Source organism: Perognathus longimembris, chromosome 17 (genome assembly GCF_023159225.1).
Source record: "Perognathus longimembris pacificus isolate PPM17 chromosome 17, ASM2315922v1, whole genome shotgun sequence".
NCBI lineage: Eukaryota > Metazoa > Chordata > Mammalia > Rodentia > Heteromyidae > Perognathus > Perognathus longimembris.
This window is the reverse complement of record NC_063177.1, coordinates 55,278,141-55,410,275: the sequence shown is the minus strand read 5'-3', so window position 1 is coordinate 55,410,275 and position 132,135 is coordinate 55,278,141. Positions and strand designations below refer to the sequence as shown.

Below are 132,135 nucleotides of genomic sequence, written 5' to 3'. Positions count from 1 at the left end.
AATGACCTGCTGGACGGGGGGTCGGCGGGGGGGCGGGAGGGGGGCTCTGGCGAGGTGGCTCTGCGTCCTGGGCCCGCCCCGCGTGGGGGCCAGTGGGGGGGGTGGGAGGGAGGGGGGGCTCTGGCGAGGTGGCTCTGCGTCCTGGGCCCGCCCCGCGTGGGGGCCGGTGGGGGGGTGGGAGGGGGGTGGGAGGGGGGGCTCTGTTGAGGTGGCTCTGCGTCCTGGGCCCGCCCCGCGTGGGGGTCGGCGGGGGGGTGGGAGGGAGGGGGGCTCTGGCGAGGTGGCTCTGCGTCCTGGGCCCGCCCCGCGTGGGGGCCGCCACGCCCTGGCGTGGCCTCCGTGGGCCCCCGCGCTCAGCGCAGCCCCCCCGGCTCATGGTGGGTTCTTTTCCCTCTGGATGGAAATGGAAGCTGTGGACGGTGCAGGCCGGGGGCCTGGCGCTGACCCCCCGGCTCCCCGACATTCTTAGTCAGCAGGGCCTGGTGCGGGGCGGGCTGGCCGGGCTGAGGGCCGGGGCGCGGGGGGGGGGGGGTGGGCGTCATGAGAGAGGGGCGGGCGGCTCCTCCCCGCTGCGTCCTTCCTGCCCCGCGGCCCCGGCTCCCCGCTGGGTGAAGCCTGAAGGCGGCACACCCCAGACTCCCGGGGGCGGCCTGCGGGTTGCCCCGCCAGGACTCACCCCACGCGGCAGCGCCCTTGCCCTGCCCGGTCTATGCCCAGCCCCCGTCCCCGTCCCCAGGGCCCAGCCCCCCCCCGTGTCCCCCGTCCCCGTCCCCAGGGCCAGCCCCCCCCCGTGTCCCCCGTCCCCGTCCCCAGGGCCCAGCCCCCCCCCCGTGTCCCCCGTCCCCGTCCCAGGGCCCAGCCCCCCCCGTGTCCCCCGTCCCCGTCCCCAGGGCCCAGCCCCCCCCCCGTGTCCTCCGTCCCCGTCCCCAGGGCCCAGCCCCCCCCCGTGTCCCCCGTCCCCGTCCCCGGGGCCCCGTCCCCGTCCTCAGCCCGCAGCCCCAGGCTCTGCAGGCCGGGGGGGGGGGTCACACCCCACTGAGTGATGGCAGCCATGCACCTGCTGCCCGTGTGTGTGCACGCGTGTGCGTGCGCGCGCTCAGCTCCGTCCAGCAGGGCCGGGCCCCCCGGGCGCTGCTCCAGCCTCTGGCCAGGCCGGCTTCTTCGTTGCGGAGATGCCGCTCCATCCACGGGAAGGGGGGGCCCTCTGTCCCCCGTCACCGCGAGCCGCCCCTCCCCCGCCGTCCTGAGGAGCACCCCGCACGGCTCGGCGCGGGCCGAGGGGCCCTGCAACCCCCACCGCTCCCGGGGTGCGGGGCCCGGAGTGTCTTCCTGACCTCCGCCAGTGGGCCGGCGTGCGGGGGTCGCGGGGACCCCGGCTCTGAGCTCACAGCCCCCGCGTGCCGCTCGGGGGACGGCGGGGCGCGGGGCGCGGGTGAAGGGCGGACGCGGAGCGCCCCGCGGCCCCGGGGGGGGGGGCAGAGGGCCTGGCTGCCCGCAGCCTGCGCCGGCCCCGCGCCTGCCCCCCCCCCCCCCGCGCCCCTGCGTCCTGCGTTCCGGGAGGCGAGGAAGGCAGCGGAGGGGCCTCGTCTGAGCCCCAGGGGGCTGGGGGGGTGCACACGCGTGTGTGTGAGCCCTGTGTCAGAGGCCTGCACGTGAGGGTTTGCACACTCCCGTGTGTGTGAGAGCTGGGATTCAGGACAGGGGGTGCTTGTGTGATGGCTGCGGGGTGGCCACGCGCACGTGTGCGCAGGAGTGAGTGTGAGCCTGTGAGTGTGTGAGCCTGTGTGAGTGTGTGTGCCTGTGTGTGAGTGTGTAAGCCTGTGTGCGAGTGTGTGAGCCTGTGTGTGTGAGCCTGTGTGTGAGTGTGTAAGCCTGTGTGTGTGAGCCTGAGTGTGAGTGTGTGAGCCTGTGTGTGAGTGTGTGAGCCTGTGTGTGTGAGCCTGAGTGTGAGTGTGTGAGCCTGTGTGTGAGTGTGTGAGCCTGTGTGCGAGTGTGTGAGCCTGTGTGTGAGTGTGTAAGCCTGTGTGCGAGTGTGTGAGCCTGTGTGAGTGTGTAAGCCTGTGTGCGAGTGTGTGAGCCTGTGTGAGTGTGTGAGCCCGTGTGTGAGTGTGTAAGCCTGTGTGCGAGTGTGTAAGCCCGTGTGTGAGTGTGTGAGCCTGTGTGCGAGTGTGTGAGCCTGGCTCCTCACCCCCCTCCCGTTCTCCCGCCCCCCTACTTGCTCCCCTACTTCCCGGGCTTCTCGCTGCTGCTGCGCCCCAGCCCCTCCTCCTGTCATGGCTTCCCCAGCGCCCCGGCTTGCAACAGTTCCTTCCTGTGCCCCACGCATTGCACCACCGTGGGGGGAGGGGCGAGTGCCCGGCCCGGCCCGGCCCGCGCCCACCCTCCGCACGCCGTGGGGGGGGACGCCGTGGTCCAGCCCACCCTGTGCCCACCCTCCGCACGCTGTGGGGGGGACGCCGTGGTCCAGCCCGCCCCGTGCCCACCCTCCGCACGCTGTGGGGGGGACGCCGTGGTCCAGCCCGCCCCGTGCCCACTCTCCACATGCCGTGGGGGGGACGCCGTGGTCCAGCCCGCCCCGTGCCCACTCTCCACATGCCGTGGGGGGGGACGCCGTGGTCCAGCCCGCCCCGTGCCCACCCTCCGCGGGCCGTGGGGGGGACGCCGTGGTCCAGCCCGCCCTGTGCCCACCCTCCGCGGGCCGTGGGGGGGACGCCGTGGTCCAGCCCACCCTGTGCCCACCCTCCGCGGGCCGTGGGGGGGACGCCGTGGTCCAGCCCGCCCCGTGCCCACCCTCCGCACGCTGTGGGGGGGACGCCGTGGTCCAGCCCGCCCCGTGCCCACCCTCCGCGGGCCGTGGGGGGGACGCCGTGGTCCAGCCCGCCCCGTGCCCACCCTCCGCACGCTGGGGGGGGGACGCCGTGGTCCAGCCCGCCCCGTGCCCACCCTCCGCACGCTGTGGGGGGGCACTGTAGCCCAGCCCGGCCTGTGCCCACCCCCTGTGCCGCGTGGGGGGGGACGCCGTGGTCCAGCCCACCCTGTGCCCACCCTCCGCGGGCCGTGGGGGGGACGCCGTGGTCCAGCCCGCCCCGTGCCCACCCTCCGCGGGCCGTGGGGGGGACGCCGTGGTCCAGCCCGCCCCGTGCCCACCCTCCGCGGGCCGTGGGGGGGACGCCGTGGTCCAGCCCACCCTGTGCCCACCCTCCGCGGGCCGTGGGGGGGACGCCGTGGTCCAGCCCGCCCCGTGCCCACCCTCCGCACGCTGTGGGGGGACGCCGTGGTCCAGCCCGCCCCGTGCCCACCCTCCGCGGGCCGTGGGGGGGGACGCCGTGGTCCAGCCCGCCCCGTGCCCACCCTCCGCACGCTGGGGGGGGGACGCCGTGGTCCAGCCCGCCCCGTGCCCACCCTCCGCACGCTGTGGGGGGGCACTGTAGCCCAGCCCGGCCTGTGCCCACCCCCTGTGCCGCGTGGGGGGGGACGCCGTGGTCCAGCCCACCCTGTGCCCACCCTCCGCGGGCCGTGGGGGGGACGCCGTGGTCCAGCCCGCCCCGTGCCCACCCTCCGCGGGCCGTGGGGGGGACGCCGTGGTCCAGCCCGCCCCGTGCCCACCCTCCGCGGGCCGTGGGGGGGACGCCGTGGTCCAGCCCGCCCCGTGCCCACCCTCCGCGGGCCGTGGGGGGGACGCCGTGGTCCAGCCCACCCTGTGCCCACCCTCCGCGGGCCGTGGGGGGGACGCCGTGGTCCAGCCCGGCCCGTGCCCACCCCCTGTGCTGCGTGGCGCGGACGCTGTGGCCCAGCTCTCAGTGTCCACAGGACCCACGGGGCCTGGCACAGATGCTGGTGAGGGGGTCGGGCAGAAGGGACCCTGGAACCCCCACTTAGGACCCCCTCCCGGAGCACAGGGACAGCCAGAGCCCACTGTGCCAAGCCCTGCCCTGCCTGCTTCTAGAACATTCCCATCACCCCAGATGGAACCTCCTCCCCAGCTCCAGTGACTGCCTGGGCTTCACGTCTGTGAATCTGCCCGGTCACCGCCAGACAGACCCCACACTGGCCCGGGGTCCCCCCACCCCCGTTTCCATTTGGGGAGAGCCGGCCGCCCTCCCGGCCGGTGGTTCCCCGTGGGTGGGGCTCTGCCGTCCGCTCCGCCCTCGGTAGCACTGGCCCCGTGAGCCTGAGGGTATGCGTGTGCGTGTCTGTTGTGCGTGTGTGTGTGCGTGCGTGTGCGCGCGTGTGTCTGTGTGCGTGTCCGCCAGGCTCCGCGGGGCTCCCGGGCACGGTGCCCCGTGGGGGGCTGCCCGGGTCCCCCGTGCCTTCCCCAGGCCCTGTGCCGGGGAGGCCGCCCCAGCCCAGCCCTCTGAGCCCAGCGCGGTTCGCGCTCACGGCGGAGGCTCGGGCCCCGCCCGGGCGGCGAGGGGCGGGTGTGAGCGTGGCCGCTCTCCGCCTCTCTCCGGACGCCGCTGTGGTTGGTGTTGACGCCGTCCTGTGTCCTCGCCTGGCTTCGTGTCGGGCGCTGGGCCCGGGCTTTGAACTCGGGGCCCGGGGGCCGCCCCCCAGCTTGGTCACGCGAGGCCGGCGCGGTGCCGGCTGAGCGGTGCCTCGCGGAGGTGCGTGTCACCCACCCTCCCGCCCGCCCGGCTCCCAGCCTCCGGGCGCCCGGCCCGCCCCGCTCCTGCCTGACGGGGGCCCGGCCGGGGCGGCCCCGGTGCCCGCGGGCCGCGCGCCCCGTCCCGTGTTGGGACACGCTTGCCGAGCCCACGTGGCACGTGGAGAGGCCGTGTGCTCAGACGGCGCCGGCCCGCCTCTGCACAACCGACTCCCGGCCGCTCCCTTTCGCGGACGCCTCCTCTTGCGTTCGTGTCCCCCCCAGTGCTGGCGGGGGGCCGGGGCCTTGTGCCCGCCCGCCCGCCCGCCCGCGCACGTGTTCTGCGTGCCCATGAGCTGCGTGCCCAGCCCTCGTTGGATTGCAGTTTCTTTTTTGGCAGTGCTGGGGCTCGAACTCAGGGCCTCGCGGTTTACGGGCAGGCGCCGCGCCCCTCGAGCCGCCCCTGGAGCCCTCCGGGCCGGGTGTGCCGGGGGTGGGGTCTCGGGCTCCGCCCTCACGGTGCTTCCTCCCACCGCGAGCGGGCACGCGTGCGTGTTGTGAGGGAGTCTCCGAGCCGTGCCCTCGCGGCCCCCCCTCCCGGGTGACGGCGCGCGCGCGGCGGGCCCGGCCACGCTTTGGCTTCCACACGGGGTCTGGTGTGGCCCGACTGGCCCGGGAGCCTCGGCACCTCGTCTGCCTCCGTGAGCTGCGGTTACTTCCCACTGGATTCGCCGTGGCGGGGGCGTGTCTCCGTGGTGGGGCGTGTCCCCATGGCTGGGGGCGTATCGACGCGGTGGTGGGCGTGTCCCGTGGTGAGGGCGTGTCCCCGTGGCTGGGGGCGTATCCCCGTGGTGGGTGTGTCTCTGTGGGGGGCGTGTCTCCGTGGTGGGGCGTGTCCCCATGGTGGGAGTGTGTCTCTGTGATGGGGCGTGTCACCGTGATGTGGGCGTGTCCTGTGGTGGGGGGCGTGTCTCCGTGGCGTAGGGCGTGTCCCCTTGGCGGGGGCGTGTCACCATGGTGAGGGCGTGTCGCTACAGTAGGGGCGTGTTGCTGTAGTGGGGGCGTATCCCTGTGGCTGGGGGCGTATCCCCGTGGTGGGTGTGTCCCCGTGGTGGGGGGCGTGTCTCCGTGGTGGGGGCGTGTCCCCGTGGCATAGGGCGTGTCCCCTTGGCGGGGGCGTGTCGCCGTGGTGAGGGCGTGTCGCTGCAGTGGGGGCGTGTTGCTGTAGTGGGGGCGTGTCCCCGTGGTGGGGGCGTGTCCCCGTGGCGTAGGGCGTGTCCCCTTGGCAGGGGCGTGTCGCCGTGGTGAGGGCGTGTCGCTGTAGTGGGGGCGTGTCCCCGTGGTGGGGGGCGTGTCTCCGTGGCGTAGGGCGTGTCCCCTTGGCGGTGGAGTGTCGCCGCAGTGGGGGCGTGTCCCTGTGGTGGGGGGCGTGTCGCTGTGGCGGGGGCGTGTCGCTGAAGTGGGGGTGTGTCCCCGTGGCGGGGGCGTGTCGCTGCAGTGGGGGTGTCCCCGTGGTGGGGGGCGTGTCACTGTGGTGGGGGGGTGTCTCCGTGGTGGGGGCGAGTCCCCGTGGTGGGGGCCGTGTCCCCGTGGTGGGGCGTATCCCGCGGTGAGGGGCGTGTCCCCGTGGCGGGGGCGTGCCCCCGTGGTGGGATGGGCGTGTCGCTGTGGTGGGGTGCCACCCTGGCACGGGCGGGGCTCTGGTTCAATCTCAGCCCCTCCGTGCGGCCCCCGCCTTGCCCGTCCCCTCGGGCTCCCTGCGGCTGAACGCCCTCCCGGTGAACGGCTGCCTTGGGTGGGGCGGAGGCTGAGCTTGGGGCCTTGCACTTGGGGGGCGGCTCCCGCCCTCCGACTCCACCCCGCCTCTGCCCCCTTTCTGCCCGGGTCATTTTCGGGGAGGGCCTTGCTGCATGCCAGGGCACCTGGACGGGGCCTCTGCTTCTGCTCCCTGTGTGGCTGGCGTTGTCCCCGTGCCAGCCGCTGAGACACTGATGACAGGCTCCCCCCCCCCCCCCCCGCGTATTCGCGGAGACGGGGTCTCACTGCTCTACCGGGGCAGCCTGGAGCCCATCCACCTGCGGCTCTCCACCTCAGGCGGGGCTGCCATCCAGGTGGGAGCCATTCCACCCATGGGCAAGCGGAAGCTTCCATCACGAGAGCGCGTCACCCCTGTGCTGCCCGGGGGGCTGCTCAGGCCCCCCTCTCCTGCCCTGCCCGGCCGCCCACAGAACCAACTGTGGGGGCTGGCGTGTGGGGTCCACACTCAGGCCCTGCCCACCCTGACCACGGGGGTGCCCTCGTCGGGGGGCCCTGACCAGGGCCCGACGGGCGGAGGGGAGGGCAGGTTCTGAGTGTTGGCCCATCCACAGCTTCACTTTACCCCCCTTCCAGGGGACGTGGGGGCATCAGGAGCCCAGTCTGGGGTGTCGACCGCTCTAGGTCTCTGTAAGGCGACCTTGGCCAAAGCGAGAGCGGGCCGGGGTCTCCAGAAGAGCGCCCCAGGGCGCCGGCCAGGCAGCGGGAACCTTCCCGAGGCCCAGCGTGGGGAGAGCCCCGGCGGCCCTCGGCCATGGCGGCGGCCCTGCCCCGCCCCGCGGGAAGGCAGCGGGGGTGGAGGGCCGCGTGGGGCCTGGCCCCTCCCCGCGGGCTCGCCGGGATCCCCCAGCGCGGCCTCTGCCAGGCTGCGGGCCCTGGGAGGCTGGGGGCGGGGCCAGAGGCTGAGGGAGGCGGGGCCGAGGGAGGCGGGGCTGAGGGAGGGGCAGCCTGGCCCTCCCCACGGCCCCGCCCCGCCCCACCCCCAGCTGGTGGGAGGTGGGCTTGGGTCCCACACCCAGAACGCTCAGGCAGCAGAGTGGCCACGGTTGCGCGACTGCCCGGTGCCCACGGGCGGCTGGGGCTCTGTCCCGGGAGCCGGCTGCCCTGCCAGGTGGGCAGTGCCCCAAGTGGGCACGGGACGCCTTGGTCTCAGGGAGCCGGCTCCGACCCGTCCCCTCCCGCGGCGTGGTCTGTGCACGACCGTGCTGGCCAGCCAGAGCCTGAGCGAGCTGCCTTCTTCCCCGCCGTGTCGGCCCGTGTGCGTGACTGGCCATGGCGAGCCAGTGGGTCTCGTGCTTCCCCCTCACTAGCCAGCGCTAGGCAGGCGCTGTCACCGCGTCCGCGCCCCTGCTGCCCCGTCGCTCTGAGCTGGGCCTCAGCGTGGCCTGGGTCCCCTCAGAGGCTCGGCGCAGCCTTGCTCTGGACGCAGCGGGGGTGCAGGCGTGAACACCCAGCTCCCGTGCTCTTTTGCCAGGTTTTCAGGAGCTTGAGGGAGCTCAAAGTGGACAGGCCCGGGGCGTGTCTGTGGGTGGATGGGCCCGTGTGCCGTGTCTGTGGGCAGAGGGGCCCGTGTGCCGTGTCTGTGGGTGGATGGGCCCGTGTGCCGTGTCTGTGGGCGGAGGGGCCCGTGTGCCGTGTCTGTGGGTGGATGGGGCCCGTGTGCCGTGTCTGTGGACAGAGGGGCCCGTGTGCCGTGTCTGTGGGCAGAGGGTCCCGTGTGCCGTGTCTGTGGGCAGAGGGGCCCGTGTGCCGTGTCTGTGGGTGGATGGGGCCGTGTGCCGTGTCTGTGGACAGAGGGGCCGTGTGCCGTGTCTGTGGGTGGATGGGGCCGTGTGCCGTGTCTGTGGGCAGAGGGGCCCGTGTGCCGTGTCTGTGGGTGGATGGGGCCGTGTGCCGTGTCTGTGGGCAGAGGGGCCCGTGTGCCGTGTCTGTGGGTGGATGGGGCCGTGTGCCGTGTCTGTGGTGGGCAGTGGGGCCCGTGTGCCGTGTCTGTGGGCGGATGGGGCCGTGTGCCGTGTCTGTGGGCGGATGGGGCCGTGTGCCGTGTCTGTGGGCGGATGGGGCCGTGTGCCGTGTCTGTGGGCGGATGGGCCCGTGTGCCGTGTCTGTGGGCGGATGGGGCCGTGTGCCGTGTCTGTGGGCGGATGGGGCCGTGTGCCGTGTCTGTGGGCGGATGGGCCCGTGTGCCGTGTCTGTGGGCGGATGGGGCCGTGTGCCGTGTCTCTGGGCGGATGGGGCCGTGTGCCGTGTCTGTGGGCGGATGGGGCCGTGTGCCGTGTCTGTGGGCGGATGGGGCCGTGTGCCGTGTCTGTGGGCGGATGGGCCCGTGTGCCGTGTCTGTGGGCGGATGGGGCCGTGTGCCGTGTCTGTGGGCGGATGGGGCCGTGTGCCGTGTCTGTGGGTGGATGGGGCCGTGTGCCGTGTCTGTGGGTGGACAGAGGGGCCCGTGTGCCGTGTCTGTGGGTGGATGGGGCCGTGTGCCGTGTCTGTGGGTGGAGGGGCCCGTGTGCCGTGTCTGTGGGTGGATGGGGCCGTGTGCCGTGTCTGTGGGTGGAGGGGCCCGTGTGCCGTGTCTGTGGTGGGCAGTGGGGCCCGTGTGCCGTGTCTGTGGGTGGATGGGCCCGTGTGCCGTGTCTGTGGTGGGCAGTGGGGCCGTGTGCCGTGTCTGTGGGCGGATGGGCCCGTGTGCCGTGTCTGTGGGTGGATGGGGCCGTGTGCCGTGTCTGTGGGTGGACAGAGGGGCCCGTGTGCCGTGTCTGTGGGTGGACAGAGGGGCCCGTGTGCCGTGTCTGTGGGTGGATGGGGCCGTGTGCCGTGTCTGTGGGCGGATGGGGCCGTGTGCCGTGTCTGTGGGTGGATGGGGCCGTGTGCCGTGTCTGTGGGCAGAGGGGCCCGTGTGCCGTGTCTGTGGGTGGATGGGGCCGTGTGCCGTGTCTGTGGGCGGATGGGGTCGTGTGCCGTGTCTGTGGGTGGACAGAGGGGCCCGTGTGCCGTGTCTGTGGGTGGATGGGCCCGTGTGCCGTGTCTGTGGTGGGCAGTGGGGCCCGTGTGCCGTGTCTGTGGGCGGATGGGCCGTGTGCCGTGTCTGTGGGCGGATGGGGCCGTGTGCCGTGTCTGTGGACAGAGGGGCCCGTGTGCCGTGTCTGTGGGCGGATGGGGCCGTGTGCCGTGTCTGTGGGCGGATGGGCCGTGTGCCGTGTCTGTGGGCGGATGGGGCCGTGTGCCGTGTCTGTGGACAGAGGGGCCCGTGTGCCGTGTCTGTGGGCGGATGGGGCCGTGTGCCGTGTCTGTGGGCGGATGGGGCCGTGTGCCGTGTCTGTGGGTGGATGGGCCCGTGTGCCGTGTCTGTGGGCGGATGGGGCCGTGTGCCGTGTCTGTGGGCAGTGGGGCCCGTGTGCCGTGTCTGTGGTGGGCAGTGGGGCTGACCCATGACCCCTGTTCCCCTCGGCTGTGCACCGAGGTGCCCTCGTCTGCCCCCCACCCCGTCTGGTCTTGCGCTGTGGGTGTCTGCAGGTTTCCAGGACCAGGCGCGTGGGGGAGGCAGGAGTCTCTGCCATGTCTCCGCCATGTCTGGCACCTGTGCCGTAGAGGGCACGTGGCGGGTCCCAGGCCACCGCACACACGGCCACCCAGCCCCTCGGGCGCGGGACAGGGTGGGTGGACCCGCCCCTCCTGGAAGGGCCCTGTGGGGGGGGCGGCGGGGGGGCCGGGTGGGTGCAGACCAAGCCTGGGCCCTCACGTTTCGCTTCGAACGCTGGCGGCTCCCGCCCCCTTGCCTGCGTGTCGCGTGCAGAGCGCGCCCCCTGGTGGCCGGAGGTCCCACTGCGGCCCCCGCGGCTGCACCTACCTCGCGCCTCACGCGGAGTGGGGGTCCCGACGGCCCCGGCCTCCCCGGACGCTGGGCCCAGAGAGGCTGCCCTAGTCTAGGGGTGGGCGGGTCCCTCCTGGCGCGGGGGGCGTGGGGGGCCGGTGGGGCCCAGGTGCCTCTCCCACCCCGGGCCCTGCCCGCCTCCCTCTGGCCTTGGCTCTGCCTGCTTGGTGTGCGGCCAGCAGGGGCGGGGTGGGGGGGATGTGGGCAGGTTGGGGGGGACTGCTGCTCGGGGAATGCGGGCCCCCTTCCCGGCGCTGGGAGGGGGGGTGGTTCTCCTTCCTTGGAGGCCAGATCTCAGGGTTCGGACCTCCAGCGTGGCCCGTGGCGCAGCTGGCTCCACGGTCGACCCCAATGCCCCCCCAGACTCAGAGGGCCAAGTGGGGCGACCCGAGCCTAGAGGAGGTGTGGGGCAGCGCCCTCCGTGGCTCCTGGCCCCTCAGCGGCTCTCCGGGCGCCCCGATGGGGAGCTGGAGCGGCTCTGCCCCGCCCTGACCTGGGGACCAGCCACGGGCCTGACCCCCGCGGCCCCCCGCTGTCCAGGCAGGGCGTCGGGTGCCCCCACCGCGGCAAGGCCCGGGCCGGCCGGGGACGGAGGGGGTGGCCCGGCGGCCCCTCACACGCCCCCTCTTGCAGACGGCGCCCCCCTTGGTGAGCTGTCCTGGTCGTCCTCCCTGGCCGTGGTGGCCGTGTCCCTCTCGGGCCTCTTCGCGGTCATCGTCCTCATGCTGGCCTGCCTCTGCTGCAAGAAGGGCGGCATCGGCTTCAAGGTGAGGCGGGGGGGCAGGGCTGGGGCTGTCCCACCCGGGGGAGCGTCGTCCCCCCCAGCCTGGGGTGCTGCAGCCCCTCAGGGACCCCCCACCCGCAGCGGGTGCCCTCGGTGGGCCCACGGGCTCACGCCGTCCTCTCCTGGAGCCCGAGAGGCTGAGGACGGCCAGGCGGAGGAGGCATCGCGGGCTCCAGACGGCCGTGGGGGGCTCCGACTCCCCTCCGAGGCACACCCCCCCCGCGCATTGAGCCAGAGGGCCCCCAGCCTGCGGGCCCCGCCCGGTGCCCTCTGCCCCGCCTGGTGCCCCCTGCCAGCCCGGTGCCCCCTGCCAGCCCGGTGCCCCCTGCCAGCCCGGTGCCCTCTGCCCTGCCCAGTGCCCCCTGCCAGCCCGGTGCCCCCCGCCAGCCCGGTGCCCTCTGCCAGCCCGGTGCCCTCTGCCAGCCCGGTGCCCTCTGCCAGCCCGGTGCCCTCTGCCCCGCCTGGTGCCCCCTGCCAGCCCGGTGCCCTCTGCCAGCCCGGTGCCCCCCGCCAGCCCGGTGCCCTCTGCCCCGCCTGGTGCCCCCTGCCAGCCCGGTGCCCCCTGCCAGCCCGGTGCCCCCTGCCAGCCCGGTGCCCCCTGCCAGCCCGGTGCCCTCTGCCCCGCCCGGTGCCCCCTGCCAGCCCGGTGCCCCCTGCCAGCCCGGTGCCCTCTGCCCCGCCCGGTGCCCCCTGCCAGCCCGGTGCCCCCTGCCAGCCCGGTGCCCTCTGCCCCGCCTGGTGCCCCCTGCCAGCCCGGTGCCCCCTGCCAGCCCGGTGCCCCCTGCCAGCCCGGTGCCCCCCGCCAGCCCGGTGCCCTCTGCCAGCCCGGTGCCCTCTGCCAGCCCGGTGCCCTCTGCCAGCCCGGTGCCCTCTGCCCCGCCTGGTGCCCCCTGCCAGCCCGGTGCCCTCTGCCAGCCCGGTGCCCCCCGCCAGCCCGGTGCCCTCTGCCCCGCCTGGTGCCCCCTGCCAGCCCGGTGCCCTCTGTCATCCCGGTGCCCTCTGCCCTGCCCGGTGCCCCCTGCCAGCCCGGTGCCCTCTGTCAGCCCGGTGTCCCTCTGCCAGCCCGGTGCCCCCCGCCAGCCCGGTGCCCTCTGTCAGCCCGGTGCCCCCCGCCAGCCCGGTGCCCCCCGCCAGCCCGGTGCCCTCTGTCAGCCCGGTGCCCCCCGCCAGCCCGGTGCCCCCCGCCAGCCCGGTGCCCCCCGCCAGCCCGGTGCCCCCCGCCAGCCCGGTGCCCTCTGCAGCTGTAGCTGAGGCCCTGTGGCCCCGCGGCGTCCTTGCGAGGCTGAGCTTGAGACAGACCCCCTTCCGGGACGACGTCACGCGGCCTCCCCCGGGGCGCCCCCCACCCGTGAGCCGCTGCACGTCCCGTCGGCCGCGGGGCGAGGGGGAGGGGCGCAGCGTGGAGCCCCTCGCGGAGGCCGCGCGTGGGCCTGGGCCTGCTGGTCAGCACATTGCGGCCATGGTGCGCCCACGGGCAGCCCCGCCCCGCCCCGCCCGCCCGCCCCGCCCCGCGGAGCCCGGATTCGGCCTTGGGGGGGGGTGGAGCCTCCGTGGCTGGGTGCGGCGCCCCAGCTGTTTCCGTGGCACCCCCCGACGGAGTGGCCCGTACCCCCACCCGTGAGCCGCCGAGGGGCCGGGAGCCCCCACAGCCACAGGCGGGTAAGCAGCAGGGGCGTTGCCCTCGCCTGCCCCAAGCCGGGAGCTGCCGGCTCGCGGACTCTTCTAGAACCCTCCGAGGCGGGCGCGTCAGCCCGGGGAGCCGGGCGCAGACTGGCGGGGCCGCGGCTGTGGGGCGTGGTTCTGCCCGGCGCCCCCACCCGGGGACACCGCCCACAGCCACTGGCAGCTGCCCCCCCCCAGCCCTGGGGGGACCCTGGGAGCAGAGCCCCGAGGCCGCGGCGCGGGGGAGGGGCGGGAGCGCAGCCATGGTGGGGCAGCCCCCCCCCCCCCCGCCGAGAACAAGGCCCCCACACAGGGCCGCGGCCCCCCCTGCCCCTGCCCTCCTCGCCTCCGTGGGAACCTGGTGCCCGGAACATTCCAGCACCAGTGCCTCGGTGGGAGGGTCCCCGGCCTCCTGCCTGCAGGCCGGGAGCCCCGTGGGGAGCCCGTGGGGAGCCCGTGGGGAGCCCCGTGGGCAGGCCAGGCCGATGCTCACCCTGTGCTACCTGCTGGCCCGCTTGGCTGGCGGGACCCCGGGGCCCCTCTGGCCCACAGCGCAGGTAACCGCGGGAACCGGGGTGGCCTCGCGGGGGGTGGGGGCCTCTGCAGAGCCCCGGAGCGGGGGGGGGGGTGGCAGGCAGCCGTCAGGGTCCGAGGGCTGAGTGGGGGGCTGTGCCAGAAGCACCCACAGTGCTGCCTGGGGGCAGCTCAGCCCTGGTGCAGTCGGGACTGGACCCAGGAATCCCGCCAGCGCCCCCAGCCCCGTGTGCAGAGAGGACCGGGAGACCCCGACAAAGGGCGGGACCCAAGGGAGGCCCGGGCTGGAGTGGGCGCCAGGTGCCGGCCCCCAGTGCCTCAGTTTCCCCGCCTGGGCGGAGCGGCCTCGCGGTGGGCCATCACTCTCTGCCTCGCTTGCCCTTGCTTTAGACCACGGTGGGACTTGTGCAGACGCTGCGTGGAGAGGCGCTGTGGGAGGGGGGAGGGGGTGGGCGCGGGGTGGGGGAGGGGCGGGGAGGGAGGGAGGGAGGGACTCCCACAGATCCTGCAGCCTCAGAGCAGCAGCCTGGGGCGGGGACCCCGTGGGGGGGGGTTGGGAAGTGCAGGCGCCCCCCGAGGAGGCCCCCGAGGAGGGTCCAGGGCTGCGGCGCCAGCCCGGTGTGGGGGGGCCACAGGGGCGCGCGGGCCCCCGCGGAAGGGGCTAGAAGCGTCTGCGGCAGGGCCCTGCCCTCCGTTGGAAGGCCGCTGCAGGGGCTCGGAAGCGGGGTCCCCCAGCTCACGGCGTGTGCCCCCCCAGGAATTTGAGGATGCCGAGGGGGAGGAGTATGCGGCCGACCTCTCCGCCCCGGGCTCCCCGGCCACCGCGGCGCAGAACGGGCCCGACGTGTACGTCCTGCCGCTCACCGAGGTCTCCCTGCCCATGGCCAAGCAGCCGGGCCGCTCAGGTGAGGGGCGAGGGCGGGCGGGGGGCGGGGGGGGCGGACACACAGGGACACGGGTCCCGGGCTGGCCTGAGTCGGGGGGGGCCCCCTGGGCCCGGTTCAGAGGGCAGCAATGGGGGAGCGCCCGGTGCTCTGGCCCTGGCCCTGCCCGCCCGTCCCTGCCGCCTCTGGGACGCTCTCACCGGGACTCCTGTGGCCCTCCCCTCCCCCTCCCCTCCCCTCCCCCTCCCCTCCCCCTCCCCGTCCTGGGCTGTGGGCTCCACCGGGCCTGCCACGCAGGGCTGGCCACGCACCTGCACGCGGGCTGTGGGCTCGCATTGTGGATGGGGCCAGGGGCTTCGGGGGTGGGCTGAATCCCGCCCAGGCGGCCCTGGCTGGAGGCTGCGCGCTGGGTGTCCCCACAGACGGCCACCGCGGCAGCCGTGGTCACTGCACACTGCGTGTCCCCACAGACGGTCACATTGGCAGCTGTGGTCACTGCACACTGCGTGTCCCCACAGACGGCCACCGCGGCAGCCGTGGTCACTGCACACTGCGTGTCCCCACAGATGGTCACCACGGCGGCCGTGGTCACTGCACACTGCGTGTCCCCACAGACGGCCACCGCGGCAGCCGTGGTCACTGCACACTGCGTGTCCCCACAGACGGTCACCGCGGCAGCCGTGGTCACTGCACACTGCGTGTCCCCACAGACGGTCACCGCGGCAGCCGTGGTCACTGCACACTGCGTGTCCCCACAGACGGTCACATTGGCAGCTGTGGTCACTGCACACTGCGTGTCCCCACAGACGGTCACTGTGGGCAGCCGTGGTCACTGCACACTGCGTGTCCCCACAGACGGTCACATTGGCAGCCGTGGTCACTGCACACTGCGTGTCCCCACAGACAGTCACTGTGGGCAGCCGTGGTCACTGCACACTGCGTGTCCCCACAGACGGTCACTGTGGGCAGCTATGGTCACTGCACACTGCGTGTCCCCACAGACGGTCACTGCGGCAGCCGTGGTCACTGCACACTGCGTGTCCCCACAGACGGTCACATTGGCAGCTGTGGTCACTGCACACTGCGTGTCCCCACAGACGGCCACCGCGGCAGCCGTGGTCACTGCACACTGCGTGTCCCCACAGACGGCCACCGCGGCAGCCGTGGTCACTGCACACTGCGTGTCCCCACAGACGGCCACCGCGGCGGCCGTGGTCACTGCACACTGCGTGTCCCCACAGACGGCCACCGCGGCGGCCGTGGTCACTGCACACTGCGTGTCCCCACAGACGGCCACCGCGGCAGCCGTGGTCACTGCACACTGCGTGTCCCCACAGACGGTCACCGCGGCAGCCGTGGTCACTGCACACTGCGTGTCCCCACAGACGGTCACCGCGGCAGCCGTGGTCACTGCACACTGCGTGTCCCCACAGACGGTCACATTGGCAGCTGTGGTCACTGCACACTGCGTGTCCCCACAGACGGTCACTGTGGGCAGCCGTGGTCACTGCACACTGCGTGTCCCCACAGACGGTCACATTGGCAGCCGTGGTCACTGCACACTGCGTGTCCCCACAGACAGTCACTGTGGGCAGCCGTGGTCACTGCACACTGCGTGTCCCCACAGACGGTCACTGTGGGCAGCTATGGTCACTGCACACTGCGTGTCCCCACAGACGGTCACTGCGGCAGCCGTGGTCACTGCACACTGCGTGTCCCCACAGACGGTCACATTGGCAGCTTTGGTCACTGCACACTGCGTGTCCCCACAGACGGCCACCGCGGCAGCCGTGGTCACTGCACACTGCGTGTCCCCACAGACGGTCACCGCGGCAGCCGTGGTCACTGCGTGTCCCCACAGATGGTTACCGCGGCAGCCGTGGTCACTGCACACTGCGTCTCCCCACAGACGGTCACCGCGGCAGCCGTGGTCACTGCACACTGCGTGTCCCCACAGACGGTCACCGCGGCAGCCGTGGTCACTGCACACTGCCTGTCCCCAGACAGTCACATTGGCAGCCGTGGTCACTGCACACTGCGTGTCCCCACAGACAGTCACCACGGCGGCCGTGGTCACTGCACACTGCGTGTCCCCACAGACAGTCACCGCGGCAGCCGTGGTCACTGCACACTGCGTGTCCCCACAGACGGCCACCGCGGCGGCCGTGGTCCTCAGCCTCCAGGGCTGACGAGCGAGTGGCTGAGGCTGAGGACCCCACGTCCTCCCTGGGCGAGTTGAGTTGGGCGGTCCCTAAGCCCAGGCCGCCTCTGTGATGCTCAGTCCCCAGCGCCCGCGGCCAGCGCTGCCCCTGGCTGTCCCCCTCCCGGAGTTCCACTGGGGAAGGGAGCAGGCCAGAGCCCTGTGGCCCTGTGGCGCTCGGGTGGCCCAGGGCCCTCGGGGTGACGGCAGCAAGCCCCCCCCACGGCCACCTCACGTGGGCCTGGCCCCCCTGGCGGGCCCGGGGGAGCCCCGCTGCGGCCCGGCCCGGGCTCACACCGCAGCCAGCGTGCGGCAGCTTTGGTCCTCGGGCCCCAAGGCCTGCCGCCGCCCCGCACCGTGTGGGGGGGAGCAGGCGGGCTCCGGCGCACAGGGCCCCGGCCTTCCCCGTGCGGTGCGGTCGCCAAGCCTTGGGGTTCTACCCCCTCTGCTTCCCGGGCCCAGGGCCAGGGTTGTGCTTGAGCCTCCAGCCTTGGGACGCGGGGGCCGGGCAGGTCGGCAGAGCTGCGTTCCCCCCCCCCCCCCGTCTCCGCTTCCTTGGGAGCGCGCTGCGTCCCGGAGGAGATTCGGGTGATCTTGGGGTCCAGATAGAAGGCTGAGGATGGCTGGGTCGGCACCCCCGTGCCTGCATTGCAGACCAAGTCCTGCCTCCATGGCTGCCCTGGGACCACGGGCAGGGACCCCACCCCCCGAGGACAGTCGGTGTGTGGGGGGCGCCGGGCAGGGCCTCCAGAGGCCCCCCGAGGACAGCCGGTGTGGGGGGGGGGCGCAGGGCAGGCGCCCGGGAGCGCTGTGACTCCGGCCCGGCCCGCGGGCGGTGCCGCCTGGGCTCCGGTCAGTCCCGGGTTTCCGGGGTTGCCCGGCAGGCAGGCTCGGCCCTGCTCACCTCTGCATCTGGGCAGTTGGCGTGGGAGCAGAATTCGGGGAATCTGGCCGGGCATGGGGGTTCAGCGGCAGCGGCCCCCCCCCCGGCCCGCCCATGGTGACCTTCCTCCCACTGACCTCACCCAGCCTGGCGAGCGGGAGAATGGGCCCAGTGTGGACCGTGCAGGGCTGTGCCAAGCGGCCCCCAACAAAGGACCCTTTGGTGTGCCTGGGGCGGGGGTGGGGGGCGGCCCGAGCCCTCCCCAGGCCCTGCCCCAGCCTCCTGCCCCCGCCAGTCTGCCTGGTGCTGCCCGGGCCGCGGGGCCAGCTCCGTGCTCTGCTGCCTCAGGCGCCCCTTCCCCGGGGCCGAGATGCCGGGGGGGGGGGGGACAGCGGCTGTCCCCGAGGGGCCCCGGCCCCCCTGGGGGTGTGTGGAGCGGCGGCTGTCCCCGAGGGGCCCCGGCCCCCTGGGGAGTTCCTAGTCAGGGCTTCAGCCTCTGAGCTCTGGCCCCCCTCCCTGGCTGAAGCGGGGAGACCTGGGGTGGCTCCCCAGGGGGGCCTCGAGGGTCGGGAAGGGTGCTGAGACGCCGCCCGTTACAGTGCAGCTCCTCAAGTCCTCGGACCTGGGCCGGCACAGCCTGCTGTACCTGAAGGAGATCGGCCACGGCTGGTTCGGGAAGGTGAGCGGGCCCGGGGGCAGGGCCGGCAGGGGCCGCCGGCTTCTTCCCGAGCAGAGCAGCCCAGGAGGGAAGAGCCCCGCGGGCCGGGCTTTCCCTGACCCACGGGGGGCGGGGGGGGGTCTGCGCCCTTCTTTCCTCCCGGGGACAACCAGGGAAAGCCAGGGCAGCGAGGGCTTGGGGGGGAGGGGGAGGTGCCTTTCCAGCGGGGGGGGGGGTCCCTGAGCTGGGGGTGCGAGGGCCCCGGCAGAGGTGACGCCGGCCCCCACAGGTGTTCCTGGGGGAGGTGCACTCGGGCGTCCGCGGCTCCCAGGTGGTGGTGAAGGAGCTGAAGGCCAGCGCCAGCGTGCAGGAGCAGATGCAGTTCCTGGAGGAGGCCCAGCCCTACAGGTGGGGGGCGGCCGGGGCGGGCGGGGCCGGCGGGCCCGCGGGGGCCGCGTGCCCCGGTGACGCCCGCCCGCGGCCTTGCAGGGCTCTGCAGCACAGCCACCTGCTCGAGTGCCTGGCCCAGTGCGTGGAGGTGACGCCCTACCTCCTGGTCATGGAGTTCTGCCCGCTGGTGAGTGGCGCCCGCGCCCGGGGAGGCCCCGCCCCGCCGCCCGCTGGGAGGCCCCGCCCCGCCGCCCGCTGGGAGGCCCTGCCCTGCCGCCCCCCGCTGGGAGGCCCCGCCCCCCGCTGAGAGGCCCCGCCCCGCCGCGTGCTGGGAGGCCCCGCCCCGACCCCCCGCTGGGAGGCCCCGCCCTGCCGCCGCCCGCTGGGAGGCCCCGCCCCCCGCTGGGAGGCCCCGCCCCGCCGCGTGCTGGGAGGCCCCGCCCCGACCCCCCGCTGGGAGGCCCCGCCCTGCCGCCGCCCGCTGGGAGGCCCCGCCCCGCCGCCCGCTGGGAGGCCCCGCCCCGCCGCCCGCTGGGAGGCCCTGCCCTGCCGCCCCCCGCTGGGAGGCCCCGCCCCCCGCTGAGAGGCCCCGCCCCGCCGCGTGCTGGGAGGCCCCGCCCCGACCCCCCGCTGGGAGGCCCCGCCCTGCCGCCGCCCGCTGGGAGGCCCCGCCCCCCGCTGGGAGGCCCCGCCCTGCTGCCCGCTAGGAGGCTCCGCCCCGCCCCCCGCTGGAAGGCCCCACCCCGCCGCCCGCTGGGAGGCCCCGCCCTCCGCTGGGGAGGCCCCGCCCCGCCGCGTGCTGGGAGGCTCCGCCCCGTCCCCCGCTGGGGAGGCCCCGCCCCGCCGGCCGCCGGCCGGCCGGCCCAGCGGCGCCAGGGGCGGGCTGGGCAGCGGGGACCTCCAGGGCAGGGCAGGGGGCCCCCAGCCGGCGGGCGCCCACGCGCGCTTCCTCCCTCTCGGCAGGGGGACCTCAAGGGCTACCTGCGGAGCTGCCGGGGGACGGAGTCCATGGCGCCCGACCCCCTGACCTTACAGCGCATGGCGTGCGAGGTGGCCTCCGGCGTCCTGCACCTGCACCGCCACAGCTACGTGCACAGGTGAGGCCCCGCGCCCCCCGCGCCCCGCGGTCCCCCCACTCCCCCAGCCCTCCACGCTCATCCTGCGAGGGCTTCGCGAGTTCCGTCACGTGTGTTTGGGGAGCAGGGAGAAGGTGGGGGGTTGAAACCCGACGTAGAGGGCGGAATGAAGACCTGCGTGCCGTCCCCAGGGCCCCCGCCCCGCCCCGGAGTGTCTGCGGAGGGGGGTGCGCGGCTCTGGCCAGGCCAGCCAGCCTCCTGGGACCCGGGGGTGGGGGGGACGGGTAGAAGAAGTGGCGAGGACCAGCGGGCTGCCTGCCTGGACGTCGCTCGGGCCGTCCTCGCCAACAATATCCTGGTGCTGAGTGATGACTCAGCGACTCCAGCATCAGTGATTTTGTTGAGGAGGGCCGCTGCCAGCCTCCCGACCCGCCGCCCCGCGCCAGCGCCCCGCCCGGGCCCCACCGCGCGCCCCGGCGCCCGGCCACGGACCTCCCGGGGTACAGACCCGACCCGCACCCCCCCCCCGCCCTGGCCCCCAGGCCCGCCAGCGTGCACGCATGCCAACGCCGCGCCGCAGGGGTCCGGGCTGACCGGCACGTCCACCCTGCTCTCGGGGCCTCGGCTCCAGCTCTGGGTGGCAGGGCCGGCCAGGCCCTGGGACACAGGACACGGCTCAGTCCCCACCCCACCCCCCAGTTCCTGCCTCCCAGGGCGCGGGGGTCGTGAGGGTGGAGGGGAGGCCGCACAGACTGGCAGGACACGAGCTGCTGGCCTGGAGCTCCTCCCGGGCAGGTCAGCAGACGGAGAGCTGCCCCGGGAGGGCGGGAGGGGCGTGCGGCCTGGGCCGGCTGGGCAGGGCCTTTGCGGGGCCCTGGGCCCACCTGCACCCAGGATACCCTGGGCGACAAGCCATCGGGTGGTGGGCGAAGGCGTCGGAGGGCCGGCGCCCCCAGCTCACCCCCCCACCCCCCCTCGCAGTGACCTGGCCCTGCGGAGCTGCCTGCTGGCGGCCGACATGACGGTGAAGATCGGCGACTACGGCCTGTCCCACTGTAAATACAGGGTAAGTGGGGCCCGGGCGGCGCCGCGCCAGGTTCCCCCGACCCCCCCCCCCCCCCCGGGCGGGGCGGTGCTCAGCCGGCCCCTGCGCCCGCAGGAGGACTACTTCGTGACCGCGGACCAGCTCTGGGTGCCGCTGCGCTGGATCGCGCCCGAGCTGGTGGACGAGGTGCACGGCAACCTGCTGGTGGTGGACCAGACCAAGACCAGCAACGTGTGGTGAGTGCTGCAGGCCCCCCCCCCCCCGCCCCCGAGGACGGCCGCCGCCGCCCCTCAGCCTCCGCGCCCGCTCCCGGTCCCGCGGCCTCCGAGGCTCGCGGCCAGGCTCGCTTGCCGGCTGGGCGCTCGGGGCCCCTGGGCTTGGGGCCTGGCTGGTGGAGAAGCTGGCACGGATTGGAGCTGCCTCTCGGGGTCTGCGGGGCCCGGGGCGGCCGTGCCCGGCTGTGCTCAGGGCCGCTGTCCCCGCAGGTCCCTGGGCGTGACCCTCTGGGAGCTGTTCGAGCTGGGGGCGCAGCCCTATCCGCACCACTCGGACCGGCAGGTGCTGGCTTACGCCGTCCGCGAGCAGCAGCTCAAGCTGCCCAAGCCCCAGCTGCCCCTGGCGCTGTGTGACCGCTGGTGAGCACCGCGCCACCCCGGGCCGGGGCGGGACGGCTGCCCTGTGGGCGCGTGCGCCGGCCTGTGCCCCCCACCAGGCCGGCCCTGCCTCGCCCTGGGCCCCACCTGTTCGCAGCTGGGGGCTCCAAGAGAAAGACCCCCCCCACACCACCACTCCGCCCCCTCCAGCCCCCCTCCCCGGGAGAGTCCCTGCCCTCCCTGCTTGGCTCGGAGTCCAAGGCTGGTCGCTTTCCCTGGGGAAGGTCCTGGCCATCTTGCCTCTGGGTGTAGCCGGGCCACCGTGGGCCCTCTTCCACCGTGGGCCCCCCTCCACCGTGGCCCCCCCCCCACCGTGGGCCTCCCCGCAGGTACGAGGTGATGCAGTTCTGCTGGCTGCAGCCGGAGCAGCGGCCCACGGCGGAGGAGGTGCACCTCCTGCTGTCCTACCTGTGCGCCAAGGGCGCCACGGAGGCGGAGGAGGAGTTCGAGCAGCGCTGGCTGTCGCTGCGGCCGGGCGGCGGCCCCGCCCCCGGCCCCCCCGGCCCCGCCCCGGGCGCGGCCGAGCTCCCCGGCGCCTCGTCCTTCCCGCTGCTGGAGCAGTTCGCCGGCGACGGCTTCCACGCGGACGGGGACGACGTGCTGACGGTGACCGAGACCAGCCGGGGCCTCAACTTCGAGTACAAGTGGGAGGCCGGCCGCGGGGAGGGGCTCTCGCCGCCCTCGCCGCCCTCGCCGCCCGGCGGCCCGCGGGAGCTGTGCGCGCCGGGCGGCGGGGCCCCGCCGGGCGTGGTGCCCGTGCTCAGCGCCCACAGCCCGTCGCTGGGCAGCGAGTACTTCATCCGCCTGGAGGAGGCCGCCCCGGCCGCCGGCCACGACCCCGACTGCGCCGGCTGCGCCCCCCCCGACCCGGACGACGACTCGGACGGCAGCCCCGCCGCCTCGCGGGCCGCGGAGCCTCTGCTGGGCCGCGCGCTGCCCGCCCACCGCCGCCCGCCGGGCTCCCCGCGCCCGCCCTCCCCCCGAGCCCCCATGCTGGCGGAGTCCGGAGACGAGGACGACGACGCGGACTGGGGTGTGGCCTTCTGCCCGCCCTTCGAGGACCCGCTGGGCGCCTCGCCCTCGGGGAGCCCGGGGGCCCCACCCTCCCAGGACGAGGAGGAGCCGGGGGAGACTGAGTCACGGGGGGCTGCCCACTGCGGACACTGGAGCTCCAACACGTCGGCCAACAACAACAGCGGGAGCCGCGACCCCGAGTCCTGGGACCCCGGCTACGCGGGCAGCTTCACGGACAGCTACGTGGACGAGCCCCTCAGCCCAGCCCGGCCCCCCCCGGCCCCCCCCGAGGCAGGGCCCCCCCGGGACCCGGAGGCCCCGGGAGAGCCTCGGCCCAGGCCCCAGGCAGCCTGGCTCCCCTGGACGGGCGGGCGGGGCGGCCCTCGAGAGGAGCCCACGCCGGCCCAGGAGGCTCAGGACCCTGCGGGTCCCCAGCCGCCCCTCCCTTCCGTCCCTTCCCCCTCGCACGAGGGGGCCCCGCTGCCCGCAGAGGAGGCCAGCGCTCCCCGCGCCCTGCCCGCCTCGCCCACACCGGCCGCCCCCGCCCCCGCCGCGCCCCCCAGTGAGGAGGAAGCCGCCGCGGAGGGCACCTCAGGCGTGCTCACCGACGTGTCTGGGGATGGCCCACAGGCCGGGAAGCCAGACGCGGCGCCGCCCCCGTTGGGCTCGCTGCCGAAGCAGGCGGGGACCCCTGACTCCCTGGACTCCCCGGACACCCCGTCCGCAGCTAGCGACGGTGGGTGCGAGGTCTCGAGCCCCGCAGCCGCCGACGCCCCGGCCGCCGGGCAGCCCCGTGCGCTGGACAGCGGCTACGACACCGAGAACTACGAGTCCCCCGAGTTCGTGCTCAGGGACGCCCAGGAGCCCAGCGGGCCCGGGGGGTGTGGGGAGCCGGCCTCCGGCGGGGGGAGCCCGGGGCCGGAGACCAGACTCGCCGCCTCCCTGGGCGGCCTCGGCGAGAAGAACCCCTATCGAGACTCTGCCTACTTCTCGGACCTGGACGCCGAGTCGGAGCCCCCCCTGGACCCCGACAAGGGCGGTGGGGCCCCCGTCTCCCCGTGCGAGCCCGGCCTGAAGAGCCCCGCGCAGCCGTCAGCCCGGGCTCCTCCTGGGCCTGGGGCGCTGGACGCGGCCCCGGGCCCCGAGGAGCCGCCGTCGCCCCGCGGCCGCAGGTCAGCGCCTCCTGGGGCCCCAACCCCCGTCGAGGTGCGGCCCGCGCCCAGTCCCGGCCGCTCCAAGCTCTTCCTGCTGACCCCCGTCCCGCCGAGCGCAGATGGCGACGGCTTTGCGCGCCTGGGGCACCCGGGACCCCGGCTGGGACCGGCCCCGCTGGGGCGGACAGAGAGCCCCAGCTCCCTCAGAGCCCCGCTCTGCCTCGCCCTCCCCGGCCGCCCGAGGGCCTCGGAGGGCCAGCCGGAGGAGGAGGAGGAGGACAGCGACGACAGCGACGAGTCGGACGAGGAGCTCCGCTGCTACAGCGTCCAGGAGCCCAGCGAGGACAGCGAGGAGGAGTCGCCCGCGGTGCCCGTGGTGGTGGCCGAGAGCCAGAGCGCGCGCAACCTGCGCAGCCTGCTCAAGATGCCGGGCCTGCTGTCCCAGAGCTTCTGCGAGGACCTGGAGCGCAAGAAGAAGGCCGTCTCCTTCTTCGACGACGTCACCGTCTACCTCTTCGACCAGGTAGGCGCCGGCCGCGGGGGGGGGGCGGGGGGAGCCTGGGTGGGATGGGGTGCCTGAGACGGGGGACCCGGGGGGAGGGGGGCCGGGAGGGCGGGAGCCTGGGTGGGAACGGGGTGGCCGGGCGGGGGTGGGGTGGGGTGGGGCGGGCATCCCCGGGGGGAGGGGTCGGGGTCGGGGGCCGGGCGGGCGGCCGCGAGCCGCGCCTCCGGGCCGCCCCAGCCACCTGCCGCTCCGGCCTCTGCAGGAGAGCCCCACCCGCGAGCTCGGGGAGCCCTTCGCGGGCGCCAAGGAGCCGCCCCCCCTGTTCCCGGCGGGCGCGCCCGGCCGCCCGCCGCTCGCCGCCCGCACCCCCGACGGCTCCGCGGTGGAAGAGGGTGAGCAGGGGGCGGGGCCGTCCCTCCGCGTCCGCCTTGGCGTCACGGGAGCGGGCGGGGCCGTGGCGCCGCGGGGCGGGGCGGGGCGGGGCCCGCCAGTGACCGCGGACCGGGTTGCAGGTGGGCTGGAGTGGGACGACGACTTCCGGCTGCTGCGGCCCAAGGCGGCCCCGCCCCCGGACCCGGCCCCGCCCCCCGCGCCGGCCCCGCCCCCCGCGCCGGCCCCGCCCCTCTCGCGCTTCACCGTGTCTCCCTCGCCTGCGTCCCGGTTCTCCATCACGCACGTGTCCGACTCGGACGCCCAGCCCGCGGGAGGTGAGGCGGGGAGCCGGGGCTCTGCGAGGGGCGTTCTGGGAGGGTGCCGGTTCCGGGGGGCGCAGGGGCCGGCAGGGCTCGGGATCTGGGGACCGCTGGTCTCCACCCCCGGGGCAGGCTGGGGGGGAACTGCCCCAACCGGCCGCCGCCGCGCCCTCCAGGGTGTGCCCGCACCACCCACTGCTCGCCTCTGGCACCGCCCTGCCCCTGTCGAGTGGTAGGCCTGGGTCAGGATGACAGGGTGGGAGGCAGATCCATCACCTGCCTGGACGCGGGCCTCCGCCTCCACGCACACCTACACCTGGCCTCCCTCCTCCCTCCTCCCTCCGCAGGCCCCGTCACAGTTCCTGGGGGCGGCTGCATGGAGGCCTAAGACGGAGGGGGCGCCACCCGGCGGAAGCTGGCGTCCCGGGAGCCCCTGCTACCCTGTCTAGGCAGCAACCAGGACGGGGACCGGGGATGAGTGGGGGCCACAGGCCCAGTGGTGGCAGCAGGTCCCAGCGCCATCCTGGAGAAGCAGGTGGACCAAAGGCCAGTCTGCGGCACTGGCTGCCCCGGGACAGGAGGTGACCGGGACACTGGAGCTGTGTGCCAGCCCGATGAGGCCCGAGGGCCCCTGGGTGTCTCCATAGGTCTCCCGCCCGTGGGCGGCCCCCCACTTGCAGCTGCCCCTCTGCCATGGCAGCTGCTCTTGGGACCGGTCGGCCTCAGGCCCCGCCTGGTGGGTTCCGGCCCCGAGTCCACAGGCTCCTCGACCAGGTGAGGTATGGCGTCGGGCCTGCAAGTCCCTTCCCAGTCCCCTCACCCCTGCTGCCTGGGTCTGGGCTTAGTGCCAAGGGCAGGCTCCTGGGCTCCAGAGTCTCTGGTCCTGTCCCCTTCCCTCCCCCACGGAAGCCCCCCTGCCAGGGCCGCCCTCCCCCCCCCCCGCGGCAGCCCCAGCCCAGTGGGGGCTATTCTAGATGCGCCCTTGTTGGGGCAGTACCTGGCCCTGTGCCCTGGTGGCCAAGGAGGGTGGGGGTGACCCCCACAGTGTGGGGCTCCTGCCTGCTGGGAGGGCTTGGAGAGGGGGGGGCCCTCGGGGGAAGCACAGTGACTATTTTTGTAACTCGCCGGAGCAAATGGAAATGGGTTGACTGAGTCTAAGTTATTGTTGCCAAAGACATGTAAAGTTTATTGTCGCTGGGGGTGGGGCCTTGTTTCTGGTGTTTTTGGTTTTCTTATTGGTTTGAGGTTTAGGATGCTGGTGCAATGATTTTCTTGTTCCTTTTTTGTTTTTTAAGAGAAATCAAGCTAAGAAAACAACAGCCCTTATCCCGGCGTTTTCTTTCTGGGTCTCCAGCTAGTGCCCTGCGGTCAGGCGGGAAGTGGCCTTTCCTCCCGTCCTGCGAGGCCCACTGCCCGGGTGGGAAGGTCCCCCAACCCCTCGGTACCCCCAGAGCTGGTCCTGCCTAGGGCAGGCAAAGGGAGGGGACCCCAGAGCCTCCCTAGGGGGGCTGCCCTGCCCCCGGCCTTGCAGGGGCCCCTCTGCCCCTTGCGTAGTAGCAGCTGCGGAGTGGGCGGCAGGAGACTGGCCGTGTGGACTCCGCGCGGCCCGAGCGCCCTGCAGTGTCTGGGAGGAAGGAACTCTGCTCGGGGCTCTCCACGAGCGGGACGGCCACAGCGGATCGGGTCCCCGCGTCGTGCTGCACACACAGTCTGGGGCCCGTTCTGAAGTCTGCGTCCCGGCACGGGCCCCGCCTCTGCGTGGTGCAGGCCCCGCCTCTGGGGGCGCAGGCCCCGCCTCTGGGGGCGCAGGCCCGCCTCTGCGTGGTGCAGGCCCCGCCTCTGGGGGCGCAGGCCCCGCCTCTGGGGGCGCAGGCCCGCCTCTGCACGGCGCAGGCCCCGCCTCTGCACGACGCAGGCCCCGCCTCTGGGGGCGCAGGTCCCGCCTCTGCACGACGCAGGCCCCGCCTCTGGGGGGCGCAGGCCCGCCTCTGCACGGCGCAGGCCCCGCCTCTGGGGGCACAGGCCCCGCCTCTGGGGGCACAGGCCCCGCCTCTGGGGGCACAGGCCCCGCCTCTGCAGGGGGCGGCTGCCAGCTGGGCACTGGGAGCCAGGAGACCCGGCGGTCCGGCCGTCCTCACGCACAGCGGGCGGGGCCTGAGGGACGTGAAGCGAGCACCCAGCCCTCCGCGCACGCGCACGCGCACCCCCCGCCGACAGACCACACTGTGCGCTCAAGTACCCATTTATTGACCAGGTGGGGGGTGAAGGCCGCGTGGGCCAGGCGCACCGAGGCCGACCATCCCAGCACTCGGGAGGCTGAGCCGGAGGAGACGGAGTTCAATACCAGCCTGGGCTGCAGGAAGAGACCCTGTCTCATCACCCAAAGCAGCGGTCGGGGAAAGAGCAGCTCCCCCGGCACGCGCGTCCCCGTGCTCCGGCTCGCGGTGCTCCCCAGCACAGGCCGCCGCCCACGGGACGGAGCCTGACCGAGCCTGCCTCGGGGCCCGCAGGCCCACGCCTTCCCCTTGGCTTCCGCGGGGCCCGGGCTGCGTGCGCCCAGGGGCGCGGGGGCGCTCGGTGCGCGGCGGGTTCAGCGCGGCAGGCGTGGCCGTCAGCTGAGGAACGGGGCAGACCGGTCGTTGGTCACTGTCGGCTTCAGCTGGATGCTGGCGAAGGGGTTCCTGAGGAGAGAAGGGGGGGTTCGGCTGTGCACGGGCGCTGCCTCCCGCGTGACCCAACGCCTGGGGCGCCGCTCGGTCCACAGGCCCTGGGGGGGCGGGGCACCCCCACTTGCACCTGGGAGCACCCCGCGCTCGCGTGACGGGTGCGGTGTTAGGCCCGCGCTGAAGGCTCCCCCCACCCAGCCCAAGCCCAGGCTGTGGCTCGTGCGTGCACAGCCAGCCTGTTCACCAGGGGGCCCAGCCCCCCACCACCCAGGCCGGGCATGCAGGGGGCCGGGAGCCACACCACGGACACAGACACGACAGACACGGGGCACACACACGCCCCCCAGGCGGGGGCCCCCGCGGCCGTCCGCAGAGGGGCTGCCTCCTCCCCACGGGGCTGAGCCTCCCGGCGGGTGTGTGTCCCCACGGCCACGGGCGGTGCACAAGCGACAGGAAATGGAACAGAGGCACGGGTGGCGGTCCCGGTGGAGCCCTCCCCCCTCCGTCCCCACGGGCAGCACAGGGCAGCAGGCGGACATCGGGTGGCTCTACAGTGACAGCACAGATGTCATGGCACAGGGACGGGCGGGCACAGGACTGCACTCCGGAAGCCGTTACCTGGCGCAGGGTCACCTCCGGAGCGGGGGCGCGGGCCCTGGGGCGGCGGATGCTCCGTCGGGGACCTCGCCCTGCCCTCCGCTGAGGACTTGGCTAAAAATCTGAACCGCGCGGGGAGGCCCTCGAAGACGGCGGCGTGGAGGGGGAGGGACAGGGCCGTGCTGGCCCCCCGACACCCCACACGGCGTTAGGGCGCCCGCCTGGCTTTGCCCCTCGCCGGGCGGTGCCAGGCCGCCCGCCCCGCGCGCTGGCTCCGAGTTCCCAGCCCAGGCGCAGCAGCCCTGGCGAGCCTTGACTGGCGCGGAGCGCGGTCCTGCCTGGGTCCCCGAGCAAGGACGCCCACCGCTGGCTCCCGCCTGACCCCCCAGCCAGAGCCAGCGGGGAGGCCGAGGCCTAGAAGGGCCTCCCCCCAGGCCAGTTCACGGGCACTTTCTTGTTGCACGCCCCCCCCCCCCAAGCCGCCTTTGGAGTACACAGGGCGATCGACACCGCGAGGCCCTGAGGAAATTGGGGCTTCCATCTCTCCCGACACAGCCAGAGGCACCATGAGGTCCCCCAGACTGCAGGCCTGTGAGAGAAGGGCCGACAGTCACCGGGTCCTGGGGCACCGGGGGAAGCGGGCTGTGTAACCGCACAGTGCCCCGAAGCAGAGCTCGGGGCCACGGCAGAGTCTCGCCGTCCCCTGTCCCAGCAGATACAGCCTGGGCATGTCCTGCCCTGCCCTGGGGGGGTGGCGCGGGGGGGGGGTCTGTCAGGAGGGCCCATGCACCGGCCTTGGAGCCCCGGAATAACCTGCGGCTTCCTCCACAGGCTGCCGCCTGCTCGCCTGGGCGCAGCCAGGAGACACTGCCAGGGCACAGGCTGGTCAGGGGAGGCTCACGCCGGCTTGGGGGGGCAGGGTCCCCCTCACAATGTGGCAGACGTCCTGAAGGGACACTGGCTAGAACCCTAAAGAACCCGCACAGAACCTAACGGCGCCGCAGACTTTACAGAACGAGTTCCAGTGGTTCCTGGAGCCACCTCTGGCAGGAGCAGCAGAGGGGTTCTGGGGCGGGGGGTAGTGGAGGGGTTCTGGGGCGGGGGGCAGCGGAGGGGTTCTGGGATGGGGGCAGCGGAGGGGTTCTGGGATGGGGGTAGCGGAGGGGTTCTGGGATGGGGGCAGCGGAGGGGTTCTGGGATGGGGGTAGCGGAGGGGTTCTGGGATGGGGGCAGCGGAGGGGTTCTGGGATGGGGGCAGCGGAGGGGTTCTGGGATGGGGGTAGCGGAGGGGTTCTGGGATGGGGGCAGCGGAGGGGTTCTGGGATGGGGGCAGCGGAGGGGTTCTGGGATGGGGGCAGCGGAGGGGTTCTGGGATGGGGGCAGCGGAGGGGTTCTGGGATGGGGGTAGCGGAGGGGTTCTGGGATGGGGGCAGCGGAGGGGTTCTGGGATGGGGGTAGCGGAGGGGTTCTGGGGCGGGGGGCAGCGGAGGGGTTCTGGGATGGGGGCAGCGGAGGGGTTCTGGGATGGGGGTAGCGGAGGGGTTCTGGGATGGGGGCAGCAGAGGGGTTCTGGGATGGGGGTAGCGGAGGGGTTCTGGGACTCAGCCCCATCCCATCAGTCTGGAGCTTGGAGGGCCGAGCCGCGGCAATGCTGCAGACTCCTGGCTCCTCCTAGGTTACGGAAGGACTGGGGTTTGAACTCGGGTCCTGTTCTTGCCAGGTGGGTGCTGCAATCACTGCAGCCATACCCCCAGCCTCCCTGCTTTAGCTCTCGGATAGGAACTTGTGTTTTAGCCCCGGACCGCGGTCCCTTCCTGGGGACGCCTGTATAGCCAGGACGGGCGTACGCCACCACACCCAAACTGGGGGTTCTGCTCCGCTGCACACCTCCCCCTCGGCCTCCCACGTGACTGGGATTACAGGTGGGAGCTGCCGCGGCTGGCCCGAAATGAGTCTCCATGTTCTGAAGCAATCACAGTCCCAGAATCAAGTCGGGTGGGCTTGGCTTTGGCCGGCCAGGAGGGAGCCGGAGGCCGGACGCTTAGCCACCACCACCTGAGGGGGCGGCAGTTGGCTTTCGACCCCCACCAGGCGAGTGGCCAGGTAGCCTGGCCCCCCCCCCAATGCCACCCACCCCCAGGCCCCCCTCAGTCTGTACCAGCTGAACTGCCTTTCATCTTCCCGGAGGCCCTAGCCAAGGCCCGCACGGTCCCAGCCCACTTGGCGGGGGGGGGGGGGGGGACCCAGGCAGGGAGGGGGCCTGGCACTGGGGGGAGGACGCGCAGGCCTCTCAGCAGGTGGCAAGGATGGGGAAGTGGACTTTGCATCAGCCAGGGGCACTGCCATCCTACCCTGTCCCCTTTGCCACAGAACTTTCTAGAATGCTACAGGTCTTCAATAAAAGGAGCAGGGGTTCAGAACTTGCCTGAATGTTCTGGCTACCCACAGACTGGTATACCTAAATATGGCCATCAGACAGGTGACAGTGACTGCTGCCCTCCCCACGGGGTAGCAGAGGGAAGCCCTTGCCACAGGGCGGGGCCTAGCTCTGCCCAGCGGCGGCACAGGCCCCCCTTGTTCCCAGCCGTCTCGGCCCCCCAACTTGCGCTCAGGGCTTTCTTGCTCGCCCGGCTGGCCCACTCGGGGCTCAGGCCTGTGTTCTGGCTTGGCTGTTGTTTCGGGAGATGGGGACTCTCAGCCTGTTTGGGCTCGACGGGTGTTAAACCCCGACTCTGGATGCCGGCATCCCGAGAAGCAAGGGTTACGGTGGGAGCCGCCGGTGTCTGGCCCGGCTGTGCGCCTTGTTCATTTTCCCAGAGCCGAGGGGGAGGGGCTGTCACCAGCAGGGGTCCTGGGGGTGCTGGTGAGGCCGCCGGGGACCATGTGGGGAGAGGACCCCAAGATCAGATCAGATGGCGATGGGGACGTCGGGGGGCCCCAGTTCTCTGAGGCAAGGCCCAGACTCCCCCCTGCCACTCTCCCAGAAAGCTGCCCGCGTGGGTGACCTGCGGTCGGCACTGACAGGCCTGCTCCAGCTGTGCACCAGGGGGTCCCTCTGCGACCCAGGCACCCCGCAGGGGAGGAGACAGAGGGCCGGGCCAACCCCACATCAGCAGGGAGGGCAGCGGCGGGGCAGACAGAGCCAGACCCATAGCGTCCAGGGGAAGGAAGACCCTCAAACCCAAGGAGGAGCCAGAAGAAGGAAGAGCCAAAGCCCCCAGCCAGGCAGCCTGGCAGAGCCCCCCGGCCGGCTGCCAGCCGGGGGCCGCGGGGTCTGCCGAGAGTCCCCGCAGACGTAGACAGAGGGGCGCAAGACTGGGCAACTTACTAACTCTAGTCAGGGGCGGCTCAAAATCTGGCCACTTCCACGTGGGCACTGCAAGGAAACACAAGGCACGTTGGTGGGGCGGACGGGGGAGGGGCGGCGACCCAGCCCTACGGCGGCGTCCGCCCCCCCACCCATCCCGAGGCAGCTCCGAGGTGTGCGGCGCGGACAAGGCAGCCTGCTCCTCCCCACCAGGCCCGGAGGCTCCGGCCCGGCCCTGTCAGCAAGTGTGCAGACAGCAGCAGGGACCCCAGCCCCACCGGGCCGCCCTGCCCCCCGGCTAGCTGTCCAACACCCCGCCCCAGCGGCCCCGCGAGCTCAGAGGCCAAGACACTGAGCACGGCCTCGAGCTGGGGCGCACCGAGGGGTGCACGGCCTGGCCCACACAGCCCCGACACGTGCCGGGAGACTGGAAGGAGCCTTCAAACCCAACTCGATGCAATAAATAAAACTTTTATTCAAACAGGTGACTGCAGTACAGGGCACAATTCAGATTTAAAAAAAATAAGGAAAGGAAAAAGGAAAAAAAATAGTGTCAGCACTTTACATCTTCATACAAGTGTTGCTGATTTGTGTCTACATTCATCCATTGACATGGAATCCCCTGGATTGAAAATCGTGAGCAAAGTCAGAACGACGCGGAAGGTTCCTTACACAGGTCCAGGTTCTGGCTGTGTTTTCCTTAAATATAAAACGGGGTCTGAGCGTGCCTGAGCGGCTCTAGTCCTCAGCGGGGTGCGGGGAGGCTAGCGGACCACACCGGGGAGAGGCGGGCGGGTCCACGCTTCACCGGGGGCTCCCGCGGCCGCGCCGGGGCGGGGCGGGGCGGGGCCTCCCCTCGGCTGCCCGGAGTCAGTGTGTGAAGAGACAGAACCAGTAGCCACGGAGTCCCGTGTGCTTGCTTCTAAAGTCACCAAGACACACAAAAACACGCGCGTGCTCAGCGTGGCGCAGGGCCCGGCTCCCCCCACGCCCCCCCCCCGCGGCCCAGGGCCACGGCGGCCCCCACGCCCTCGCGAAGCTGGTTACAGAAACAAACTCCAAAAAGAAGCGGGGCGGGTCGTCTCTGGAGGTCTTTGGAATGTCTGCGTGTGGCCGGGCAGCGCCTGCGCCCGTCCCCGCCCCCCCACGGGCGCCGGGCGCGAGGTCCCCCCCCCCCCCCCCCGCCACGGGCGCCCCTCCGCTCGGTGTGCCTGGCCAGCAGTGTCTGCTGAGAGGCCCGGTGCCGGCGGCGGGGGGCCGGGCCGGGGCGGGGGGGGGCCTCCCTCACAGGAGTGGCCCGCTTCCTCAGGAGGCGCCCCCCGAGCTTGGCGCAAGCCCCCTCTCTTGGTGCAGCCCTTGGGAGGGGCCCGGGCCCCCGCTCCGGAAGAGCCGCGGCGGGGCGGGATGCGGGATAACAGTACGTACACCAGAGTCCATGCATATCTGTTTTTTGTTTCCAGGGAAAAAAAAGTCCTTTCCCTGACGTGTTTTGTTTTTTTCCCTTTTTTTTTTTAAAGGATTTTTTTGTTTTCTTCAAACTCCAGACCTGGCTCACGGAGAGCCTAGAAAAGGGGTGTGCGGTGGGAACACCTGGGGCGGGCCGCGGGCCCCCCGCCGGGCAAGGCCCGCTCAGGGCCGGGGACACTCGGGTGGCGGCTCGAGCACGGGGGCGGGGGCGCAGGGAGCAGCACCATGGACCCTGGGGGATCACAGAGTCTGGGGTCACCAACCAAAAGGCGGGAGCAGGTGGGAGAGAAAACCCGAGAACAAACCAACGCGAGCGGAGGGGGACCGACGGAGGCGGGCGGGGGAGGGGTCCTCGGGGCGGCGGGCTCGGCCTCCTCACACTGTGGACACCAGCGTGCCGCTGCCACTGCGAACAAAGCACAGCACCGCTGCCCACACGCGCGCCGCCACCCCGGGCGAGGCGGCCGTGTCCCCGGCCTGCCCTTCACCCCCGTGGAGGCCGGGCCAGGTCTGGGCAGAGGAAGGGCCTATTCTGCTCGGAAAGACCTGCAGCCGGGAGGGGGGAGTGGCTCCCAGCTCGGGGGCGGGAGGGGGGGCGGCTCGGGGCCAAGCTGGGCCCCCAAGGAAGAAGAGCGGCCTCTGGGCCCCCATCGGAACCCCCGGCCACCCGCCCGCAGCCCCAGGACAAGTCGGAAGCCCCTTACCTGCTCACAGACCGCGCCCCGTAGTCATCCAGCCCCTGGGGAGCAAAGACAGCAGTCAGGCCGGGCCACCCCACTGCCGACCTGTGCCCCCCCCCCCCCGCCTCCGCACCTCTGCCTGCAAGGGTTCAACAACTCTTTGTAGCTCGTAATTCCCAGTGGTGCCGTGGTGACCCCCCCCCCCAAGTTAACCAGGACACTGGCGGGGGCCAGTGGACAATGGGCTCTGGGTCCACGAGGCGGTCACCTCGGGAACTCGCGTTGTGCTCCCGCCCCCCGCCATGTAGGACTTCCAAGAGCTGCGGCCCAGGAAGCGCAGTGGCGCTGGGAGACGTGGGCAGGTCCCGCCCTGGCTGTCTTGGTAGGTGGAGGGCCTCGAGCCCCGGACACCCCGTAACTAGCTGTGAGGTGGGGGTCCCGGCAGGCGGGGGGGGGTCCTGCTGGCAGCGGCTAGCAGGGAGGCCGCTGCAGGACACAGCCACCGGCCCCTTCTAGGCGTCCCCGGCCCCGCCCTGGAGGTCCAGGGGCCAGCCACGTCCCATGTAGACACAGTCCAGGAGACGCCCTGCGCGGCAGGGACCCCCGCAAGGTGTGTGGCCGCAAACCCTCCCCACGCAGCCTTGGCTCCGGTCACGAGGGGCCGCCCGCTCACCTGGGAGAAGGCGGGCACGGCCACGCTGTAGGGCCTCTGCTTGAAGGCGCCGGCGGTCTGCGTGGGGAAGGGCCGGGAGGACGTGCCGTAGTCGGGAGGGGGGAGGGCCAGGTCATCCTTGTCCAGGAGGTTGCCAGTGCTGCTGCTCTTGCCCTGCTGCAGGCTGGAGGGAGCACGGGGCTCAGAGCCGGCCGGGCCGCCCCGTCTGTCCCCTCTCCAGGATTCGGGGGGGGGCCCGGCCGGCCTGCACTCTCCCGGGTGGCCCACTGCCTTCTCCTTCCCCAGCCAGACGTGGGCCTCCAGGCTACAGCGAGGGGGCAGCAAGGCCGCCGCCAGGCCGACCCCAGGTTCCCTGCTTTGGGGCTCCCCGTCTCCTCACAGCCAGGCTCCCGGGAGCAGGCCGGACGTGCCAGGAGAACTCGCACGGCGCCCCCTACGGAGGCCTGCGGGGACTGGCAGTGGCCATCACCGCCCGGGCCAGCGGGGCCTCGCGAGGACCAGGACGACTTGCGGGCCGCGAGAGGCCGGGAGAGGTGTCCCCACCGCGGGGGCCCCCCAGCAGCCGCGCGCACAGCACCTGCGGCTCCCCTCGGCACCGATCCCCACAACACCTGATGCTGCCCCCCACCCCCAGCAGCAGCCCCGCCAGGCGGGGGGGGGGGGCAGAGGCCAGGCCCGTGCCGGGGCGGCGGGGGGGGGGGGGCCTGGCTCTCACCGCAGCCTCACTCACCTCATGTGCAACCTGTCGCCGCCGTCGCTGTCCAGCACCCGGGTGTAAGAGAAGGGAAACCAACCCCTCCTGCAAGAGAGGCCTCGGTGAGCGGCCCACGCCCGCCCACGGGCACGCCGCCCGCGGGCACCCTGCCAGGCTGCAACGGGGCCTCTCCCGACCACCACTGGGTCCCAGTCCCGCTGGACCCTCGGCCCGGCCGCACCTGGTGGAGGAGGGCAGGCACCCCCACCCCACCCAGGGCGGAGGAGGGCAGGCACCCCCACCCCACCCAGGGCGGAGGAGGGCAGGCACCCCCACCCCACCCAGGGCGGAGGAGGGCAGGCACCCCCACCCCACCCAGGGCGGAGGAGGGCAGGCACCCCCACCCCACCCAGGGCGGAGGAGGGCAGGCACCCTCACCCCAGGGTACCTGTACCCTGCAGTCTGGCTGACACCAGACCCACTAAGCCACAGGGCAAGGGGGGCTGAGCAGCCCTGCTTGGTGGCACTGTGGACCCCACTGCCTGCACCCCAAGGCTGGGGTCTGGGGATGGGGGGACCCAGGAAGGCTGCCATCCACCTGCCACACAGAGCCACAGCTTAAGAAGAGACGGGGGCATCGTGTCTAATGCTCTAGGTGAATTTCCTGCGGCGTACGCCACGTGGCTACTGTGCATGATGTTGTTACACTGCGCGGTGTATACATGCCCACCTCAACTAGGGAAGGGAAAGAAAACGAGGGCGTAACAGATACGACTAGATATCTAAAACCCAACAACTACTCAGCATAAAAAGGTCTAAAATAGACCTTCCAGTGGATCACAACAGCTCAACAGCTATGTGTGTATGATCATATAAGACAAGGATAAGCCAACTCTATTGTTGATGTTATATTTAAAGTTCTAGGTGAATTTCCTTTGGTGTACGCCACGTGGCTACTGTGTATGATGTTGGTACACTGGGTATTATATACGTGCCCACCTGATCTAGGGAAGGGAAAGAAAAACAGGGTGTAAGATATCACAAGATATGTACTCACTGCCCTATTATGTAACTGTACCCCTTCTGCACAACACCTTGTCAAAAAAATTTAATAATAGGGGCTGGGAATATGGCCTAGTGGCAAGAGCGCTTGCCTCCTACACATGAAGCTCTCGGTTCGATTCCCCAGCACCACATATATGGAAAACGGCCAGAAGGGGCGCTGTGGCTCAGGTGGCAGAGTGCTAGCCTTGAGCGGGAAGAAGCCAGGGACAGTGCTCAGGCCCTGAGTGCAAGGCCCAGGACTGGCAAAAAAATAAAAAAATAATAAAAAAAAGAAGAAACATGGGGGAGGGAGGGAGGAGGGCTCCCTCCCCCCTCCCCTCTCCCCAGGCCCGTGACCTCCACTGGGCACAGCCAAACGCCTTGCGCACCATGCAGCTGCAGGGACCAGGCCTGTCCCTGCTGCCTGGGCTTCTGGCCCAGCCAGAGCCCCGTGCGGCCAGCACTTCTGGACCAGGCCGTGCTGGGCTACCGCCTCACGCTGCCCCCCGACGGCGCTGCCCCCCGACGGCCCTGCCGCTCACATCTTGGTCTTCTCGCTCTCGCCGTAGTGCCAGCCGTCGCGGGCCTCGGGCACCAGGAGAGTGATGAAGTCGCCCTCCTTGAAGCTCAGCAGCGTGCTGTTGTCACCCGCCGCGTGGGAAAAGATGGCCTTGACCCGCATGCGGCCGTTGCGCTCCAGGCCGGCCGCCATGGAGCTCGAGCGTGGCAGGGTCTTGTTCTCCGCTGCCAGGGCAACAATGGGGAGGGGGTGAGCGGGCTGCTCGTGGCGGGCGGAGCCCCGGGCGGGGCCAGCAAGCCGGGCACAGAGGGCGCCGGCCGGCGGCAGCGCCCTGGTTCCCTGGACTCCTCACCCGGCCTGTTGCTCTGCTCCTGTTCTATGGGCCACAGCCTCCGCGGGCCCACGCCGCATGCACGCGTACACAGGGCTCACGCATGCGCGCGCACACACACACGCAGCCCCAGGCGAGCGTGCGTACATGCCACGCTACCCGCTTCCCCAGACACATTCACGCCACGTCCGTGCATCCGCGTGGAAACATGCATACAGGCGCACACATGCACGGTGGACACCAGGGACACGCAGGCACGTGCACGCGCTCTCACAGGCCTCGCTTTTCCAGGGTGTGGCACCGCTGGAGGCCTGGGAAGGCACACGGGGGTGGGGGGTGGGGGGGTTCAGGCCCAGCCCCTCTCGGCCCCTTACTGGTGGCGTAGCTGTTCTTCGGGGTCACGCTCTTGCGCACGGGCAGTGTGTTGGAGTACGAGTCGCTCAGCTTGCCCTGAGGCTGCGGGGGAGACAGGGATTTGGGCTGGGCAGCCTTGCGGTCGGCCCAGGGGTTGTAGTCCTCGCTGTCCGGGCCCGCGACGCCGTTCAGGATGGGCACATTCTCCTGAGCAGACATCCGCTGGAGGGAGAGGAGGCAGGGGCGGGGCGTCGCTGGGGGCCGGCTCGGGGAGGGACCCTGAACCCCCCGGGGGGGTCCTGCCCTTTGGAGAACGAGCTGCTGAACACGGGGGCCACCCTCCCCCCCCCCCCGCGAGCTCCCCAAGCCCTGGGACTCACCCCCACGAACGGCGCCAGCTCCGGGGGCACGGGCAGGGGCTTGGCTCCGGGGATGGGGTCTGAGATGATGAGGTTGGACTTGGAGGCCGACAGGGCGCTGGGCAGGACGGAGCCGTTGCTGCTGGCGATCTGCTGCATGAGCTGCACGGCGCGCTCGGGGATCTTGTTGGGGTCGGCGCAGGCTTGCTGCCACAGCGGAAGCTTCTGGGCCAGCAGCTCCTTGCCCTGAGGGAGGGACGGGGCGGGAAGGGCGTCAGCGCGGCCCGCAGGCCCCAGGAGGGCGCCGGCGCCCCGCTCCCTGGCACCACGGCGGGGGGAGCCACCGAGAGCCCCAGCCACGGGCAAAGGCCCTGCGCGCCGTCCACATGGGGTGGTCACGACGACACCTCTACGGCCTGGAGAGAGGAGCAGCCGCCCTGCCGGCGCTGCGGGAAGAGGAGGGACAGGCGGGGCTCACTGCCCCTCCCCACCCTTCCCTGGGCGCACGCCCGCGACAGCCAAGCGCATGAACCAGCAGGAAGCGGAGGTCGGCTTTGGGGGTCCTGTGCTGGCGGCAGGAGTTCAAGGACTGGGGGCTGCGAGGTTAAGGAGCCCCTGCTCCGACTCCATTACGCGGAGTGGGCTGGAAGGGCTGCGTGACGGTGCACAACCAGTGTCTGAGGGGGGTGGCAGTGTCTGCGGTCCCCGCTCCGAGCTCTACTTTCTGGACCTGTCACAGGCCTGGTTCCCACTAGAGGGCGCAGGTGACCGCGCCGCGCCTCCCAGCTCAGCCGGGCGGCTGGGTCCAGGCATGGGGGGGGGGGGGGGGGGGGCGCGAGCAGCGTTCTGCTGGCTCTCCTGGGAATCAGGGACTGTCCCCGTGGGGACCGTGGGGACCGCAGGGGCTCGGCGGGAGGAGAGGCAGGGCCAGCCGCCCTCCCACAGGAGAACGCAGGTGTGGCCCTGCCCTGCTCCCTCAACCCACAGCCAGGGCAGGCCCAGGCGGCGGGGCGGAGGAGCCTCTGGGGGAGAAGGCATGTTTATCTCCTCGGTGCCCCGGACCACGGGGACCAGATCCCACCTGTGTGTGCACACGGGTACACCGACGTGTGCCGACCTGTGCCATGCTGATCCCCAGAGCCCGGCTTCACAAGTAGGGGAGAGAAGCTGGGCACTGGTGCGCCACACCCCCAATCCTAACTACTCAGGAGGTGCGAAGCCAGCTGGGCAGACAACTCTGAGGGACTCATCCCCCACTAACTAGCAAGAAGCCAGAAGCAGAGATGTGGCTCAAGTGGTAAGAGCACCAACCTTCAGTGAACAGGGCAAGCCAGAATGAAAGCCTGAGCTCGATGCCCAGCACTAGTATCAAAAACAAAAACATAGGGGAGGGGAGGATGGAGGGAGACCAGCAATGAAGAGAGCTAAAAAGAAGAAAAAACATTACAAAACTGGGAACTGGTGGCTTATGCCTGTAACTCTAGCTACTCAGGAGGCGGAGAACTCAAGATGGAGGTTCAAAAATCCTTGAGACTTCTGCCTCCAATTAACTGGCAAAGAGCTAGAACTGGAGGCGTGGCTCAAGTAGTAGAGCTCCAGCCTTGGGTGATAGAGCTGAGAGCCTGAGGGTCTGAGTTCAAGCCCCAGCAACTAGCGTCAAAGCGAGTGTCTGCCTACCGTCTGCTGGGTTTCTCCCTCGGTACTACTGCGTGGTGGACAGAGGCGGGATGCTGCCCGGCCCACGCGGAGGCCGCTCCCGCGCGCGGTGTGCGCAGCTGCCGCTGGGGCGCTCACCTTGCTGTGGTAGGCAGCCGAGTTCTTGGCCACGGCACACTGCTTCTCCACCAGGAAGCAGAACCTCCGGCGCTCCTCGGTGAGCGCCGTCTTGTAGCCATCCGATACGTAGCTCTCCAGCTCACCCTGCTTGTTGCTGATGGCATCAATGTACTGTGGGGAAAGAGGGAGAAGGAAAAGGCTGGTGACGGCGTGCGTCTGTCGCCCCAGCTCCAAGGGGAGGCGTGGAACAGGACGACCATGATCTAGGCCCAGGCAAAACAAGGCCCAGGGCTAACAGACTGACTCCAGGGGCAGAGCGTCTGCCCAGCACGCACAGGGATGGGGTCAGGCCTCGGGACTACCGAAAACCAGTCTTAACAGTCAGTACAAACAATCCACGCGGAGAGGCCACAGGACAACGGGCCCCGCCCCCGTGACACGTGAGCCACAGAGCACTTCAGGAGGGGAGTAGCAAGGAAGAGTCACCAGGTCAGGGTGGCCTGTCAGGTGGGCTTCTCCGCCGCCCCCTCCCCGACGTGGCAGGAGATGGTACATCTGAGGTCTGGGGCCCGTGTGTGGCCCTTCGTCACCAAGCTCCCTGTAGTTCCCATGCCCACAGTCTCAATCCACCTCGTCGGTTAACGGGGAGTCCAATCTGCCCCGCGTCAGGGTGCCCGGACCCCCCGGGCTGGGACACAGATGCGGACCCGAGAGCAACGTGCCGGCAAGCCCGTGGGCGGCAGCGGCCCTGCGAAGCCCCAGGTGCACACAGGGCCCCGCTCCGTCCAGGAGCAGCCGACACCCTCCGGCAGGGGGCAGGCCCTGCTGCCGGGGCGCCTGCCGCTCTGACTCACGGCTGCCTCAGAGCTGACTCAGCGTGGGTGGGTGGCTGGGCTGTGGGCGGCCGAGGGGGCCAGAGCAGGCTGTTCCCTGGGTCCCTCCCCACGCAGAGCCGGGCTGGAGGGAAGAGGGGCCCACGCGGGCGTGGGCCTGTCCCCACCAGGGCCGCCGGTGCAACGGCTCTGCTGCCAGCTGGGATTTAAGTGCCCCAAGGTCAGGACTGGCACAGAACATTTCTGCGCTGCAGACTCCCACCCTTTCACACGCAACGCCATCCTCCCCCCTGGAAAGCCAACGTCAACCAGGCCTCCGGAGAGCTGGTTTGCTGCCCCCACCCCAATCAAGGCCGCAGCCTCGGCGAGCGAGTGCTCCCCGGGGGCGGGGCCGCCCGGCCACACGTGGGGTCCGCGGGAGGGGAAGGAGGAGCTGGGGGGCAGGAGGCCCGAGGACAGCCGGGGTGCATTCGCCATCCAGCTCTCGGGTCATGATGGTGGAGGCTGCCGCCTCCGCCCCCGCCTCCTCCCCGCTCCTCCATCTAGCGGGTACTTTTCCTCTGGTTACACAATGCACTCCTGTCAGGGCCGCCTCTGCTCCAACGCCTCTGGGAAGAGGGGGTGCAGCACCCCGGAGCGCTTGGACTCCTTTCCCCAAGCCGAAGGTAGAAAGCATCTGGGTGAGGCCAGGAAGAGAGAAAGGGTGGGCTTGCACCGGAGGGGGCCCGGGGACCCCCCTCCTGCCCGCCCCCCAGCGCGCTGGGTGTACAGCGGCCCGCAGTCCCGCTCGAGAGGTTCAAAGCCCAGGCGCTTTCCCGGCGGGGCCCTGGCACTCAGGACACGGAGCGAGGCCCGGCTTGGAGCAGGGCAGCTGGCCAGGGTACAAGGCCCACCAGAGATGGCGGGGGCCTCCCCTGCAGAGGTGTCCCGCGGTGGCCGGGCTCCGAGGGCCCGGTGGTCACGGCAGGTGCAGCTCAGCGCCCGAGGGGCTCAGCCGCAGAGCCGGCAGCAGGGGGAAGGGAGTGCTCAGAGAGGAGGCCGCGGGGCGGCACCGCCACGGCTCCCGTGCCCGTCACTACCCGGAGAACGGAGAAGGAATGGCGCCGTGCGGAAGGCACCCAGGCGGCCGCTAAACCAGGCCGCAAGGCCCCCCGGGGCCTCTCTCCCCGAGAACCGCACCTTCTCAACAGGCCCGGAGCTGCCGGCCGCCCAGCCACGCGTTTCTGGGTTTGTAGGCTGCGGCCACCTTCACGCGGCGCCTCTGCTCCCCGGAGTGCAGCGTGGCGCGGGGCTCTGGCCTCATTAGCGGGGTCTGGCAGCCAACGGCATTGGAGGGGGTGGCGTTTTATTTTTAAGATTTCCACTGACTCGTGTACCCTCAAATCGACCGGGAGCCACAGAGGTCACCCCAGGAGGGCCAGGGAGAGACGAGAGACAAGATGGGACAAGGTGCCTGAGCCGTGTGGTCAGGAGCCCCCGAGGTCTCCCCTGGGACCCCCTCTGCAGGAGGCACGAGGAGAGACGCCCCTTAAGCCTCATGCCCGCCTGGACGTCAGCCCAGTGGGGGCTGCAAGGACCCAAGCAAGAGGGATGCCAGTTTGTGTCTAGGTACTGAGCTCTGACAGGCACTTGGGCCAAGGCTAGGGACATGTGGCTGCCACTTCTGTCTAGGAATGACAGCCAACATCCCTGACCTCCTTCTCCAGGCCGCCAACTTCGCCGGGCAGATCCTGGAAATCTAGGCCACGCAAGGAGCACTGCCTCGAGAGGGGGGCAGAAGGAGGGCAGGGAGGAGACAGCAGCCACCTCAGCAGGGCTCCGGGCTGCTCTGAGCAGCGGGTGCATGGGGCGCCCCAAGGTGGGAATGGTGGAGCTTTCTGGAACATGCCGAGGACGGAACACAGCCTGACCTGCAACCGGCCATCTAGAACGGTCCGCAGCCCGAGCCTGCCCCGAGGCGGCCAGGCACCGGCGTCCCCACCCGCCCAGCCCTGCCGAGAGGCGCTCTGCTTAGCTGGGTGCTATGGCGACGGCACTATAGAAACGCCCAGCTGAAAGCATTCAAGACCCACAAAACGCTCCCACTTAGTCACCCGGGGCTGAACAGCCCTGTAATCCGAGAAAACACAAGTGATTGGAAACCGTGTCTCTTCTCCAAAGCAAGCTGGTGACTCAGAGTGGGGGAGGGTGTTCCAGAACAATCCGAAACGGCTGTGGCTCCCCATCTGATGGCTGGTGTGGCTTTCCCATGTCTCTCACACAGCTCGGTGTCCCCAGGTCTCCCCCTGCTCATGAGGGAGAGCGAGCATGAGGCCGGGCCTTCCTGTCACCACGGCCAAGGACGATTCCTTCAAGGAGCCAGCTCAGAACGCGGCCTAAGTTGGAAGGGGCGGCAGGACCCTCAACTACACTTTGCCTGGAGCCGCTGGCGTCTGACAGCCGAGGGTCCCCCTGATCTGGAAGGCCTGCACCCCCGTCGCTGTGTAAGGCCTAGAGACAGAGGGCTGGACACCGCGCTCTGCCAGGACCGTCGCTGTGGCTTAGAGGAGCTGTGTCTGCCCCCCAATAGCCACATCCTGTGGCGATGGCGGCTCTGGCCACGGCTGGCCTCCGGGAGGTGACAGAGCCAGGTGAGCTCAGGAAGACGCCCCAGGATGGCACCGGCGGCTCTAGAGGAGCCCGCGCTCGCTCCGCCGCCTCGCTGTCTGCCTCACGAGGTGCTGGGCTTCTCACTCCTGGACTTGCCAGCCCCCCAGGGCCATGAGCGGAGGAGTCCCCCCACCCCCAATCCCGCCCACTACTAACCTAGGGGGTTAGGTTCTAGGCATTTTCAGCAAGAGAAAATGCACGAAGGTGAATGTGTTCTGGACACATCTCTGGCAGGCTTCAGGGACCCACAAACCCCAGGGCCCCATTTCCTGGGGGAGGGGCCCAGAGCTTTCTATCAGGTCCACGAGGGGTGTCATCTTGCCCGGCTCGCAGGGGTTGGGGGCCCCGCCCGGCACTCCTCGGACCGCCTGGCCGCTCTCCACGCCAGGGCTGAGCACGCTGACGGAGGCCACCCGCTCCCTAGGGACGGCCGGGTCCCGGTGCTGCCTCTGGAGCTGCAGCCTCTCTGCGTCCTTCCTCTCCCTCTTTACCCCGGGCTGGCGCTTGCTCCGGAGTAAAGTCCACGTCTGCTGTGCGGCTGGCAGCGGCTCCGGTCTGTCCGGACTGCCCTCGGCCGGGCAAGGAGGAAGGGAGCGGGCTCCGGGCCGCACCCTCCCCCCACCCCACCCCCCGCGCCGAGCCCCCGGCCCAGCCTCCGCTATTATCCTTTCTGAAGATCTAAACCATGGTTATTTTGTCTTTGCTTCGTTAATTACACAGCCCTTTAAATAGAACGAGTCTCTCCCCTCTCAGACCGCAATCTGGGAGCTTGGGCCTCGCACAGGCAAACCCGCTGAGGGTGACACAACCAACTAAAGACTCCAGAGGGGCTACGGCCACCCGACTGGCCGGACGTGTACAGATAGGTCTGGGGGACCCAGGCCTGCCCAGCTGTGGCTCAGCCGGGGCTGCGCCCGCTTCCTCCTCCCCAGCCAGCTCAGTGGGACCGGTGAAGGACCCAGGCAGACTCCGTGGGTCTCCCTGGAGGCACAGGCATCCTGCTAGCCAGACCCGGGGTGGGGGGGTGGACGGACGTGGGGCAGGCCCTGTCCCTGCCCCTGCGGAATCCCTGCATAGGTAGCTATGGAGCTGGGCGGCGCAGACAGGGCTGTTCTGGGGCTGTCCCCCTCTGGCCTCAGAGGGCAAGGTCGACCCCCCCCAGGGTGATGGAGCGGGATTGTGGGCCTGCCCGCACTCCCAACGGGCCTATCTGTGCACGTCCAGCTGATCTGTGCCGGGCTTTCTCATTGTCTTTGGGGCTCCAATACTACATGGGGTTCTGGCGACCCCTCCCACGGTGCCCAGAGCCTGCACAATGCTTCCCCCCCCCACGCACACCCGCACACCCACACTGCAGGCTGCTGTCTTTGGTACTAGCCGATCCCCTCACAGACAAGGCGCCCCTGTGGCCCAGCCCCCTGCCCGCCCCCGCCCCCCGCAGTCAGAGCCCGAACAGCAAGAGAACTGTCCCCTTCCCAGCCACAGCTTCCTACCTGTGCCTCTCCTGTAAGAGCTAGGCGGGGGAGGGGCACACGGGACAGAACAGAACCTGGAGAACTTCAGCCTGGAGGGTCTGTCGACGGGGCTGCGCCCGGCGCCCGAGCCATCTGCGGCAGCCTGTGGGCACTGGCACGTGGCGTGCTGAGGGGCGGCGTCCGTGCGCCCTAGGGCACTGGTCTGCAGGGGAACCGGCTGCCCTCCAGACCCACCCACAGGTGGCCAGGCTCCTCCTTTCCATGGTGGGACCCTCAGGTTCAAGGTGCAGCCAGGGAATGGCATGGACGGTGGGTCACGTGACCACGCCTGCTCTGAGTGATGGAAAGGGCTGGACGGACCCTGGGGCCTCCTCCTGGCTTCTGCGGCCAAGCGCCCATGGACTAGCCATGTCCCCCCATTCCTGAGAGGGATGCAAGCCCTCTGCCTGACAATGCCCACGGTCCCTTGGGGAGAACGTCCCCTCCACACCTCATCAGCACTAGGGGGCAAGGTGCCTGGGGGGTCAATGCCCGCAGGCCAAGAGGGCGGCTCCCGCAACATCCCCCCCTTTATATAAACTCTGTGTCCTAGTTAGTGCCCCAAATGCTTCCGAGCTCCTATTCCCTGACCTATAATTAAAATTAGTTCCTTCTCTGGAAATCCCAACATGCGGCCTCAGTGACACGCAGTTCCTGACTGAGCGTGGCCGCTCCAGCCGGCCCAGCCAGCACGGGGGCAGCCCTGGCCTGCCGGCCTGGACGTGCCGTCCGCCCTCCTCCCGGCCAGGGTGAGGTTCTCAGGCTCCCACTCCGAGCAGCTTCGGCCCCAGAGGCTGGCGGGGAGCGCAGCGCTTGCTCACGGGCCGTCCCCCGACGCGCAGGGGCTCGGGACCTCTCTGGCGAGTCCCCACTCCCAGGCCTCCAGACCCACCAGCAAGCCAGGCCACCGATTCCCACACCAGACCGCTCCGGTCTCAGGGGAGCTGAGTGGAGCCCACGCCTGACAACTCCATCGTGGAGCCTTTCCCCTCGCCTGGGCAAGCCGGGGTCGAGGTGCATGCGGGACGACGACAGAAGCGGCAGGCATTGGGCTTAGCACAGCTCGAGGATCCCAGGCCGGACCCCCAAGCCAGCCACGGGGTGCCTGCGTGCGGAAGACGCCCTCACTTGGCCCTGCTCCATCAGGTGAGCAACTCACAGAGCTGAGAGACCCCAGAGGCTCGTGAGTGTCTCAAGGTACGGCGGCAAGCAGCAAAGAGAACCCTGCGAGTTCCTTCCAGAAGTAAAGGCCCCTTCCTGGTAGCCAAGATGGCTAGAGTCCTAAGACGCACAAGATCGTGTAAGGCCACTGGGTGTGGTGGGGCAAGACCAGAGGAGAGAGCCCCAAAGGGGGTGGGGCCGAGCAGAGGCCGAGCCATAGCAGAGCTGACTGGGGCCAACTCAGCTCCCAGGCCCAGGCTTTCTTCCCCTTCAAAGGGGAAGGTGCCGCCGTTCTACAAAGCCTCCGGCCTCTGCCCAGCCCCCGGGAGCTACACCTGGTGCAGAAGGCAAACCCTGGCCCCTGGCCAGGTTTCCAAAGGTGTGGAGCCAAAAGGAGCAGCCTGATGGATGGGCACCCCGCCACGGCGGCCAGGCAGACTACCACAGCCCAGCATTCCTCTTGCCCAGCTCCAGGTGCGAGGAGCCAGGCGTGGCGGCGCACAGCTGTGATCCTGGGCTACCCAGGAGGCTAAGATCTATCTCAGGATCAAGGTTTGAAGCCAGCCCCGGCACAGAAGTCTGTGAGACGCTCTCTCCCAACTAATGAGCTAAAAAGCTGGGATGGAGGCATGGCTCAAGTGGCTAACAGTGAATAAAGAGCCAAGTGAGAGCAGGAGACCCTGAGCTCCAGTTTTGTTTTGTTTTTCCTTTAAGAGGGATCCAGCCAGGTGCTGGTGGCTCACACCTGTAATCCTTAGCCACTCAGGAGGCTGAGCTCTGAGGATGGAGGTTCAAAGCCAGCCCAGACAGGAAAGTCCATGAAGGGTCTATCTCCAATTAACCACAGAAAACCAGAAGTGAGCCCTCAAAGTGGTAGAGCGCTACCCTTGAGCTGAAGAGCTCAGGGACAGCGCCAGGCCCAGAGGTTAAGCCCCATGACCGACCACATTAAAAAAAGAGAGAGGGATCCAGCTGAACACCAAGCACACTCTTATCTTCAAGCTCAGATGTGGGGTAAGGGGCGCCCCATCCCACCCTCTGGCCTCTATGAGGGGGTTTGCAGACAAGACGCCCATCCCCCATTGGCTTCCTACCGTTAAGAAACCAGCCCACACCACTGCGCATGCACAGGCTGTCCACTGCGAAGCAGCCGCCGGCGGCAGGGGAGCAGCCAAGCACAGGGCCCACCCTTCCCAGAAAGGCTGGGGTGTGTGCGGAACAATCACAGAACGTAAACACCACCTGGTTAAACTGCTCCCCATAAAGAAACAAGGAAGGGTTTGGGAGGAGCGAGACAGGGGTTCAGGAGAGGAGACAGGACTCAAGTGACAGAAAGGGGTACAGGGCTCCACGTAGTCTCAGGACTTTTCCTACGCACGATAAAGAAGGCAGGCAGGAGGGCCCCGCTTCACAAATGGGGAAACTGAGGCCATCCCAGGGCTGTCACAGCCAGCGAGGGGGCATAGAGAGGTACTGAATGTTCTTGAGGGCCAGGTGACAGGGAAGAGAAGGGCCTGACAGGACGTCCCAGCTCCGCGATGGAAACGAGACAAAGGGAGGCCTTGGTCAGGGGCTAACCTACAGCCTGGGAAGAGAAACCAGCGTGAGACATCTCCCAGGAGAAGCCCCCGAGGCCAGGGGTCCAGGGCTGAGGCCCCCCCAGGCGTCCCGGCCGCCAGGCTGTGCACCTCCCAGCCCTGGGGGGGGGCAGGAATACCCCCCCAACCCCGGGCGCTTCCACAGCACTGGCAACCGCCCACCACACTGCTGCTTAGCCCCTCACACCAAGCACGGCCGGAACCCGTCACCGGCTTCCCCACTCGCAGCCCTCTCCAGACCTTGCCCCGGGGGCAAATGGCTGTAAGTTCACCCTCATTTCTGAACACCTCAGCTTCAAGGCAGATGGAAAGTGTCCTCCACACCTGCTCCGACACCTGACCTCAGAGCTCGCAACCACAGTGGGCACATTGGGTCCCGCTGCCGGGATCAGGCATTTCCGGCTTGGGATCACCCACGTGTATCGTGGAGGGACACCACACGCCACTAGATGAGCCCTGCCGCCACACTTCCGGGGCTGCGGCCCAGCCTTCTGTGCTCGGTACCCCCAGCACCCTCACCAGCAACCTGAGCAGGTGCCTGCTTGTGCAGGTGAGAGAAGGAAAGGGCTCTGCCGTGCCCAAGCCCGCGAGCACACGGGGGCCGAAGCTACACCCGACAGCCCTCAAGCCACTCCCACACTCAGTGGCTGCCAGGAACCAGGCCCATTGAGACGCTGGAGGTAGCCAGGGAGGCCCAGGAGGAGAGGCACCCCGGTGGTCTGGGGCAGATTCTGTGTCAGGAGCACGGAGCTGGCCGCCCTGTCCGCAGGAGAAGCGCCTCTTATGCCACAGGAAGACTACAGGAGCAACAGCTCTGCACACCCAGCATGCAAATGCCATTCCCTGGGCTTTGTGGTCCACCTGGGATCCAGGAAAGAGCAGGGTAGGCAGCAGACTGGGTGTGTGGGAAGGGTGGGCCTTAGGGGCGTATAGGAGGTGCAGGGGCAGAATGAGAAAGGAGGAAGCTGGAGGTGCTTGGTGAGATGTGGACGGCTAGGGCCCAGGTGGCAGCGGACTGGTCCTGAGTAAGGCCAAGCCCAAGCCCTTCGCCTCCACCCAGCTGCGCCCTCGGCCGGGCCTCGCGGGCCCGTGTGGGTGCCACGATGGGTCTCAGCTCCAGGTGGCAGAGGGAAGTCCTCAAACAGCCTCCTGATGGAAAGCTGCTCAGCTGTGAGAAGGAAGACACTGCTGCCCCAGAATCAGACCTAACACCACGCCGACGGATACACGGGACCCGAGCGAGCCTGGGGAAGGATCCTCGGTGCTGGGAGCCAGAAACAAGCGGCCCGTGTGCGACTCCAGCCCCAGCCAGCATCCACGGTAGAGGAATCTACAGACAGGAGGCGGGTAGGTGGCTGCAGGGATGGCAGAGCTGCAGGGGGTCAGGCGGGTTGCATGCTACAGGAACGCCAGCTCGGCAAGACTGCTCCTGAGACCAGGGTTTGAAAGGCACCTTTGGAGAAGGGCGTTAGGCCTGGCTCGTCCTGGGGGCTGGTGTGCGCGCATCACCAGCCCGCCACCCCAGCCCGCAGGCTCCCTCGAGGAGTGCTGTCCCGCCTGGCCCGGGGTCAGCGTCTGTGCTGAGTGACAGTCCACGCCCGCACTGTGGAGACCACCGCCCTCCCCGGCAACGCGGTCCGCTGGCCAAGCCACCCGAGGTCAGGAGGAAAGGAAAGATGGACGCACAGCCATAGGTGTGCAGGTGTGTGTTCCTCAGCCCCCAGCCCTGCTCCGGGGGAGCTCTTCAAGAACAAGTCAGGACGGCTCTGGGAAGCCCCCCCCACCAACCGTGCCCGCCTCAGGCTGCACAGGTCCTCACTGGCGCGTCGTGGTGGCATTATAACCCAGCGAAACATAGCCAGGTGCCAGTGGCTCACGCCTGTAATCCCATCTGCTCAGGAGGCCGAGATCTGAGGAGGGTGGTTCAAAGCCAGCCTGGGCGGGAAAATCTCTGAGACGCCTATCTCCTGTCAACCACCAGAAAGTGGAAGTGGAGCCGGGGCTCAAGCGGTAGAGTGGTAGCCTTGGGTGAAAGAGCTCAGGGACACAGTGCCTGGACCCTGAGTTCAAACCCCAGCGTGTGCGCACACACACTCACACAGAAAACAGAGCTAGACCCAGAAAGTGTGTCTGCTGTAACAAAGGCAAGGGCCATTCTGTCCATTCTGCAAATAGCACAAGAGCTGCAGGGCAGCAACTGGGGTCACAAGGCCTCCGGGTGCCCGCCCGCTGCGGCTCTGCTACTCTCATCCACCCAGGCAGCCCAGGCCTGTCCTTCCCTTGGGGGCATCCCCAGCTCACCAGGTGACCAGAGGCCTGCAGGCTGCTCAGGGCTGGATCGCCTAGGCCATCAGAGTGCTACGGATCCACTCAGTGTCAGCAGGATCAAGAAAGGAGATGAGAACGCACCACCAGCACCGCAGACACTACAGGACACGGGCTTACACACACGCACACCGGTGCCCTGCTCTCCAGCCAGAAGGGTGGGGCTCCTAGGCCAGGGAGTAACCACACCCACGCACCCTAGGGTGCTTTGGGAGCTCCTGGCCACTGGCTGAGGTTTTCAGGTGTCTCCTCCTCAAGACGGCTGCCCTGTCCTGTGTCCCCTTCTCTTACCAGCCTCACTGGGCCCTGGGGAACAGGCCAGGGCTTTCTGGGCCTGCTCTGTTTCAAGAAATGAGCCCAGGGTTGTGGTGTCACTAGGCCACAATATCCTCGACCTGAGCCTGCTCAGCACCTGGCACCCGCAATGCTGGCAGGGCAGGGTGAGAAACAGTAACAGGCTGCCCCAGGAGCCTCCAGGGCCATCTGCCAGGGCTGCCACAGATGCCCTTGACTGGCCAGCCTGGGACAGGCGATCGCAGCTCATTAGTGTAACGGTCTGGGGTCTGGATCCTAGGCGGGAGTCCAGAGGCACAGGAGAGAGCTTAATTTGAGTTTCTGCTTCTGTAGCCAAGAACCTTCCAGAAGCCCCCTAGAGCAAGGCAGGAGAGCGGGCCTGTGCTGAGCTTACCTGCAGCTCCTTGTCCGAGTACTTCTGTGGGTTCTTACTCCCCTGGCTCTTCTTGCGGAGCTTCTTCAGCTCGGCCTGACACTTGTCCAGCGCGTCGCCTTTGCTCCTCTGCTCCGTCTGGTATTTCTTCAGTGCGGCCTGCGGGCCCACGACAGAACCCGGACACCCGTGAGCCTCAGCAGCCACTCAGCTGCGCCCGTCCTCACCCCTCCCAGGCCGCTCCGGCTGCAGGAGGGGGGAGGGGAGGGGGGAGGGGGGAGGCGGAGGAGGGGTCTCCGTAGCAGGCCTCAGCCCTACCCACCAGACGCAGGTCACAACTCCTTAGAAATGGAAGTGGAACCTGTCACTGACACTGAGGCGCAGAACTAACATTCCTGTAGTAGACAAGGCCAGGAGCCTCGGCCCTGCTCTTCCCCGCCAGCTAAGGCACGCGTGCTGAGAGCTTCAGGGCACAGACAGGGAGCACTCTGGCAGAGCCCACACCGACGGGAACCCCCCAGAAGCTAACCATGTTCAGACCAGGGCAGAGTGTGAGAGGAGAGGCGGGAACCGGCGCCCGCCAAGGCGGCCCACAGGTGCGGAGCAGGGCGTACTTACACTCAGGTACCGGGAGTCCAGCTCCACCTTCTGCTCCAGCTGTGTGAGTAGCTCATTGTGAAACGACTTGAGCTGGACAGAGAAGAGAGCAGACCTGCAGTCAGCTGCAACACCGTGCAGGGAGGGGGGCAGCCTGGGCTCAGGCCCGCCCACCCCACCGGGAGGGCTCCAGGCAGGTGTCTCCGCCCAGGACCTGCGTTACCTAGGTAACTGGCATTCCTAGAGGCCCCCCCTCCCCACCCCTGCCCTGGGGGTCACCTCTTCTCCCCTGCCATGCATCACCTTGGCCACAGGCCAGCAGCTGGGGAATAAACTTTTCTCTCCTGCCTGGTGCTCTCCTTTATAGGCTACCTACTTTAATGAACTGAAAGCTGTGAGCAGAGGACGCCAGCAGGCTGCTTCCCTGACAGGGGAGCTCAGAGAAAGCCTGACACGGTGCACGCGGCTCTGCCTTGGGAGGGTGCTCTCTGGCCCCACCTGGTCGCAGCCAAGCATGAGACCCTGGCCCAGCCTGTCCCCCTCCCCAAGGCTCCCCCTGCACCCCGGGCCCTCGAGAGTCATCTCCTGGGCGGTTCAGGATGACTGATGCCATCTGTGTCCCAAGCCCGGCAGCCCACCTCTGCCTGAGTGTGGTGACAAGACCCCAGAGTAGGCCCAAGAGGACATGGGGCCAAAGCACGTGGCCACTCGGCACCCCACTCGGGGAGAGGACGTCAGAGGCCAGACTTACCATTTCTTCTAGCTGGTTCTGGATCTGCCTGTGCACCTCGGCCATCTGGAAGAGGACATCTCCTGGACACGGCAGCAGGAGGAAATGAGATTAGATACCCTGCACATCACGGCCAAGCCCCTCACGGGGGGGGGGGGGGGCCTCCAAACCCCATCTGCTACCTAGAGACAGGCAGTGCCTTTACACACACACTGCAGCCCAGGCACAGGGGAGAGCATGAACACGTGTCCAAACACAGACTCAGCCACTCACAGAGACACACCAACAACCACCTGCCTGACAAGGGCCCAGCCCCGGTGCACAACCCACACCGAGTGCACAAGCCTCACACAGGGCACGGCAGGGCGTGCGCGCTGCACACCTGGGAGAACAGGAGGAGGGGGTCTGGCACTTCTGAGCCTGGCTCCCTCTTGGAATCCAAGCTTTGTCGGCGGCTGCGGCCCATCTGCTCTTTCTACCCAGACCTGCTCCTCTAAAATCACAGCGGAGCTGGTGAGGCACTGAGACCGCCCCACACGAAGTCAGGAGGCCAGGGCTGCAGGGGTCCCTGGCGCTTCCCCAGCACAGGCCACTACAGGAACGAGGACATCCCCTTGACCCAATTGTGAAGGGAAGGCAGACACGTCTTCATGTTCGCACTCACAAACCACGGGGGCCAGAAAGAAGTACGGGATGGGCACACACTTCTTCCTTCTTGGCTGGACAGTGTCTAAGTCAGCAGAGCCCAACGCCTGTCTGGGGGCATGCATGGCACTTGTCCCAAGACCCTCAAGGCTGGCTGCCCCCACCAAGTGCCTAGGGAATGAACTTCACTGCCAGGCGAAGCACTGCAGTTCAAGGGGAAAGAAGCCGGCGGAGCTGGCTGCGTGTGCTTGCCTGGCAGGCGCTGTGCTGACCATGCGCCGTGGGCGCAGCCGGGCAGGGCCTAGCTCTGCCTGCCAAGCCCTGTCCCCGAGTCTCGCTTTTCCCTCCAGGGGTCCTCTCAGGACCTGAGTGGCAGGGCAACCACTGAGGAGACCCCTGGGGCCCACCAAGGCCAGCCAGAAATCAAAACAAACCCTCTGACAGCTCAACAGAGCCTCACCAGATGACACGCCCCCCAAGATGACAGCTGGGCCCAGGCGTCCAGCTGGGCTCCGGGCAGGCCAGCTTCTACAGAGCCCTCCCCTCTCCCGGCCCCGTGAGCTGCCAGGCTGCTGTAACCTAACGACCGCTGACGCCTCGGACCCACATTTATAGACAAGTCTCCTTTATCAGATTTACTAGAGAAGCCACGCCAGCCTCCTGGCTTCCCAGTAAGCAAGACAGAACGGCTTAACGTGAGTGACCAGAGCCAGGACTCATCTGGTCGGCCTCCACCCACCGGCCCACACCCTCTTCACGGGTCACCGCAACAGCCACCTGAAGCCGGGCACAACCCGTCAACCGGATAAACATCTACTAAGCACCCCAGCACCTCCATGGGAACCCCAGCACAGCCTCCCGCCTGCGTTACGGCCACCCAGCGCCAGGGACCAGAGTGACTGCAGGCCTGACCGTTGCCACCTGGCCAGCAGCATGGGGCGAGGGCACAGTGACAGCCCAGCAACTGCCCCCCCCCCCCGGGAACCAGACGGCAGCCACCACGGTGGAGGCTCTGTGGTTGATGTGAAGCTGTGACCACAAGCGGCCAATCCCAACCCACACGCAGAGGACACCGCCTCACTCACTCCTTCCCCTCCTCTAAGTCCTTTGGGGAAGGAGGCAGGGCCCGTGGAGGGGGGGCGGGGGGGAACGGGACACCAAGACAAGCATAAGCATTCTTTTTGTTTCTTCTGTCGGTCACGGGGCTTGAACTCCGGGCCGGGGCTGTTTTGGCTCAAGGCTAGCGCTCTACCCCTTTGAGCCACAGCCACTTCCGGTTTCCTGGTTGTTAATCGGAGAGGAGAGCTTCATGGGGGACTTTCCTGCCAGGCTGACCTCAAACCACGATCCTCAGGTCTCAGGGTCCAGAGTGACGCGAGTCGCAGGCCTAAGCCAGCAGCGAGCGCCCCGCGAGACGAGCACTCCGAGCCGAAGGCGGTGAGGTGGCACCCCCCCGCAGACGGGGGGCGCACTCGGGGACTCCAGGAAGAGCCGCACAGAACCCGGTCTGCACGCGGCCCCGAGCGGGCTGCAAGCCGGTGCTGCGCAGAGCCAGCCCACACGGGGCATTTTTAACCGCGTTGCCAGCAGCTGCAGGAGGCCACGTGCACAGGGAGCGCGTGTGCGCAGCCACCAGCACTTAACCCCCGAGGTGCTGCAGGCAGGCGCGCCACGCTGGCTGGAGGCGGGGATGGCACCCCAGCCCCAAGCATCCGGGCGCGAGGCGGCACCGGCCGGGGGGGGGGGGGGGGACGGCTTCCCGCGCCCCTTCGCGGTGCTGGGAGAGGGGAGACTGAAGGCTCCAGGGCCGCGGCAGGCCCTGCTCTGGGGAGCGGCTCCAAGGCCCCCTCTCCTACCACGTGGTCGGGCCTTCCCAGGCCTGCCTGCTGGGGGCGGAAGGGGGCTCTGGGGCTCCCTAACCCGCCTCTTCCCGAGGCAGACCGCCGACCCGCTGGGGACCTGGTGCCACGGCACAGGTGGGCCCTTAACTTGAAAAACCGGGTTCAGAGTGGGAGGTGCGGCCCAGGCGTGCCAAAGCAAACAGCAAGAGAGCCAGGGTAAACCCATGGTGGGGAGCAGCCTCTGATGGACGGCCAGGGCGCAGTCAACAGAGGGGCCAGCAACAGGCAGCCCCACCCAGGGGGCGGGAGCCCCGGGCACACCCGGGGCTGTGAGTCAGACTCAGTCCTTCCTCCCAGCGCTGTGCCGGAGCTTGGGGGGGTGGGCGGGTGCTAGAGGGTTTCAGCCCTCCCCGTTCCCCCCTCCCCAGCGAGTGCTCACAAGTGTGGGAAGCAGGAGACCCCAGTGAGCACGTTGTGTTGATCACGGGCAACGTGTGTCATTTGGGATAAAAGTCTGAGAACACACAGCACCCGGAGAGCAAGGCCACACCCTCCTCTAACTCTACAGGGTGAGGCAAGCAGCTGAAAGGTCAGCCGCTGGTGAGTCACCTTCCACCCCCCATACACGCGCACGCGCGCACACACACACACACACACACGAGTCTCACTAAAGATGGCAGGGCCCACAGGGCAGGAGTGGGCGCCCTTACCTCTCTCAGGGCAGGAATGCTCGCTGCCCCCCCCCCCCCGTTCCTCATAGCTGGCCCACGGGGGGCCCTGCACCCTGCCAACCAGCCCCCCAGGGAAGCGATGGAGGAGGGAAGGAGGGGTGTCTCGGTGCCCAGGCCGGGGCACAGGGCGTCCCTCCCGGCTGGATTCGAGTCCTCCCGCAGCGGGCGCGGGCGGCTCGCGCCTGTTCTAGCTAGTGGGACATGGAGACGCAGAGGGTCACGGCTGAAAGCCCGTCTGCACAGCCTGACAGTCTCCAGCAAAAGGGGAGCGGGAAGCGTGGCTAACGTGGCCAAGCTTGCACTGAGCAAACAGGCTCTGAGGTCAAACTGCAGCACTAGCACGAAATAAATAAAAAGCAAAGCAAAATGAAAAGAGCGAAGGCATTCTCCTGCCCGGAGGGGCCGGTGCGGGCGCCCCGTTCCTGTCTTCCCGCTTGCAGGACGTGACCCTGGGGCCTGGATCCAGAGCCCAGATCTCCCTCCATCCATCCGGCTGACCCGGGTGGCCGGGCTGGGGGGGGGGGAAGGTCACCCCCCCACCCTCGGGAGGCACGGAGCCCGCCGGGCTGCGCAGGGCCCTGCATTTGGCTGCTCCCGGCCCTGGAGTCCATCCTGGGTCCTCCTGGGGTCACTGACTGCTCTGCCCCCACGGGGCAGCACCACAGAGCCTGGGGGGGGGGCAGGTCCGACACCCGGAAGCCCGTCCTTCCCGGCAGCCAACTTCACTTATTAAACTTGAGAATCAAGATGTAAAATTCGCCAGTTTTACTATCGTAAAGAGCAACTCAGTGATGTTTAGTAGATAGTCACAAAGCTGAGCAACCTCCACTTCTGAATTCCAGAACATTTCATACTCCCCCCCCCTGAAATAAAAGAAACCCACAAGTCCTTAGCAGCCACTTTCTGTCCCACTTGGGACCTTCCCACCAAACTGCATTTTTAATCTGCAGACCTGCCTTGCCACCTCACCCTGACAGGGCCTTTCATACCAGGCTTCTCTCACTGAGCAGTGCCCAGGTTGTAGCCAAGGTCAGAACATCCTTTCTCATGGCTAAGTAGCACTCCATTTACCCATTCACAGATGGTTCAAGCTGCTGCTACACTGGGGCTAGAGCAGTTAGTGCAGCTATAACAGACATCTTATGACAACCCTGAACTCTTCCTGACAGACGCTTGCTTGAGCCACGCCCCTAGCCTCCCCCCAACTTTTGTTTTTGGCCAGTCCTGGGCTTGAACTCAGGGCCTGAGCACTGTCCCTGGCTTCTTTTTGCTCAAAGCCAGCACTCTAGGGGGCTGGGGATATGGCCTAGTGGCAAGAGTGCTTGCCTCCTACACATGAAGCTCTCGGTTCGATTCCCCAGCACCACATATATGGAAAAAGGCCAGAAGGGGCGCTGTGGCTCAGGTGGCAGAGTGCTAGCCTTGAGTGGGAAGAAGCCAGGGAAGGTGCTCAGGCCCTGAGTCCAAGGCCCAGGACTGGCAAAAAAAAAAAAAAAAAAAAAAAAAAAAACGGGGCTGGGGATATGGCCTAGTGGCAAGAGTGCTTGCCTCATATACATGAGGTCCCAGGTTCAATTCCCCAGCACCACATATATAGAAAATGGCCTGAAGTGGCGCTGTGGCTCAAGGGGCAGAGTGCTAGCCTTGAGCAAAAAGAAGCCAGGGACAGTGCTCAGGCCCTGAGTTCAAGCCCAGGACTGGCCAAAAAAAAAAAAAAAAAAAGCTAGCACTCTACCACTTGAGCCAATGCACCACTTCTGGCTTTTTCTATGTATGTGGTACTGAGGAATTGAACCTGGGACCTCATGTATGCGAGGCGAGCACTCTACCACTAGGCCACATTCCCAGCCCTTTTTTGCCTTGGAGACTGGAATCTTTTTTTTGTTTAAACAAGCAAACAAACCTATGTCTCTCTCCTGGCTAAGACTACAGGCCAGTACCATCAGGCCTGACTCTGTTAGGTAGGATCTCACACTTTTTACCTGAGCTGACCTCAAATCACAGTCCTCCTCATCCCCACTTCCTGAGTAACTGAGGTAACAGAGTGTACCACTGCACTTGGCCCGATTAAACGTTCCCAAAACTCTCCCACGTACAGAATCTGACAGCCCACCAGCAAGCCAAGTCCTTGTGGGGTCTCACCTCAGGCAGCCCCAGAAACCCATGTGGGAAGCCCCGAGAGCCAGCCTCGGCCCTCTGGGGCTCCTCTGGACTCGAGTCAGACCCGCCTTGGACAGAGGCGGAGTCTGGGTCGGCAGTCTCCACCAGGCACCTGCCCCCCACCAGCCACCCTGAGAGCCTCCTGCCATCCCTGCCCAGGAACAGCCCTAGTCCATGGTGAGCCAGGGCAGGAAAGTGCGCGCGCATGTGCGTGCGTGCGTGTGTGTGTGTGTGTGTGTGTGTGTGTGTGAGAGACAGGCCATGCTCCCCAGAGGCTGGACACTCGGCCACACCGGAGGCCTCCTGTCTGCTGTCCCTAACCCGGCAGGTGCTGGGATTCAGATGAGGCGTCCTCCAGGCTCCGCCATACCTTCATTTGTTTCCATTGCTGCTAAAAAAATTACCAGCTGCTCTTCAACACTCTGTGCGAGCGAGCGAGCGAGGCGGTGCGCATCCTCCACTGCCGGCTAGCTGGGAGGCCGAGGTGGGAGGGCGGCTCGAGCCGGGAAGGTGAGCTGCTGCACGGAGTGCGAATGGCTGCTGCAGCAGCCGAGGCCGAGGGGCCGGGAACTGTGCCGCCCAGGGAAGGGCTGGGGCCGAGCTGTGCCTGCCGAGGGAAGTGAGGCTCGAGAGCCAGCAGCCCCCCACCTCCGTTCATCCCACTCTAGCGAGCCCCACACAGGCAGGCAAGGGCGAGGCCCGAGGAAGGGCCCAGGGCCCAGGCCGAGGCCAGGGCCGCAGTGGAATCGCGGGGGCTTCTCGTTCAGGGCTTCTGAGACACAGCGGAGGCAGCAGCCCACCTCGAGTGGCAGGCTCGCGAGACTCCGAGGGGCTTTCTCCTAGTTCCCATCGTGGGGGACATGTGAGCAGGCCTTTCCTGCGGAGGCTCCTCTGAGCTACACGCGGGGGGGGGGGGAAGTGGGTGCTGTGTCCAGGCCTAGGGGTTCCAAGGATGCCTGCAACTGGACGTGGCGCAGCGCCGCGGGCAGCCAGGGCGGCACCCGTCAAGATGCAGTGCCGGTGGGAACCCGCCTTCTGCCTGAACCACGCAAGCACCGGGAAGTCACCAGGACGCGGAATGCTGGCTCGACCCCGCCACTGCCGGGGACAGCCGGGGGTGCGTGTGAGGCAGGTTCTGCAGCCTCGCCCAGGCGCTCCCGGGAACAGGTCCGGGGCAACACCACGAGAGCAGACGCCCCGGCTTTGCGGTCCTCCCCGCCTGTGGCTTGGGGCTCAGAAGACGACTCGGCAGCCCAGCCTCGCAGCCCGTGGGGAAGCTAAGCACAACACGGCTTCCGCGAGGCCACGCCCACAGGGACGCACATGTGGACAGGCAAGCTGTGTGGCACACACACGCGTGCGCAGGTGCACCCATACACGTGCGCCTCGTTGAGCCCACTGAGATGCAGCTGCAGACACCGAGCTTGTGTTCTAAGAGGGCACCCCTCTTCCCACGGGCAGCCTGGGGTGCTCAGGAAGGCTGCAGCACTCTCCTTTCACCCACAGCCCTAATGCCATCCACGGCACCTGGCCGGAGCCCCACCCACGGCTTGGGACAGACAGCATCGGAACAGCTGTAAACCTATTGATTGACAGGGCGTAACCGTGGGTCCGCAATGCAGGCCGGATCCAAGTCCTCCAGGCGCCCGGAGTCTCCGATGTCTTCAGTCGAGGACCCCGCCCCCACCACGCACGTGGCATTTTCACAACAGAGGTAGATTCGAATAGTCAGGCCTTTTTCTGTTCTTCTTTCTTCCCAGAAATCACAGCATGTTCTGATAATGTGCAGATGACAGGCGGAGGGGGAGCGTGCATCTGGGAGGCTGGGAAGGCGGTGAGAGGAGAGGGGTGGGGCCGGGGGCCGGGGACCTGCGCATCTGCAGACTCCGCGCCAGAGCCCGAGCCAGAGGCCCCTGGCCGCGGGCGGAGCCAGGATGGTGTGTGGGTTTTAAAAGCAGCCGGTTCTACGGTACCACGGAAGTCTGTGAGGAAGTCCAGTCCCGACCTGACCCCCGGTGAGGCCGGGAGACCCACATGGGGCTCAGGGGCCAAGCGGCACCCATAGCCCAGGTGCTCCTGGATCTCGGGGCTGGGCACTCTCCCAGTAAGGCCAGGACTCAACCGTGCGCAGTGTGGGGACCTAGAACTCACTGTGCTAGGGGGGCCAGACCCCCAGAACACTTGGGGCCCCCCCACGGCTAGGCAGGGCCCAAGAGGCAACTAACTCAGGTGTTGTCCAACCCGAGAAATGGAGATGCAGACAGCTGCGCCGAGGCGGCCTGGGCAGTGGGTCAGCTCCTGAGCCCCAGCCTGAGCAGCGCAGGGAGGGAGCAGGGGGCGGGCGATCCAACACCACGGTGAGGGAATCAACAGCCTGACTGCTTGAGGCAGAGGGTGACCCGGGCCAGGGTCTGGCTGCTCCTTGGGGCAGAAGCTGCGTTGGCAGAGGCCACTAGCCAGGCTCAGCTCTAACGCCACCTGCTCCACTCAGCACGGCAGGGCTTGAGGAACCAGGACGCGTAGAAGCCGAGGCCTGGAGCCTGAGGCTGTGCTCTAGACTCCGCGCGGACTCTCAAGGCATGGAGTCAGAGATGGCAGTGCTGGTCAGTGCACGTGGAAGGCGGTGAGGCAAGAGTCCGGCTCCCCCCTCCAAGGTTCTAGGAACTGACCACCTCCAGCCGTGGGGGCCCAGCACCTGAGGCCCAACGCGGGAGTCCCCTAGGACTGGGCTGCCCAGGACTTGGAGGCACTGGCACTGGCGTGGGAAGGGAAGGCCCCCCCCCCCGCCCCGCGTCAAGGTGGCTGGCGTTCTCTAAAGCAAGCTGGAAGCAAGCTCAGATGGAGCTGCCGTGTGTGGAGAGGCGGCACCTGGCCCCCGGCCCTGCTGGAGCTGGACTCCAGGCCCCCAAACATGGCAGGGAGGCTGGCAGCGGAGCACCTGCGGCTAAGGCATGTCCTCGGTGGGCACTCAGTTCCTGGGCATCCCTGCCGTTTTCTGGAGGTGCCAGGGCTGCCATTCCTCGCTACCAGGGGCAGAATGGTCTGAGCCAAGGGGTCAGCTGCTCAAACTTGGCTGTGAACACGCACCACCTTCCAGGGCCTTTGGAAGCAAATATCCATAATGCTCAATTATTCTAGTGGCTTCCCGAGCGGAAAGGCGCCTGAGAGAGCTAATTAGCATATGCCGAGCAAGGCACAAATATAGAGCTCTCCTTAGGGGAAGACAGACAGCCGAGGGGGCTACCATGGTGCGAGCTGTCAGCGCCGGGAGGGAGGGGACACGCCAGGCTGAGGCTCTCGAGGGACCCCGCTCTGGTCCTTTCTGCTGCTCTGCCTTGCCAGCAGCTTCCTTGATAGGAGTAGGGTCCTTCTCTTGCCTACTTAAGAGGCCAGAGTGGAACGTGGCCAGAGGGTAACCAACAGGAAATCAATGACTGCGTTGCCATGGTGACAGTAGACAGAGATGTGTACGATGCCTACGGCGGCAGTGTTCTGAAACAAACCAGGTCCAAAGAGTCACCTGGGTATCAATGCTCTATCAACAACTGGCCTTGAGTGCCAGGCCTTCAGGGAGGGGAGGGGTGGACTGAGGGTCACTTCCTCCATTGTCCCCGCCCTCCTGAAACACCAGACACAACCTCCTCAGCTCACTCAGAGAGCAGTTGCCTGGCTGGACAGCATCATCTGGGAGGCCGCCCCTTCTCAGAATCCGCAGAGGGCTGGCTTCCTTGCCGGCTGGGCTTCAGAACATTCATGGCTCCAGGTTCAGCAGTGCCTCTCTGATGGCGTGACTGGGATGGGCTGCTGCACAGGGGCCACCAAGCCAGAAGCTTGGAGAGCTCTGCGGGCCGTGGGAGGGGCCCTGTGGAGTCCTCTCCCCGCCCAGCGTCTCCCGGGAGCCCACCCACATAGGACTCGCCGGACCTCGGTCCTGCCTGCCCACCCTTCTGCCTGATCGCTGCAGTATTTAAGGCATGGACAGGGCCAAGGTGGCTCTGTCCCCCACTTTCCTCTGGCCAATTCCAGACACGCAGTGACCAAGCTCACCTGGTGGAGCCAACCAGACAGCCAGGCCCCCTGACCGTCTTCAGCGGGAGGGTGGACTCCGGCCCGGTACCGGTGGCCCGTGCCCACAATCCTAGTCACTAAGGACGCTGAGATTTGAGGACTGTAGGGAAAGCCAGGCCAAAGCTTGAGAGGAGTCCACTGTGGCCTTTCTGGATAAGTTTGCCTTCCACAGCCAGCCACATAAAGACCTTATGCGAGCCCTGAGCACGCTTTTCTAGGCTGTGGAACAGAGACAGACTCAGCACCATCCAGGAGCAACACACTGGCCAGCAGCCAGGTTCAGTGAGTCCCTCCCTGGGGCAGAGAGCCCGCCAGGCAGGCCCAGTGGGGCGAGGGCCTCCTGCTCCCTGTATCCCAAGAAGGCGCTGCGGGGGCTGGAAACGTCCAATGAACACCCCTGACATTTGTCCAGCTAGCCCCCCGACTTGACAGAAGTCCCACTGTCAAGAGCAAGGGACCACAGCTCAGAGATACGTAGGCAGTTCAGACTGGCACACCTTGAATGCTCACTCTGGGCGAGTCAAGGCTCAGTCTTGGCCTAGAACGTGTCCCTGTGCAGTCTCCAGTGATGGGACCACGTGTGTGCGTCCACTGGTGGCAATTATAATCAAGTGCTGCTTCCAGTGTACAACATATGCCGAAGATGAGAAGGGAATCTCATGGAGGCTTTCTCAGGTCTGTACCCCAGCACCTCATGGGTGGGGTACCCTAAACCCTCCGTCAGGACTTGGCACCACAATGAAGAAGCCACAGCCAACAACACTAGGCTCACGAGGCAAGGAGAGGGAGGCCCCAAAGCTGGGCCCCTGCAAGCTGGGGCTCCCTTCCTGGGACCCCAGCTTCCTGTGTCTGATCAACTAGATGACCGACAACCTTCAGTCTTCAGATTTCCTTGTAAGCTGAGCCTGGAAACAGAATTTCAGGGCCTCCTGCACACGGGAACCTAGCCATCACCTGCTCGCACCCTGGCTCTGGGGAGAGACCCTTGCAACAGTGGCTGTATAGGGGACAGAGCCATACAACAAACACTCCCAGGCCAGTCCTGCTAGCAGTCTTGCCCTGGCCCAGGAGAGGCTATATGTTGACATCTGAGGATCGTGGTTCAAAGCCAGCCCCGGCAGGAAAAGTCCGTGAGACTCTTATCTCCAATTAACTACCAGAAAGACCAGAAGTGGGGCTGTGGCTCAAGTGGTAGAACGCTAGCCTTGAGCTCGAGCTAAAGAGCTCAGGGATAGCTCCCAGGCCCAGAGGTCAAGCCCCACGAGGGCTGGCTGTTGGTGCCTGCCTGTGGCACGCCAGCTTCCGTCCAGTGGGTCACTTCCTCTGGGATGGCTCCATGCAGGGGGAACAGAGGCCATGGGGGGAGCCCAAGCCCTCCCTGCCCAGGCTGCTGAGGCGTCTTGGTGTCTTCTGGACCCGCTCCAACACCTGGCACCCCCGCAGGGACCTGTATCCAGGGAAGGGCAGAGTCCTGCCCATAGATTCTCTAGCAGGAGCCTGCACCCTAGGCTGCTGAGAGGGCAGCCAGCACCCCACAGGCCTCTGGCTCCAGGAGCAGTGAAGCTGGTCACACTTTTCTCCTCTGCCCTGGCTGGGAGCTGGAGCTGCAGCAGGACACACAGCAGGACAGACAGGGCCAGCCACAGGGCTAAGGGGCTGCTGGGGGCCTCTGGAGTATCTCGGGGACCTACCGGCCGTCCCCCCCATGCGGCACAGCTAAGGCCTTCCACTCTGGTGCTCCACTCAGAGTCTCCCTGGTGTCCTTGGACGGACACCAGAGGGAGGAGGCTCCAGGGCCTCGTAGCGCCTCCCACCTCAAAGCTGCTCCTCCGAGCACATGCGGCGCTGGCAGAGGCAACTGGCCATCCACATGAAGCCCAGGCTCCATTCGAATGCCACCCGCCCCGTGGTCAGGACACGGTCACCGTCAGGGGCTTGGCTGGAGCCACAAGCCCGCAGTCCTCCTCACTTGCTCCATCAGAAACCACCGGTCACGGGAACAGGGGCCCCGCGGCCACCAGCCCAGCGCAGCGTCCTTATTGATATTCCCCCCACGGAGCAGACCCAGGGCTGGGGACACGGCCACACGCTGCGGCTCTCCTGCGATCACAGAGCCGCGGCCCAGGGTCGGGAAATCCAATTAAGTCCATTATTAATCTCGTCTGAGAAAGGCTCAGTCCAGCCTCTAGCAGGACCAGAGCTAAGCACTGACGGCCAGGCCCCCCCCACCAGTGCGCAGGTCACCCGAGCCCCCCAGCTCACCCCGCTGCAGGCTCAGGCCTCAGCTCTGGGCTGGGCTGAGGACCCAAGAGAGAAAAGCTGCCCAGGGGCTGGGGCTGCTTGCACGACGGCATAAAGCACGTAAAGTGGAAAGACCCAGGACAAGTGGTCTGTGAAGCCCGCTCGGGCTCACTGCTGCTTCTGTGGGGTCTACAGAGCCTCCACTTCCTGTGTAGGAGGAATACTGGGGGGGGGGCATGAACCAGGAAGGAGCAGGAAAGCAGGCTACAGCAAGAGTTCTGATCCAGGGAAAGAGAGTCTTGCCAGGCTGGGCACAGCCAGGCCTTACATTCCCCTGCAGCTGACCGGGGAGGGCAGGCAGCCAGCTGCCATGGAGGCCCAGCCCTTGTGGATGGGAAATCAACACGGCCCCTGCTGTGTGGATCTAATTAAGGCCTCCAAATGGTGCCTGTCAGGAGGATTAGCAGTCTGCAAGGTGGGTCCCCGCTGTTAGGGTCTGACATCAGGTGACACTGACACAGTCTCTGTCATGTGTCCAAAGGGAGGTACAACATGGCCTCCTGCTGCTCCTGGGCCACACTCATGCTTGGCTAGGTGTGGATGGATCTGCCCAGCCTGGGGGAGCCGGCAGGGCGCAGCCAGATCACCTCATCGAGAGCACGGGAGCGGGGCCGGCAGACGGCAAAACCGCCTCGGACAATTGGAGCGCTGGGGACAGGCTAGAGGGCCCGCAGGTGACACGACCTAGGGTGCTCTCTCCCGCCTACCCCTTCCACATTCCAAGACGCCACACACAGAATGGGGTCACCCAGTCCCGCTGATGAGACCGACGTGGGAGGGCAGCGGATGCTTACATCTCACAACCCACAGTCATGGGGTGGGCAGCAGGAGGTAGCCAGGCCACACCTCATCTAGTGGCTCACCGTTTCAGGCCGGCTTGAAATCACCTGCCTGAAAGCCCAGCCCAGAATACAGCTCTGCCTCCCTGCAGGTGCCCAGGGAAGCCAGACAGCAGGGCCCAGGCCTAGGGCCCCTGGCATGCACACACATGCCCTGTGATCACAAACAAGTGTGCCGCAGGCCCCGGCAGGTACAAAGCAACCCATCAAAGGGCAGAAACACAGCAGAGGCCTCAAGAGACAGGTGAGGGGCTGAGCACAATGGTCTAGCTCCGCTGCCAGTCCTGGGCACAGCCTCACCAGGTGGACGAGAAACACCTCCATGGCCAATACCTCCAGACCGACGCTGTCTCCATGGGTATCCCAACCACACAAAGGAAATGAGGGTCCTGCGACCTGGCTCCTCCACCCAGACAATTGTAGCAGGGTGTGGGGGCCCCTTGTCTACCTACAGCTCAGTTGTGCAAGCATCAGGACTCTGTCCCCACTGGCCAGTTCAGGTGTACCCTGATCTGCACGTCTGGTTTCCTTGGGCAGGAGAGGCAGGGCCATCTCACTGCAGACAGCAAGTGGGATGCCCTCAGCTGTGCAACCTGCTGCGAGGGTGGCGGGATCAGAGGGAGAGCACAGCTAGAACACAGCCCCAGTAGGAACTGGGGCCGGGACCCCGCGCTGCTTCTGTCACCAGGATCCACTGTTCTGTCAGGCCACCCTTCAGGTTCCTGAGCCACAGGGACAGTGGTGGGCCTGGAGTCCCAGACCTGGCCATCTAGCCCCCTCACCCAGGGCTGCTGGGCAGACTGGAGGAGCCAGCAGAAGTCATCCCTGAGGACACACAGATCAAAGCGGTGCGAAAACACCAGGGCTGACCCGTGCAATTAAGGTGCTATAAGCTGGGAATGGCACGAGGGTGAGTCTCGACAGACAGGTGAAGATCTGGGAACCAAGAGTTGACACACAGACGGGAGAGTGGGCAGCTGCCAGGCAGGGCATTAGAAGGGCTGTGAAAAGCCGCTGGAATGCAGAGCCAGCCTCTGTTCCCTGCCATGTAAAAGCAAAGCTCTGAGAGTTGGCTGTAAAGACTTCCTCACTGCAGGGGAAACCCTGGGCAAGTGAAGATGACAGAACTTCCCTCCCGAGTCTGCAGGCCCAATGCGCAAGGCTGCCCCTCCGGCTGAGAGGGCAGGGCTCCGGTACAGAAAGACAAACGGGACCGACGGGACCAAAGGCAGACACTGACTGGACTGCTCACTCACTCCAAAGGAGAGACTGGAACAAAGGGCAGCCCGGGGGCTTGTCGGAAACAAGAATGTCTCCCAGAGCCTTTGCTGCTATGGCCCAGCCCACGGGAACAGCCGTCTGCTGAGACTTGGGGTCCCTCTCCAAGGCATCTAGCTGCTAATATTGGGGTGTGGCTTGCTACCCTGGGCCCTCCTAGGGAAGATGAAGATGGGATCTAGAGGGAAACATGTTGGGAGGTGAGGGAGCCACTGACGAGCGTGGGGTGGGGCCGAATCCTCACGGTGCTAACAGGACGGTCAGCCAAGTGAGGAGAGCAGGAGCCGCTGGATGCGGAGGGAACGAAGGGTAAGGAACACCAGAAGAATGGAAAGGGACCAGGCCAGCAGGAGGAGGAGGAGGAGGAGGAGGAAGGAACTACCAGTTTCAGCTCCACCGCGGCACAGCAACCCTGTCCCGCACAACCACGGGGCCACAAGGAGGAGCCTGGGAGAGAGGTCAGCAGCAGAGGGGGTGGCCAGGATCCCCACTATGCTGGCAGTCAAGATTATGTCACTCCATCAAGATTAAACTGCGGGCGGCTCACACCTGTCATCCTAGCTACTCAGGAGGCTGAGATCTGTGAGGATCGCAGTTCAAAGCCAGCCAGGCAGGAAACTCCATGAGGCTCTTACCTCCAATAAACTACTCAGAAAAAGCCGGAAGTGGCGCTGCGGCTCAAGTGGTAGAGCGTTAGCCTTGAGCAAAAGGAGCTCAGGGACAGCGCCCAGGCCCAGAGTGCAAGGCCCAGGGCCAGGAGAAAAAAATGACAGGTGGCACACACATGCAGTCCCACCTGAAAAGGCTGTGAGGACCGCTGCTTGAACCCGGGTGTTTCAAGGTAAGTCTGCACAACACAGCAAGACTTTGCCTAGAAAAAAAGAGGAGGAGGAAAGCAAGATATTAAACTACTAAAACAATCTAGGGTTCCGCTGAGGGCTGGCCTGCGCAGAGCACCACATCTGGGAGGACCTCAGCTCTCCGGCTCCAAGGTCTCTGATTCACCCCCAAGATAGCAGGATGTCAAACCCTATCCTGCCCGTCCTGGAGCAGGGACGGCAGGAGAAGAAAGTGAGCAGAAATGAGCAAAGCTGTAGTTTGGAAAAGAACAAAAACCACCCCAACAGCCCCCCCCCCAACAAAAAGCTAAAAAAGAGACTAACCCGTCTAGAGAAGGTCATCTCACAATAACGTCCAACTTATCAGATGGGAGATAAAACGTACGCTTGACAACACAACAAATACGCAAGGCAAAACCTGCCAGAGAAACTGGGAGGCCTCTCCCTTAGTGTGCCTCTTCTAGGTACTTCTGAAGCGGCTGAGGAAAATGCCACAAAGACTGAGGACATCTGTCCTGCAAGAGGAACTCCGCCTCATAGCTCCTAAGAACTACACAACCCACTGGGAATAACTCAACTGCTAATCAAAGGGAGCACAGAGATGCAGATGGTTAATTATGTGTTTATGGAATACTCTACAGCAGTGAAAATACATGGCACTTGCTGCATAGATGGATCTAAGACAATAAAAGTAGTTTCCACAACGTCATTTTTCCATAGCTGACGTTTGGTAGCCTGAGGCCTAAGAATTCCTACAGGCCCTGGAGAAACTCAACCTTCCTTCCAGACCAGCCTACCTCCTTCCCACCAGGCTTTCTCCACTTTATTTTTACTTCTCCAGCTGTGGACACGCCTCTGCTGCACTCCTCACCCAGAGACTGCTGCTCTGCTGGTTTTTAGGTTACACTGTTCAGCCTTGTACCTCAAGGCCCACCTCTGAACAAAGGAATTCTCAGAGCACCCAAGACAAAGACCTTAAAAGTTTCCAGAAGGCTGGATACCCAGTGGTTCATACCTGTAATCCTAGCAACTTAGGAGGCTGAGATCTGAGGAGGGAGGCTCGTAAGTCTTATCTCCAATTAACCATCAAAAAACCCTAAGTGGAGCTATGGCTCAAGTGGTAGAGTACCAGCCTCGAACAAAAAGAGATCAGGGACAGTGCACAGGCCTTCAGTTCAAGCTCCAGGATCAGCACGCACACGCACGCACACACCCCCAAAAACAATAACACAACAGAAAAAAACCCACACCAAAAAAAAAAAATCTTCCAGGGAAGGAAACCAAGCTCACATACGTTGTACAAATTGGCACAGAACCAGGTGATGTCACTGCCACTCTGGTAAGGCAAGGCCTTCCTTCAAACCTGAGTCAAATCATTTTCCACCTGGAATTCCATACCACCAACCAGGTAAGGAAACACCCACAGATCCACCAAGCTCCACACTTTCTCAGTTCCTCACTCAAAACCCTCAGAGGAAGCAAGACATTCCCATAATTGAGGAAGTCACACAGGAACAGAGCAGGCGTGTGAGGCAGAGAACGGGGACCTCCCCCAGGCAGAAGGGCCAGATGGCCAGGAAGGTGTCCCCACCCACAGCCAGGCAGCCCAGAGGGGGAAAGACGGGACTCTGAAGGGGAAGAGGAGCAGACAACAGATGAGCCCAGCGGATAGCAAAAGCAAGCACAAGAGCACAAACAATCACAACAGAAGCAAATGAAGACCATTAAGAATTCCAGAGAAGCCGAGCACCAGTGGCTCACATCTGTCATCCTAGCTACTCAGGAGGCGGAGATCTGAGGATCGAGGTTCAAAGCCAGCTTGGGCAATGAACTACCAAAAAAGCCAGAAGTGGAGCTGTAGCTCAACTGGTAGAGGGCTAGTTTTGAACGAAAAGACCCCAAGATCAAGCCTCAGGACACACACACACACTTTCTCTCTGTCTCTCTCTCTCAAAAACCAAGTTATAACAAGTCCTAACAATAAAAACCCACAAATTTTCATATCGAAAAAGTCAACCAGTGACTGAGCACCAGTGGCTCACGCCTGTAATCCTAGCTACTCAGGAGGCTGAGATCTGAGGATTATGGTTTCAAGCCAGCCAGGCAGTGTTAGGGCTGACCTGAAAACTGGAGTAACTAAATATAAGTTTTAGTGTTAAAATTATAACAGCTTCTAAACTCTGGTGATGACTCCATGATAGAGGGCTGCACCCCCACCCGTGAGACTAGTTTCTTATAGTTTGACATTTAAAAATGTAGGAAGCACTTGTTCACCTCTATACCTGGGAAACAACCATGGTAACGGACAATAAAAAATGATCTTAGTTATAGACTATAGAAATAACCATATTAGTAGTAGAAATGCCATGGTAACTGTTGGGTTGGTTTACTTATGATTGAGTACTGGATTGTTTTAGCCCGCTCAGGCTTGCTTAGTGGTAATGGTAAAACATGGTTGCAATTGTTAAAGTTGGTACTAGGTCAGCCTGACCGCATATTCTGCTTCTGTAAACGGCTTGCTTAACCCATTAGTGACTTGCTCTACCCCCTGCACTAACCCCCTGCATCAGTGCTACGTGACCACCTGTTGTCAATTCCTGATATCGAGGCCAGTTCCCGATATCAAAGCCAAAATAGATAACTGAAAGGGTAGATAGCCAGTAGAAATAGGACAAGACTTGCTTGCTAAATGCCATCCAATCAAGTATCTGCCAAGTTGGAAATACCCTGCCCCTGTTGTAATCACAATAAAAACCCTGCCTATCTGAGGGTCGGGGTTCTCAATCCAGATCCGCTGTGTTGGTGATGGTTGAGAGTCCAGGCTCGAGCTTGCAATAAAGACTCTCGTGCGTTTGCATTGGTATCGGCTCTTGGTGGTCTTTGGGGACTGGAAATCTGGCACAACAGCAGGAAAGCCTGTGAGATTCTTATCTCCAAATTAACCACTAGAAAACCGGCAGTGGCACTGTGGTAGAGCGTTAGCCTTGAGCAAAAAAAGTTCAGGGAGAGAGGCTAGACCCTGAGCTCAAAAAGGCCAACCAGAGGGGCTAGGAATATGGCCTAGTGGTAGAGTGCTTGCCTTGTATACATGAAGCCCTGGGCTCGATTCCCCAGCATCACATATATAGAAAAGGCCAGAAGTGGCGCTGTGGCTCAAGTGGCAGAGTGCTAGCCTTGAGCAAAAAGAAGCCAGGGACAGTGCTCAGACCCTGAGTTCAAGCCCCAGGACTGGCAAAAAAAAGTCAACCAGAGCTGGGATGTAGCTCAGTGACAAAGTGCTTGCCTAGCAAGTACAACATCCTAGGTTAGATCCCCAGTACACACACACACACACGCCAACCAATTAGGCAAGATTAAAACTGAACTTTTGTTTACAAAATGTTGTGTAGCTGGAGACAATGCCTCAATCTACACAAAAGGCTGAGACCTAGAGGGTTGTGATTCTGAGCCAGCCTGGCCAGAAACCTCTAAGAGACTCCATCTCCAACTAACCAGCGAAAAGTAAGGATGGAGGTGTGGCTCAAGTGGTAGAGTACCAGAGGTGAACACACAAGCTGAACATTTGAGGACCTGAGTTCAAGCTTTGGTAATGGTAAAAAAAAAAAAAAAAAAAAAAAACAACCTCCCCCAATTAAAACCCAAGGCAGGTGTTAGTGGCTCACGCCTGTAATCCTAGCTATCAGGAGGCTGAGATCTGAGGATTATAGTTTGAAGCCAGTCCGGACAGGAAGCCATCCCAGACAGGAAACTACCCAGAAAATAAACTACCCAGAAAAAAGACAGAAGCGGCACTGCAGCTCAAGTGGTAGAGTGCTACGCAGACTCGAGGACCGCGCCCAGGCCCTGGGCCCTGACTTCAAGCCTCAGGACTGGGAAAACAAACAAACCAACCCAAACACCGTGGTAGAGCACTTTCCCAGCATGCACAAGGCCCTGGGTTCCATTTGCAGCACTGAAAGAAAACCTGTTACAAAACTGAAAAGCCAATTAGAAAATATTTTCAAACTATACACCGGACAAAGGACTTCTATGTACAATAGAAAGAACTTTCAGGGGCTGGGGATATGGCCTAGTGGCTAGAGTGCCTGCCTCGTATTCATGAGGCCCTGGGTTCAATTCCCCAGCACCACATATACAGAAAATGGCCAGAAGTGGCGCTGTGGCTCAAGTGGTAGAGTGCTAGCCTTGAGCAAAAAAAAGCCAGGGACAGTGCTCAGGCCCTGAGTCCGAGCCCCAGGACTGGCCAAAAAAAAAAAGAACTTTCATCAATCAGCAAGATGAGGAAAATCCAAATAAAACCAAGGGGGGAAAGATGTGAACTGACATTTCACTAATGCGAAACAATAAGCATATGAAAAGACACTCAAGATTCCTAATTAAGGAGATGCAAATTTGGAAATACCCCAAACGGCCATCAACAGAGTAAGATAAGAGCAAGCGGTGGCACATGCAGAGAGGACAGGCAGGGTATCGGTCCATCCAGCAACACGGCGTCAACACCACGAGCCAGTCACCATGGCCTCAAACACTGTGTGTGCAGACCCGGCAAGGCTGACTACATGACCCCATCTACGCCAAGCACCAGCAACAGAAAGGCCAGTGGCTGGAGGCATGACTCGAGAGGTAGAACGTCCACCTAGCACGTACTGCTCCAACCCCAGTACTATGGGCTGGGAGCAAGTGAGTGGGTGCCTTCAGGTGGAGAGGGATGGGAGGCAGAAGCCGTGACTGCGGGAGGAGTGGACAAATTCCCCACCGGCCACGGGGTTTCCTACGCTTCCATTATTCGTCAGTGATGTGGTAAAAACAGGTAGTCCTAACGTACTGTGGGTCTCCACTGTCGAGGATGACATAACATACCATCACATGAACACTGCAAAATGATTTCAGCAAAAATGACGATTGACACTGGATTTTGCAAAGGGATAGCATAGACCCCCAAGGAATCAACAGACAATGTCCAGAGTTAAAAAGAAACAGGCCAGGAGTCCCTAGCTTGTGCCTATAATGCTAGCTGTTCAGGAGGCTGAGCTGAGGTCTGGAGGACTGCAGTTTGAAGCCAACTTGGGTAGAAAACCCTGAGACTATCTCCAAAATAACCAACAAGAAAGCAAGGCAAATGGCTCTAGCAGTTAAGACTCAGCAGAGCAAGTTAAGACTCAACAGAGTACTAGGCATTGAGTTCAAGCCCAGGTACTGGCAAAAGAAAAGGAGGAGGAAGAAGAGGAGGAAAAGATGGTCACGGACAGCAAGGGGGTAGGCAAACTAGCTTATTTTTAAATCAAAGGGGTATTGCCTTTATCAAAATTGAACTTCCAGCATTAGATCCAGCAATTCTACTCCCAGGTATATTATCAGAGAAAATAAAGTGTCCATCCACACAAATACTTGCACATCTGTGTCCACAGCAGCACTAGACATAAGACGTCCCCCAGCAGCACAGGAACGGGCAGACAGGATGTGGCCCAGGCACAACCAGGTATTATGGGCCATGATCAGGAAGCAAGTTCTGACACGTGCTACCTGGCAATGACGGCTGTATGTCAGAGAAAGCCAGCCAATCAAGGCCATACGCTGCACAACTCTACCACATGAGATGACCGTGGAAAAAGCACAGAGGAGGAGGGCTTCCTGGGGCTGGTGGGCTCTAGGGACCAAGGAGACTAGACTAGGGAGGGACCACAAACAGGTACGGTTTTCTTTTTCAGGTGATAAAGTTTGAGCTAAAGGTAATGATTGCAAATTCTACTAATTGCTCACGGAAACGGATGAACTAAACGGTGAGCAAAGAAAAGCTCGGCCAGCTCACATTCTACTTCAGCCCCAGGGCAGATTTCAAAAACCCCACACAGAAAGCAGCTCCCCAATTCAAGGCAGAGCCGGGGCCTCCTGGCTCCTCACCTGATTCACAGACCCTAATGAATATCCACAAAAATGTTCTGAAACCTTCCCCATCTCAGACACACTGACACCTTACTGTGGGGACCGCTAGGGCTGACACCCTCAGCCTCTGCCTGGGACCACAGGGACAAGCTACTTGGTGGTGTAGCCCAGGACACGGGGGCTCACACCCAACCCCCCATGCCATCCTCCCAGGGGGCTGCGAGGCTGAGCTGTGAGCAGGACACCAACTCCAAACTTCCAGATCTGGCCCAGGAGCTCAGGGGTAGGATCCCCATGCGGTCGGATCTGACCATCCACTGCCCCCCTCCGCCCACCTCGCCTACCAGCTCAGGCTGCAGGCGATCTCAGGGGGCACTGGGCGGCCCTCCCCCATACCCTCAGCTCCTGAAGCACAAGAGGAGCCACGAGGGCGGAGGCAGTGTGGCCTGAGTGGGGCCCACACAGGCTCGGCCCGTGGCGGGAGGACTTCTCATCCTGCTGTCCCACCGTAACAGGCCAGGTCCACGTGCAGCCTGGTCCCTTCTGCCACACAGCCACTGCTCGTGATCTCCAGGCCACAGGGCCTGGATATCCTCCAACAAGGAAGTGAAGCCTGACTTCCACACAGGAGGGTGTGAGGTGCAGAACAGGGTGCAGTGGGGGAGAGCAGGCGGAGCTGGGCGTGAGCGAGGGCCTCTGCTGGAAAGCCACAGCAGGTGGGGGAAGTCAGAGGCTACTCTGGGGAGAGAAACCCAGCACCACTACCACCACCCAGTAGCCACGGAAGCCACCAGCACCTGACCCTGGCATGTCACACCTACTGGCTTGGAACTGAGTGTCTCCACCTGGTGTCCTTACTGGCCACACCGAAAGGGGACCTTCCAGAATAGTGCCCAACAAGGAGGCTCTGCAGACAGGAGACTAGAAGAATACAAGAGGTTCTTGGCTGATTTGCCGCCCACCAAAGTCCTACAGTCCCAGGCCTGCCCAACGTCCCCTGTCACTGCAGGCGTACGACACCTCCACCTGTGCTGAGCACCACAGAAACTCGGGGCTCTACCCAAAGTCAGATCTGTAACCGCAGCGCATGGGAGCCGGTGTCTTCCATGTTTCTTGGTTATGTTGTCAATAGGAATTCTCAGTACCACATTCACAGAACACAGGAAGCATAAGGTCACAACTTACCCAGGAATTCTACCTGTCAGCAAGAGACACGCATACATGTGACACACTTAAGCAGAGCTGGGCCGCCATCCACAGGCTTGCAGCCCTTCCACCATTACAAGCCCCCCCGCCAGCCCCCCAGCTCCCTCAACACCTTTAAACACGCTCTGTATCCTCAAGCCATGCTCCTCAGGGGAGACAGTCCACCAATGTAAGCGTTAAGCACTACCCCAAGGTTGTCTGGTGCACCCCACTTTCAGGGAGGGGTAACCTTCAACAGCTCTCGTGTTTTGTTTTGTTTTTTTTTTGGACCTGGGCCTTGAACTCAGGGCCTGAGCACTGTCCCTGGCTTCTTCCCGCTCAAGGCTAGCACTCTGCCACTTGAGCCACAGCGCCGCTTCTGGCCATTTTCTGTATATGTGGTGCTGGGGAATCGAACCTAGGGCCTCGTGTATCCGAGGCAGGCACTCTTGCCACTAGGCTATATCCCCAGCCCGGCTTTTTATTTTTTAAAGTAGTTTTTATCGGAGACAAGAGACTCACAGGGACTTTCCTGACCAGGCTGGCTTCAAACTTTGATCCTCAGACCTCAGCCTCCTGAATAGCTAGGATTGCAGGCATGAGCCACCAGCGCCTGGGCTGTGATTGTTGTTTTTAAGCATATTTTGACAGCCAAACCTGATCCGAAACGGAAGAAGGCCTGGTTACAGGACAGCACTCGATGTATACAGAATGTTAGGCTTTCTGCCTAGAGTGGGGGTCTCACCAAGTTCCTTGGAGCCCTGGCTCTCACTGGCCAGCTCCCCCATCTTCACCAGGGCATCGAAGTAGCCTTTGGCAGCGAAGGTCACACCTGAAAGGAGAGAGAGAAGTAATGAGGCCTAGACGAGACCCACAGCCAACACAGCAGTCAGAGCTGCACCACCCCCATCGTGGGCCTGGACGAGCAAGGACTACTCCAGCTTCATTCCTGCTTCTTGTTGATATTCTTATTTCGTTCCTATCACGAGGGCTCCTTTTATTTGTAGGAACACAGTGTACCATGCAGGTCCAGAGCTATTCAAGTCAAACCGTAGAGCGTGGAGCCCTGTCACGTCACGTGTTGTTTGACGAGGGGGAGGGCGAGCTGCTCAAGTGTACTTCAGGAGGCTGAGTGCTGACTCAGGGTTAGGGCTCTGCAAATGTGGAAGGCAGGAACCACTGAGGCACCCAAAGATTTCCCAGTCAAACTCCAACAGGAAGAACCACTGTCCCACGAGGGGGCTCATGGCTCAAAGAACACTGGAAGAATCACCAGTCTTGCAGTGGTCAGAGGGATCCGGCTGCATGTTAGAGGTACCCCGGCGACATGGTGGTGGGAAGCCCAGGGTCTGCCCTCCGGGATCTAAGTGGAGCAGAGTCAGGGCTTCCTCAAGTATCATTTGGGGTGAGAGGCAGGGCTACCCCTGCTTCTGAGGAGGGGCCTTTAAATACTGCCCCACCCTCCTGCTCTTCAGACTGCAGGAAGGACAGACAGCCAGGCTTAGAGAGGACGGCCACAGGTAACAGCCACCAACAACATAATTACAGTATCTAATCTGTTTTCCGGGCTCATAACTGGGCACTTTATCAAGTTTTATTTATGTGATTTTTTATTAAGTGCACACAACTTGTCTTGTAGCCCAAGACTGTCCCCAGGGGGCTGAAGAGCTTCTGCTGCCTGGTTGGGGGTGGAGGGGATACCTCGTAAGTGGAAGAAAACAAAAGAGAAGTTGTGCGTGTGGAGGCTGGTGAGGAAACCGAGGTGATGCTGGTGCCAGGGGCCTGGACCACGATGCTCAGTCCTGAGACAATAAAACAGGAAGAGGAAGTAGCCCTCCCGCACACACAGTCTGACAGTCCAGCGACCACAGGAGGAGCCCCAGGGGGAGGCGGAAAGGCTGAGGAAGCCCAGGCCTAAGCATCAAAGAGCTGGAGGATAGAAACCACAGGCCCAGCCTCCACCAGACCCAGGAACTCCCCCAAACACAAGCCACCTGGGAAAAGCATTCCACTAGCCCAAGGGATAGCCACACAGGGCCCCCGGCCCCCGCCTCGGCAGCTGCGGGATACACCAGTCCTGCTCCCCCTCTCGAGAATGGAGCCAGCCTGAGCCTCTTGATTCAAAGGACCTGGAAATTAATTTTGCCTGGAGAATCTGATCCAGTGTGTTGCACACGAAGAGGGGACATCCTTCATCTATCTCCAGGCTGCATAGCTCCCCTTCTAGCCTCCATTCAGAGGCCTCTCCCAGCTGTCAGCCTCAAAGCAAAGCTAGGTCTTTCTAGGCCAGGCCTCTCAGCAGAAGACGGGACAGATGCCCAGGACACTGTATACTTCCACCCCGAGCCTCAGGGGCTCCTCTTGGGGGCAGTGACCCTCACCACATCCTGAGGTCTGCAGTGCCACAAAGCTCTGGGACCGGGATCTCTGCTTGAGCAGCTACTGACGATGAATTCTGCTAGAACTGAATCCACAAGTGCACAGATGGCCTTTCTGTGCTGCAGAACCCCAGGGTCACAGAGCGCTAGCTAAAGAGTGGGGATAAATACAACCCTCCCAAGGGGAGAAGACCCCCACTGAAGGGCCAGCACCACCCGCCTGGGTCCATGAAAACAAAGGTTCTAGGGAGGACTCAGGTTCAGGAAACCGGGGAGGACTACATCCACGGCAGAAGACCCTCTGTCCCTGTGCTGGATGCAGCAACCAGGCAGGTAGACATGACAGTGCTGGACAATCCCATCTGCAGAGCAGACAGAAATAGGCCCGGGGGCTGGGAACGTGGCCTAGTGGTACAAGTGCTCACCTAGCATGCATGAAGCCCTGGGTTCGATTCCTCAGTACCACATATACAGAAAAGGCCAGAAGTGGCGCTGTGGCTCAAGTGGTAGAGTGCTAGCCTTCAGCAAAAGCAGTTCGGGGACAGTGCCCAGACCCTAAGTTCAAGCCCCACGACTAAGGAAAAAGCCGGATGCTCGGCTCGCTGTTCCCAAGAGACGATGGAGTAGAGGTGGCAGAAAGAAAGAAAAAAATGTGGTGCCTCTAACTCGAGCCCCCAACTAGACAAACCCCCCTCCACAGGTAAGGGCCACGACACAGCAGGCTGAGGAGGAAGTGCTGGAGAGCTACAATGGTCTCCCCACGGAGGCTGGGGTGTGGCAGTGAGTCGGGTATGGTGCACAGCCTGTAATCCCAGCACTCAGGAGGCCGAGAGGACAGCCATGAGTTCTAGGCTAGGTTGGGTTACATAGCGAGACCTTGTCTCCAAAAAGAGCCCCCCAAAGCAAAAGGCCTAGGGGCATGGCTCAAATGGTTGAAGACCTTCCTAATAAGATCTAGGGTCTGGGTTACATTCCCAGTAATCTGGGGGAGATTGCACAAAAACAAAAATTTAGACCCCCCCCCCAAAAAATAAAAAACCACAAAGGTGCTACAGCTAGAGGTGGCTTCCACCTTCCCGAGAGAAACACAGACAAGGGTGCAGGAGACTGAGTCGGGGCTCAGGAACTAGGGGTCCCCAAGTAAGCAGCACGACCTGGCACCACGAGGTGGCAACACCAGAGGCACCGAGGGCCACTGGCCCAGCACTGCCACCCCCAGCCCTAGAATCCCCAGTCTAGACGCTACAGGGGCGCAGGGCGTCCAACGGCAAGAGAAGCGATGGATCCCCCCGACTTTAGGCCTCTGTGGTCTCCGCTCCAGTCTTACAGACTCCAGATGATTCTGGAGGACAGAAATCCACACTCCCGGCCTTATGCCACCTACTCGTCACTCTAGCTGCGGGACAAGACTGGTCTGCATAGCAGGGGCACCTTCAGAGCTCACCGGCACTCATGCTCTCACTTAGCCTGTGGGGTTCTGTTTCTGGAGCAAGGGACCCCCATGTCTGAGTGGAGTCCATCTGTGAGCCCAGGCAGTTCAGGCGAGGGCCGGGGCAGGGTGCTTGGCGGCGGCCAGCCTACTCTACCTGCAAGCGCTTTCTCGTAGTTCTTCCCCATTGCGATGAAGTTGCGGAGGCTGGGGTTGAACTGCTCCATGATGGTCTGGAAGAGAGCAGAGAGAGGGGTGTCACGAGGCTTGTGCTGCCTGCCTCTGCGCGGGAAGTCCAGGCACCCATCACCTCCCAGCTTCCCGAGTTCAAAGCCCCAGCGACTGTCCTGAGACCAGTGTCCATCCCACGTGCCCCCCGGCTGGCAAGCGCAGCCGCAGAACCGCAAGGGGGTCTCGCCGGCGCATGCAGCACGGGCCAGCCAATCAGACGCACGGTGCCGAGGTGCCTGCCATACCCAGCTGGCAAGGCTGAGTCAGCCGTAGGAGGCCGCCCGCTGGCCACACACAAATGCTCTGCAACGCCCCCCGCGCCAAAACCCTAACTCAACACATCAATTACCAACATCAGCTCTGATTAGAGACATCCACGGCCTGATTTGCAAACACCACACTATGAATAATCCACCAGGCTCTGGAGCTGTTTGCCCGATGGACTGCAGTCGCCGTGCCAATATCGGCAATTCTTAGACTCAAGAAATTAGATTTTCACTGGGAAAGCCAAATAAATGTTTTAATTACAAAGCGCAAAAACAGGCACACACAAACAGCAGCCAAGTGAGAATACTACCAGCATAATATGCAGCACCACTGTCAACACCCAATCCCAGCCAAGGAGGACCTGCGTGGAACTTGAAAGAAAACCCTACTCAACCTCGCCCTAAAGTCATCTGTCCTGTGGAGAGCCGAGTCCTTCCAGAGGACGTGGCCCTCACCTACCACCCCCCCCCCCACCCTGGGGCAGGGTGAGGCAACTGTCCCAGCTCTGGTCCCAGGCTGCAGGGCCAGCATGGCGGATGAGAGATGGACACCAAGGCCAGTGCTCACATGGGGTCTGACTTCAGAAAACCCAGACCCACACCGGCTCCCTCCATCTGCTCCGCTCTGTGGCACAGCATCTCACGAGTACTTGAGCTCTGAACTACACCTACCCGAGTTGGGGCCCAGGCTCACTGTCCCCTCACTCACTACCTCATGAGGACCCCAGGCGGAGACCCGCTCAGACAGTAACACTGTCCACAGGGCTGGTGGTCTTGCCTTCCTGTACACAGCACAGACACTGGCATCCACACAGAGCTCAATGCAGGTGGGGACACAGCAGCCCCCAGATGGACAAGGGCTCATCCCTAGAAACAGGTATCTGGGGGAGGCGGGGGTCAGCTACAGAGCAGTGCAAAGGCCCCAGGCCAAGAAACAAGTATGGAGATGTCCCCTAGAACAGGAGGAAGGCTGGGTGTGGCAGTCACACGTGTAATCCCAGCACTCTGGAGGCAAGGCAGGAGGATCAAGGCCAGCCTGAGCTATCTCTGAAAGACAGAAGGGGGGGGCAGGGAGAAGGCTCTGGCCAGGGCTGGATTCTTGTTTTGCACATCAGTTGTGGGTAGGTGTGGTGAGCTCTGAGCAGCCATATTCAAATTGCCCTTGGGACTCAGCAATGGTGGGGAGAACAGGCACAGAAATGAATGGAGGAGTGCTGAGGTGAGAGGGTGAAATCGGGGCTGACTCTGGTGCTGCCAGTGTGGTCCTGTGTGCACGTGGGGGGGGGGGGAGAGGGTGCTCTGTGTGTGTGTGTGTGTGTGACAGACTCCCGTGAGATGTTTCTCATCTAGAACAGAACGGAAGGTGGGTGGGCAAACAGACCCCTTGTTGACAAGATCTGGCAGAGTGTGGCTCCAGGACTCCGGCCCCAGAGTAATGGGAAGCATTGCCATTAACATCCTCAATGACAGGAAAATGCCGGGCGGGAGCCACCCGGGCATCCGCCTGTGTGACAACGGGAGAGGGGAGGGCGCGTGAAGTTTCACTTCCTCGGTGCAGAGCTGAGCTCACACCCGAGGAATGCGAGAGCCGGTGGGCAGGGCGGTGTGGGTGTTGGAGCACCAGCCAGGCCACCTGGGCACAGCCACCCGTCCCCCCCGCGGGCACTGGCCAGACAAAGTGCACCAGTGCTGGGCTGCCTTGCCCGGAGGTGGCATCAGAAGCATGTTGCCACGGAGCTGACACACTGACGAAGCCTCTGCGGCTGTGGAGGCCCGGTGCCTCCCTCCAGCTCTGAGCATCCGCTCTTGGCCCTGGTGCCAACCGTGGGCCTCCCGCTCAAGGCCACAACCCTCCTCCAGTCCCTGCCTCTCCCAGAAACTGTGGGAGGGACAGAACTTTCTGGTAGTGTGGGGAGGGACACCTCTCTGACTTCTTCCTCCAGTCCATCCATCACTCAGGGTTTACACGGAAGACTTCCAGAAGCCACCCCATGAGAATGCCAAGTTAGGCCCAAACCCATCCACCAAGGTCAGGCCTGGCCGCGCTCCACCCCTTCCCCCCACCCTGTGGAGTGAGCGCATGCAGGCTGGCCCGCTCTGGACTGGCCACCCGCCACCTTTCCTCAAGTGAGAGATCGAGCGTGTGGTTCCCTGGGACTCTGCGCTTGGGGAAGGGGTCTGTTGACCAAGGGGAGGGACGTTCTATCTTTCCTTATCAATCCCAAAGGACACAAAACCAAAGCAGAAGCCAGACCTTGAGAAAAAGCAGAGCCTCAACCTTGAGAAGGCAAGCTTGGTCTCTGCGGGGGAGCGGCCCAGTGGGCTGAAGGCAGCGCCCACGCAGAGGGCCACCGGCCAGATGTGCGGTCCACGAGCCTGGAGCGGAACTCAGGTCCCCCTGACAAGGCACAAGAAGGCTCCCCAGAACCTTGCACACATGACGTGTTCTCTGGAAGGACAGAGCCTCACCTGAGGGGAAGGACCATACGTCATTTATACTCCATATCTCATCACTTCCAAATCACTAGGGGGGCTCCTTGGGCAACTTTCCTAATCCAAGAACAATATTTAGCAAGCACGTTCTTTTATTTATTCCCTTGGACATTCAAAATATTCATTACGGAAGACCTTTAGTGCATCTGGTGAGGCTCTGACACAAAAGGGCTGGGGGAAGAGGGGCCCTTGCCCAAGGACACTCAGTCCCCCTTCAACTGGGATGACAAAGGAGGGTGTCCTGTGGCCCTTCTGAAGAACCTAAGCCAAGTGGCATTCCCGTGGCAGGGACCCCTCCCCCCAGCCCCCAGGAATGGCGGAGCCTTTCTGCATGAGTGAAAGGGAGGGGCTGGGCCCACCAGATCTCAAAGGTGGCTGTCACCAGCAGGACACCCGTACGCCCCGGGAGTGCCTTCTGCTGCCTCTCCTGGTCTGCCCAGAGAGTGACTGTCTGCCAGAGCATTGAGGACAAAGTGCGGCAGATCGGTCACAACATCCCCTACTTGAGGGAGAGGGCTGGGCTATTTACACCAAGGTGGTCCTTTGTATAAATACAGAGGGGCTTTACCCTCTGGCTTCTGCACCCAGATCCAGTGGCTGCCAGCACAGGGTTCTGTCCATTCCTCCATCCTGGTTCCAGTCACAGGCCCTCTCAAGCCCTGCCTCACATGACCAGCTATTCCAAGCCAAGGATCTGTCCTTTGGGGTGCCTGGCTGTGTCCCTGTACCTGTGTACCTGTGTGCTCCCAACATACACAGCCATGCTAGGCTGGTCTTCCTCTCCACACACACAACGCTCGGAGGAAGCGAACACGGAGTTTCCCTGGCTGCCTGGTGACCTCTTACATACTGACCTTCACCAAACCCCTCTGTGGGTGCCCCTTTCCAATTCTGCAGACAGACAAAGTCAGTCTCGGGATCTCAGGGAATCTTTCGGCCAGTTCCCGGTGAGGGCAGGTCCTGGCTTCAGCTCTAGGGCGTCCAGATGCCGTCCCATTCCAGCAACAGCAGAAAGAAAGGGGAGAGACAGGGCTGCCTCTGCCTGCTCCCACTCCCCAGGCCAGTGCTCAGAGAAGTCAGCTCCCGGAAGAATCGCCCCACGGCTACTCCACTTGTCTCCAGCCCACACTGACGCTGGCTTCCCAGGTGTCCAGTGCTCCCTGCCTCTCTGCCCCACACGGCCCTCCCACCACTGTGGGGCTCAGAAAAGAAGTGGATGTCAGTTTTGCAGGCTTGAAAAAGCCTCCCCACACCCACAGTGGTGTCACTGCCCAGGTGAGAAGAGACCCCCGTCCAGCATCCAAGTTTACCCAGAGAGACCAGCCCAGGATGGGGAGGGCGAGGTAGGGACAGTGCCAACGTGTGGAGATCCAGGGAGCTGGCATGGGACTCAGGCTACAGGCTCTGCACTGCTCCCCTTGCAGGATGCAAGCAGAGGAAAATGGCCACGTCCTGCATAGCTTGTGACCTCCCCACGAAGACACAGAGTCCTGCCTGTGGTACAAGAAAACGGAGGGCGTTGAGAGTTTATGTACTCCCTACAACCGGAGGTCTCTCTTGAAGGAATCAATGTCAGCCCACTGAGTACAGAAAGACTTCCTGGAGGAGGCAGTCCGTGAATGTGCTTGGCTAGAGGCAGAGGAGGAAGGAATGTGTCGCTGTAATTTCTGGCCTCAGGCTTCCGGGAGGAAACAGCCCCTGGAGTGGGGCTAGAGCAGGAAGAACAGGCTGGCCTGGCTCAGGGAAGGAAGCCCACGGTGGGCAAATAGTTCTCTGCAACACTGTGTGGGACCACCCACCACAAGCGGGGACCCCTGCAGGCACCCCGTCACACGGAAGCACCTCTACAGAGAGCAGAGCACTGGAGAGCACTGGAGAACAGAGGCACCTTTCTGTAGGGCAGGAGCAGGACCAGAAAGGAGAGAATTAAGGTCCTTGCTGGGAATGTGGCCTAGTGGTAAAGTGCTCGCCTTGTATACATGCAGCCCTGGGTTCAATTCCTCAGCACCACATATATAGAAAAAAGCCTGAAGTGGCGCTGTGGCTCAAGTGGTAGAGTGCTAAGCCTTGAGCAAAAAGAAGCCAGGGACAGTCTCAGGCCCTGAATCCACACCCCAGGACTGGCAACAAAAACAAAACAAATGAACAAATGAGGTCCTTGCCAGAAAAGGATGGGTGGTGCAGGCAGCAGAGGAGATGGGACAGAGGGAAGGCAGAGCCCAGCGCCTTCCAGGCCTGCAGTGGAACAGGAACCTGTCTCCATGCTTTGCCTTGGGGCTATAGCAAGACCTCTAGCAGAGGCCACCCTGTGGTAATGCAGTGGCTCTAGTTCTCAGCTCCAGTAGCTGACCCCCAAAGGCTGCCAAGAGTAATAAAGAGACTCCCAGAGTCTTTGGCAGGCTGCCTGGATGTGACAGGGGGGAGCAAGGTGGCCTCCATCAGGAGGGGTCAGAGGGCAGGGCCTCCTTTCCAGCACCCCTGTCTGCTCCCATCAGCCAGAGACAAAGAGGCCCCAGAAGAAAGGCCTCTCATAGCCAGAGCAAAACCTTAGCTGTCAACAACTGCCACAAGGATCACAAGGATATCTAGTCAACTCCTCAGCCATGCTTTCACAGACAGGCAGAACCCAGGCTGCCCCCCCCCCCTCACGCAAAGCCAGAATCCCCAACACCCCCCATCCTATCAGAGGCCTTTGTGCCAGCTTCCCAAGGGCCTCTAGAGCCTGTGTGATGAGAGACCTAGTGATCTGGCAGAGGTCCCCCCAAGGGCAAAAGCCATGCTTGAGTGTTCAGGCAGGCGCCTGGCCCCAGACCACACACAAGGAAGTCCCATGGTTTGGCTGGGGGCTCCCGGGTACGGAAGCCAGGCCTGCACTGTTGGTCCCACCCCCACAGGAAATGGACATCACTGATCAGTCCGGCAGCCAAATGGGCCGGACATGGGACTAAAACAATCTGGCCGTGTCCTTCCTATCTGAGAGATACATCCTGCCCATCCCAGCTCCATGAGAACACAGCCCCCTGCCAAAGCTTACAGCTAACTCCCCAGTGTCCAGCCACCCTGACCTGGGTGGAAGTGTTCACTCAAACCAAGTTGGTAGTTGAGGAAACCAGAACACACTGCCTCTGAGGCACAAACACAAGGAGGCGTGAGCAAAGAGGCAGGACCTCAGGAAGACCCACCTGCCCACACTCTGATCTCAGAATGTAGCCTCCAGGACTATGAGAAGACAAATGTCTCCTTTAATGATGCTAGGTCAAAAAAGGCCATATGAGCCTATTGTGATCACAGGTAAGTCTGGTGACAGTCTCTGGTAACACCCAAGGGCACTAGTGCGGTCGCCCAAGGCTGCTGAAAGAGCAACTCTCTACAAGCAAGCTAGCAGACAGCCCTGGAATGCTGAGGAACGGTGGCTCCTCCCACTGACCTGGGGCCAGGCAGGTAGGACGTGCTGGCCACTTCACCCCTCAGAGGTGTCCCTGTAGATCCCCAGAAACACCCCCCAGGAAGGTGGTCAAGGACACAGAACTCCCAGCTGTGCCTGCTGTAAGCAGGGGGCGGGCGTCCAAGATAATCCCTAGACACCACGCCCACACCTTCCACAACCACCACTCTACGTCCTCCCACAGAGCCAGTGAGAGTGGCGACCACATCCAGGCCCAGGCACCTGACCCCTCAACCCTCCCAAAGTGAGCTGGGACACCTGCCGCTGGCCTGACCATGGCCCAGGGCGCCAAGTCTCCCACCTCAGTCCTAATGTCAGGCCTTCTGTCCCTGCATGGACACCTGTGTGACCCCCACACTCCCTGTCTAGGGCTGTCACCAGCAGCATCTGGGACATGGACAGATCACTCACCACAGGCCCATTCCCTGACTGTCTCCTGGTGTGACTGGGTATTTGGACCCACACACCACTAAAGGACTAGCTTCAGGAAGAGGAGACCTGCCTACATTCTGTGTGGGTCAAGAAAGCACCAGTAGGGGCTGGGAGGGTGGCCTAGGGGTAGAGTGCTCGCCTCGTATACGTGAGGCCCTGGGTTCGATTCCCCAGCACCACATACATAGAAAAGGCCAGAAGTGGCGCTGTGGCTCAAGTGGCAGAGTGCTAGCCTTGAGCAAAAAGAAGCCAGGGACAGTGCTCAGGCCCTGAGTCCAAGGCCCAGGAATGGCAAAAAAAAAAAAAAAAAAAAAAAAAGAGGCACCACTAACCAAAGTAGCAGAGCGCACATCAGGGGCCTGGAAGGCAATCCTGAGCTTGGGAAGGGTCTGTCTTCAAATACAAAGACATGGGGGGCGGAGGTTGATCTTTTTATTTTCTTTTTTTGGTCGTGCTAGGGACGGAACTCGCTGTGGATGTGCTAAGCACTCTACCACTGAGCTACACCCCGAACTTCTAGATAATCCTAAAGGAACTATTTCAGTCAGCAGAAAAACGTGAAGCCAGAAGAACAGCTCTCCCTTCATTCTGGGGTCTGTGACTCCCCTAGGCCCTGGCATCTTTGCAAAGAGGATGATGTACAGAATTCTTGTGTCCACTCCCCACGAAGGAGGGGTGGGGATGAGGTTCTTAGGCTGAGAACACGGTGAGGCTGGCTTCACCAGGCCCTTGAACCCTCGTCCAGTCAGCCATGCCCGTGGTCCAGGAGGCAAGACTGGGCAACCAAGGTCACAGGGCCAGGACAGAGGAACAAACGACCAGGCAGAGTTTCTTCTGGCAGTCCCTATGGAAAGTCAGGAGCGGATTAGACTTTCCAAGGCATAGCCAGCAAGCCAAACTGCAACAGGCAGAGCTGGATAGGAAGGAGGATCTGAGAAGAGGGGGGCCAGCTCAGGAAGCTGGCCCAGGCACCAGGCCCCGATCGTCCCTCAGCAGGTAGAAAGGGGTTCCGCGGCGGCAGCAGTCTGGAGCAGAGGCCCTCACAGCGAAGAGCGCGAGCCTTCCCCAGGCCCTGAAGTGACCCGAGAGCATCAGCTCACAGCCTGCATGTCACTCATGACACTCCAGCTACTCTCGCCTCCCTGGCTCGAGCCCAACTGCCACAGTCCTCAGGACAAAGTGCTTCCAGAAACACTGGTCAGCCCCGTTCCGGAGCCAAGAGCCAGCACTCCAGGGACCTGTGGATAGCTGGACTGCTGCTCTTGAAGCTGAGGGGTCAAAGGTAAACCAAGACCTCTAGCCACGCTGAAGTGGAATTTATTCATCCTCGGGCTGGGAATAAGGCCTAGTGGCAAGAGTGCTTGCCTCATATACACGAAGCCCTGAGTTTAATTCCTCAGCACCACATACATAGAAAAGGCCAGAAGTGGCACTGTGGCTCAAGTGGCAGAGTGTTAGCCTTGAGCAAAAAAGAAGCCAGGGACAGTGCTCAGGCCCTGAGTTCAAGGCCCCAGGACTAGCAAAAAAAAAAAAAAATTCATCCCCAAAGCATTGGCAGGCCCTCACCCAAGCCTGGTCACCTGTCCAGGCGCCAGGGGACACACCAGTGAGGGAGTCACCCAATCATGAAGTCCTAGAGAAGGTCCTGAATTTCCAAGCCTGGGTCCCAGGTAGAAGAGGAAGCGTTTCTGTGCTGAGCAGCCAGGAGCAGTTTGGCTATAACGTCCCCGAGGGCCTGCGGGCTGGAGCCACCCGTGCAAGGTTCAGGGGTATTGCTGTGCCTTTCTGCCTTCCCCATCTCTTCCCCCCTGAGCTGAGGCCCCTCAGCCATCTTGCAGCTACACAGGCACAACATCAGGGGCCAAGAATGACTCAGAGCAGGCAGGGGGAACAGGAGGCTAGAGGAAGGTGCCAGCTTGGTCCACATCTGTCTGTAATTACTCCAGGCCCAGGCAGCAGACAGGACGGTAGTGCTGCACTGTGGGCAGGAGGCTGACAGACACCCAGCACCCGGAGGGCTGGGTTCAGGGAGCACTAGCTTCTCCACACAAGGTTTCAAGGCAAACTACTAGGCCAGGAGCTGGGAAAGCACCTCGAGACAGGCCCGTTCTACGCACTGGAGACCGAGAAAGAGGATGGGCTTCGGCTCCAGCAGCAGCAGCCCCAGGCACCCTCACGCCCGTCCAGGCATCCATAGCCAACAGTGAGAGTTATGGACAATGTTGGTGCAGGGCAGGTGGCAGAGGGGCCAGGAGAGGCCAGGCAGGACATAAGCCCTGCCCACCTTCTGCTCCACAGTGACCCTTGACTATGACCAAATAGGGCCCAAATCCACTTATGAGGGAGAAGGGAAGACCAGGACCTTGCCTCCCTCCTAGCCTGTCTCCCTATGCTCAGGACAGAGGGCACCACCCTCCTGTTTAGCAGCCATGCCACGCCAGCAAGGCCCTCCTTGTATAGCCGGTGGCCAAGGGACAATGCACAGCCCTTAGGCCCTGGACCTTGCAAGTTTCTGTCCAAAGCCACAACAGCAACAAGAACAGAGTTCCAACAGCATCCACCCACCTTCTCTCCCCTCTAACAGTGGCCCTGGAGAGCCTGAAGCAACACTGGCCTTCTCTAGGACCTCAAGTTCAGTCACTCAGTCCCACAGGCCAAGCTGAGCTCCTCCACAAAGACACATGGTCAAGGCACAGCAAGCACTCTATACCAGCCCGGCTGCAAGGCTGAAGGTGAATTACCCACTCCCCACACCCCAGATGCCCAAGTGTCACAGGTACCAAGAAGCGGCAGCATGCAAAAAAACACGCCAGACACTGGACACCTTACAGGAGAGTCAATGACCTACAGGGCCTGGCCTGGGCATGAGAACTGCAAAACCTGGTTTTCTTCTCCTCAGAGGTCAGCATGGCAGGAAATCTGCCTTGTTCTGCCCTAGTGGTTCCCCGCAGGGGACAAGATCTGAAAAGCTGGAACGGTGCTGCGAGACAAGGGCAGGTAGCCCAGCACAGACAGCACTTGAGGGAAGGAAGCACCAAGGGGACCACCGGATAAGCGAACCCGGCTATCCTAACAAACGAAAGGACCACACAGAGACACACATGCACGTATGCACACACGAGTACACACACAGAACAGAGCACAGTACTGCCGAGACACGCCTGGTACCGCCACCCTCCAGGCAGACAGCTGAACCTACCCCAGTCTGTCCCCACCTCACTATCCTTACCAGGCCAGCAGCAGTAGTCGGAGGTCCCACAACACCTTCCAGAGAAGGGGGTGGAACGCCGCCGTGAATGGCCTCTGCATCCCAGAATCCCACGCGCACTGCCCCTCACCAATCATGCGATACAGCAAACCCGAAAGGCTCTAAAGCCGACTAGAAGGTGCCACCTTCACAAGAACAGCTGCAGCAGGGTCAGGCTGACTTACAAGCACAGCTGCAGGGCCATGAGATGACCCCTGGTAGCCAGGGCAACTGCAGTGACCACAGTCCCTGGGGCCACATCCATCAACAACCATATAGGGACTTGCTTCCCCTTCGCCTGCTCTTCCACCTCGCCGTCTTCAGGGAGGCCTGCAATGCTATTCCAAGAAGAGCTGGAGCCGCCCACCACCCTCAGCCCTTATGAGGTCATCAGGGAGTCAGGGCTTCTTCGGGGATGTACAACTATGCAAAAAACGACAGCCTGACCTCTCCTGGCCCCATCAGGAGCCTCAGCAAACTGATCGTCTTAAAATTAAAAGGCTCCTTCTCAGCTGGGTGCCCGCGGCTCAGGAGGCTGAGATCTGAGGATCACAGTCCAAGGCCAACCTCAGGCAAGAAGGCCTGTGACTTTTTGTTTTTTGGTCCTGGTGGGGCTTAACCTCAGGCCCTAGGCACTGTCCTGGAGCCTCTTTGTGCTCACAGCTAGAACCCTGCCAGTTGAGCCATAGCACCACTTCTGGTTTTTAAGTGGTTAATTGGAGGCAAAGAGTCTCACAAGGACTTTTCTGTGGGGGCTGGCTTCGAACTGCAATCCTTAGATATCAGCATCTGAAGCAGCTATGATGACAGGTGTGAGCGCCAAGGGTGCCCAGCAATCTGAGAGACCCTTATCTCAAACCAGTGGGGAAAAAAACGCAAAGTGGAGGTGTGTCTCAAGTGGTAGCAGGCTAGCCTTGAGCAAGAAAGCTCAGGGACAGTGCCCTGGCTCAGAGTTCAAGCCCCAGGACCAGCACCACCACCACACAAAAAAAAAAAAGACTCCTTCTAAGCCAGGTACCCACGGCCCATACATTTAGAAGGCTGAGACCTGAAAAATCAAAGCCAGCCCAGGCAGACAAAACTGAGGGGCTCTTTACCAGAAGTGGAAGCGTGGCTTAAGTGGTAGGACACCATGTGTGAGTTTTTTTAAAAGCCAAGCAAGAAGCCATACGTTCAAGCCCTACTGCATGCATGCACGCACATACATGCACACACACAAAGCCCCCTTCTGAATGTTTCGGGGCCCCTAAAGAGGGCCTTTAGATTTCCGGTTGCCCTCATTCCCCCTAACCCAATACCAGGGACTGAGCCCAGGAGTGTACCATTTGAGTCATTCCCTTCAGCCATTTTGAGATAGAATCTCACTCACTTTGTCTAGGCTGACTTGGAACTGGAGACCTCCCACCCTCACCTCCTGAGTGGCGGGGATTACAAGCTCGCACCATCAAGCCCTGCTTGGCTGCTTCATTCTCAGAAGCACACTCAACCATCTGGGCAGTAACCCCCTCCCCCCCGCACACACTCTCTACTCTTGGAGCCAGGCAGCCTGGGTGGACCTCGGTAGAGGCCCTCCTATGCATGGAGGAAGGGCCCTTCCTCACCTCACGGTCCACGCCCCTGCAGGGCCTGGGGGTCCAAGGACAAGTTCCCAGTTGACATCACATAGCTGTCCAGTTTACCTCCTCTTCATCTTTCATGAAATTCCCCGAAGACATAGCTCCCAAGAGAACTTAGCCACCAGGAAAGAGGTCAGAGTCTGCGTTACAGATTCTTCCAGGAGGAAAATCAAAACTGTACATTTTATTCTTGAATTTTTAATCAGCAGGGCCAAGGACAAACTTCCCTCTTTGCCAAGGCAAACACCACTCAGAACTGCAGTTGAGGTGATGCAAGGGCCAAAGCAAACAGCCGAGCCGCATCATGGGGTGACACTGAGCAGGGCCACATTGCCTGCCTTTCCCAGAGGCACTGCCAACTGGGCAGAGAAGCTCCCCTAGCAGGGAGCCTGGGGGAGCTGAGTCCCAGGAGGAGGCAGTGTGGTAGTGGCAGACTGGCTCAACCAGCCCTGATCTGCACACTAGTGGCTGTCTCCTGACTGACTCCATGTGGGCTGGGTTTCTACCTGGCCAACGTACCGAAGCTGCCCAACCTGTACTGGCACTGCCGAGACACCGCAGACTCCCCAGTGACAAAACACAAAAAGGGAACAGAGCCCAGGATCTGAAAACTAAGCAGACAGGACCCCAGAGGGTGGCAAGAGCCACCTACACATAAAAAAAAAAAAACCCAAACCTGTGCAGCAGTGGAACTGTCACTAGGGCAGGAGTGGCCTCAGGGTGGAAACAGCCCTTCCAACACCTACAACCCCTAGGTGTCCAACCAGAAAAATCCTATCGCGAGATCACTGCCACACCTTCCCATGGGAAATGCAACAACTACCGGTGTGTCGAACACAAAACATGTTAGAACCCCTTGGGTTCAGCGGGCCCCAAACCTGCTGGGCTGCTGTCAAAGGAGCTAAGAGTCCTCAGTGCACCCCAGTCCTGATGGTGATATTTTTCTGTCACTGCAACAGATCTCTTCAGACAGATGAATTACAGCTGCATGTGGGTAAAGCCCAAAGCCGCGACGCAGGCTGGCCGCTCGGCGGTGTTTTATTCAAAAAAGAGCATGGGAGTCCCCAGAGCAAGGCTACTCTGCACACCCCTGGTGTGCCGGCCACCAGGGCTCCTGGTTCAAAGGTTTCAGTGCAGGAGAGAGACAAGACTGTGACCGGCACTTTTCCCTCACAGGCAATAAAGACAAACCGTAACAGACAGAACTTATGACTAATAATTTAATAAACCTCCCTCCCTTGACAGCATGTGCTCCCACAGAGCCACAAGACCAGAAACGTACAGACTCTGCACCACACTCAACATTAAAAAATCCCTGAAGGCTGTTCGGAATCCTGTTTACCAGCGGCTCTAACATGGCTTCAGGGCTGCCTCAGCCCCCACCCCCACACTTCAAGATTCCTCCAGACCCACGTAGCTGTAACTTTAAAGCCTTTATTAAAAGCCGCATTAAAGTATAATCTGCCCCCTGGACTCTGGCTGAAACCGAAGGGGCCATCTCAGAAGCCTCCATCTGGCTGCTGGCAGCCAGGGAGAGCAAGCCAGGTTGGTTTTCACAGGCCACTGGCTAAGAAAGCACAGCCGTGGCTGGTTAACACCATTAGAAACTGTTGCTCTGAGAGCGGTCATAATTCCATTCAGCAGCCATGAACCAGCAACTGCATGTAAACAGCAGCTACGCTCACCGCCAGCCTTTCACTTCACCTTCATACACAGTTTGGAAATAAAGCGTATCTTTGTAAAAGACTGGCATGGACCGGCCTGGGCAGAGACTTATCTCCCGAAAAAAAAAAATGCCCCTGGGAACTGCAGTGGGCCTGGTGCCATCGGGGAGCCCGGGGCTGCGTCGTTGGGGGTGGAAGGCCTGAACAGAGAATGGACGTGGTGGAGACACAGAAAACCAAGGACCACGGTGTCTCCGTGCACAAGAGGCGCGCGCGCATGCACGCGCGCACACACACACACAGACTGCAGGGGTGCGGAGAGGAAGCTTCCAGGGGCTCTGCGGTTCTTCCCATGGGAAGCTGTCACTTCACAGATGAAGATGCGAACGCGACTCTCCACACATGTCAGGCGCGGAGGCAGGCGCGTCAGCCTCCTACACAATTAGTCTTCTCCCTCCGCGGTTACATAAGCTGATGGATTATCAGTCCGACCTGCCCGCGCTCGACCTCCCACCTCGGGCCACGTCCACTACTAGCGTGGATGGAGCCGGAGTTGCGGAGAGGGAAAGCCTGTTGAGGAGAAAGTGCCCCGAGGCCGGCGTGACCGCGCCCGGAAGAGCCCCGCGGTGCCAGCGCGCCCGGCCGGCGCGGGGCGGCGGGGCGGCGGGCGCCCCCGTGCCGCCCCCGGCAGTGCGCTCGGCCTCACTCCGCTCCGCAGCGGCTCGGACAGGATCGGAGAGTTGCGCGGGCCCCGCGACCTCGGTGCGGGCGGGCGCGCGGGGCCGAGCGGCGCCGTCGGGATGGGGGCGCCCGCCTCGGCTGGTGGGCGGCGCGCCCCGCGGGAGCGGAAGCGCCTCGGCGGGCGCGGCCACCTGTGACCGGCCCGCGCTGGGCGCCGCACGCCCGCGAGCCCCCGGCGGGAAGACCCCGGAGGGCCCCCGGCAGCCGGCCGGACGCGAGCGCACCGCGCACCGGGGCTCACCTTGTAGACGTTCTCCGTGAGCCGGTGCATCTCCTCGGAGCGTGACAGCGACATGGTCCTGGGTCCCGGCTAACACCACAGACCGGAGCGGGGGCGCGGGCGGCGGCCGAGGCTGCGAGGCAACAGGACGGACAAGCGCGCGCAGGACCACGGAGCGCGACTCCCGGCGGCCGCAGCCTTTATAGGCGCCTCGGGGCCACGCCCCCTGGTGGACCACGCCCCTCGCCCCGCCCCCGCCCGGCCCGGATCGCCGCCCCCGGCCGTCCGCCCCCGCCCAGCTCCGCCGCTACTAGGCAACCGCCAGGCCCGTTCCCGCACCGCCCCTCTCATTGGTGGGTTCCGGAGGCGGGGGCGAGGGGCGGGACCGGGGGCGGGGCGCAGCGGCTAGCTCCGGGCGGCGATTGGCCGGCGGCGGGGTCGATCCGGCCGGGAGGAGGCGGAGGCGCGGTGCGGGCTGGCGCCCGGAGCAGCCTGAGGGGGCCGGGGCGACAGCCGGGCTGGGGGCGGGGAGCGGGGGCGGGGTGGCGCAGGAAGAGGGCGCGGCGGCGGGGGGCGGGGGGCCGCGGGGGAGCGGCGCGAGCGCGCGTGGAGGCGGCCCGCGCTCGGCGAGGCGCAGCCTGGGCCGGCGGCCGGCCGGCCCTCGAGGGTCGCGGCGGGGCGCAGCGGAAGGCCCGGCCGCGGCCGTCGGACGCCGGGGCGCGCGCTCGGGCTCCGCGGCGGAGGGGGCGGAGCGGGCGGGGAGAGGCGGGGCCGGAGTCGGCCGCCCCGAACTTGCGCCGGTGAGTAGGCGCGGCGGGCGGCGCCCCGGCCAGCCTCGGGGAGGATCCCGGGGGCGGGTCCCCGCGGAGGGGTGGGCCGGCGCGGGCTCCGGGGAGCCCGGGGGACGGGCCGGGGCGGCCGGGACGGCGGGGTGGGCGCCCCGTGAATCCACGAGGCAAGGTGGTGCGGAGCTGACCGCGCCGGCCCGCGGGGGCTGCAGTCCCGTCCCTTCGGGCGAACGCCGGGAGCCGTGTGTCCCGCGGTGAGGAACACCAGGTCTGAGTGCCCTGCCAGCGGGGGCCCCATTCCTGGACAGCTGGCCGGTCCTTCAAGGATCGGCACCCGGAGGACACGCGCCCTCCCGGAGCCCACGTCGGGCCTCGGGCCCCCCTGCGCCGCCCCCGCCCACCACCGTCCGTCCGGGGGGCGGGAGGAAAGGAGAGCCAGACTCCTTCCAACTGGCTTCCTCTTCTTGATGGCCTGTGGTGATTGAGGGCCCAGCCCCGCGTGTTTGCTCTCTGCAATCTTTCGATCACAAGTGACAGCCAGCTCGCAGGGGCCCGCACAAAGGCCAGTCCTTACCGGCTCATGAGCCGGGCTGGTCTCAAACGCCTTCCTCTCTCAGGTACATTCTTGTGGGCCAGTGTGGTGCACAGCATGCCCAAGCCTAGGAGTGACCAGAACGCACCGAGTCACTGGCCAGCGCGGCGCAGATGGGCAAGGGGACGGACGTAGCCCGGCGACCTCCCCGCCAAGCACCCGTGGTCCTGGCTTGTTCCGCCTTCTGGAAGCCCCCTGCTCCTTTTGGGGACCGACTCAGCCCAGCCTGTCTTCTGGCAGTATCCGGTTTGGGCCAGCCCCTGGCACCTGGCAGCTGAGCAGGAGGCTGGACAGCTGGGGCGGAAGCCAGCGGTGAAAAGAGGGCTATCAGAGCACCTGCCGTGAGTGAAAATGAACGTGCATCCCACCTGCAACTTAGCAGCTCAGCTCTGAGAAAATCAACGGTGGCCGGGGACGGGGTGAGGCAGGCAGAGCCTGCCCGGGCTTGTCCTGGACCTCCGTCCCCAGGGTTATAGCTCCCACCCCTCCCGGCTTCCTGGGGGAAGGGCTCAGCCCAAGCCTGACTTCACCCGTATCCCCAAAGCCTCTTGCACTTAGGCAGCAGCCTCTAATAATGTGAGGGCTGAATCCTAAAGACGAGAGCCCAGGTCTTGAGGGTGGACAGGAAGGCTCCTGGCCAGGCACCCACGGGCCAGCCTGACACTCGCGTGCTAGCAGGGAGGGGTCCCCGAACCTCGATAAACGTCACTTTGTTCTTTCTGCCTGAGAGGTGTCAGGGGGCTGAGGAATCTTAGCACTTATCATGGCTGGGAAATTGTGGCCGCTCTGGGCTCTCACCCGCCCCTCTCCACAGTGAGCTAAGGAAGCCATTGTCAGAGCGGGGTGTCCCTTGTTTCCAAATCCTTCTCAGAGGACTAGCAAGAGGTTGATGCCGGGCCAAGACTGCCAGCTGCCTGCTCTGGCAGGCCCACATTGCCGGGGCGGGGCGGGGCGTGAGGTCCAGGCAGGCGAGAAGCAGGTTTCCACAGAGCTCACGGGGAGTCACTGAGCATGGACACGAATCCCCACGCTGCCGGCTTTCCTCCGCCCCGTGACTGTCACCCCTCACCTGGGCCGACCACCGTCCCGCGAAGCTGAGCCCACAGTCTCATCCAGAGGCCACCCCAGCGGCGTGAGCCCCCCCCCCCCAGGCCGCGCCTGGGCCTCAGGCGGGAGCAACCTGGGGCCCAGAGTGGGGCCCACCGGGCTTCAGACCCCGAAGCCCGTCACCAGCTGGGGTGGGGTGGGCAGCCCCGGGAGCGGCAGTGTGCCTGTCTCCAGCGGCGTATTTTTAGTCGTGTTATGTAAGTGGCTTCATCTCGGCGTCGTGTAGGAAGGGGGGTCTCAGATTTCATTGCAATGACAGCCTTTGCATCTCAGGCAAGCTGTTCTCCTGGCAAGGCAGGCCCCACAGGACTGCGAGCGTGTCCTCCGCAGACGCCCTCCGCGGGGTGACCACCAGCACAGCCCCTGCCGCCCGCCGAGCTGGCTCCGGCTGACCGTGGCCTGGGCCGGCCGTTTACCTGAGCCCACCCAGGACCGCTGCCTCCGGGGACACGCTCGCCCTCCACCCCCGCTCCGCCTTCTCTCCCGGGAAGATCCACCCCGTCAGAAATTCCTCTTTCCTCCTTTCAAATTCCTGGACTGAAGCACTTGTAATCAGTAACCAGAAAGTTCCAGAGCAGAGACAGGAAGCACGGGAGCCAGGGTGTGTGAGGCTTCCAAGCCGAGCTTCCTTCTCCTCCGCCGCCCCCCCTCCCCGCCCGGTCCCCTGCCTCCCCCTGCCCTCAAAGTGCCTGACCAGGCCCCAGGGCAAAACGGGGCACAGGAGCAGCGGTGGGGGGGGGCGGGTCTGAGCCCTCACAGTCAGAAGCTCATCAGCAAGAACATGCCGGGGGCCTCGGTGCCCCCCAACAACACACAGCTCACCTCAGCCTTACCAGCCCGCGGGACAGAGAGCGACCCCTGCAGGCCGCCACCCGCCCGCCTGGGGGCGAGAAGGGCAGGGCCCCCCCCCCACAGGGCGGGCGTGGGGGGGAGGGTCTCCAGCCTCCGGGAGCCCCGCGGCTGAGGGCGGAGTAGGGGCCGGTGTTGGGAAGAATGCGGAGAACTGGCCAGGCCCAGGCGCTGTGAACCCTCAGTGTTCTAGACGCTTCCAGTCACCTGTCCCAGGAGTGCCAGTGCACGGAGTGACGTCAGAGGCCGGGTCGGGACGACCTCGGACCGCCGAGTGTCACGAGGGACGCCTGCGAAGCTGCCCCGGCGCCCGCGAGAGCCGGAGCGTCCTCTCACGGGACGAACCGAGTCACCGGGGAAGGGGTGGGGGGTGGGGGGCGCCCCCGTGCAGCGCGTGGCCCGCCGTGGCCTCGGCGGGGGAGCTGGACACGCGGCTGAGGGGCAGAGCTTCTGCTGAACCTGCGGGGCCCCGGCTGGACCCTGGCACCCCCGAAGCCGGCGGGGGGCCCCGGGGCTTCTCTGTGAGGTACAGTTCTGGACTTCGTTCCCAAGCCTCGAGTCCAGCCCGCGGGAGCCCGTGCCCCCGCCCCCCACGTCCGCGGGAGCCTCCCCCTTCTCTGCCCACTCCAGGGCCGGCGGGGCTCAGTGCTGCCCCTCAGGCGCCCGGGGCCGCCCCTGAGCACCGAGGGGGTAGGACACCCCGAGTCCAGCAGGAGGCTCGGCCAACCCTGACCCCCGACGGGCGCCCCGCCTGCCCTCCTCCCCAGGGAGCTGGACCCTGGCACTGGCTGCTCAGAGCTCCGCGGCCACGCAGGGAAGCACGAGGAGGCCCACGCCCGGGAGGGGAGCCACGCGGAGGCCCCTCGGGCCGTCCCGGGCCTCAGCGCCGCACCCCGCCTCTGGCCTCCCGGCCTGGGAAGTTCCGCCCTCAGCTCGCCGTGTCCTTGGGCAGAGCCTCCCCAAGGGCCCGCAGGGTCTGGGGGTTCCTGCTCCGGGTGGAAGGGGTGGGAGGAGTGGGGGTGCGGCCTGGCTCCGGAGCCTGCCCTGCCCCGGGGGCCGGGTGGGATGTTCCCCAGCAACCGGCCCCTTACATAATCTGAAATCCGCTCATCATCGCTGTGACTCCAGGTGCCCGTGGGAGGCAGTGCGGGGGTGATGCAGGGGCGCGAACGAGCCTCGAAGTTTCCTTGGGTGCTGCTTCTCTCCTCGCTGCAGTTCGGCGTCATCCCTTGTCTGCCAGCTCCGTCACCCACTTGCCTATTAGAATACATTAACTGACAATGCACACTGAAATAGCTCGGGCAGGTGACGGGCCGCACTCGCGGCCTCCCCCCCCCCCCCGTACCCGCCCAGGTGAGCCAGGGAAGTTGGGGTCCGGAGCGAGGCGCAGAGGTGCCCGAGGACAGGGGGCCTGGTGGTGAGCTCTGCCGTGGGTGGGCCCGGAGCTGGGGCTGCACCACCCCACGGGAGACGGCCGGGTGGGCGCCTCTCGCCAGAGCCAGCGGGTGTGTAGGGGTGCCGGCCACTGGGCCCTGAGCGCGGCGGGGGCGGGCCACGCCCACCCGCTCCTGGGTGGGGCCCTGGGGTCGCGGGACAGAGGTGAACTTCCTACTCGCTGTCATTGCCCCTCATTTGCCCCCCAAAAGAAAGCCGCTCTGCCTCTGCACACACAGACGCCTGGGACGGGGCTCGGGGCGCCGGGGATCCGCTCTGGGGGCCGCGGGGCTCCCGCCGGGAGCGAGAAGCCAGCCGTCTGCGTTCTGCGGCTCACGCTCGCAGATGGCTTCCCTGCCCGGGCTGGCTGCTTCTAATTTCAGCCGCGGGAGGCTCCTCGTCCTCTCTCTGTTTTAATTCCATGTTTATTTAAAGCCAGGTTTGGAGATGATGTCTTCAAGTCTACAGTCGGGAGTTTCATCCCTGCAGCCGGTCCTGAGAGCCTGCCGGGGCCCCGACGGGGGGGGGGGGGGGCGGGGGGGGGGTGCTGAGGAGGGAGCGGCCGCGGCCCGCTGAGCAACCTGTGTGAACCCCCCCGGGGCCGGGGGGCCGGCGTCCCCCACCTCCGTGCCAACGACAGTGCACAGGGGGCCCTTGTGCGCATCCTGTGCGTCCAGATAAACGGGGGGAGACCTGAGGAGGGAGGACCCCCGCTGCCGATTCCGTCCTGGGGAGACAGGGCCTGGACCCCGGGGAGGCGGCCCTCCCCCCCGGGCGGGCTGCGTCTCCCGTCTGGCTCTCTTGGCCACACTGAGAGCCGCCAGGCCCCTCCTTGCTCCCTCGGAAGCCAGGGCCACCTTGGGGGGGGGGGGTCCCTGCGGCTGGAGCCCCGTGTAGGGCCCATCCAGGCTTTATGTGCCCCGCGTCAGAGCCAGACACTGGGGCTCGTGTGCACTGTGGTAGTGACGCTGGAAGCGGGGGGGCTGCTTCCCTTTGCTGGACCCCCTACTCGGCTGCCCCCCTAGGGCTCCCCTGGAATGGCTGGCGGGCAGCCAGTCATATGGGGGTGCCTGTGGGAGAAAGCGTCTGCCTGACCGCTGCGTAAGGAAGCGGAGCAGATGTCCAAGGCCCAGCGCAGCCCAGCCAGGGCTGCCTGACCCGCTGCCGGCCCCGGGCCCCGAGGGCGGGGCTGATTCCAGCCAGAGCCCCCAGCTCTCCCAAGAGCGGAGCAGACTCCTGCCAGGGCCTCTGAGAAGCGCGGAGCTGGGGTCGGCGGCCCCAGGATTTCCAGAGCGCGGGGCTGGTGAAGGCCATCTCCCCCAAAGGGAGCAGGCACACAGACCTTTGTGGAGGGAAGCTTCTGGAAAATGTGAGCTGTTCCCACCCTGGTGAGAAACAATGCCTCCAAATGGGTCCCAGTGACACTTTACCCCGCCCCAGCCAGAGGTCGACTCCGTGACCTTTGCAAATGTCACCGCCACCCGCAGACACAGGGACCTGGGGAGACTTGGCTGTTTGCCCCTGGAAAGAATCCGCTGCCAGTTTTCACCAAGACTTGGAGGTTTTTCTTTGCAGCCACAGGAGCTAAGGAAGTGCTTTGTGCAGCGGCCTCCAGACCTGGCTTTCGGAGCCCCCGTGCCGGTGGCTGGGGTGGCAAGCTGCCTCGTCCTCTGCTCCTAGAGCTCCCGGGGACCCAGCCCCCCACACGTGACGCCCTGGACTCGGGCTCCTTCTGCAGGAGGCAGAGCTGCAGCCCGTGGACTCGGGGCTCCTCGCCAGTGGCTCTCCGAGGACAGCCTGTGGGTGGCATTGGCAGAAGGGACTGGACTGGCCCTTGAACCCCACGGCTGGGACTTTTTTTTTGGCCAGTCCTGGGCCTTGGACTCAGGGCCTGAGCACTGTCCCTGGCTTCTTTTTGCTCAAGGCTAGCACTCTGCCACTTGAGCCACAGCGCCCTTCTGGCCGTTTTCTGTATATGTGGTGCTGGGGAATCGAACCCAGGGCCTCATGTATACGAGGCGAGCACTCTTGATAGGGCTGGGACTTAAGGACCAGAGGCACTTGTGTTTGTGTGTGCGCCAGCACTGAGGCTTGAGCTCGGCTGGGCCCTGTCCTTTAGCCTTGTCACTCAGGCTGGGCTCTACCACTTGAGTCACAGCGCCACTTTTTCCTGGTTATTTGGAGATAGGAGTCTCACGGACTTTCCTGCCCTGGCTGGCTTTGCACAGTGCTCCTCAGAGCTCAGCCTCCTGAGTAGCCAGGGTGACGGGCGTGCACCTGGGTTTCAGTGCAGGTTTTGCTCTGTGGAGACTCCGCTGGGGTTTCACAGCCTCAAGGCTCGCCAGTCCCCAGGATGGACTGAGAGGAGGGCGGGGAGCCCGACACTGAGTGCTCTTCACTGCCACCTGGTGGACATTCAGAGAGAGGCACTGCGGGGGGGGCGCATCATGCGGCCGCGGGGGGGGGGGGGGCCTGGAGACACCACACAGCCAGGGTGGGGGGGGTGAGGAGAGGTCACGCAGCCACGGGGGGGGGGTGAGGAGAGGTCACGCAGCCACGGGGGGGTGAGGAGAGGTCACGCAGCCACGGGGGGGTTGAAGAGAGGTCACGCAGCCACGGGGGGGGTTGAGGAGAGGTCACGCAGCCACGGGGGGGGGGTGAGGAGAGGTCACGCAGCCACGGGGGGGTGAGGAGAGGTCACGCAGCCACGGGGGGGGTTGAGGAGAGGTCACGCAGCCACGGGGGGGGGTGAGGAGAGGTCACGCAGCCACGGGGGGGGTGAGGAGAGGTCACGCAGCCACGGGGGGGGTTGAGGAGGAGGTCACGCAGCCACGGGGGTGTGTGTGTGAGGAGAGGTCACGCAGCCACGGGGGGGTGAGGAGAGGTCACGCAGCCACGGGGGGGTGAGGAGAGGTCACGCAGCCACGGGGGGTGTGAGGAGAGGTCACGCAGCCACGGGGGGGTGAGGAGAGGTCACGCAGCCACGGGGGGTGTGAGGAGAGGTCACGCAGCCACGGGGGGGTGAGGAGAGGTCACGCAGCCACGGGGGGGTGTGAGGAGAGGTCACGCAGCCACGGGGGCGTGAGGAGAGGTCACGCAGCCACGGGGGTGTGAGGAGAGGTCACGCAGCCACGGGGGGAGGGTGAGGAGAGGTCACGCAGCCACGGGGGGGGTGAGGAGAGGTCACACAGCCACGGGGGGGTGAGGAGAGGTCACGCAGCCACGGGGGTGTGTGTGTGAGGAGAGGTCACGCAGCCACGGGGGGTGGTGAAGAGAGGTCACGCAGCCACGGGGGGGTGAGGAGAGGTCACGCAGCCACGGGGGGGTGAGGAGAGGCCACGTAGCCACGGGGGGGGTGAGGAGAGGTCACGCAGCCACGGGGGGGTGAGGAGAGGTCACGCAGCTACGGGGGGGTGAGGAGAGGTCACGCAGCCACGGGGGGGTGAGGAGAGGTCACGCAGCCACGGGGGGTGTGTGAGGAGAGGCCACGGGGGGTGAGGTCACGCAGCCACGGGGGGGTGAGGAGAGGTCACGCAACCACGGGGGGGTGAGGAGAGGTCACGCAGCCACGGGGGGGTGAGGAGAGGTCACGCAGCCACGGGGGGGTGAGGAGAGGTCACGCAGCCACGGGGGGGTGAGGAGAGGTCACGCAGCCACGGGGGGTGAGGAGAGGTCACGCAGCCACGGGGGGGTGAGGAGAGGTCACGCAGCCACGGGGGGGGGGTGAGGAGAGGTCACGCAGCCACGGGGGGGTGAGGAGAGGTCACGCAGCCACGGGGGTGTGAGGAGAGGTCACGCAGCCACGGGGGGGGGGTGAGGAGAGGTCACGCAGCCACGGGGGGGGTGAGGAGAGGTCACGCAGCCACGGGGGTGTGAGGAGAGGTCACACAGCCACGGGGGGGCGTGAGGAGAGGTCACGCAGCCACGGGGGGTGAGGAGAGGTCACGCAGCCACGGGGGGTGTGAGGAGAGGTCACGCAGCCACGGGGGTGTGAGGAGAGGTCACGCAGCCACGGGGGGTGAGGAGAGGTCACGCAGCCACGGGGGTGTGAGGAGAGGTCACGCAGCCACGGGGGGGTGAGGAGAGGTCACGGGGGGTGAGGAGAGGTCACGCAGCCACGGGGGGGTGTGAGGAGAGGCCACGGGGGGTGAGGAGAGGTCACGCAGCCACGGGGGTTGAGGTCACGCAGCCACGGGGGGGTGAGGAGAGGTCACACAGCCACGGGGGGGTGAGGAGAGGTCACGCAGCCACGGGGGGTGTGAGGAGAGGTCACGCAGCCACGGGGGTGTGAGGAGAGGTCACGCAGCCACGGGGGAGTGAGGAGAGGTCACGCAGCCACGGGGGTGTGAGGAGAGGTCACGCAGCCACGGGGGGGTGAGGAGAGGTCACGCAGCCACGGGGGGGTTGAGGAGAGGTCACGCAGCCACGGGGGGGGTGAGGAGAGGTCACGCAGCCACGGGGGGGGGTGAGGAGAGGTCATGCAGCCACGGGGGGGGTTGAGGAGAGGTCACGCAGCCACGGGGGGGGTGTGAGGAGAGGTCACGCAGCCACGGGGGTGTGTGTGTGAGGAGAGGTCACGCAGCCACGGGGGGGTGAGGAGAGGTCACGCAGCCACGGGGGGGTGAGGAGAGGTCACGCAGCCACGGGGGGTGTGAGGAGAGGTCACGCAGTCACGGGGCGTGAGGAGAGGTCACGCAAGCCACGGGGGGTGTGAGGAGAGGTCACGCAGCCACGGGGGGAGGGTGAGGAGAGGTCACGCAGCCACGGGGGGGTGAGGAGAGGTCACGCAGCCACGGGGGGGTTGAGGAGAGGCCACGTAGCCACGGGGGGGGTGAGGAGAGGTCACGCAGCCACGGGGGGGTGAGGAGAGGTCACGCAGCTACGGGGGTGAGGAGAGGTCACGCAGCCACGGGGGGGTGAGGAGAGGTCACGCAGCCACGGGGGGGTGTGTGAGGAGAGGCCACGGGGGGTGAGGTCACGCAGCCACGGGGGGGTGAGGAGAGGTCACGCAGCCACGGGGGGTGAGGAGAGGTCACGCAGCCACGGGGGGGTGAGGAGAGGCCACGGGGGGTGAGGAGAGGTCACGCAGCCACGGGGGAGTGAGGTCACGCAGCCACGGGGGGGTGAGGAGAGGTCACGCAGCCACGGGGGTGAGGAGAGGTCACGCAGCCACGGGGGGTGTGAGGAGAGGTCACGCAGCCACGGGGGTGTGAGGAGAGGTCACGCAGCCACGGGGGTGAGGAGAGGTCACGCAGCCACGGGGGGGGTGAGGAGAGGTCACGGGGGGTGAGGAGAGGTCACGCAGCCACGGGGGGGGTGTGAGGAGAGGCCACGGGGGGTGAGGAGAGGTCACGCAGCCACGGGGGAGTGAGGTCACGCAGCACGGGGGGGTGAGGAGAGGTCACACAGCCACGGGGGGGTGAGGAGGAGGTCACGCAGCCACGGGGGGGTGAGGAGAGGTCACACAGCCACGGGGGGGGTGAGGAGAGGTCACGCAGCCACGGGGGGGTGAGGAGAGGTCACGCAGCCACGGGGGGGTGAGGAGAGGTCACGCAGCCACGGGGGGGGTGAGGAGAGGTCACGCAGCCACGGGGGGGTGAGGAGAGGTCACGCAGCGGGGGGGGTGAGGAGAGGTCACGCAGCGGGGGGGGGTGAGGAGAGGTCATGCAGCCGGGGGGGTGAGGAGAGGTCACGCAGCCACGGGGGGGTGAGGAGAGGTCACACAGCCACGGGGGGGTGAGGAGAGGTCACGCAGCGGGGGGGGTGAGGAGAGGTCATGCAGCCGGGGGGGGGGGGTGTGAGGAGAGGTCACGCAGCACGGGAGGTGGCGAGGAGAGGTCACGCAGCCACGGGGGGGTGAGGAGAGGTCACGCAGCCACGGGGGGGTGAGGAGAGGTCACGCAGCCATGGGGGTGTGAGGAGAGGTCACGCAGCGGGGGGGGGTGAGGAGAGGTCACGCAGCGGGGGGGGGTGTGAGGAGAGGTCCGCAGCCGGGGGGGGGGGTGTGAGGAGAGGTCACGCAGCCACGGGGGGTGAGGAGAGGTCACGCAGCCACGGGGGTGTGAGGAGAGGTCACGCAGCCGGGGGGGGGGGGGGGGTGAGGAGAGGCCGCGCGGCCGCTGCTGGGCACGGCAGGTGGAGCCCGGGCCTCTGTGTGGGGGGCCCGGCTGGGGTCTCGCGGCGATCCGGGAAGGTCTCCGGCCCACCCTGTCGGCAGAAGGGAAGCCCCCGCCTGGGCCGGTGGCGGGAGGGCGTGGGACCGTCATCTCCGTGGCTGCTAGGCGGGCAGTCTCGCGCGTGTCACCGCTTCCCACGGGACCTCGTGATAGCCTTTCCTCTTTTTTAGGTGAAAACCAAAGCTGGCCGCTGTAGCCGGGCGCCCGCGGTGCGCGGCGATCTGAGAAACACGGCGCGGAAGCCGTCCCAGGCGGAGCACCCGCGAGGCTTCAACTGGCCGGCCCCAGCGTGGGGGAGAAACGGTGGGAGGCGGGGCCGGCCCGAGGGGCGGAGCCACGCGCTCCGCAAGAGCCACGTCCACGCTCAAGCCGCAGCACTGGCGCGCACGCACGCGCGCACGCGCACGCACGCACGCGCACAAATTAAAGTGCTTCATTCCCTCCAGTTTGGATGCATGTAGTGTGTCCTCCCTCTCCCTCCCCCCCCCCCGCGTTTCCCACGCTGCGGATGGACGGGCACTCGACCCCCGAGCCCCACGACCTCCGCTCATTTTTACCCATAATTCTCCTGCTTCTCCGTCTCAGACTTGGGCCGCCACACCTGGCTCGACTCGGTGTTGTCACCCTAAAAGGAGCCGTCGCAGCCGTGGGTGCCCGCCCCGCGGGCCCGGCCCCCCGCAGCCCCGTCCAGGCCCCCCGGCGTGCGCCCCGCGGGGCTCGTGTGGACCTCCGCACGTGTCCGTACTCCATTCCCCTCCGGCCCGCGCCGCGCGGCGTGGGCACGTCCCCGGCAGAGCTGGGGAGTCGCGGCTCCACGTTGTCCCGCGCCCCACCTCCGCGGAGAAGCTCCCGGTTCCTCCCTGTCCTCCCCGCTTCCGTCCGGGCGGTCCCGGCGGCTGGAATCTCGCTGTGGCTGCTTCTCCCTTTCCCCGTGGGGTGACGCGGAGCCGGAGCCTTCTCTCGAGTGCCGAGCCCGGGAGAGGCTCAGGGCCGCCCCCTGCGCCGGCCGCGCGTCACTAGAACACGCCGCTGCCCCCACGCCGCCGCCCCCGGGCCCACGCGGCGCCGAAGCACGGGAAGAGGGCGGGGAGCGCGCTGAGCCGCGGGCCCCGTGCGCTCCGGACCGAGGCCCGGCCGCCTGCTGCCCTGGGTGAGGAGGGCAGGTGCGCTCGGCCCGGGTGCGGCCTGGGCGGAGGCTCAGTGCACGCGGCTCGGGCAGGCGGAGGGAGGGGGGGGGGGGCGGGGGCAGCCGGAGGGGGGGCGGGGGGCCGGGGGCAGGCGGGGGCGTACGGGGGGCAGGCGGGGGGCGCCGGGGGCAGGCGGAGGGCGCCGGGGGGCCGGGGGCAGGCGGAGGGCGCCGGGGGGCCGGGGGCAGGCGGAGGGCGCCGGGGGGCCGGGGGCAGGCGGAGGGCGCCGGGGGCAGGCGGAGGGCGCCGGGGGGGCGGGGGCAGCCGGAGGGGGGGCGGGGGGCCGGGGGCAGGCGGGGGGGCGGGGCCAGGCGGAGGGCGCCGGGGGGCCGGGGGCAGGCGGAGGGCGCCGGGGGGCCGGGGGCAGGCGGAGGGCGCCGGGGGGCCGGGGGCAGGCGGAGGGCGCCGGGGGGCCGGGGGCAGGCGGAGGGCGCCGGGGGCAGGCGGAGGGCGCCGGGGGGGCGGGGGCAGCCGGAGGGGGGGCGGGGGGCCGGGGGCAGGCGGGGGGGCGGGGCCAGGCGGAGGGCGCCGGGGGGGCCGGGGGCAGGCGGGGGGGGGGGGGCCGGGGGCAGGCGGAGGGCGCCGGGGGGCCGGGGGCAGGCAGTGCGCTGCTCAGCATGGACGGGGCCCCCGGGGACAGGGACGGCCGAGCTCCGCGGGCCTGTCTGGCCGCCCTTGGGCAGCACCGACTGCGTGTGGCCGCCGGGAGCCCTGGAGGCGTTGCAGACGTGACGTTGGGCGGAAGGGCGCGTGGCCAGCGCGGGGAGGCCCCGCCCTGAAGAGCTGGGAAGGAGCGGGGGTCAGCCGGGAGCGTGGCCCTGGGGTGCGACACAGCTGCCCGGGGCCCTCTCCACCTGGGGGGCAGGGGGGAGGAAGCCAGCGGGGACTCGGCCCCACCCTCCTCCAAACGTGCTCTACCAGCTCCTCCGCGGGCCTCCGCACCTCCCTCCCCCCCTCCCCACGGAGGCTGCCGGGCAGGGCGCACGCGGGGGTGGAGGCCACGGGACAAGAAGCGCTCCTGGAGCCTGGCATTCAGGCGTGGCCGCTCAGCCGAGCCCCCCCTCTGCTCCCCCCGACGGCGGGGGGGGGGGGGGTAACACCTGAGGAGGGAACTGCCCCTGCCAGCGCTGTGGGCGGCCAGAGCGGGTGGGCGGCCGCCTCCGTGCTCCTGGCTTCCCCGGGTACCTAGGACAGGGGACCCCGTGCAGTGGGGGGCTTCGGGGCTCCCCCCCCCCCGGCTCTGTGGACTCGAGAGCCTGGAGCCGCCCTGCTGCTTGTTTCCTGCACCACCCTCCCTCCCACCCAGCCCCCCTGCCAGTCTCACCAACCGGCCACCCGCTGATACTTAGCACTGATACAGGCCCTGGAGAGGGTCATTTCCTGCCCCCCCCCCCCCGCTCCTCAGCTGATCCAAGCCGGCCTCCTTCCCAGGCCCCGCCGCAGCCTGCAGTGACATCCAGTGGCGTTCAAGGACACAGGCCACGTCCTTGGGGTAGCCTCGGCGTGGCAGGGCTCCCCGGGGCCTCGCCCGCTGCGGCCTGGTACAGCCGGGGGGGGGGATGCCAGCTCGCTCTTTCTCTGGCTCAGAAGCCCACACCTCCCTTCCCCTGGGGCAGCCCAAGCCGCCGTCCCAGGGCCCCGGTGCTGCCCCGCTGCGGCCTGGATGCGTCGGCAGAGGGCGCGGGGCGCGGTGCTCGGGGCAAAAGCAGGACTACGCGGGCGATTTTGAAGCCGTGATCCTCGACCATGGGCTCAGTGACCAGGGTGCGGGCAGCCCTGCTGTCGGGTGAACAGGGTGGCGGGCGGGGCCTCGGGGTCCGCAGAGCCGGGGGTGTGACGGTTCTCGGGGACAGTTACTACCGTGGTCATGGGGGGGGGGAAGCCCTTCCTCCTCTGCCCCCACCGCCCAGCTTCACTCTGTTGTTGTGGGCAGTGGGGTTTGAACTCAAGACCTTGTGCTTGCGAGGAGAGCACTCTGCCGTTTGAGCCACACCCCAGGCTCCTTCTTTGTCAGGGTGGACACAAGCAACTCCATCCTGACTCCCCCAACTGCCCCGGCCTCCGCCAGCCAGCGGTGAGCGCAGGCGGCCACAGGGAAGGAGACCTGTGACCGGGCAGAGGCCCGGGGCCTCCACCTCCCTGCCTGCTCCCCACACCGGCCCCGGCCTCCCAGAAGCCAGGTACCCGGCCGCGGCCTCCGGTCCCCTGGTCAGAGCGGCAGCTCCGCTTCGGCCTGCCTCACCTCCACTAACCTGTGTCCCCGGCCCTGTGTCCAGAGCTGCCTCAGGCAGAAACCCGAGGCCCGCAGAGGCGCCGGGGACCCGAGGCCCGCAGAGGCGCTGGAACCCGAGGCCCGCAGAGGCGCCGGAACCCGAGGCCCGCAGAGGCGCCGGAACCCGAGGCCCGCAGAGGCGCCGGAACCCGAGGCCCGCAGAGGCGCTGGAACCCGAGGCCCGCAGAAGCGCCGGAACCCGAGGCCCGCAGAGGCGCTGGAACCCGAGGCCCTGGAACCCGAGGCCCGCAGAGGCGCCGGGACCGAGGCCCGCAGAGGCGCTGGAACCCGAGGCCCTGGAACCCGAGGCCCGCAGAGGCGCTGGAACCCGAGGCCCGCAGAGGCGCTGGAACCCGAGGCCCGCAGAGGCCCTGGAACCCGAGGCCCGCAGAGGCGCCGGAACCCGAGGCCCGCAGAGGCGCCGGAACCCGAGGCCCGCAGAGGCCCTGGAACCCGAGGCCCGCAGAGGCGCTGGAACCCGAGGCCCGCAGAGGCGCTGGAACCCGAGGCCCGCAGAGGCGCTGGAACCCGAGGCCCGCAGAGGGGCCGGGGACCCGAGGCCCACAGAAGCGCCGGAACCCGAGGCCCGCAGAGGGGCCGGGGACCCGAGGCCCGCAGAGGCGCCGGGGACCCGAGGCCCGCAGAGGCGCTGGAACCCGAGGCCCGCAGAGGCGCCGGGAACCCGAGGCCCGCAGAGGCGCTGGAACCCGAGGCCCGCAGAGGCGCTGGGACCCGAGGCCCGCAGAGGCCCTGGGACCCGAGGCCCGCAGAGGCGCCGGGGACCCGAGGCCCGCAGAGGCCCTGGGACCCGAGGCCCGCAGAGGCGCCGGGGACCCGAGGCCCGCAGAGGCGCTGGAACCCGAGGCCCGCAGAGGCGCCGGAACCCGAGGCCCGCAGAGGCCCTGGAACCCGAGGCCCGCAGAGGGGCCGGGGACCCGAGGCCCACAGAAGCGCCGGAACCCGAGGCCCGCAGAGGGGCCGGGGACCCGAGGCCCGCAGAGGCGCCGGGACCCGAGGCCCGCAGAGGCCCTGGAACCCGAGGCCCGCAGAGGCGCCCTGGGGACCCGAGGCCCGCAGAGGCGCCGGGGACCCGAGGCCCGCAGAGGCGCTGGAACCCGAGGCCCGCAGAGGCGCTGGAACCCGAGGCCCGCAGAGGCCCTGGAACCCGAGGCCCGCAGAGGCGCCCTGGGGACCCGAGGCCCGCAGAGGCGCCGGGGACCCGAGGCCCGCAGAGGCGCTGGAACCCGAGGCCCGCAGAGGCGCCCTGGGGACCCGAGGCCCGCAGAGGCGCCCTGGGGACCCGAGGCCCGCAGAGGCGCCGGGGACCCGAGGCCCGCAGAGGCGCTGGAACCCGAGGCCCGCAGAGGCGCTGGAACCCGAGGCCCGCAGAGGCCCTGGAACCCGAGGCCCGCAGAGGCGCCCTGGGGACCCGAGGCCCGCAGAGGCGCCGGGGACCCGAGGCCCGCAGAGGCGCTGGAACCCGAGGCCCGCAGAGGCGCTGGAACCCGAGGCCCGCAGAGGCCCTGGAACCCGAGGCCCGCAGAGGCGCCGGAACCCGAGGCCCGCAGAGGCGCCGGAACCCGAGGCCCGCAGAGGCGCCGGAACCCGAGGCCCGCAGAGGCGCTGGAACCCGAGGCCCGCAGAGGCGCTGGAACCCGAGGCCCGCAGAGGCGCCGGGACCCGAGGCCCGCAGAGGCGCCGGAACCCGAGGCCCGCAGAGGCGCTGGAACCCGAGGCCCGCAGAGGCGCCGGAACCCGAGGCCCGCAGAGGCCCTGGAACCCGAGGCCCGCAGAGGCGCCGGAACCCGAGGCCCGCAGAGGCCCTGGAACCCGAGGCCCGCAGAGGCGCCGGAACCCGAGGCCCGCAGAGGCGCCGGAACCCGAGGCCCGCAGAGGCGCCGGAACCCGAGGCCCGCAGAGGCGCTGGAACCCGAGGCCCGCAGAGGCGCTGGAACCCGAGGCCCGCAGAGGCGCCGGGACCCGAGGCCCGCAGAGGCGCCGGAACCCGAGGCCCGCAGAGGCGCTGGAACCCGAGGCCCGCAGAGGCGCCGGAACCCGAGGCCCGCAGAGGCGCCGGGAACCCGAGGCCCGCAGAGGCGCCGGAACCCGAGGCCTGCAGAGGCCCTGGGGACCCGAGGCCCGCAGAGGCGCTGGAACCCGAGGCCCGCAGAGGCGCCGGAACACCGTGCCGAGCGGATCCCGACTCTGCTGACCCTGTGAACTTACCGACTTCCTCCTGTTTCCCGTGTCAACCAAAGACGCGGCAGGAGGTGGGAGTCCTTGGCCACGGCCCTGGGCGTCTGTGTTTCCGCGCCTCCGTGTCCAGGGCTACCTTCCTTCTTTGAGTTTCCTGAGATGGCCTGGATGCCGGGGCCTGAGTCACGGGGCTGTGCTGGCAGCAGATGAGGGGTCAGCCAGCTGCTGACCACGGGAAATACCACCCGGCCATGCCCGGCTCGCGGTGCTGGCCCTGACTGCGCTGCCTGGCACCCGCAGAGCGGGGGACGACGTCTGCCCCTCCTAAAGCACGGACTGTCCAGCTCTGGAAAAAAGGGTGACCGGCGGCTGGGCCCCGAGGGTGACCACGAGGCGGGGGGGGGGGCAGACGGGGGGCAGGTAGAGCGTGGCCCAGTGGGCGTGGTGTGCTGTGGCACCGTGGGTGTGACATGTGGGGGCGTGGTCCCATGGGCGCGTCAGGTGGGGGTTGGAGGGGAGGGGCGTGCGAGGGGCGTGGCCCGGCGGGTGTGCCATGCGGGGCGTGGCCCGGGGGGTGTGCCATGCTGGGGGCGTGGCCGCCGATGGGGATGGGTGTGGCCCGGTGGGTGTGTCGTGCGGGGGCGTGGCCGCGGAGGGGGGCGTGCGGGGGCGTGGCCGCCAATGGGGAGGGGCGTGGCCCGGTGGGTGTGTCGTGCGGGGGCGTGGCCGCAGAGGGGAGGGGCGTGGCCCGGCGGGTGTGTAGTGCGGGGGCGTGGCCGCCGATGGGGAGGGGCGTGGCCCGGCGGGTGTGCTGTGCGGGGGCGTGGCCGCCGATGGGGAGGGGCGTGGCCCGGCGGGTGTGTCGTGCGGGGGGCGTGGCCGCCGATGGGGAGGGGCGTGGCTCGGTGGGTGTGCCGTGCGGGGGCGTGGCCGCCGATGGGGTGGGCGTGGCCCGGCGGGTGTGCCGTGCAGGGGCGTGGCCGCGGAGGGGAGGGGCGTGCGGGGGCGGGGCCGCGGAGGGGAGGGCTGTGCGGGGGTGGGGCCGGCCCCACGTGCGAGCGTAGCCTGGTCTCTTCGGGTCCTGGCCCCTGGGGGCTCAGCGCGGAGGTCGGGGTCCTCTCTGCGCTCCCGAGGTCTCTCGCGGGTCTTTAGGCTCCGACCTCGCGGGAAGCCGTCGGGGGGCTGACGGGCCTCGGGGTCCGGACCCCGCCGCCAGGGCCTCGGCAGGGGCAGGCCGCAGCGGGCTGGCTCCCCGCGTGGCGCCGGCTCGCGCGTGGGGTGGGGGGGAAGCCCGTGCCGGGCGCAGGCCTCGGTGTCGGTGTCCGGCTCACGGCCAGCGCGCCAAGCCACCCCCCGGCCGGGACGGCGGCGCTCAGGGCCGCCCCGCGCTGCCCCCGGGGGACCCGATCGGGCAGCGCCCCGCTTCCGGCACCGCATCCGAAGCCCGGGAGCGCGGCCCGCAGACGCCCGCCCCTCCCCGCGCCGCCCTCCCCGGCGGGGGCGCCCACCCTCGCTCCGTCGCCCCTCTTTTGGCCTCCGGGAGCCCGGGCTCGCGCTGGGTCCGGGGCAGGGTCGGGGCCCCGCCTCCTGCCCGGGCCTCCCGTGCCGCCCCACACCCTCCGCGCGGCTCTCCCGGCGGGGAGGACGGGCTTGTGGTCCGTGGGGTTGGCTGTCTGTGGTTGCTGGTGGTTCTGACGCTGCCTTCCACGTGAGGCAAAGCTGCTTGAAGAAAGAGAAAATGAAGCCTGGGGTCTCTGTCCTCCCCGGCCACTGCACCCCACCTGGGGGGGGCTCTGCTTGTCGGCTTCGTCCCCTGGGCTTGAGCTGCTGCTGTGAGCCACGGCCGCAGCACGCGTTTGCTACCAGAAAGTGTCCCCCCCCCCCAGAAGACAAATGACTGCAGACGAGGCACCAACCTGCAACGACTCATTTTAAGCATCTCTGTTTTGTTTAAGGATTCAGCGGTCGTGGTTCAGAGCTGCTCCTTGCTGACGTCGTGTTGTGCAACCCAGAACTTGCCCTGGATGCCAGCACCCCACAGAGGGCATGGAGCTGCGGGGACCCACAGCTGAGGACAGTCAGCATGGGACACACACACACGCTTACAGGCCGTGGCACCCACCCAGGACCTGCCAGTGATGTGGTGTTTGTCCACATGCACAAGGCCCTGGGTTCTGTCCCAGAGCCAGCAGACAAAAGAGATACAAAACATACATTCTGAAAAACGACCAGCTCTGTGAGAGGAACTACGGAAGACTTGTAGAAATGACCCTGTGACCATGGGTGTGCAGACTGAATCTTGCTTTTCACGCAAAGATGGGCACCCGGTGCAATCCCTGTCGTGGCTGGTAGGGCTTCCTAAACTTCCCGTGGGAAGCCACGGGAAAAGGGAGAGCTGGAGGCCCCCTAAGAGAGTTCTAGCCGAGCGACACGAGGGCACAGGGCCGGACACCGCTTCCAGTGGGAAATGCCGCTGGGAGGAAGAACTGTGGGGCTTTTTCCTTTTTTTTAAGGCAGTAGCTGAAAAAGTGGCACCATGATGCACCCATGTTGCCTCCATCTAAAACGAGACGCAGATGCGCGGAGGACCGCGAGGCACACCGTGCAGTGAGCTCCGGGTTCCTCTGCCGCCCCTGCTCTGTCCTCGGGTTGCTCGTCAGTGGAACCACGGGCACCTTCCCTGTGGTGGCTCTGGCTTCTGCGGAGCCAAGCAAAGCTCTCAGGTTCACCCACAGGGCTGTGCGTGCTTTTAAATCGCAGAGTAGCAATTGATTTCCCGATGACACTAGACTTGGTGATGCTGGTAGATCTGGGGATCTGGGGCCATGTGGGTGGAACTGGGGTTGGAGCTTGTGGCTTCACACTTGCTAGGTGGGTGCTGTACCACGTGGGCCATGCCCTCAGCCCTTTTGTGTTTCATCTACTACGTAGGATTTCTCATTTTTGTCAAGGGCCAGAGTGGGCCTTGCCTGTTACCTCCCCATAGCTGGGATGGCCATCATTGACCTACCGTCCAGCTCCTGACTGAGCTATTGTCATCGTTATCATTATGAGTCAGTGTGGGGCTTGAACTCAGAGCCTGCGCACTGTCTTTGAGCCTCTTTGTACTCAAGGTGAGTGTTCTACCACTTAAGCCACAGCGCCCCTTCTGCGTTTTCAGTGGTTAGCTGGAGATAGGAGTCTCATGGGGACTTTTCTGCCCGGTCTGGCTTTGCGCCACGACCCTCAGATCTCAGCCTCCTGAGTCGCTAGGATGACAGGCGTGAGACACCAGTGCCTGGATTGACTGAGCTATTCTTGAACCTTGATTTTCCTACCTCTATCTCCCAAGCAGCTGGGAGCCTCAGAATTGTATTCTTAATAATGAGACAGTAAGGCATATATACATGAAAGAATTTAGGGAGGGGGCTGGGAATGTGGCTTAGTGGCAGAGCGCTTGCCTAGCATGCACAAAGCCTAGGGTTCAATTCCTCAGTACCATAAACACAGAAAAAACTGGAAGTGGCACTGTGGCTCAAGAGGTAGAGTGTTAGCCTTGAGCAAAAAGCAGCTCAGGGACAGTGCTCAGGCCCTGAGACCAAGCCCCAGGACTGGGGGGAAAAAACCCAAAACACCTAAACTAGACCTACCAGCCTCACACCATATTCAAAAGTGAAAATGGACAGAGCTATAAATCCGTAAACCTCTCTGTGGGTCTCTTTCTTGGTGGTGCTTGGCCTGGCACTGGGTATGCGGGTGCTCCGCTACCTGAGCAGGACACCCTAACTCATTATACTTTATTTTTAAGAAAGGGTTGCACACTTTGCCTGGGTTGTCCTCAAACCTTGATCCTTCTATCTTCACCTCTCAAGTAGCCGGGATTACAGGCGTGAGCCGCTGTACCCAGCCTATAAAGACTTTAAAATAACTTATAGGCAAGTAAGTAGCTGGCATGCCAGCACGTGCCGATATCCCCAGCTACTCAGTAGGCAGAGGCAGGAGGATCGCGAGATAGGCCAGCCTGGGCAGAACTACCAAAATTCTCTTGCAAAACCAAAATAGAAACCAAGGAATTAGGAGTGTAGCTCAAGTGGTAGAGTGATTCTGAGCAAGCACAAAGTCTGGGTTCAAATCACAGCATTCGAAAAAAGAAAAAGTGAGGTGGGTGCTGGTAGCTCATGCCTGTAATTCTAGCTACTCAGGAGGCTAAGATCCGAGGACTGCCGTTCAAAGCCAGCCCAGGCAGGAAAGTAAGTCCATAAGACTATTTTTTTGGCCAGTCCTGGGCCTTGGACTCAGGGCCTGAGCGCTGTCCCTGGCTTCTTTTTGATCCAGGCTAGCACTCTACCACTTGAGCCACAGCGCCACTTCTGGCTTTTTCTATATATGTGGTGCTGAGCAATCGAACCCAGGGCTTCATGTATACGAGGCACTCTTGCCACTAGGCCATATTCCCAGCCCTCCATGAGACTCTTATCTTCAATGAACCATCAGAAAATCAGAAATGGCGCTGTGGCTCAAGTGGTAGAGCACTAGCCTTGAGCTGAAGAGCTCAGGGACAGTGCCCAGGCCCAGAGTTCAAGCCCCACAACTGACAAAAAGGAAAATGAGAAGGAAAGAAAAGAAAAAGTGAACCCACTCCAGAATGAAAACATTTGCAAACCATGTATCTGATAAAGTCCTAATAGCCAGGATGTAGACAGACTCCTGCTTAATCAACAACGAAGAGACAGGCAAAGACTAAGCAGACGCGGCTCTGGGAAGCTGCCCGACAGCCCAGAACATGAGACGTGCTGACCCCACTACACCCAGAGAAGGGGAAGGAAAACCACTGCGGTGCCACCCACATCACCAGCTTCAGGGAAGCCCTGGCAAAGGCAGAGGCGCTGTGTCTCGAAGTAACAAAAAGGCTGAGATCAGTACAGTTCCAGTGGCACAGTCCCCCTAGTGCCACCGGAAACCAAACCCGCCGCAGCTGCTACGCCGTCAGTGTCAGACAGACAGACGCACACTGTGCTGCACGGCGGTCACAGTGACAGACAGACACACTATGTGCTGCGCAGGCGGGTGGATGGGAACCCGGCCGGCCACTCCCACCTGAGCACAGTAGTCGCCAGGTGACCCCGCCGTCCCCACCCTGCCCCCGTGCAGACAGACAGCTGGGCAACGGGAAAGGTCCGCCTACTCCCCATCACGTCCCCACGTCCCCTTCCTGTCACGCCCACTTCCACATCTCCTCACGTCCATGTCAGCCAGGTCCACCCATCACATCCTCACATCAGCCACGTCCTCAGGTCCATGTCAGCCACGTCCTCACGTCAGCCACGTCCTCAGGTCCACGTCAGCCACGTCCTCAGGTCCACCCATCACATCCTCACATCCTCAGGTCCACGTCAGCCACGTCCTCAGGTCCACGTCAGCCACGTCCTCAGGTCAGCCACGTCCTCAGGTCCACCCATCACATCCTCACATCCTCAGGTCCACGTCAGCCACGTCCTCAGGTCCACGTCAGCCACGTCCTCACGTCAGCCACGTCCTCAGGTCCACATCAGCCACGTCCTCACGTCAGCCACGTCCTCACGTCAGCCACGTCCTCAGGTCCACGTCAGCCACATCCTCACGTCAGCCACGTCCTCAGGTCCACGTCAGCCACGTCCTCACGTCAGCCACGTCCTCAGGTCCACCCATCACATCCTCACATCAGCCACATCCTCAGGTCCACGTCAGCCACGTCCTCAGGTCAGCCACGTCAGTCACATCCTCAGGTCCACGTCCTCACGTCAGCCACGTCCTCAGGTCCACGTCAGCCACGTCCTCAGGTCCACGTCAGCCACATCCTCACATCAGCCACATCCTCAGGTCCACGTCAGCCACGTCCTCACGTCAGTCACGTCCTCACGTCAGTCATGTCCCACAGCCCGCCCGCCCCCCAGCCCCCGCGGGCGTGATCCGCCGGCTAATTCACCAGCGGGAGCGTCGCCACCCAGCACCGCCCGCCCTGGGCTTCTCGGATCCCCGGGTGGTGGTGGGGGATTACTGGGGAGGGCCGGGACCTCGGGCGGTGGGGAGTGGGGGGATTACTGGGGAGGGCCAGGTCCTTGGGCGGGGCGCTCCACGACTGTGGGCGCTGCACGGCGGGAGCCCCAGGTCCCCCAGCCCCGCCCGGACCCACAGAGGCCCAAGGGATTGTCACGGCCCCGCCCTGCCCTTCCCTCGGGGGCCTTCCCGGCTGGGGTGGGCCTGTGGCCCGGGACGGCGCCCCCTCCTCTAGAAGCGTTTGAGGGGCTGAGGCCAACTGGGGTGCGGGCGCCCCGCTGACGTCCCCGCCGGGTCCACTCCCGGGGGCCACCGTGGGCTGGGCGGGCGTGACGTCGGGTGAGCACCGGGGCAGCTCGGGCTTCGGGGGGCGTGGCGCTGTGCGGGCGAGGATGAGCGGCGCCCACCCCACCCGGGCCCAGACTCACAGCCAGCACCAGCAGGCGGCCGGGCGGGGCACCCCCGGGGGGCAGCTGGTGCCGGGAGCACGAGCGGCCGAGGCCAGCGCCCCCTCCGCGTGGCGTGGGGTGGAGGCCGGGGTCACGGCGGGAGCAGGCCTCCCGGGTGCCGCCGAGGGGCGTGCGCGTGGCGTGGCAGAGGCGGGGGCCGCTCCCGGGGTCTCGGTGCGGGGCTGGCTCCAGGTCCCAGCCCCTCTGACGGGCCTGACCCGGCGGCGGCAGCCCCGCACGAGCCACGCTCCGTCCCAGGCCTGGCGCTGCCCGCCACGCGGTCCGCATCAATCCGGGCGGCCCGAGCGGTGCCCACGGGTGACCCGCGGGGCTCAGGGCCGCGGGGGCTGGTGCCCCCCGGCCCGCCTCCTGCCCCCCTCCTCCCGTGCCTGGCACCTGATCCCGGGAGGGCGGGCGGGCAAGCGGCGGTGCCACGGTGCCACCGGGGCCCAAGTGGGTGAAGCACAGACCATGTGGGGGCCAACTTTAATACGGGGGCGGCCTGCCTGCGGCCCAGGGAAGAGGCGTCCCGTTTCTGGCGGGCCCCGAAAGTGCGTGGAGCGCGAGGTCACTCGGAGGCCGGCCGTGGGGCCCCGGGGCTCCCTGGGCGCGGAGCGGGTCTTCCGGAGCGGAGCGGAGCGGGGTCGGGCACCGCGCGTGGGGTGTCCTTTCTCTGCGTGTGGCCGCGCGTGTTCCAGGAGGAAGTGGGCTCCAGTCCTCCACCCTGCAGAGGCGGCCCCGGGCCGCCCCCAAGCACGGCAGGTGGGGTCCGAGCGCTGAGCCGGGCCCGGAGGGCGGGCCACTCCTTTCCGCTTCCGCCGGCAGGAGCCGGGACGCCCAGTAGCCTTCCCGCAGACTGGGGAGGAAGCGAAGGACCCAGGCCCGCCGGCGGGTGCTCTTTAGGGCAGGGCCGCCGAGTCCGCGGACGGCGGTGTCGTCCTGATGTGTCACCCGGGCGGCCTCCCGAGCCCGTCGGGGCCGCCACGCGGCCCAGCCCGGGGGCCGAGCCTCGACCCCCGCGAGTCCAGGAAGGGGTCCCCGTTACGAGGCTGCCACCAGCTCTGCCTGCCTGGGCCTGGCTTTGACGGGGGCTTTTTCTGTGGGGAAGAGAGAAACCTCGTGAGGCGCGGGGAGGCCCACGCGGGGAGGCCCACGCGGGAGGGCTGAGCGCCCCACGGAGCCGGAGCGGCCCGCGGGCGGAGGGGCGGAGCTCCGGGAGCAAGCGCGGGCTCCCGGGAGGAAGCGGGGGGCCTCCTGGGTGGAGGCCGGGCCGGGCCCCTGGCCGGGCCCCTGGCCGGGGTGTGGCGCGGAGCCGTGGTCCACGCTGGAGAGCCACGTGCCCCTGTGACCCCGGGCGCGGCCCCACGCACGGGCCATGCTGGGCGGGAGCCCTCGGTGCGAATCCTCCCAGCAGCCAGCGCGCTCTGGGACCCCAACGCGCTCGCCGAGGCGCGGTGCCGAGGTACCTGGGTTGACGTCGGGAAGGGGCTCCGAGGGGACCTCCGGCAGCTCCATCTGTTCCTGCAAGAAGCGGAAGGACGCGGGTGCGGCGCCGGCCGGGCCTCCTGGCCCGCGGCGGGCACGCGCACGGCGGGCCGGGCCTCCTCGCCTGCGGCGGGCACGCGCACGGCGGGCCGGGTCGGCCCAGCCTGCACGCGCCACGCTCCGCGGATGGGGATGGGGGTGGGGCCCCTGCTCAGCCTCCGCGGCGGCGTGGGAGACGCGTGCCCACGGGCCACCGGGGGAGACGCCTCTCCCACCGTCCCCGGGGTCGTGCGTGCGTGCGTGCGTGCGTTTGCACGCGTGCGTGTCGATGGCCCCGTTCACCGGGTGGGCTCGGTGCCGGGCCCGCGGTGGGAGCAGGCATCAGAGCAGCCTGACCCCCCCCCCCACAGGAAGCTGCGACCCTAGGGCGGGGTCGCGGTGAACTGTCCCCCAAGTGCAGGGGCGGCCTCTGACTGCAGGCCGGGGGCAGGGCAGAGGCCCGGGGTGCCCCAGAGACGGCGGACACAGGGGCGCGAGGGGGGGAAGCCGGGCAGAGCGGACGAGGAGGCTCAGCGCCCCGCGCGGGCCCGGACCGGCCCCCCTCGCCTCTCCAGCCGCCGGGGGCCCGGCTCGGCAAACACGGGGCGCAGCGCAGGCCGAGGCCTTCCGCGGCCGCGCGGGGAACTGGGTCGCTGGGGTGCGGTACCTGAGTGATGGCGTCCAGCTCCTCCAGGATGGCCTCCTCGTCCTCCTGCGTGAAGCTCCCCGCCAGCAGCTCATCGATTTGCTGCAGAGGAGCAGAGGGGGCGGTCGGTGGAGGGAAGGGGGCGGCCGGGCCGGGGGTGGGGTGGGGGGGGCGGCCGGCGGGGCGCCGCGCCCGCAGTGCCTACCCGCTGGTACTCCACCGCCTCCTGCGTCTCGTCCAGAATCCTCTCCACGTCCTCGATGGACATCACCTGCAGAGGGCAAGATGGCGGAGAACATGGGGCACCCCGGCTCGGGCGCCCCTCCAGCCCCCCCCCCCCCCCGCCCGCCGTCCGATCCCCGGGGACCCGGGCCGCGCCTCCTCCTCACGGCGCCGCCTCCTGGGCCGCACACTCCCGCCCGCCCGCCCGCGGCCCCCGCCAGGCCCGCCGCACCCACCTGGTGCATCTTGTGGAGACACTCGTTCCCCACCTGCAGCCCCTCCATCACCTTCATCTCGATCTGCGTGAACTCGATGCTCTGCACCTGCGGGGGGGGAGAGCCGCGCTCGGGAGCTGCGCCCGGCCCCCCCGCCACCACCCTGCCCAGGGGCCGCGCCCGCCCGCCCGAGGGGGGAGGCCAAGGCCGCGACGGCCGGCTCAGCAGCCGCTGGCAACCGAGAGCACGGAGCGCGGCCCCCGACGCCGGCCCGGCTGCCCGCACCGCCCGGGACGGCCCGCCCGGCCCCCGCCCGACCCCCGCCCGGCCCCCGCCCGGCCCCGCCCGACCCCCGCCCGGCCCCCCCCCCCTCCCGGCCCCGCCCGGCCCCGCCCGCGCGCCCACCATGGCCTCCAGGCTGCTGATCTGGTTCTCCGTGCGGTCCAGGAGCTGCTCCCGGTAGCGCTTCTTCTTGAGCAGCAGCTTGGCTCGCCTGCGGGGGAAGCGGGAGGTGAGGGCCGGGCCGCGCGGGACCCCAGCCCCGGCCCCGGGGAGGCCCGCCGCGCCCACTCACTCCTTCCTGCCCTCCCGGAGCAGCTGCCGCGCCAGGGCCCGCTCCCGCTCCAGCTGCTGCGTGACCCTCCGCTGGTACTGCCGCAGCTTGTCCCGCTGCTGCTTCAGTTGCTGCCGGGAGCGAGAGCGGCGGTCAGGGCCCGCGGGGCCTGGGGGGGTGGGGGGGGACGGGGCGGGGGCGATGCCCCGACCAGGCCCCCCAGGCCCCGGGCGGCGGGGAGGACGGGGGGGGGGGCGATGCCCCGACCAGGCCCCGGGCGGCGGGGAGGACGGGGGGGGGCGATGCCCCGACCAGGCCCCGGGCGGGTGGGGAGGACGGGGGGGGGGGGCGATGCCCCGACCAGGCCCCGGGCGGGTGGGGAGGACGGGACGGGGGCGATGACCAGGCCCCGGGCGGCCCCGGGCGGCGGGGAGGACGGGACGGGGGCGATGACCAGGCCCCGGGCGGCCCCGGGCGGCGGGGAGGACGGGACGGGGGCGATGACCGGGCCCCGGGCGGCGGGGAGGACGGGACGGGGGCGATGACCAGGCCCCGGGCGGCCCCGGGCGGCGGGGAGGACGGGACGGGGGCGATGACCAGGCCCCGGGCGGCCCCGGGCGGCGGGGAGGACGGGATGGGGGCGATGACCAGGCCCCGGGCGGCCCCGGGCGGCGGGGAGGACGGGACGGGGGCGATGACCAGGCCCCGGGCGGCCCCGGGCGGCGGGGAGGACGGGACGGGGGCGATGACCGGGCCCCCGGGCGGCGGGGAGGACGGGACGGGGGCGATGACCGGGCCCCGGGCGGCCCCGGGCGGCGGGGAGGGTTCGGGAAGAACGGCTCCCCGGGGACTCCAGCAATGTCTGGTCACTGACGCCGGGAACCAAGGGGACCCCAGGGCGGCGGCGCTGCACCGGTGGGGAAGGCACGCACACGCACACGCACGCTTGTGCACACACGGAGCGCAGGGCCGGCGGGGAAGGCACGTACACGTACACGCACGCACACGCACGCATGCGCACACACGAAGCGCAGGCGGCCGGCGGGGAAGGCACGCACACGCACACGCACGCATGCGCACACACGGAGCGCAGGCGGCCGGCGGGGAAGGCACGCACACGCACACGCACGCATGCGCACACACGGAGCGTCCCCTCCGGAACCCCCTCTCTGGTCAAGGCAGGGTCTCGCTCTGTAGCTGGCGATCCTCCGCCTCCGCCTCCGGGGCTGCGGCAGGGCCACCGCCGCCGCCACCGCCGCCGCCACCCGCGGCCGCCACGGCTGGAGTCTCCAGCGAACGCTCAGCTCCCGGGCGCTCAGGAAGCTCTGCCCGAGCAGACGAGGAGCCCCTGGGTGCCGAGGACGAGGCCTCGCCGCGGGCTGGCAGGGGGCGTGGGCCACGCGCCCCCCTCCCTCCTCGGCCCCCTCCCTATGGCCTGGCGCGGTCAGCCGGCAGCCGGGGCGCTCATGGCGCTGGGGTGACACCTGACAGGGCAGGACGGCCACCCCGAGGCCTAGCGGCTGGGAGACCAGTGCCACCCCAGCCCCCCTCCCGTGCCCTCCACAGCCTGTCCGCCCCCCCACCCCCGCGCACTCTGTGCCGGCAGAGCCTCATCAGGTCAGGAGGGAAGTCTGAACCCCAAGTCCCCGGCGCGAGTCCCTGGTCGGAGCAGTGGCCTCCGCCGGGCGCCTGCAGCCAGGGCCACGCGGGGCTCCACGCACTCCCATGCCGCCTGGCTGGGGGGGGGGGTACCCGGGATGAGGCCCGCAGCCGGGGCCCCGCGCCCCCTCCCGGCCCTGGATCGGGGCGCAGCCTCGGGCCCGCCGGAGGAGCAGCGCGCGGAGCCGGGAGGGGCTCTCGGGGTTCCGGCCCCGCGGCAGGACCCCGGCTTCCGGCGGGGGCTGAGGCCGGAGGGCTCCGGAGCCCACGGGCCGCGGGGCTTCAGGCGCACCGCGGGCCTCGGCGGGGCCCCGGGGAGGCGGCTCGGAGCCGGGGGAAGGGCGCGCCGGGCTCCTTCCCGGAAGCCGCGCTGCCCCGCCCCGGGCTCGGCGGGCACCCAGGCCGGGGTCAGGCCGCCCGGGGCCGGCGGGGCGTGGGGGGTCCCGGCGTTCCGGGCCCCGCTCCCGACGCGCTCGGGCCCCGGCCCCGCCGCCCCGCCCGGCCCGCCCGGCCCTCGGCGCGCCCCCCGCGCCTCCGCTTCCCCCGCAGCCTCACCAGGATGGCCCTGTCCTGCTCGGTGACCCGGCTCTGCTTCTTGCGGCCGAACAGGTTGCCCATGGCGGCCCCGCGCCCGCCGGCCGGCCGAGCCCGTCCCCGCCGCCGCCCTGCGGCCACCGTACTCCGCCCGCCTACGGCGGCCGCGCGGGGCCCCGCGCCGCGGAACGCGAAGCGCGCCCGGCGGAACCCGCCCGCCCCGCCCCGCCCCGCCCCGTGGGGGTTTCCGCCCGCCCTGTCCCGCCCCACCCCCATCCCACGCGCCCAGTCCCGCCCCGTGGGGGTTTCCGTCCGCCCTGTCCCGCCCCATGGGGGGGTCTCTGGCCGCCCCACCCCCATCCCACGCGCCCTGTCCCGCCCCGTGGGGGTCTCCGCCCGCCCCGTCCCGCGCGCCCAGCCCCACCCCGTGGGGGATCTCGCCCCCCCTCCCGTGCCCAGCCCCGCCCCGTGGGGGGTCTCCGCCCCCCCTCCCCGCCCCGTGGGGGGTCTCCGCCCCCCCTCCCCGCCCCGTGGGGGGTCTCCTCCCGCCCCGTGGGGTTCATGGCCGCATTAACTCCCGCCTGTGGAGCCCCAGGTGTGCGCGGCCCCGAGCGAGCGCGGTCAGGCCTGGCGGAGCCCGCAGGGCCCCCAGCCTTTCTCCCTTGGGGCCGGAGCCCCCGGTGCCCGGGGTTCCAGGGAGGGGTCAGCTGCCAGGGCCTCAGAGGCCCCTGAGACCCCCGGCCCCGCGGTGGACCCCGGCGCCCCCGATCCCGCCCCGCGCGCCCAGCCCCTCGGCTCGGAAGGGCTCCGTGTGCTCCCCGGGCCCGCCTGCAAGGGCCACGGCGTTGCCCGACAGCTCACCCGTCCATTGTGCCCTCCCGCCCGGGCCGGGTGCCGAGGCTGCGCGGGGCTGCGGCTCCGCGCACCTTCCGGCCCTGGAGGCCGGGACCCCGGGAGAGGAGAGCGCGCCCCTCCAAGCCACAGCTGGGGTTTCCTGGGCCGCTTGCCTGCCCCCTCCCGCTGCCCCCCCCCCCCATCACAGTCGCCCAGCACCAGGTCAGGAGCAGGTCAGAGGTGGCTTTCCGGTCCCACCTCCAGTCTAGTCTTCCTGCAAGCCAAGGGGTCGGGTCTGTGGCCTGACGGCCCGGGGACAGCTTGAGCGGCCGCGCATCGAGTCCGCCCCGTGGCTCCACCATACCTCAAGCTCATTCCTGTCCCCCCCCCCCCCCCCGGGCGACGGCTCCGCGGGCCCGCGGGCTGCCGGGACTCAGCCTGCCTTCGCCTGCGGCTCAGCGGCTCCGCTTCGGCCGCCCGGGGACCCCTTGTTCTCGCGAAGTCATGGAGACCGGGCCAGAGCTCGTCCCTCTGGCCTACGAAGGGCGGCAGTAGTGGAACGTTCCAGACGCAGGGACCCCCTCTGCGTGAGTCACCGAGTTCCCAGTGCGAGTCCCCAGCCGGGGCAGTGGCTGCCGGCCGCCTGTGAGCCTCAGGCCTGGTGAAGGCTGCTGGGTCTTTAGGGCGCGTGGCCGAGGGCGCGTGCAAGGCACACTCGATGGTTGTGCCTCCACCCTCCCTCCCATGCCGGGGAGGCCCGGGCTCTCGCGCTCAGGACCTGCAGGCGCCTGGAGGCCGGGTCTCAGCCCCTCAGGAAGACGAGCCCTGGGGAGGCCGTGACAGCACTCAGGCGCCAAGATGGTGGATTCGGCCCAGCGCGGTTCCACCCTGCGCTCCCCTTCCCCACGGCCCGGGCGGAGCTGAGGAACCTCCACGCTTGTGGTCCGGAAGCCAAGGCTCAGCGAACAGCAGCCTGCGAGCCACATTCTGCCAGAAGCCTATTTTTTGTGCAGCCTGGGAGTTGAGAATGGCTTCTTCCGAAAGGATTGTAAGGCCAGGAGTTTGGCTTAGTGGCGGAGAGCTTGTCTAGCATGCAGGAAGCCCTGGGTTCGATTCCTCGGTACCACAGACACAGCAAAAGCCAGATCTGACGCTGTGGCTCACGTGGCAGAGTGCTAGCCTTGGGCAAAAAGAAGCCAGGGACAGGGCTCAGGCCCTGAGTTCAAGCCCCGGGACTGGAAAACAAAACAAACACCAAAAAGAGGAGGGAGGAGGGCAGAGACCCCTGTGTCAAAGTATGCAGGGTTTTCTGTTTGTGCTCTCAGCTCAGGGCTGGTGCTCTGCCACTCGAGCCGGGCCTCTGCTCAGTTGGGGGTGGTCGTCTTTTGGACTTTGCTGCCCCGCTTGGCTTTGAGTTGCCTTCCTCGATGGCGCTGCCCGCACGGCCCCGGCTCAGCTCCACCCTCCTTGGGGGACGAGGTTTTGCTACGCAGCCCAGGCTGACTTTGAACTCTTGATGCTCCTGCCCCGGCCTCCCCAGGGTTGGATTACGGGCGGATTAGTAAGGCGTCTCCTAGGCCCCGGGCTGTCCATCTGCTGCTCCCCGTGCCAGAGGCCGCAGCGCGGGGCGGCCCTGCCGGTGCCCCTGCCGCCCTCTAGCGGCGTCGGCAGCCACGCCGGCTGCACCGGCGGAGCGTCCCGGCGCTTCTCCACCGCCGGCCCGGCCCGCGGCTTCCTCTCGGGCCCTGCCACGTCCAGGCCGCAGCGTCCGTTCTAATGCAACATCCAGACTGCACCCCCCCATCCTGCACGCTCCCTCCCCGGGTGGCGTTTCTGCATTGTCCACGTCTAACGAGACAAACGCACTGGCCGTGCGCGCAGGAAAAGGTGACGCGGGCAATCGTTACCTAGGGCTGGGGACGTGGCCTAGCCGGGAGAGGGCTCGCCTTGCAGGCGGGAAGCTCTGGGTTCGACTCCTCAGCACCACAGACGCAGAAAAGGCCGGAAGGGGCGCTGTGGCTCCAGTGGCAGAGTGCTAGCCCTGAGCAAAAGAAGCCAGGGACAGTGCTCAGGCCCCAGGACTGGCAAAACAAAACTAAAAACAATTATTAACTGGAAAAAGGTGTTTATTGAGTGTGAATTCTAAGGAGCCAGGGGTGGCTGCCAGGATCTTTCTTTCTTCTTGGGGGGGAGGGGCTGCCAGACCTGGGCTCTCAGCTCTGGGGGGGGTGCGCCACCGCCCTCCCCATCCTGCCCGCCCTCCACAACCCCCTCCACGCAGCCACCCTGGCCCCTGCCCACTGGACCCCACTCCGGTCTGAGAAGCCACCTTGATGGCAGCCCCTCCCCCCAGCTACAGGATCCCCAACAATGAGCTTGTGAACTGGGGCGCGCTGGGGACAAAAGGGGGGACCCAGAGTGGCCACCGGGCTTGGCCTCTGCCCCGCCGGTCGTCCTCTTCGCTGGGCTCAGCCTCCCAGGGCCACGTCCTGGGCACTGTGGCTCCGAGCACCCCTCCCCCCACAGGATCAGCAGCTGCCCCGTGGCCCCTCCCCCTCCCCCACGCAGGATCAGCAGCTGCCCCGCGGCCCCTCCCCCTCCCCCCACGGAGGATCAGCAGCTGCCCCGCGGCCCCTCCCCCTCCCCCACGGAGGATCAGCAGCTGCCCCGCGGCCCCTCCCCCTCCCCCCACGGAGGATCAGCAGCTGCCCCGCGGCCCCTCCCCCTCCCCCACGGAGGATCAGCAGCTGCCCCGTGGCCCCTCCCCCTCCCCCACGCAGGATCAGCAGCTGCCCCGCGGCCCCTCCCCCTCCCCCACACAGGGTCTGCGGCCCCGCGGCCCCTCCCCCTCCCCCGCAGCGCAGGCCCGGGCCGTGTGGGGGCACAGGTGTCCCCTTGTCTCTTGGACTTGGCTGGCTCTCCCTCTGGGGAGACCTGGGGGTGTCGAGGAGGAACAAGCCCCCAGAGCGGCCATGGCCCCGAGCCCCGGAGGAGGGCAGCTGGGGGGGCTGGGCGGGGCCTCTGGGGAGGGGCTCGAGGCCCGGCCACTCCGCAGTCTCCAGGCCAGTGGGGTCCTGCTGTGTTCACCTCACATCCGAATCCCCCGCGCCCCGGGACCCCGAGCCGGCCAGCAGCCCTGCAGGAAACCCCGCTTTCCTGTCTGTCGTCCCCGGCAGCCGGGACGTGGACGTCCCCCCACCCCCGGGAGCGCTGAAAGGTGCAGTCTTTGCTGAGGCTGGTGGGGTGCGGCCCCCCCAGCCCGGGCCGCCCCGTCCCCCAGTGGGGCTTCGCAGTGACTGCGCGGCCCGTCCCCGCTGCCCGTGCCACGAGGCCCGCAGCCCGCCGGGCGGCTCTGAGCTGCAGGGGAGGCACAGCACGGGGGGGGGGGGCGTGAGGCCCACGGCGGCGGGGAGGGGGCCCCCGACATGGACCCCCGGTCCTGGAGAGTGCATCACCCGGCCCCTGCCTCGACTTCCACGTGCCTCTTCCCGCCTTCCACCAAGACACAGCAGGTGGGATTCAGACCCCCCCCCAGACCAGCTCACCCCAAGTGTACGCACACGCACACACACACGCACGCACACACTCACGCACACACGGCCCCCTTTCCAGCCAAGGTCCTGTTCTCAGCCCCTGGGGCTCTGGTTCCAGCGTGAGCTCCGGCACCAGCTCAGGGGCCCACGCACCAGGGGCCCCGGCCCGCACCTGCACTGCCTGCGGCCTGAGGCCTTTCTTTTCCTTCTCTCTCTTTGCTTTCCCTCCCTCCCTCCTCTCTCTCTCTCCCTCCCTGTCCGTCTGTCCTTCCTTCCTTCTTGCCAGTCCTGGAGCGTGGACTCAGGGTCTGAGCACTGTCCCTGGCTTCTTTTTGCTCAAGGCTAGCACTCTGCCACTTGAGCCACAGCGCCACTTCTGGCCTTTTCTGTATATGTGTGCTGGGGAATCGAACCCAGGGCTTCATGTATTTGAGGCGAGCACTCTGCCACTAGGCCATGTTCCCAGCCAGAATCGCAGTTCTTTCTGCCCGCGCTGGCTTCAAACTGTGCTCCTCAGCCCTCAGCCTTCTGAGCCCGGCCCCGGGGCTGACCTTCAGATGACCCACAGCGAGGCCCGTGGTGGGGAGCCCCGTCAAGGTTCCCAGCCCCCCCGCCCGAAGGCCGCGCGGACGGGCGAGGGCCGGGACCGCGCGGGGGCCCAGGGGCGATGCCGCCCGCCCCCCTGTGCTCAGGCGTGGACGGAGCAGCTGGCACCAGATGCCATCCCGGGACTCTGGACCCCAGACGGGGGAGGTGACGGGGGGGGGGCGGCAGGTCCTCCAGGGGGGACGCGGCCCCCACCGCGCGCTGAGGCTCAGGAGGGCCGGGCGCCCCGGTGACGCCAGCCTGCGGGGGCGCAGGGTAGACCTGCTTCTTGGGGTGCTGGCATTGCAGGAGGGGCGGCGCGGGCGCGGCCGGGAACTGGGGCGCTTCCCTCCTCCCCCTCGCCTGTCCCGCGGGGCGGCCCTGGCCACGGTGGGCAGCGGCAACCCCCGTGGTGGCCACGCGGTGGCGCTGCAGGACAGGCGGTGAGTGGCAGCCGGCCGGGAGGCCGCGCAGGTGTGGGGGGGGCGGCAGGGCGCCAGGCAGCAGCGGGGAGGGAGGGGGGGTGGGAGGGCCGGCAGGGGGCCAGGCAGCAGCCGGGGGCGTCCCGCGTTCCCGCTAACGACACCACAGGAAAGCGGGGCAAACCCTCCCCGCGGGGCCGGCGGCCAGCGGGGTCTGGAGCGCCCGGCATCCGCTGCTCTCTGGGCCCCGGGGTGCGGGGCGCCAGGCCCCCAGGAAAGGCGTCATGGGGCACCGCAGGGGGCTGGCCCGGCGCCCCATGGGTGAGGAGGGGCAGGAAAGGGGCGTGGGGGGCCTGTGGTCGTCCTGGGGGGGTGGGGGGCAGAGGTCGGGGCTGATGGGGGGGCGTCAGGTGAGGCAGCCCGGCCGCACGCCAGGGGGCACGGGACGTGGTGGACGCCCATCTGTGCTGACCAAGGCCACTTGGGTTTCGTAGGGGAAACGGAGGCACAGCAGCTGCCCGGAGTGGCTGCCCCGGGAGGCTGGGCTGAGGGATGCGCGGGGGAGGCGGGGCCTGGGCCCCTGGAGGGGGAGGGGGAGGGGGAGGGGAGGCGCTGCCCCTCTCGTCAGCTGGACAGCAGCGAGGGCAGGGCCCGCTCCGGCCCGGGTCCCTGGAGGCACAGTGGCTTCCGCCCGGGACAGCCGGAAGGCCCGGCTCCTTCTGCGTCCCCTGGGCTTGTTTGTTACACGGCGACAGAGCGCGGACACCACGTCACCCCAGCTCAGAACTGGGGCACGGCTGGTCAGGCTGGTGACCACGCGCGGCCAGGCACGAGGGGCGCGGCCGCCCTCCCGGCTGCCCGTCGGTGGCTCCCTCGGTGCCGGCAGCAAGGGCTCAAGTGCGAGGGTCCCCGGGCACCGGGGGTCTCCACGTGTCCCCTGAGGCCTGGCCCCTCGTTATTCCTGAACCTTAGCCTCTCCACGCTGCTCTTAAAAATGCATCCAAGACGGGGTGATTTATGCGCAGAAATTCCGGAGCCTTCCGGTCTTGGAGGCGTGAGATCCGGCGAGGCCCCGGGCCCGTGGGAAGGCTCCCCGCGCCCCCTTCCTTACTCCCCACCCACCGGCACGGCCTCCGTGTCAGTTCTGGGGGTGCACGCTCGCCTGACGCCGGCCGGCCTGCCCCCCAACTCAGGCCGATCTAAGACCAAACCTCCCCCAGCGCGGGTCCAGCCCGGCCCTGCGCCGTGGCTCCGGCGTCGGGACGCACAGCCAGCGTTCTGTAGGTCTGAGACGATTTGAGTGGGGCCGCAGACACACAGTGAACACGAAATCACACAACCCTGTGGCGGTCAGTTCATCCCTGATGCGCGGTCCCATCTCTGTCTGGATTCCAAGCCTTTTTATCATTCCCGGCTAAGCAAAAAAAAAAACCCCACCCTGCCCTGTACCCCCGTAGCAAATCCTCACCTCACTTCCGGTTCCAGCAACCATGCTCTCCTATCTCTGAAGACTAACTGTTCTGATTTCTCGTGCATAGGAATTGTTCAACGTGTGACCCCATATGTCTGGCTTCTGTCACTTGCTTAGTATTTTAAATGTTATGCACACGGTAGTAGGCATCCTTACTTAATTCCTTTTCAGGATCAACTAATATTCCATTATGTGAATATTTCCATTTCCTTCCTACCTAACTTCTCCAATAGCAACCTTATGTAGCCCCAGCTGGCCTCAAATTCATAGTCCGTGTGTCTGAACCTCCCGAGTGCTAGGATTACAGGTGTGTGCTACCGGGCCCGGTTGTCTTTTTCCACATTTTTGATCATGTCCTTGGATACACAAAAGCTCATTCTGTCGGTGTTTGCCCTTGTGCCGTCTGAAGGCTCGTTTACCCACTGAATGGGCCACTCGTCACCATCCCCTCGTGGCTGGGCGCTGGGGGCTCCCGGCTGTGATCTTAGCTACTCAGGAAGACAACCTCTGAGGACCACAGTTCAAAGCCAGGCCTGGCAGGAACGCTGGTGGGAGACTCTTCCTCCCGACACGTTACCCACACAGCTGAAGCGGAGCTGGGTTCGAGGGGCAGAGCCTTTGCCTTGAACGGCGCCTGGGCCCCGGGGTCAGGCACTGGACCAGCACCAAAAAATAAACCAATACACATGAGTTCACGCTGAGTCCCCGGGTTCACTTCTGCTCCGTCACCCCGCGTCCCGCCTGGCCGCACGCGGTGCTGTTCTGACTGCGGTAGCTTTGTCCTCGGTTCTGCAACGCAAAGTCCGCGCCCCCCGCCCCCCCCCCCCCCCCCCGCGTGCTTGGCGCCCTTCGGGGTTCCCAGAGAACTTGAAGATCTCTCTGGTTCAGCGAGGGCGGAGGGCGGAGGTGGCCTGGGCTCTGGAGCCGCCCTCCATCTCCTCTTCCCCTTCTTCCTGCACCCTTCCTTGCTTCCTAGGATTTTGTGAATGAGGCGCGAGGTCGAGTCGTGGGAGCTGCGGTCGGCACCGCCCATGGCGCCCAGCCCCGCGTGGCCCCCACCCCAGCCGCTCCCTCCCCGCCCCGCCCTGCCTGCCCTGCGGGGAGCTGGGCTCAGAGCACCCACGGGGGGGGGGGGGAGCCCCACGCCTCACCGCAGAGCGCACTGCTGGGCCCTCCCCCCCAGCCCGGCTCCACCCTCCCGGAGGGGCCCCCTCCACACCGCGCTCCTGTGTCCTGAGCCCCGGGTCCCCGGTGGGGGGTGCAGCCCAAGTGGCCTGGTTGGGCTTGGAGTCTGAGTAGGCCCGTGGGGGGGCTCTTCCTCTCCCCAGCGGGCGGTTCCTGTCCCCCCATGGATGCTGAGCGCCCCCTCCCCGGCCTCCCCAGGGGAGCGAGCAGGGCCTGGCGCCTGAGCTTCCCGGGCCCTGGCGCGGGTCTGTGGGGCCCAGGCTCTCTCCTGCCCCCCTCGGGGTGATTCCCAGCCCGGGGACAGCTGACGTTCCAGGCAGGGGCGGGGCTGTGCGGGCTGGCGGGAGGGGTGCCGGGCCCCCACACAGGACAGGACGCGATGACCGCCACGAGCACACGCCCAGCCGGACCCCAGGGAGCGGGGCCCCCTCCCCAGGGGCGCAGGCGGCCCCGCAGCTCGGCACCCGCTGGGCCCGGGTCACAGGGCGGCTACTGAGCCCATGGGGCAGCGGGGGGGGGGGGGGGGGGGCAGGGCCCCGGAGGGCGGGCAGGAGGACAGCGGGCTTCACTCTGGGGGTGTGGGGCAGAGCCGTGGGGTGCAGGGCGGATGGAGGAGGATGGAGGAGGCTGTGGCGGGGTGGGGGGGAGCCATGGCGGCAAGTGGGGGGCCTCTGCCCGTGGGGAAGGGCCTCGCGGGCCCGGTGCCCAGTGCCCCCTCGCCCCCCCGGGTTGCGTGGGCCCCGGCTCTCGCCAGCGCGCCTCCCCACGGCGGGGGGGGGGGCAGTGCAGGAGCAGCTCCGCTCGGCCTCGCCCCGCGCGCGGCTCCGGCAGGGGGCGTGGCGCCCGTCCTCCCGGGTCACGTGCCCAGGAGCACCGGGTGACCCAGGGCCGGGCCCTAGGGCTTCCCGGGGGCTCCGGGCAGACGGCGGCCCCGCGGCCCTGACAAAGCAGGGGCCGCCCTATCCACCCACGGGGTGGGGGGGCACGGGCAGCCCGCAGCCGCCCCCCCCACGCCGGGCTCCGCGGGGCTGGGACCCGGCAGGGCCCCTCTTCCTGGGAAGGCGGCGTCCGCGTCCCACAGGCGGGACCAGCGGGGACCACGCGGGGCGGAGGCGCGCCTGGGCGGGGCGCGGGGCTTCCTTCTTGCTGGAGACAAGCCACCGTGCAGCCCAGGGTCCCAGTCGCCATGGCAACGCCCCCCCCCCAGTTCTGGCCTGGGCTTGGAGGGCCGGAAGCAGCACCTTCCCCTAGGGGAGCCAGGCCCTGCCCCCCCCCTCCTGCCCCCCCCTCCTGCCCCCCCCCGTCCTGCCCTCCCCGCGGGCGCAGCGCTGGCCAGTCCTTCTGCACGTGTTTATTCTTTATTAACAGCTTGTGTTGGCCACTGTGCAGGCTCACATTTCAAGTCCGTGTGTTGCTGATCCTTTTCAACTCTCATTTGGTAAAATAAATAGAGATAATGAAGGCTGGGTCGCTGCTCCTTCGAGCCTTGGTTAACTTCATGATTGAGTTTTCGCGTCAGGCCTGTGAGGACGGGGGTGGGGGGTGGGGGGTGGGGGGGTGGGGGGGTGGGAGGGGAGCTGGCCTCCCAGGCCGGCTGCGCCTGGCCGGTGGTGGCTCTGTCTCAAATCAGAGACCAACTTAGGGTGGTCAGCTACGGGGCTCAGCACGCGCGTGTGGATGGGCACAGCTCAGCTTCCGGAAGGTTCCAGCCCCTGCTGGAGCTCCCCGCAGAGCGGAGCAGGCCGACTGGGCCTCCTAGGCCCCTTCGGACCCCACCCCGCTCCCGCGCCCTCCTGCCCCCCGCAGCCGGGGCTGGGGTGGACTCGGTCCGCCGGGAGCTGTTCTCGGCCCGGCGGAGCCGCAGCACGGGGCGGCCCTGGCTGTTCTGAGGGGGGTCTCGCCCGGCCCCCCGGGCTGGGGAGGGGGGCGCCCCCCCTCCCCCGCCGCGCTCGGCCTCCTTCACAGAATCAATCAAGCCGCCTCATTCTTCTTCCTCCGGTAGATCCTGATTCCCAAAGGAAATGGACAATGCTTTCTGGAACACCATCATTGTGGTTGTGCTGAGTGCGAGCGGTCGCCCAGCAACTCTGCGCCCGGGGCGGCTCCTCGCCGCGGGCCCGGCGCGCACGCGCCCCGCAGACGCTGGGCCGGAGGCCAGCCCTGCTGCACGGACGGCGGGCCGCCGCGGGCGCGCACACCCGTGCACCGCCCGCCCCCGTGCACCGCCCAGCGGGGAGGTCAGGGCCACGCTGCCCGGCGGCAGGGAGGGCGGGCCGGCCTCGCCCGTGCAGAGCCCCGGAGCCCTCCCCCGCGAGGGGCCCGGCCGAGGGGGGGCGGGCTGGGCCCACGGCTCCCTCCCCGTCCTCACCCCCACGCGCCTCCCGTGCCCACGTCCGGCCGGTCTGCGGGCTCCTGGTCCTCGCCCGAGAGGACGGTGGGCGGGCGGGCGCCCCGGGGCTTCTCTGCCGGGGCAAATGCTCTGGTTATGTGAAAAGCAACACGAACGCGTCCCGCTGGCGGGCTGAGGAGGGGCGGGGCGGGGCGCCCGCGAGCCGAGCGCGGCCTCCGGGGCTTCCCGGCCGGTACCGCGAGGACAGAGCGCACGGCGGCTCGGGGGCGGCGGCGGCTCGGGGGCCCGGCGCGCGCCGTCGCTCTGTCCGCCGGGGCCGCGGCCCGCGGGCGGCCGCTACCTGACGCGCTTCTCCACCGAGTACACCGAGATGTAGTAGTCGTTGCTGCCCACGGCCAGGTGAGGCTGCAGGGGAGAGGGCGGGGCGTCAGCGGGGCTGCGGCCCGCAGGGCGACGCCCGGCCCCACCCCGCCCGCACGGACGCACGCGCGCCCGCACGCACGCACGCAGGCACCCAGCTCGGGGCGGGACCGGCTGGGACTCCGTGCCACGCCCCTCCCGGCCCACGGCCCACAGCCCACGGCCACCGACGTCAGGAGCGGATGCGGTGTGGCTGCTCCTTCGCCAGGGAGGAAGGGGGGCCCTAACCCCCCACTGCCCGCTCTTTCCTAACCCCCAGGGACTGCAGGCCCCCGGGCAGGCAGGTCCCCTGAGGCCGGGGAGCGCCCTGGACCGGAGGCGGCTCTGCTCGCCCCACCCGACCCCAGGGGGACACACACCCAGTGAGGGTGGAAGGCCAAGCAGCTGATGGCGCCCACGCGCTGGCCCATGAAGCCGTCGTAGTACTTGATGTTGTTGATGAGCTCGCCGTTGCTGTTGTAGATGGCGGTGAACTGGTTCATGGAGCCACTGCGGGGGGAGGGGAGAGGTCAGAGGTCAGGACGTCGTCTCCCCCCTTCTGGGTGGGAGGAAAGGTGGCCGTGGGCTGGGAGGTGACCCGTGTCGGATGTCGGGGACGGTGGCGCGGGGCCTGCTGCTCGCTCACTGAGAACCAGGGAGGCGCACGACAGCGGGAGCAGAGCACCCCCCCAACATAATGAACCCCTCCAGCCTGTTCTCCATCAAAAGGCACGGAGGGCGTGGGGAGAGGCGGCAGGGCCGCGGGCCGGGCCGGGGTGCCAGGCACCTACCACGCGATCAGGTTTGCCTGGGGGTGAATGTCGAGCGCCGTCAGCCCCTTCACGATCTGCAGCACGTTCACAGACTCGGGCATCCGGGGGTCAAAGAAGCGCACGTCGCCATTGACACTGAGAGAGGCCACAGAGACACCTGTGGGCCGCCACCGTGGGGGGCTCTGCCCAAGGCGGGGCGCGGAGGCCCGGCCCCAAGCCTCTAATACCCATTTCACCCCACCCCCACCCCACCCCGCGACCCCTCTGGGGCCCAGCAGGCCTCTGGACACACGGCCCCCTGGCTCCAGCTCTCTGCCCTTGGGGAGAAAGGGCTGCGGGGTGCCTGGGAGCCAGGAGAGCCGCCCAGGACATCAGACTCAGAGAACCCCACGGAGGCCGGCCGCCCCACTGCCCAGCCACCCAGGACATCAGACTCAGGGAGCCCCACGGAGGCCGGCCACGCCGCCCCCAAGCTGCCCAGGACATCAGACTCAGGGAGCCCACGGGAGGCCAGCGGTGCCCCCCACCCCCAGCCACCCAGGACATCAGACTCAGGGAGCCTCACGGGAGGCCAGCGACGCCCCCCACCCCCAGCCACCCAGGACATCAGACTCAGGGAGCCCACGGGAGGCCAGCGGCGCCCCGCCCCCCCCCGGCCGGCCAGGACAAGGGGAGCCATTGGACTCAGGGAGCCCCACAGGAGGCCTCCCCCCCCCCAGCCGCCCAGGACAGGGGTAGCCATCGGACTCAGGGAGCCCCACGGGAGGCCGCCCCCCCTCCCAGCCACCCAGGACATCAGACTTAGAGCCCCACAGGAGGCCGCCCCCCCCTCCCCCCGCCCAGCCGCACTTGCGGCCGTGGCGCTGATGGCCATCCAAGAGTTATGTTTTGTTTTTACATCACAAACAAGGGGGGCAGAAACGTCTCTTTGAAGGAATGGTGGCTTTGTGACAGTAAATCACATTCGGCCGTCCCTTTATCAGGCAAATAAATATTCGCTGCTCTCAGCACAGTATTTACCACACAGCAGAGGTGAATTTATGGGCTGACAGGGGCTCCGCCGGCAGGCCCTCCTGCTTGGCTGTGCTCCACCAGCGCCCCCCCCCCCCCCGTGGGCGTCAGGGGATGGAGGCCGCCTTACCTCACGCTCACAATGTGGCCGTCGGGGTGCTTCTGCAGGTGCGCCTTCACCACCCAGGCCGTGTGCTCGCGGTACGTCATCACGCGGCTGCGGAGGGCTGTGGTCAGGCGCCCGCCCGCCCAGGCCTCACAGGCCCTGGGGCAGCTGC

General features: G+C 66.6%; 5 protein-coding genes across 12 annotated transcripts in view; 1 reads left to right on the top strand and 4 right to left on the bottom strand.

The window, feature by feature from the left end:
- Positions 1–4,780: 4,780 nt before the first annotated feature.
- On the bottom strand, positions 4,781–7,153 carry LOC125366319 (proline-rich protein 2-like). The gene is made up of 2 exons (XM_048366904.1): positions 6,963–7,153; positions 4,781–6,017 (listed from the first exon to the last, which is right to left on the bottom strand). The coding sequence occupies exons 1-2, from the start codon at positions 7,151–7,153 to the stop codon at positions 4,781–4,783; spliced, it is 1,428 nt and encodes a 475-aa protein (XP_048222861.1).
- A 3,745-nt stretch (positions 7,154–10,898) lies between these two features.
- Positions 10,899–25,059, top strand: Aatk (apoptosis associated tyrosine kinase). Its single transcript, XM_048366963.1, has 13 exons — positions 10,899–11,035; positions 14,006–14,153; positions 17,815–17,894; positions 18,163–18,281; positions 18,363–18,450; positions 19,227–19,360; positions 20,321–20,405; positions 20,499–20,620; positions 20,870–21,019; positions 21,367–23,728; positions 23,973–24,102; positions 24,223–24,417; positions 24,750–25,059. The coding sequence occupies exons 1-13, from the start codon at positions 10,991–10,993 to the stop codon at positions 24,788–24,790; spliced, it is 3,699 nt and encodes a 1,232-aa protein (XP_048222920.1). The 5' UTR covers positions 10,899–10,990; the 3' UTR covers positions 24,791–25,059.
- Baiap2 (BAR/IMD domain containing adaptor protein 2) lies at positions 21,386–91,048 on the bottom strand. 7 transcript variants are annotated; one of them, XM_048366954.1, is made up of 15 exons: positions 90,898–91,032; positions 76,679–76,754; positions 73,460–73,546; positions 50,966–51,027; positions 50,236–50,307; positions 49,639–49,776; positions 38,889–39,041; positions 37,116–37,340; positions 36,756–36,957; positions 36,073–36,274; positions 34,523–34,591; positions 33,793–33,955; positions 33,144–33,178; positions 26,993–27,083; positions 21,386–21,401 (listed from the first exon to the last, which is right to left on the bottom strand). In XM_048366954.1, the coding sequence occupies exons 1-14, from the start codon at positions 90,949–90,951 to the stop codon at positions 27,014–27,016; spliced, it is 1,608 nt and encodes a 535-aa protein (XP_048222911.1). In that variant the 5' UTR covers positions 90,952–91,032; the 3' UTR covers positions 21,386–21,401; positions 26,993–27,013. The 7 variants fall into 7 exon arrangements, with proteins under 7 accessions (XP_048222911.1, XP_048222915.1, XP_048222910.1 ...); XM_048366956.1 differs by lacking the exon at positions 21,386–21,401 and adding an exon at positions 30,994–31,041 and having other exon boundaries at positions 26,974–27,083; XM_048366957.1 differs by lacking the exon at positions 21,386–21,401 and adding an exon at positions 30,998–31,041 and having other exon boundaries at positions 26,989–27,083.
- Positions 91,049–114,399: 23,351 nt separating this feature from the next.
- On the bottom strand, positions 114,400–119,479 carry Chmp6 (charged multivesicular body protein 6). The gene is made up of 8 exons (XM_048365597.1): positions 119,316–119,479; positions 117,123–117,232; positions 116,954–117,041; positions 116,570–116,656; positions 116,317–116,382; positions 116,133–116,213; positions 115,408–115,462; positions 114,400–115,038 (listed from the first exon to the last, which is right to left on the bottom strand). The coding sequence occupies exons 1-8, from the start codon at positions 119,376–119,378 to the stop codon at positions 114,983–114,985; spliced, it is 606 nt and encodes a 201-aa protein (XP_048221554.1). The 5' UTR covers positions 119,379–119,479; the 3' UTR covers positions 114,400–114,982.
- A 10,456-nt stretch (positions 119,480–129,935) lies between these two features.
- Positions 129,936–132,135, bottom strand: part of Rptor (regulatory associated protein of MTOR complex 1) — a 270,069-nt gene continuing 267,869 nt past the window's right edge. The window contains exons 30-33 of one of the 2 annotated variants that reach the window (XM_048366648.1): positions 131,988–132,074; positions 130,865–130,981; positions 130,454–130,583; positions 129,936–130,079 (exon numbers count right to left, since the gene is read on the bottom strand). In XM_048366648.1, coding sequence (XP_048222605.1) covers positions 130,011–130,079; positions 130,454–130,583; positions 130,865–130,981; positions 131,988–132,074 — 403 coding nt within the window. In that variant the 3' untranslated portion in view covers positions 129,936–130,010. The remainder of the gene's footprint in view (positions 130,080–130,453; positions 130,584–130,864; positions 130,982–131,987; positions 132,075–132,135) is intronic. The other variant, XM_048366647.1, reaches the window with a different exon arrangement.

What these genes read in the sequence shown, in the direction of transcription:
- LOC125366319 (XM_048366904.1), bottom strand. Translation starts at nt 7,153, where the DNA reads ATGGCCGAGGGCCGCCGGGGCTCTCCCCACGCTGGGCCTCGGGAAGGT. An exon ending in CCACGTCCCCTGGAAGGGGG is followed by an intron (nt 6,018 to 6,962) that starts GTAAAGTGAAGC and finishes CCCCCGCCACAG; the next exon opens with CGACACGCCCCCCACCACAG.
- Aatk (XM_048366963.1), top strand. Translation starts at nt 10,991, where the DNA reads ATGCTGGCCTGCCTCTGCTGCAAGAAGGGCGGCATCGGCTTCAAG. An exon ending in CGCCACAGCTACGTGCACAG is followed by an intron (nt 19,361 to 20,320) that starts GTGAGGCCCCGC and finishes CCCCCCTCGCAG; the next exon opens with TGACCTGGCCCTGCGGAGCT. An exon ending in TGTCCCACTGTAAATACAGG is followed by an intron (nt 20,406 to 20,498) that starts GTAAGTGGGGCC and finishes CTGCGCCCGCAG; the next exon opens with GAGGACTACTTCGTGACCGC.
- Baiap2 (XM_048366953.1), bottom strand. Translation starts at nt 90,951, where the DNA reads ATGTCGCTGTCACGCTCCGAGGAGATGCACCGGCTCACGGAGAACGTC. An exon ending in GGCGACAGGTTGCACATGAG is followed by an intron (nt 33,956 to 34,522) that starts GTGAGTGAGGCT and finishes TGCTCCCTCCAG; the next exon opens with CCTGCAGCAGGGCAAGAGCA. An exon ending in GGGGCGCGGTCTGTGAGCAG is followed by an intron (nt 27,084 to 33,143) that starts GTAAGGGGCTTC and finishes TTCTCTCCTCAG; the next exon opens with GAACCCCTTCGCCAGCATCC.
- Chmp6 (XM_048365597.1), bottom strand. Translation starts at nt 119,378, where the DNA reads ATGGGCAACCTGTTCGGCCGCAAGAAGCAGAGCCGGGTCACCGAGCAG. An exon ending in CTCCGGGAGGGCAGGAAGGA is followed by an intron (nt 117,042 to 117,122) that starts GTGAGTGGGCGC and finishes CTTCCCCCGCAG; the next exon opens with GCGAGCCAAGCTGCTGCTCA. An exon ending in CCTTCCCGACGTCAACCCAG is followed by an intron (nt 115,039 to 115,407) that starts GTACCTCGGCAC and finishes TCTTCCCCACAG; the next exon opens with AAAAAGCCCCCGTCAAAGCC.